Here is a 144,179-nt window from a genome sequence, read left to right on the forward strand (position 1 = left end):
GAGTCCGACTCGCACTTGGCCGCAACAGAAATACATCATCTGTGAAAATTTCAACTGTCTAGGTATCACACGGTTCATGAGATATAGCCTAGTGACAGACGGACAGACTGACAGATAGACGCCGACACAGCCGCCGCCGTACAGCCGAGGAAAATATGGATAGTATAGAAAGGATGCCAATCTCTTATGGCAGAATTGTTGCAAAAGTGACCGCTTTCAGCTTTAAATAATAGTTCCAGATCTCTCCGGTGGCGCTAGTTAGGCTCTGGGACACGAGTATAACATGAAACATATAAGGCAACAAGTAACCTGACCAAATTACGTAGGTTGTTTTTGGTAGTATTTCGGTGTATGGTGGCGCCGCCTAATTACTGTTTTTTGATGGACACTTTTCATACATAGAGATTTGGCTCCTTAGGAAAAGATGAAATGTGACGTTTTTGATTTCGAATTAAAGCTATATGGAAATAGCGCCTTATTGACAACCGACAATAAGTACCCTTTAGGTTGAAAATGGAACAAATAAATGAAGTCTAATGGAACGGTACTATTTATACATAGCTTTTGTTTTACCTTCTCTTCTACCATGAATTTATTCCTAAGTACTTTTCTTTTTAGGGTTCCGTAGCCAAAATAGCTAAAACAGAATCCTTATAGTTTCGTCATTTCCGTCTGTCTGTCTGTTTTTGTTTATTAGGTAAGGTGTTTCTTAGCCACACAATTAAATACGACACAACGTGCCAAAAATAAACTTTTAATATAATTCGGAGGGGTAGTAGATTTGACACGACGGGCAGTTTACCTTGGCACAGTTTTTAATACCCTCATTTGCCCTCAGTTACTGCGACTACTTCGACAATGGGGTGAAATGCAAATTACAACTTTTGGTTCGATTCTACCTACGTATAGTACCTATTCGTCGTGTTATGTTTCATTTCAAAGCCTTCTGTGATAGACCTTAAATATATATATAATATACACCAAATAGTTGGTCAAACCAAATTGTCAGTAAATAAGAACAAAAAAAACTATACTCATCCTTTTCTTTTGGGTGCTAGTACTAGTGTAAGACAAAGATAGTATGATTCTCCCTGTCTACGTTTGAAATCAGACAGTCCTTTGACAAACTATATTTATTATTTCATAAATGAAATTAAATGAACGTGTTACTGTTCAGATGATCCCACTGTTTAGACCAAAAAATCCGAACACACACAGTCAATAATTCAAGTTATTTTCGTTTGAACTAACCACGAAACGGACCTGTGAGCGGTCAACCACTTCTTAACATTCATTAACTACTTATTTAGACTGAACTGTTACTAACGCAGAGGCTACCCATATACTACCCACTCAGCAGCTGAGGCTTCCCATAAACAAAGATAGATACATTGCCATAAAGCTAAACACAAGTTGAAGATAACTACGGTCAAGGGCATATATTCTTATTGTTTTGTATCGTGACCTCTATCTCTGAGGTGACAATGTGTAATACGAGAGCGTTGTTGTTACACTGGTCTTCTTGAGCGATCATCATGGCAAGCAATTAGAATGACACCCATGTACTAACAACTACACTTAAAAGATAGTACCTTATCTAGTTGCAAATAAGGTTGAGGAATGATCAATTAAGTATGCGAACGGTATCCGTAGTGACGGCTCAGCGTGTTGACGCGTAGCCACGGAGATCTGATAGGACAACATCGTTAGGGTGACTGTCCGTATACATCGATTTCGTGTTTTGAAATTAGAATGTGTCTCATGTCAGTGTCAAAGCCTCTCGTGCCCAGTGTGGTGGATGTGTTGTGTGTTTCTAAGTATTTTCGAGGAGTGCTGGGGCCTGGTCGCGAGGCGGCGCGATGAGCGTCTCGGTGCGGTCGGTTCTCGTGGAGGGGCCCCAAAACCCGAAGGGGCCCTATACGTACTCTAGCGTCCCTCGGGGCCTTTACAATAATATGAGGCTGAAGAAGGATCCGTCTTGGTAAGTAGCGCATTTATTGACAAACAAAACGTGTTTATGTTTTGATGAAAAGGTTTGCTTGGTAAAGCGTTGTTGTATTGTGTCTATTTTGTACACAAACATAGCGAAATGAAGGCAGTTTATCGTTCATTGTAAACTTTCCTACCTTAGACCTCAAATAGCATATGTTCTTATAATGTAATTGTAAACATCAACATTGATCATATTTAGGAAAGTATGTACCAACATGGAAGTACCTAATATTAAGTTTGTATTGTAAGATAAGATAATCGTGCCATCTTTTATTGGGTTCGTTTTCATGGTCATGAATTCATGATCATGGTGATAATTTTATTATCTATATACAATTATACAACCATAACTGAGAGACAACAATAAAGCAAAATTCCATTAAATGAAAAATTATTTCCCAGACAAATTTACAATACAAAGATTTTCAAAAGTGGTTTAATCCACTTTTGAAACGGTCTTACATGAGATGCACACGCTCTGACTCCCTTAGACTAAAAACTGTGCTCAGATAATTTTGAATACCTCGACCATTTAGCAACTTTTACTGCTAGTCAGAGATAGCATAGCTACCAGCCAAGGCACACATTACTAGAAAGAAAAAGTAAGAGAAAGTACTTCATAAATCGTGTCGCACTTCGCACCAGACTCCGGAGCTAAAAAAGAAGTCAAGATATGCGAAAATTTACGACACATCAGAGCTTATGTGATATTTCCATAATAACACATATTAATTTCTTACTTTCTTAACGGCCCATCGTTAGTTATAGTGAACGACGGTAAATTGTTATTTGTAGCGTTTATGTTCTGAAGTTATATCCTCCTAGTTCTGAAGTCATAAATCGTAATCATGCCATGCGGTATTCGGAAAGGACAAAAGGAAACGACCTGATTTGTTTGTCCATGACCCGCGGCCGGTGGTTAGCAAAACACCTTCTAAACATTTGACTAAACGTTTATGTGGACCTTATGTCGGTACGGAAAAGACCCACCAATTTTTAGTTAGAGGTGTGGTTAGTTGCAACCAGAGCCAAGTAAGTAATAAAAACTGACCACAACACTGATTGACTCTCCGGTACAAAGTCATGTTCCTTATGATTGATGGGAACGACACCACACTATGAAACTCAGTTTTCATAGCTTTTATAGTTATATTAGCCCTGTATGCTGTCTATATGCCATCTATTTATATTCTCTTAAGAGCCAACAGGAGTGGTCATTTCTCCATACAAACGTACTCGACTGTTTCCTCCGTGGTTTTTGAAGCTAGAGGAATGATTTTTTTCAACACAGATTAATATTGTCAATATCTGTGTCGGTGTGTTTTGCTTTTTTTGATATTTTTGTTTGTTAAGGCGCTAGAGCCCTTCAAACATGGCCAAAAATGGCCTCACTGACTATGCCGCAATGAGAGGCGTGGTATTCAAAACTGATATCAATTAGCCAAAAAATCAAAACAGTCCGACACAGACAATTTCATAATCATTTAGATTTCCAATCCAATCGGTCGGTCGGTCGGTTTGCCGCTGTCACTGTCACATTTCGCAAGAAAGAACGGGAAAGATCATGCGCGCCAAGTGTCAATTTAGATCGAATTTCACCTTTCACCAGGTAGCTACGGTGCATTCCGCTAAGATTATCCACTCGATCCAACCACAAATTTCCATTATCTAAAGAACTTTCCCATAACCTACCATAAAAACTTCCGAAATCTTTCCATGTAGAAAATTTCGAATGAGGACCTATCAGTAGATATGAGGAACGCAAATTTATATTATACATAGACACAAAGCGTTTATCCTGATCACACTCAGGTGCCTCATCAAAATCTCGGTTCTGCTTATTAACTTTCTTACACCATTCTTTAATTTAAGCTTCTCTATGGTTCCCACTTACGTGATAAACAAGGATTAACGAGGCACGTAGTAATTACTACAGCTATTCCATCACGTCGGAAGATTATGATCGGAACCTTGACCCGTCCTCCGTGGCGTGACCGCTGTAAGCTGCCAATGAACAGCTCAAGGGCAAGGGTCTTTAGAGAGGGCGTCTGAGACCTTACCGACTCTCCGAAATACCCAACTAAGTTTTTTTTTTTTTTTTTTTTTAATTTATTGAATAAGGAAGCAAATTACAGTTTTTTTAGATCATTACAAGACCCATCGTAGGCAAAACCTTATGGAGGTTTGTGTGCCGATGGGGAGTTCGAGAATAACATAAAGAAAAACAATATTATATCCTATATCTTATCATAAATATGATTCTTAGTATACATAGCTTGTGTCGTTAGTTTTTAATAAGTGCATTTTAACGACATTTTTTATATGTTTACCATTTAAATATTTAGCACAAACAACTTCTGGCAGATCATTCAATATTTTAGGTAATATATATGTGTACAGCCTAGTGCCATATATGTTGTTATATTTGGGTATACAATATTTGTTTTGGTTCTGTAGACATCTTAGTTTTGTACATCTTTTGTGTTCTTTTAGTTTAGTAACATGGTGATATTCTTCTGTTAGTATGGCTAGTTTACACATATTTTGAACTGGGAGTAAATTACAGTATTTGAAAAGTTGGGAATAGTCTGTTTCGTACTTCTTTTTGATATGCTTAGGTACAAGTGTCTTCAATAATCTTATTTGTAAGTTATATATTTTTTCTATATATGTTTTATAGGTTTTACCATAAGTACTCAGAGCGTAACCGATCACAGAGTCAGCAAGGGCTAAGTACAACATACGTAGGGTTTTGTACGGTAACTTATATCTTAATGTTGACATTTTACTTAGGATGGCTCTCAACTTATCGCACACATAATTAATGTGTGGTCCCCAGTTGAATCTGTGGTCGATTATTAACCCAAGGTACATGTGCTCTGTGACCACTTCAATTTTTTCACAGTTACACGTTGTGATATTATGCTGGTGCAGGCAGCTATGTTGGTGTGCAAATACAGTAATATTATGAGTAGTTTTATTGTGAGCTGAACGAATATGCATTATCTTGGTCTTTTGGGCGTTAATTACTAAACCGACATCGTGCGCCCATTTGCAGAGGGTGTTAAAGTTGGATTGCATTATGCGTTCTGCGGCAGCTATGTCGCGGTCGGCTGTGATAATGCATGTGTCGTCCGCGAACTGATAGACAGAGCCCTCAGTTATTATGTTGCACATATCATTAACATATAGCAGGTATTCCGTTGGTCCAATTATGGATCCCTGCGCCGTGCCTTTTTCGGTTTTTATTTCGTCACTGTATGTATTGTTTATTTTTACTCGTGTATGTCTATTTTTATGATAGCTTTTCAGCAAGTTAACTAGAGGACCCTGTATACCGCTCTGCTCTAATTTGTAATATAACGTTTCATAATCTAGCATTTCAAAAGCTTTGCTGAAATCAATGAAAACAACGAGCACATGCCTTTTTTCATGCATGTGCTCGTTGATTTCATTGTTGAAGTCGCGAAGTAGCTGAGAGGTACTTCGATTTTTTTGAAAACCGTATTGTTTACTGTTAATTATATTGTTTTGAGTCAAAAAGTTACTGATTTCGTTACCGAGGTATCTCTCAATTATCTTATCGATACACGACAATATAGTAATTGGTCTATAGTTATTACAATCACTATGCGCTCCTTTTTTATAAATAGTGGTAGTACTTACCCCTCTCGGTCTTTTTCGTTAACCATCAGATAAGAAGTAAAACGACCAAAGCACACCGGCTGCGTGTGCATAGACGTGCACGTGCGCGTGCGCTAAAATGTTGGAGCCGTGCGCGCGCGCACTCGACACGCAAGCGGTGTGCCGTCTGTTATTAGGATCTGTGTGTGTGATGTATATTACAACGCGCACCTACCCGTACACGTCTACGCACAGTCGCACGTACACGCACACGTCCGGTGTGCACAGCAGGGCTTTAATAATAAACATTGTTGAAACAGTCGCAGTTAGATTCCGTACCCATGTCTAGCAGTGGCTAAGCGTATACTAGTAATTTACATAGTAATATTTTTATTCGTAAACACAAATACAAACGCAACAAAATATACTTAAGAAAAACGTACAAACAGGAAAGTGCAAGGAAATGGCCTCATCTCAGCATGTTGCTGGCGACTTCTAGCTCGAACTGAACCCGAGTTCGTGTGAAGGTGGCAGTGGTGGTGGTAGTGGGTGCAATATTTAACGCCTGGTCACTTGTAAACGCCAACGCTGAGAGCAACGCCCTTAACCTTGCGACCTTGGCGAGGCCGCTACCATCCCGCGTTCTAGGATACCTATAATAATAAATGCAGTATTTTATTTTGTACGCAACGCTGCCTGTCTTGGACGTTAAAACACTGTCATGGGATTTACGAACTAGACCTGTGATGAGACCTATCTGGCAAATGTGTCTGTGGGACGAATCTATGAATAAAGGCGGGAATCAGGAATACGTATGTCTGCTGGAGATGTAACGGATGTCTGTACGTATATCACTAGCTTTTAGTTTATCTCATGGCCTCGAATGTTACGTTATTTAAACAGTTTTTTAGCAAAAATTATGCATGTCGATGAAGCAAATAAATGTATCCTGTACTACATAAATGTTAATATTTATTACATTTTCGAGACCGTAGTTGTGTTCGAATAGGTACACGATAAGATGAAATCGGCTGATGGAAAGTAGTGAAAGGAATCGAATCTCAATACCATTTCGTACCTTGTCATAATAGAATAGGTTGAGACTTCTAACTTTCTAGCGACTGTAATTCATAAATTAGTTATTTTTAGCATACGAATACTAAAACCGTGGTTATTTTATTACTACACAAGTAGTCTGCATTTTTTTAAATCGATTTTCTCATCTCTCATCAATTATGTCACCCTGTTGTTAGTACAAGTAGTGAACTAGTGACGCGTGTCATGAAGGTTAGGTAGTACGGGTTAATTTAATATACTTACTCGTCATAATAATATTATTTTATTTTTTATTTTTATTTTATTGAAAACACATTTACATGACATTACAGTATAAAACTAATGCGCCATGAAAGTTAATTACATTTAAATTACAACTAGTACTATGGTATATTTACAACACTAAATTACTACAGTTGAGCACCTATCATCCATCCTCTCACAAAACCTCAGACATTCACTGCACACAGCCGTCCATCGCCACGCAAACATATCGCAGTCAGTAGCTGATGTCAGGAGCGCATTCAATAGTGTGAGAGCACGAAGAAGTGGCGAGTTCTTACGCGACACAGTGCGAGCCGCCGGCACTGCCAATAAGTCGCGTCGGCGGGGCCTGAGAGCCATCCTGGGAACGTCAGGGACAAACAGTCGTACCAGGCGGCACACCAGCTCTGGGCAGTCTGACTCGCCACGCAGGACCCGTAAAGCCGTAGTCAATAAAGAAAAGTTTCGCCTGACCTCTAACGAGTTGTAACCGAGGGTCCCTAACAAGAATTTGGTTGGGTACAGAAACGGGTAATACCCGTACATTTTCTTGTACAAGGATCTTAAAAAGGCTTTTTGAACTTTCTCGAGTAACAAGGCATACGTTGACTCGTGTGGGTGCCACACGACCGACGAGGCCTCCAACTTACTTCTAACCAAGGCGTTATAGACCAGTTTCAGTGCGAATGGCTCTTTAAAGTCACACATTATGACGACAATTGACTCCTACAATTTAGGAGGGAATTAAATCTTCTCGGGTCCGTGGTGTAGGGTTGGAGCCGGCGTAGTTTTTATCGCGTATATATATATCTTTACTTGAAAATAATTGTAGTGTATAACTAGCCTTATGAACCGATTTTGCATGTACAACCAGCCTTAAAGTTTGTAGTCTATGATTGTTCATTATTTTAGTATGTGGGTATTTTTGCACTTTGTAATTTTTCCTCAGTCACCCGTTGACCACGAACGTTGTAAAGGGTTCGAAACGTCGGGATGTATTATAAATTCAATATACGCGATATAATCCGTTTTCATAGTTTTATTTCATGAATATTATGACTGTTCACTGTTTCCTTATCTGGCACCGACTTGACGAAATCTAACCGTGGACTAAATGTTGGCGTGACGGTTTCTGGCCGGCGACACTTTAATCGCGTTATTACAATACTAGATTTAATTATTTCTTATTTAATTTTTTCGTAATAATAAATCTCTAAACTACATTCTTCGAAAAGTAATGAAATCTGGATATGAAAAACTACACTCAGAAGCATAGAGAGTTTCATAATAATATGGTTGGTTGTATAATCTCCGTATCTGTTTATTCTCATAAATGTATCTACACATAAGTAAATTTACACATAATTTAAAATGATTACCTACTGAACTTCAAAGGTAACATTAAGTCATCCTAAAATCAAATAATCGAAAACTAGGCAGTTGTAATAATTCCGCTACATGTAGGTACTCCGTCCCGCCCAACTCGAAATCTTACTCAATAAAAACCGCCTTGAAGGTTATACTTGTAAATAATCATATCTATAGTGCCCTTGGCTATATAAATCACCACTTGAACTGTTGTACGAATTGCTAACCCGATATTAGGCTCAATCATGGCTTCAAAGCATTATGGCATGGCTACCCTCTGACGTAAACTCTGTTATATGAATAACTAGCGACCTGCCCCGGCTCTGCACGGGTACAATGCTGATATATTATACATTTAAACCTTTCTCTTGAATCACTCTATCCATTAAAAAAACCGTATCAAAGTTCGTTGCGTAGTGTAGCATTTATGTAAGTAAAGGGAAGTAGATATGGCACCCCGGCGCTCGATCGTGAGCCATCAAATATAGGTTGAGTAAGTCGTACTGTGTACTAACGCCAATGTGTCAAGATTGTCAAAATCATCTACTAAATATTGCCTGCCTTTTAGTTTTGTCAAGTATGAACGTCACGCGTCTAATTAATAAAAGGTCATTGCTATGTAGTGATGATTGTTGAATTTCAATTATATACTTTATGGAATGCGCCTATTTAAAAACACTTGACAAAATAGCAGCGTCACTTGTATCACAAATCGTTTACCAAAAACCGCACTCAAATCGGTTCATACGTTCGGGAGCCACAAGCCTCGATAAACTTATACCACCCCCCTTTTTGCGTAAGCAGAAATAAATTTTACTATCATGTCAGCTGTGCTGCTGGATAAAAGCTTCCACCAAGGATCTCCGCTATATCTAATTCCTGTGATCTTGACTAAATCATCGGACCACCTTGCTGGATGCCTTCTTTCCTTCTCATCCCATCAGCCATCGGTTCTGAGTGTCTTGCCAGTGCGTTGTCAATTCTCGAGAATCTTTTAACGCGACGCCAACGTCCGTCTGTGTTGTGTGGCATTAACCCTCGTGATATTAACGTAAGTGTTATTAGCGACTATTGTTTGCAAATGACTTGGCAAGTGTATGAATCGCGCAATCCATTATGACCGCAATGGTGGTTATGCTGTTAGGTAAAATGAACCCGCACATTTTGTATTCGTCCACGTAACTTTATAAAACGGTTTGTATAATTTACTATCTTCTGCCCGCAAGTTCGTCTGCGTGGGATAATGATGATGATTATAAAAATATTCTATGTCCTTTCTCGGGCTTCGAATTATCATACCAAACTTCATGTAAATCGGTTCAACTGTTTAAGCGTGAAGAGGTAACAGACATAGAGTGACTATGGCATTTATAATATTAAGTAGGGATTGAACACACGAACACACAGTCTGTAAGTTTAGGTTTATAGTATCTTATACATAGTCAATCTAGTTAGTAATACAAAAACAATATTTGTACGCCAGTCATGGCAAATCAAGGATCGCCCAAAAACAAAAATGCAACACCTGTACATATACGCTTGTTTGATACAAATAAACATTCATTTATTCATTCACATACTTTCGAAGCCCTCCGATAAGACTTATGTTATGACAACAACCCTTACTGGAATCCGAACCTAGGACTATCGGCTCAGTTGACAAGGTACTACTGACTAATTCAGACTGGCCGTCAAGATTATTTATTATTGCTGTGTATTTATCTACGAGATATTTTATATTTCCTCGAAACTTTTAAAGTAGATAACTGATTGATTCGTCGGAGATTGAAGGCTATGTTTTATTTCTATAAAATCTATAGGTTGCGGCGCTTGTAGAATAGAATTGTCAGTGAAAATAAACATTCAAACAAAGAGGAGGAGGAGAGGATATCAAAAGTTCATATCAGGCCGTGTGTCGTTTTACGACGAAACCGTAGAGCTACGAACTGCTACGCAGGCTACGCGTGACGCACTTCCTGCCGCGTAGCCGCAAGGTCGCGGAACCTGTCATTACGGAGGTTTTCGAGGAAAACCTTAACTCAACGCCGCTGGAAAAAAGAATAATAAAAATATATAAAATACCATACCATCTTGCCTGGCAAGGTTATCGACCAAATAGAAAAAACTGGAAAAGTGCGAGTCGGACTAGCCCACCGAGGGTTCCGTACTTTTTAGGGTTCCGTAACCAAAGGGTAAAAACGGGACCCTATTACTAAGACTCCGCTGTCCGTCTGTCCGTCTGTCACCAGGCTGTATCTCATGAACCGTGATAGCTAGACAGTTGAAATTTTCACAGATGGTGTATTTCTGTTGCCGCTATTATAACAACAAATACTAAAAACAGAATAAAATGAATATTTAAGGGGGGCTACCATACAACAAACATGATTTTTTTTTGCCGTTTTTTGCGTAATGGTACGGAACCCTTCGTGCGCGAGTCCGACTCGCACTTGGCCGGTTTTTAGTATTTGTTGTTATAGCGGCCACAGAAATACATAATCTGTGCAAAATTCAATTGTCTAGCTATCACGGTTCATGAGATACGGCCTGGTGACAGACAGACAGACGGACAGTGAAGTCTTAGTAATAGGATCTCGTTTTTACCCTTTGGGTACGGAACCCTAAATAAACGCACTCAAATCATTTCATTCGTTTGAGCGCTACGACGCCACAGACAGACATACCAACACACACATTACACACCCCCTTTAACACCTTTTTTTTGTTTCCGAGATTATAAGGGGCAAGCAAGACTGTACGTAAGCCTAACCTCCGTCCAAAAATAATATTAGGGGAGACTAAGGAGGGTTGTGTCAGAGGGCAGTTGTGTGTGACAATGAAGATTTCTCGAAAACCGACTGTTAGCGAGCTGGAACCAGCGCTTTAGAATTCATATTTTGACGTATGCATTTAGTACCTGCCAACGGCGCATAAAAGGTGGTTTTGGGTGTACAACATTTACATACAAAAAACCGCCATCAGATATATCGGAGCTCCTAAAGTGCTCAAAAATATCTGAACATGCACTTTAATAAAGTCTTGACAATAGTGGATTTGCTCAGATATTTGTGAGAATTGTGAGCAAACTGAAAAAAGACATGCATTAATGAAAAAATGACCAAGCATTTGTAAACATGTTGGCTGGTTCGATATGTGATGGCGAGTGTACAACTATTGCAAGGGCGTTGCAGTCTAACCCAACACAGGTCACATGTCACAGGTAATCGTGGCAGCTAGCAATCACATGTTATATCCGTATCAGTAGGATAAAGGTCGTCACGACACGCGGCGGTTCCCACCGAACGGCCTTCCGCCACGATCAGACAACTGTATCGACTTCATATATAAAATAATCACTCTATTTAAAAAAACCGGCCAAGTGCGAGTCGGACTCGCGCACCTAGGGTTCCGTACTTTTTAGTATTTAGTGTTATAGCGGCAACAGAAATACATCATCTGTGAAAATTTCAACTGTGACAGACAGACGGACAGACGGACAGACGGATAGCGGAGTCTTAGTAATAGGGTCCGTTTTTACCCTTTGGGTACGGAACCCTAAAAAAAAGCAGTCGGTTGCCATCGATCTCATACGGAAATAATTCTGAGAACTAATATTAATTTATATAATATTATTTCCCCCTGTTCCGTGAGTTTGTATTTCAATCTACTTACTACTGACGACGTCGCGTCAGCTGATCGATGATTATTCACGCCGGCCTATTTACCTGGACAATCACATGGACGAGCATTGCAATACAAACATAAGGAAAAGTCGTCAAAGTACATTAAAGGACTAGGCACGGCTTGTTCTACAAATGACATAATGACGTCGTAAATGCACAATTACCGGCGCATGTTAATAGTGTATGAGCTATTTGTTGTACAAACTGCAGTCATGTAATCGTGACAGGACTAACAGCAACACTTTTAACCATAAATGGCCATATGGCATAATTGACCTTAAGTCTTCGCAATAAGGTTGAGAAACTGTCAGGTAACTGTGGACGATGGTAAGACGGTGCGTGCCCGAAACTGACCATTCGTAACCCTTATCGCTTCGTGATAAGGACTAATGGTCAGTCGTCGGCGCGCGTGCGCGGCTGACCGGCGGCGACCACCGCCGACCGCCAGTGATCGTTAGCCCGCGCCGCGGCCGCCCGCGCCCCGGCATGTGACAGGATGCCGCCCGTGGACCTGTCGGAGGAGGCGTTCACGGTGCTGCAGGAGCCGCCCGTCAACGTGGTGCGGCCGCTGCCGCGCGCCGACATGGTCGCTCCGACACCACACTCCCTACTTGACCCGAAGTTCTCCCGCGCGCTTGATTTCAAACTTCGCCGGTTGAAAGAAAAAGAAATACTCCAGGCGAATTTACGCAGACCTACACGGAAAGCGCGCGCCGCGCCGCTAGCTGCTTCCAATCCGAACTTGGGTTCCAAAGCGCATAACTGTGTTGAAGGCATGAGCAGATCACATCCACGTATCGATGTGATAGCGCCTGAAGAAGATGTTTCGTCAACAGGCCCGCCAGCGGAGGCTTCTCCGTCGCCCGGGCATGGTAGCCGACGCGCTAAACGCCACGCCAGTCCTGGCGAGCGGCCGCGCTTCGTCACGACTGTCAAAGTTGGACAGTTCCTTCCTCCACCGCCTGAGTTAGCCGAGCTTCTTGGCCTGGAATCTCTGTATCCAGCACCAGCACCAGCGCCTGTAGTTTACTCATACGCGAGCCGGCCGAAGGCGGTAGCCGGGCGTTGTAAACGCGCGGCGCCGGAACGTAAGGAGGCGCCGGTGGCGAAGCGGCCCGCAGCGAGCGATGTGTTCAGCGGGGTCCGGGCGCTCATCGCTGGCGTGGCCGGCCTGCGACACATGGTTGAACAGAGCGAGCTCGCGTATGTCCTCACTTCCCACTTTGTTACACAATAGTTATTTACGATACAAGTGCGGAAAAGGGGAAACGAGTGGCGATAAATTAAAACACGACCGCAGGGAGTGTTTTAAATCGACACGAGTTGCGAATTACCTATTCGCACGTGTATCGTACAACGTTTTACAGTACATATGGCCCTTTAAAGCAAAAAGTAGCACCATATGTACTGTAAAATTCCTTATCACATTGCTAAAACGCTCCTGCTGGCGGAGGCGAGCTTACCTGTGAATGTCAATTTATCTAGGTATTTGTCCATAATTCATAACTTTTAAGTTAGGTTGCAAAATTGCACGGACACTATGAATAAATAAATATAAATAAATAAATATCCTTTATTGCACCAAAATCATACATTTTACATACATGTAAAACTACAAATAAATTCTTAAAGAATAATAACATATATACCTACAACTTACACTTTGTTAATGTAATATAAAAGTATAAGCCTTAGTAAGATAAGTTAATCATTAAATTTAGATTAAGGTACTAACATTGAAAATGAGTGCATCATTTCGCCGTTAAACGCAAGTTTGGGGAACCTAGTATAAGTTTAAAATGTGTTATACTTTAAAAAATAAAAATGGAGACGAACACAACACAACAAATCCAGAGGAAAGGCTTCTGATTTTAGCATTCCATGTTTGTATTCTTATTATTAAGTAAGTACGTGTAAGGTATTATATTCCACAATAGCGTCAAAACTACAGAGCCAATGTTGATGATGTATCAATATCTTCAGTTAGCTGCAGAACGAGCTAAGCAGGTGCGGTGTTCAAAATCCTCTGGGCACGTCTTTTATTATAAAGTGAACAAGAGCGTATAAATATCACTTTAAACACCGATTGTACTAATTCAAAATTCAGTTCTGCGAGTAAACCTCAAGGGCTATTTTACAAGTCAATAAAACATTTCGTCACGCCGCGCCGGTTCGTCTTCAGCGCAGCGCTCCATCGTTTTGTGAATTGCTGTACAACCTAATACCTAATACCTATTGAAAACGGGGTCGGCGTTAAAAAAATATAAATTCTATTTTTTTTCTGGTTGACGATCATTTAGTGAAAGCCTTTGTATCCTTTTGTGTAAAATAGTGTATTTTTCTTTAAGAAATAAATAAATCTAATCTAATCTATAAGTGTGAATTTTTAACACGAAATTGACATGTGATGGACTCGGCTGCCCCGTATGACGAGTGGCCCAGAGAACCGCCAGCTGAGAGTAACATTAACGATTCATGGCCGAATCGGGGTCGGCCATTATTGAGTCAAGCCCTCCTCGTTTGTAGTGCTTATCTTATCACGATGCCGCTTTTCTGCATTTTTTAGTTGGCATTCGGATTTCGAATATATTCTCGCAGCACCAATTTGATGAAGAGCGAATGATAGATAGATAGAATACTCTGTATTTGCACACCTCAGTAAAAGATACAGCTACCAGAAAACAGTTGATTAAGGATAGAAATAGACAACAGGCGAATGCGAATGTTAGCGGATTTGATAACAGTTTGCTATGGATCAAATTGAAATACTCAGTATTGAATATTGAATACTCAGTATGACAATTTTGCCATAGGTGAACCAAAAAAATAGTACTGATTTTCTGAATCTCGCTTAAGTTATGCCACACTTCTCAACATTTATTTATTCTGACCAAGTATATCAACGATACTGCCTGTAAACACAGTCCTATCATGATGACCAGTTCTTCGCACAGCTGACAATAAAAATACACCTTAACATCACCTGCTGTCTTTTATCTCCGACTGAATTAACTACATACTGGTCCGTGCTCTTTCAAGTCAGTCTATTCACTGAGAATATAGTTAACGTGACAGTATTGCCCTCTTCCAGGACATATCCAAGCTCAGAGAACAAGTGGGAAGCCTTAAATCTATAGTGTGTTGTTGTTGCAGCGGCAGCATGGCGAAATCGGGCAGCGGCAACCTCATGCACGACAAGCGCGTCGTGCGCGGGAGCACCTTCGCTGCGCACCCCCAATCTCACGTAAGTTCCTTCTTTTCTTTTTTCTTTTGAATGCCTGGTGTTTAGGAGATTGCTCCTCTAACTATCGTCTGGACACTAGGACGTCCCGAAGGTTCCCGAAGGGACGCCCCAGGGGAACTGGTCACCGGAAATGGTACTGAAATGAAATTCCTTGACCGTACAATACATGCTCTTCTCTTAAGAAAGAAAACGAGATTATACTCGAAGCTCATTCAATTGTGCGATTTAGGAAGAAACTTCTATTAGGTCCACAACATTGAATAAAACAACCTATTACTATGATTTGAATAAGCCGACAGCACTTACATGGTGAGCGGCGTTGACTGTTGGTTTCCTTCTTAAGCTTTTTACCACATTGTATGTGTTTTGTTTACAAACGTTTGTAGCGCAAAATATACCAACTGATTGATTTGTGTGCACTAAAATTGCGCCGAAGATAGGGACGTAAAATGACTTAGGTACTTAGGTGATTTTGCCAATCACCCCCCCTTGCTTCTCTAATGAACGCCCCTCATAATATCGTTTTTAACGCCTGACGGAAAAAGAAGGGTGTTATATACGACTTCGAATGTATCTGTGTCCTGTCTGTGGTGTCATAGATCCCAACTGAGGAACCGATTTGAGTACGGTTTTCTAAATCGAAAGTGTCGTCTGTCGAGATCGTTTTTAGATAGAATTCACTAGATGACGTTGTTTTAATTTTGTCGGAGGTTTAAAATATTAACATAAGTCGAATTTAAACTGTTGTGAGACATACTGGAAGAAATCCCTTATAGGGATAAGCTCGCCTTTGTACCTAAATTTATATGAATTTCATGTTATCAATTTTTGTTTTGTACAATAAAGTGATTTACTACTACTACTACTACTACTAACATTAAATCATTTTACGGTTTAGACTCGTACGGTTATTAACATAAGAAAATTATTAAGACACTTTATATCCTATGGGAAATGAGTTTCTAAAATGTATTAACTATTACCACAATTTCGCACCTTCAAACAGCAGCCCGATTATACTGGCAATAACTGAAGTGAGCGGGCATACGGAATGCGGCCCGCTGGCCACACAGTGATCAATATTAGATGTTAGGGCAACGTAAGTGGGCCGGCCGTTGACTGCCGGGGCCCGCAGTCTACCCAGTTTGCTGACCAGTCATCATCATCATCACTTAAGAGCTTTGCTCTTGTCGGTGGAGTAATTGCCAGTCCTTTCTTTCCTGAGCCAGTCTTTTGATTTGCTCGTACGATGCATTCTCTTTTACTTGGCTCAGGTATGTGATTCTAGGCTTTCCACTGCCTCTCGTCTTTTCAATTTTACTGACCAGTAGTAGTTACTAATACGATGACAGAAGGTCTGGTAATGGTCAGTGTTTTGCTGTTAGTATAGCTAGTAGTATCGCCGTATCTAAGTAAAACTTGGTCTACGATCTTATTAGACGTTAATATCTGCTTGTTAAAAAATTGGTTGAAATAACGCTTTGAAATCTAGGTCATAGACAAAATTAAAACTAGACCAGTGGTCCCAGAGTGAACACCTGAAATGCTAATTTATAAACAGAACAACCCTTTGTTGGGTTTAATCGTCGTACTCCAAGCAACTGCTAATAGATGGACCACCAACTAGGCTTCTTGGCAAAAAAAATGTCAAGTGGTAATGCGACAAAGCGAAAGGCAACAAGTTGTTGCAGTGACAATACTAACATTACTACCTACATATAGCAAGGTTAATGCAGCTGGCCACGCAATAATCGCTCTATCATACCATGCACTAACAATACGCGATATGACGCATCCCACTATGAAATATACATGAAACGCCACCCGCCATATGACTTTCAACTCTCCCACTATGACTTAAAAGTCCACCCAAGAAACTTAGCGTAATTCCTTCACATGCACTCAAATAATTCAGTGAAAAACAATATTAGCATGTCAGTCAGTGTTCGGGCAAATTGCTACAAATGACCCTTGGATACTTTCCGACTCCAATTTGAACTCTGTCATTAAGGTAGTAGAGTTGACTATTATGCTTTAGCCTCGACGGCGCCTGGCGCCGCTCTTCTGCATTCCTCCTATTTTCTTGTACAATAGGACATGTTTACTATATTAAAATGTAAATCTTTTAGCCCGCTTGTTTACCTCTAATCGATACAGACAAGAATAGAAAAGTTACTGTCGTTTTAGTCATCGTTTGACATAGCAATTTCCTCCGCTGTACGGTTTGCGCTTTGTTCACATAATAAAACTTTAATATTTAGGGAATTTAGAATATTGGTAGATCATTTTACCAAAAAATAATAGTGCAATGATTATCATCATTCGAAGCCAGTCATCGCCTACTGCTGATCATAAGACCTTTCTTTGAGCAGGTTTCGAAATTCGTCGCGTTTTTGATGTAATTTTCTCTACGACTTACCTGTATAATCCGCCAAAATTCGTGGTTATACTCACTCAACCGTTGTTTTACAACTCAACCTAGCCCTTGACGGCCCCCGACCCCCAGGGTAGACCAAAAAACCGATGGCTCGATGTCGTGAAAGCCGATATGAGCGTAAACGGGCTCACACGAGAGGACGCCCAGGTTCGCGCAAAGCGGAGAAAGGCTAGTAGGAAAGCGGACCCTGGCAAAGGCCGGGGATAACGCTAGGTAGAAGAAGAAGACTCACTCACGTCAAAACAATGCAAAATTACTAATATAACTTTTTTTAAATCTTTATTAAAGAGCTTAATCGCTTGGCGATTATGTCGCTCCATATAATCAACATACAATCACACTTATTTACGATTACTAGCTTGAACAGTGCTCTGGCCTCATCCGACAATGAAAATGCCAGGGCACTATTGCAGCCGCCAACAATAAATGTATTACATGATATTTTCAGTTGGCTCCTAAAGGACTCGTTCCGCACATATTTCACCAATATGTGGTACACATCCTCAATCATATGAATCATATCACATACTGAACATAAAGGTGAGGTAACTTTACGCATCATGAATCCAAACTTATTGAGTGGAATGTGCCCTAAACGTACTCTTAGAGCTGTTACAATTTCTTGCTGATTAAGCGAGCAATTTATACATGATGTATTTATAAGTAAGTTAAAACCATCAAAAATTTTAATAATTTTGCAGTTGGCAAGAAATAATTTACCCTACGATACGGCGGCTCGCAATATTATAGCCACACGAAATCTCAGCATGAGGCCACTTTAATTTACGGCACTTAAGTTTTATGCAGATTTTAATGAATCTTGGGCATTATTACTTTGCATTATTGCTTACAAGCCATTACCAGTACAAAAGTTTCAGGTGCTTAGTGAAACTCGCTTGACCGTAGGCCGGACGCTCAAGCACGCACGCAATGCGCCCCCTTTTACTTCACTTCACCGTGCATTTACATACTAGACTCGTCTGACAAGACTTCCAACGCCCGTCTATTGCGTGATTATCCCTCTGCTTGCCATCTTTTCGCAACTTTGTCGGCCTTTATCAAATAAAATAATATAAACACGGTGAGCTCCATCTTAGGCCCTGTCTTCACTTTCCATCAGCTGTGACTAGGGCCAATCGCCGATCAGTTTATAATAAAAAAAAAATAAAAAATGTGTAAAATCCAGGTGTTACGTAACAAATCTAGACCTTGCAGCGATTTTTAAACGACCATTGATTTTTAAACGGCCAACGCCTGCGAAATCGCTTCTAGGACTTATCAGCAATAGTCACTGCTCGCGATGACTAAGGTCTAGTCTAGCCATTGAATGCCAAGTCAAGGTGAAGTGACTTAAGTATAGGGCTACGCAAAAGATGGTATACAAGATTAGTATTTCCAAGATTTCGTAATTTTGGAAACATTCCGACGGCACATCAGAGTACCAAATTAAATTGACGTGTTTATAGATACTAGTAGTAATAGTAGTAGTAGTAGTAGTAGTAATTACTTTATTGTACACAACACAGGTTTACAAAAATAAATTACAGTAATGGAAGTACAAAGGCGAACTTATCCCTTTAAGGGATCTCTTCCAGCTAACCTTCGAGTAGATGAGTGGTAAACTATAGCCAGGTCAGATAGACAAACTTACAAAATGTACAAATTAATATTTTAAAAAGTAGTAAAAGATATATACTATTACTTATTCTGTGTTTATAGTGTGTGTCTACTGACCGACCTATAGATTACCTATTGTGTTGCAATTTATAATTAAAAAGCTTCGTTTGACAAAGACCAACTACTACACGAATACTTATTTTATAATATTAATATGACCTACGCGTGTGGCGGCCACGGGCGGCAATAGACCTCCCCGCCTTGAGTGACGCATTTCCTTACGCAGTCACGCACTCCGCCTCACAGCTTTATAGTACTTAAGTACCTAATTATTAACATACTTATTGGTCAAACCTGGATAAGACGCCGGGCCTGGATAGCCAACGATCGGTGTTTAAACGTCTACTAAAAATAAATTATGGCGTTATTCAAAAACGCGCTGATAAGCCTCAATTAGGTAGCTAATTATTCGTTTGTTAATTTGTCATTTTGAATGATGTATTTGTAAGAACATACATAAATGAGGCTTGTACAGTTTTATGAAAAAGGGGGGTCAGAAAAGGATCAGTTGACCAGAACTCGAACTGGCTTGAAATCATCCCAGTCACAGGTCCAACGACGCACCTAACTACATATAATTGATGTCAAAGACATGCAAAGGTAGTAATAGATTCGTAGCAAGCCTGTAGTTTTGCTCAAAAGGATCAAGGGGTGAATGTTTATCTATGTGTCGGGGGCTTAACGGCCTTTGGTCACTACATATAACCCTCGAGTTAAAATATTGTTCCAAAATCCGGTCGCTCCAAAAAGTAATAAAAAGTAGGTTTCGCGGCGCGCGGCCCGAATTGGACCAAGTTACTCGTCCGTTGACCGCTGCGTCGATACCGCGCCGAACGACCCGTAACGTATCGTGACTCGTGACGACACAATTAGCGAATTGTAAAGAATTATCTAACTACTTACTGTGTTGCATTCAACTTTTAAATGCAATACTAATGTAAAGTTCCAGGGTCTCATTTCTGGTTATATAAATAAAATGTAAACCGTGTTACTGTCTAAATTGAACTCTACAATAATATCTTTAATATTTAGTAGGATGTGGACACCCGGGCCAGCATAATAGACCACTGCAAGAATAATTAATATTTTAAATAAATATAAAAGTTTAATATATCGCGTCTTTTCTAATGATAAATTGATTTGCCAGTAAACCGGAGTGAACAAGGGATGGCTGGGATGAATAGGGACAAATCTTAAAATGGGATTTACCTGACAATTTCTTAAAAAATACCCACACAAATTGTATCATGTGATTGAAAATAATAGCTAGTATATTTTGTATGATACAATGTATACGGGTATTTTTTAAGAATTTGTCAGGTAAATCAAATTTTAAGTTTTGTCCCTATTCACCTCAGCCATCCCTATTCACCCCGGTTGGCGGTACCTAATTCTTATGTGTCCGCAGGGCGATGGTATCGAGAGCGCCGCAGCGAAGGCAGCGCGCACGCGGCGACGCGCGCTCGCGCGCCGAGCGGCCGCCGCGCGTCTCCGGCCCGGCACGCCGCCGCCCGCGCCCGGCCGCCGCCACCACCCCATCCAGACCGAGTACTACCTCGAGGAGCTGTTCGACAAGGGCGTGGAGATGGAAGTCGGCGTGCAGACCGACCTGTTCCTCGACCGGCCCGCCACGCCGGTTTACGTGCCGGCTAAGACTGGTGCCGATGCCGCTACGCAGATCTATCCCGGTGACGTAAGTACATCTTAACTACTTCTGCATGCTTTTATCTTGTGGAAATTTACAGAGAATTCTCTATCGTTTACGCTCACAACATGTTGGCCTAAAAGCGCCTGCGGTAGAACAAACTATTGGCTCTGTGACTATCTTCTATGATGAATGGAAATCCCAGTTGTACCTAGTTGAACAATTAATCTTCAGTTTTTGTGCGGGTGGCGATGAAGTTAAAGGTCCGGAGTTTAGTTATAAAAATGTTTATTGTCCGTATTCTGATGTTAGATAAGTTACAAAATGTTCAAAATGTTAGTTTTTACATTCCAAAATTTAGATGATCATGTACCTAATTGTGCTATCCACAGCTATTCGACTTCGACCTGGAAGTGTCTCCGATCCTGGAGGTGCTGGTGGGGAAGACGACGGAGCAGGCGCTGGCGGAGGTGGCTCAAGAAGAGGAGTTGGCCACTTTGAGGGAACAGCAACGACGCTACGCCGAGCTCAGGGACGCCGAGCGCGCCGAGCGGCAGCGGCTGGCCGCCATGGACCAGGTACATTCCTTTGATGCCAAATTCACATTACACATTCACAAGCACCATTCAGCTCCGACCGAATTGAATTTATCATAAAAACTTTCTACACGTGCGCTATATCTGTTTCTAGGGTTTTTTCATTCGGTGAACCAGGATGAAACGCTGCTAAAGTTTATAGTAATGTTCTACGACCAATAATGAATAAATAAAGAAGGACAGAATGTATAAAATCACATAAACCCTTCTGATGTTGCTGTCAAAATTTTCCGTTTAAACGGCGATCTAAATAAATACATGTCTAAGTTGAATATAGTGTGCCCTGACAAGTGCCTTTCATAAGATATACCCAGGAGATAGGTATGTTACTCTTGAAAGGAAGACTGATAAAAATATACCATTTCCATTTATGGCATTTTCCAGCGTCTCTACGAGGAGAAAGAGCGGCGCGTGGCGGAGGCGCGCGTGGCGCAAGTGGCGGCCGAGGAGGCGCGCGCGCGGGCCGCTGCGGCAACTCTTGTCCAGGGATACGTGGCCGAGCTACTGCCCGCCGTGCTCGCTGGTCTGCGCGACCAGGGTTACTTGCTGGAGCGCGTGCACCGAGGTATGCACACATACAACACAATCTCCAGAAACATCTTCCTAGATTTTCATACCCAGCCTTTACTGCAGTATGCGCTACAGTGAACATCCGCCGTAGACTTAAAATAGGACTGGGCAGGATACGTCAGCCATGTGCTGAATAACCTTACGATATATTGCTTAGCATACATACCAAGAGAGCCAATTGGGCCCCACAATCCCACATGTCTCGTCGGAGATAGCTTGACGTCGGTTACAAAGTATGGTGAAAAACTTCTCAATAGGTATGTACCAGGATAATTGAAATAATAAAAAGGATGCCTTTAGCTCAGTAGTGCGACGGTAGGAGTCTAGACTTATAAAAAAAATGTTTTAAAAATTCGTCCCGAACCTGACGTATTTCTGTTGACAGGTAGTCTTTACTAGACATGGGCAAAAGCGTTACATTTTGATATCAGTGACTGACGATCCCGTACCAAAAAAGACACAGTGAAAAGTCACCGTGACTTTGTCACGCCTGTTACCCGTGTCACTGCATGATATTTGTGGTAGCGCCTCAGGCGTCATCCGATGTTTGCCACTTCCGAATACTGAGCCCGATAAGAGCCGAGTTACAGTCACAGCGTCAGTAGCGTCACGCTCCGCGTTTGTCGTGATTTGAGTAAAAGAGACTGCGCTAGGAACAGTAGGAATGTATGTGATTTTGTAACGTTGTTATTTTGTGAAAAGTCACAGTGACACCTTTTGACGGCGAGTCACAGTGACTTTGTCACCGTGATGTTATTTATCCCCCATGTCTAGTCTTTACGACCTTTCGTGAACCATGATGATATCTGATACTCAATTTTATCCTTCCAGGAGTGGACGAGGAGTTCATGCCGTGGCTGGTGAACGCTGTGTCCGAAGAACTCGACTCCATCATCACGAGCCGCGACGTCATCACGGGTAAGTTCACCGATCACCAATTCGTCATCAACGACATCAACCACCTTTCATGATAGTTGTTAAAATCATGAAACGTTAATCAGGAATCATTTCACGAATACTTGTAAGTTGCGTCTTCTTTGATTAGAAAAAACTTACACTTATTCTACAAGTAGCAAGCTTCCTTACAACTGCATGACTTCATGTCGTAAGATCTTGGACCTGGAGATTTTTCTGCTAACCCCATAAGATCTCCATAAAGAGTGGTGGTCCAATTCCATCATACCATCAGCAAATTTTTCATGAACAATTACGACTGAAACGTGTTGCAGAGATCGTCCGCGACGTGGTGGAGGCGCGCAACGAACTGTACCGCGCTGCCGCAGAAGCAGAGACGCAAGTTGAGGAACCGGAGGAATCCATCACTCCGCCGTCCACCCATGAAGAGGAGGAGGAGGAACCAGAAGGTACGCGCTAGCAGGTCGTTCTTTTGGGCAGCATATCTACACCTGAGCCCCATCATCCGACACATGGAGATGGTCGAAAAAGCTTTTGAGTAGGCAAAGGGTTGCTCTTTAGGGGATGATTGCGTCAATGATCCCGATGGGGCGAAGTGTATATAGGTATCCGCAGAGGCCCTTGAAGTAATAAAATAAGGCAGCACGCACCACGATCTGTGAGACCGATCAATCCATTGCGAGCGCTTGCTATGAGCGACAAAAAAAGTATCAAAATTTATTGGGATTTCAGGCAGTTTTCTTCTTTCAGTTCAGGGCAGTTTTTCAGTTAAATCTTTCTTCTGGAGATTCTTCCCCGAATTATGCATGCTAAATGACTAATCTGAGTGATTGTCAGAGAAATCATTAACGGGCTTTCGGGGATGGCCTCGTTGATAAAGTTGCTTCGAATTACCGATACCTAATATTTATCTTGCTGCTGACGCCCAGAAATTTTAAGACAAACTATTTAGTAATTTAGCCACAGGCACGTAGTTGTACTTAGTGGGTATTACATCACATATTAACCTAACATATTAGAAAGATATTACAAAATAACATAATACATGCGGATTCAATATGTGGGTGGCGCTGTCAGCGGCACCCGGCGACACAACCTGTCGCCACAACCACCCTAAACCCAAAAAGAACTTACACGTCTACTATTTCCTCAATTTAATTTGAACTTTATGCCATAGAGCTAACGTACAGATTTGTAAACATGTTGACGACCAGTCGGAAAGGACGCGCCTGCACGAACGCAATATGTTTCGAACTTTATGTGTTAGAGATAAAGTACAGATTAGAATAGGCATGGTAGGCGACCAGTAAGGGTGGTGTGGCGATTTGCTGCGGTGCACGTGCGGCCGCAGCCGGTGCGGCGCGGCGCGGGCACGCCGGGCGCGCGGCGCGGGCGCAGATTCGTCGCGCCATGAATACGCTCATTACGGAGCCATTGCTTGAGCATTAGCCACAATGTACTATGTTGGGGGCAGGGACCCGGTAGGGTCGGTGCCAAGTATGCAAGTTTGCCGATTTTGAATTGATGTTCAATGCAATGTGATTTTTGAACTCTATTTTAGCCTTTTCAACAAATGGATTTTAACGTAAATTAATATAAAGTATTCTATTTCACCTAAGACATTTAATTATTATTATTATTATTATTTGTATCTCCTTCGATATCACGGGCCTATAAATCCCGGTCTTTTGATAGGCTTGCGTGGGGATATAGATCCAACACGTAGAGGCCCCTTGGAGAGCTTTAATGTCATGTAAAACGCCTGCTGGAACCCGTTCACAGGCGCAACAATAGACACCCATGAACCGGTCGCAGCAGGCATTGGGACTATTGCAGAAAAAGTGAACAGTATACCGGTCTATGGATTGAAGTTTGGGTGGACAATGAGACTGGGCTATTGTAAAGAACTCCGGACACCTGCCATAACAATGTTAAAACACGTTATCGAGGCAGGTGGTGACTTGCCGCTGACTAGATGGGCCCCTGAAACTGCCGTCGTGAAGACGACCAGGAGCAACACCGGTGTGAGCGGCTCAGGGGTGTCGAGAGGTGTGCGCCGCTTTCTACTCAGTGGCTGTTACCAGCCACTGTGCCAACTCGCGTCTTATGCATCTTTCACTTCCACCCCTGGAGCATATAGCTCTAGCGACTCCTCTCTGGACAGCCAATGAAGGCAAGCCAGAGCTGAGAGTCCTGCGGGTCCCCTTGGGGTCCACTCCGACCGACGAAGACACGCCGGAGACGGAGACCCTGACCGACTCTCGGGAGCACTCGGGTCCGTGGGGTCGTTACTCCCCAACAGCTCGCCACAAGCTGCCCTGCGGGCTTATTATTATTATTATTATTAATTTTTATTATTTAATTTCTAAAAGGAAAACAGTTTTTATTTAGTTTATAAATTTTAAAATATTCAATATTAGGCTGTCAAACCAAAGTTAGTTTAAATACTAAGTAGGTAACAAATAATGGTCACGATCCATCCGCATCTGCTAATTGACTAAAAATTCTGGAACTGACTAAACTTACAAATTAAAATGTTAAATCAAAATGTAAATTAAATTATATTCTAATTATTCGTAACTTACGCACGATTCAGTTCTGAAAAATAATTCATAGTTAAAACTGCCACGCTTTGTCGAAACTTGGCCCATTTTATACAGCCACAAACTCACCACAAATAAAATTATCCCCGCAAAACCAGTGTATCCAAATCCTATCAAAGTGGTATGACGCCATATTCCGCCGGTGCGGGGCTGCGGGGTCGCGACTCGCGGTGTCGGTTCAGCGTTCAGCGAGGGGTGCGAAGTGCGAGTGGGGTTGATTACTGACCCTGGAAAAAGCGACCGTGGTGTAATTGGCACTTATGCCCTTTTTTAAGTTGACAGCTTTTTAATTTGGAAAATTTTATGTTACGAGTATTTCTACTCGTAATCACGAGCTCTTTCGATATACTTACCCAAGGGGAAAAAAAGTTCCACATTTTTATTCCATTACCATTTTTCATAGACTTTCTATAACGATAAACAAATGGATGGTATGAAAGATTTCTTGAAATTTTGAGATTTTTTTCTGTCACAACTCTTCTCTAACATAAAATTTTCCCAATAGTGGTGTGGAAAAAAAAATCCGAAAAATGGGTCATGAAAAATGCCCCAGACAATTGCGGCGCTAAACGGCGTAAGCGCCAATCACCCTAAGTTCCAACAGCAGACAACATATCGTTTTGATGGCGCGCACGATGCCTGCACGTGCGTCGTCACTTCAGACACTTGTGACACTTGCCGTGTCACTTGTCGCTCGGCGGCGTGATGTCGCGCGACAAAACCTCTCGCGAGGCGTTCGACTGGAACAGTTATGTGATACAATGCTTTTTTAATTTTATAATGGAGAATGGAGGGATTAAATAAGTGCAGCTTTGCCGCTTGAAATTTGACACACTGCAAATATGACAAGGACATTTCTATGAATTCGGTGACTAATAAATTGAAATAGATATCATAATAATAGAGAAAAGTGACCAAGCTCGCCAGTGCACGTAACCGGCATCTTCAGCTTTCGCAGCCATACAACATACATATATATGTCTTTTTTTTTTCTTTTTCTACTGAATAAAGATATTTTGTATTTTGTTTTGTATTTTGTATACAACGCCATAACTTCTGGGCCAACCGGTAAAGACGGTTTTCAAAATGATCTTGACGCGGCTTTATTGTTATAAAAGTATAAGAGCGTGTCAAGGTAATTTTGAACACCTCGCCCGCTTAGCAACTTCTGCTGCCGACTGTATTCATCCCAATTTCTCGAGTATATGCAATCTTTGAAAAGCTTAGCGTTTGGAAACAACAATGATGAAGGAAAAATGCTTTTCTTCAGCAAAAAAACAGCAACAAAAATCAAAAAGCAACAAGTTACAATGAAAATAGTAGGCAATTGCCTGGCAATCCTGGCATTCCGCGCGCTGTGGCAATGCAACAGAGGGACGATAGTGGCCACATAGTAGCCGACAGCGGCGGTCACGTGTCTTACACAATGGGGTATCACTAACATATTGACGATGCCATAATTAACACTATTTATTGTTGTGTAACACGGCATTTTCTAAAATATAGTTATTTGTTATACAAGGGTGCAAAGTAGTATTTTACCAGCGAGTGTGGAATTGAAACACGAGCAAGCGAAAGGATTCTATAGTTGAACCAGGAGCAAAACGAGTGGTTCTAAAATAGAATCCTGAGCGTAGCGAGTGTTTCAACACACGAGAAGTAAAATACATTTGCACCCGTGCGTAACACAAAACTTTTCCCCTCACTATAGCGAGGAAAGTGCAACATCCACAGGCGTTAGATCATCGTCATCACTGAAATCACTCATTTTTTTACGATAATACGATATTATAATAGAAAACTCTGGAAGTTGTGTATTTTTACGTGTCGGAGTCGGTGAGAAAATTTTTGTTGACAATGTTGACATTTCTGACGATGCGTTTTGAAATTGCATCGACTCAACTTGTGCGTTCAGAATTACAATCAACATCATTTTAAAAAAAACAAATGTTTCTTATGGAATTTAAGGTTTATGACTTAAAATCATTAAATAAAGCTACATTTGGTATTTTTTATTAAATTTTCAAACCATTTATTTAATGATAATTAATATGGAACGAACCATTATTATGAGCGTTTTACGTTTTGTTATCTGTCAAAAGCTACTTAAACACGCTCCATCCAAGGTCAAATTACTTTCCCCACACTAGTGGGGACATTGTATCCACTAGGATAAAATGCGTTTTTCCCCGCTTGTTTTAAAGGATAAAAGACGGCTTTCCGAGCTAGTGAGGGGAAAAATATTGAAAACCTAATTCTCACAGATCCTGGTATTTTTGGGTTCTTTCAACTCAGAATCACTAGCATATTCAATCTTGATGATAAAAAAAATGTCCCAAAAATTTGTATGAAAATTGTACATTCCACTATGTCACGCACATGCAAGTGAAATTATTTTTTACACTAAAATGACGTAATGGAATAGAAATTTTGGGAGATCTTTTTTTAATGGCAGGATGGAAAATGCTGTCGATTCTGAGCCCGTGAATGATCCAGATTTGAAAGAATCAGGTTTTCTATATTTATTTTTAGAAAACGTCCAACATGCCGTCGACTCTACCAATTAAAATAAAAATTTAATTCGAAAAAAATATATTCGATTAGATACCCCTCCTCCTTTTGTTTATTTTTTGAATCATTTTAAAAATAACTCTAATTACTGTGAGTTAAGTAGTCTGTAGAGAAACATGTGTACATACTACTTACCTACATTACAAATACATACTAATATTATAAATGCGAAAGTCTGTCTGTCTGTCTGTGTGTTCCCTCTTCACGCTTAAACCGCTGAACCGATTTAGATGAAATTTGGCATAGAGATAGGTTGAGTCCCTGAGAAGGACATAGGATACTTTTTATCCCAGAACTCACCCCTCAAGGGGGTGAAAAGGGGGGTGGAAATTTGTATGGGGAATCAATAACCGCTGAACCGATTTAGATGAAACTTGGTATGGGAATAGTTTGACCTGCGGGGAAGGACATAGAATAACTTTTATCCCCGAAATCATCCCTTAAGGGTGTAAAAAATGGGGTGGAAATGTATAGTGTGGACCAATTTGGGGGTGAAAAAAGGATGGATTAAAAAGCAGAATTAAGGTATCCAAATTACTAATTCCACGCAGACGAAGTCGCGGGCAAAAGCTAGTACATAAATATACCTATGACTGTAATCTTTTTAGCACAGTTACTAAAACTGTATCTAAATATCCGAAATAAACTTCTACATCGAGTGTTTATTTACTAAACTTTAATAAACAACCGTACAAAATCCACATTAATCAAATAAGCTCCACGCACTACACTCTACGCAGATTCAATTGTAATCGGCGCAGCAATTAAATTGCATTGTCGATGCATTACCGCGATGGCGATGCTATCTGACCTGTAATTCTCAATCGTCAATCGTCTACAACTGAGGCCAGTGTATCTTGATTCACAAAGACTATATCAGTTACGAATTGAGGTGTCAATTTATACTGGGGAATGTTCGAAATGTGTAAGAATAGGGGAGCGATTGGTCGATGGTATCCAAACACGTGTGCGAGTAGCACCCGCGCACGCGCAGGGGACGGAAGCGGGAGGCGGGGTGTTAGATGGTTGATAACTGATAACGTTATCAGATGCCGCGTAATGCAATCACGCACTTGACCGCGCATTAGCTGATTGATATATACACATGCGGGGTATATCCTGATGCAAATCGTTAATCTGTGACGCAGGTGCGGTTGAGAATGAGATGCTGTTTGTTGGAATAATAAATAATTTTATTGTGCTCACCATAATATTTTACATACATACATACATACATACAATCACGCCTATTTCCCGGAGGGGTAGGCAGAGACCACGGAGTTCCACTTGCTACGATCCTGACATACCTCTTTCGCTTCCTTCACTTTCATAAAATTCCTCATACACGCTCGCCGGTTTAGGGTGCTCTTGACCTGGCCTTTCTTCAGGATTTCCCCGATCTGATCAGAGAAAGTCCGCCGAGGTCTGCCCCTTCCAACTCCCGTTTCTACCTCTCCCTTATACACTCTCTTTGTTAGCCTTCTTTCACTCATTCTTTCCACGTGTCCAAACCATCTCAACATACCTTTCTCAATTTTTGTCACTACATCTTCGCTCAGTCCACACTTTTCCCTTAAAACAACATAATAATAAAACACAAACAGCATAATATTTTAAAACTTGATAATCAGGGAAGCCGGCTTTGTGACTGTCAGAGAGACGCTTACCTTTTGGACGCCCGTAGGTTCATATCCCAAATACTCGTAAAAATATCTATAGGTAATATTAGTACTAAATGGCTAGTAAATTCACAAACCGTATAAAATAATATTGACTTGATGCACTGCGATTCTTAGTGTCCACGGTTTTGTTCGGTGAATGTGGACTAATATATATAATTTTTTCATCAACATCAGTTACCATCTGCTTTCACTTTGACATCCAACGTAAATCTATATTTTTCCTGCTTCCCAGTGCCATCTATTAAAACAATTAGACAGAGCACTCTGTAAACATGACCATTGACGAAGAGGTCCCTAGAGCCACCTGTCTTGTCCCATGCTCTTCCGCGTCCAGAGTCAATATTTTCGTAAGTCTTGTCTGCCCAGGGCCATATCATGACCCATACCAAACTGACTCTTATGTATGCCGCATTTAGTTTAAAGTCCCTAGCATTTATGTCCAAAATTGCAAGTGCTATTTGAAATGGACCACGAGGCCCACCATAATAGACGTTAAAGTTGATTTGAACCTTTCGGCACAGGATTTAGAGTAGTCTTTGGCGTGCCTGCGCGCGCGCAGCTGCGTCAACACGCCACGCGCCCAACAATAGTGTAAAGAGCTTAAACGTTACAATTTGGAGCACTTAATGAAGGCACAATACGTGTCGCGTTTGTGGTGATTTCATTTGATGGGGTGGATGTTTTTTTGGTGCAGTTTTTAAATGGTTTTATAATAATGTTGCTTTTGAAATGTAAACCGAATGCCTTTTGCTTGCGGCTTTAGTTAACTGGCTGGGTTAGGTATATCAAGTGAGGAATTATTTTGTAAAAATCATTGATCACTTATTCAGTTCATTGAATAAGTGATCAATGATTTTTATAAAAAAAGTATTAAAGAATGGGCAGGCGATGTACTCTTAAACTAATACATATAAGTGTGGTGATGTGGTGGTTACTTGGATTCCTAGAATAGCCGCTATGGTTTGCAACTTGCTACGTTAAAGCTCGACGGTGTGCTACGGCTACGCTCAACGCTCAAACATATTTTTCAGCTAACGTACTCGTAGAGGCGCACGCGTCGTAACTGTAGCGCGTGCTACGACCCAACTATGGCAGCTACGTGCTACGACTGTTGAAAGATTGATACTAACCTTTACGGTATCAATAATTTTCTAAAATGCATAGAAAGAAAATAGACATAGATACTGTAGACACTATGCGAAATTTCATATAATTGAACGGACTACAGGCGTTTAAAATACAGATTTAGTAAATACACTATCACATTTACGAACGCAAAGCTGTATCGTTAACCTACACTTTGCTTCGCATCTCCGACTTCCATTATTAATTTGTGCATTTGCTGCCGTATCACTTGTACAGTCGAGTTCATAATAATGTACACATTTATTCACCATAATCCATTGCAATAAGGTGAAAAAATGTACACATATTTATGAACTCGATTGTACAAACACCGGGGCAGTACCGGGGCAGTCACTCGCGCGAGTACTGGCCTCACTCGCCGGCTCAATCCAGCGTACTAACACCAACACTTCACTAACCATTGATAGAATGGACCTTAAGTCTACGCAATAAGGGTCACTGTCAGTCAACAGTGTGAACGACGGTACAACGGTGGTAAGACTATTGGCAAACACGGTGGATGCAATCTAAGCCTTTTGTAATGTTCTTAATGTTTGAAGTTGGTATTAAGCACTTACGCAGATTTAGCTCGGACAAATTGCAGATGAGTGAGAGCCAGGTGCCAGGTTCCCGTAGTCATGAAATATCATGTAAATAGAACAGTTCGAGTAACTATATAATAGTAAATATACGAGTGGCAAAAATTTTTTTCGTCAACAAAAATTTAAATATTGAGAATTAAATTTCAAAGAGACCTTTTCAGATTAACTGAAAATGGAGTATTTTTCGAAGTAGGTAGGCTAGGTAGGTAGGCCTCTACGGGGCATAGGTACATAATAGTCGGCGAGTAGGTATATATAGCACAATCGGATTAGGACAAACTTCGAAATCTCTTGGCCAGTTATGAAATTTGATACATATGTAAATTAACGGCGCGGTTCGGGAAATGAATTAGAGATTTACTAGATATGAAATAGTATAGATATGTGACGTCCCACGGGTAAAGGTGCCTTATGGCGGTTGGAGCTTATGCTATTACGCTATTATTAACGCCGCTCCAATTAATATTGGATGGCGCTTACGTCGCATAGCGCCGCAATAATTTGCGACGTATTCAGACGTATTTCTTAACTTCGAGCGCCCTTTTCGTCACCCGAAAACCAATCAATCATTAACGTCAAAAATTACAATACCTACAAAGAAAAGTAAAAATACACAACTTACACTAAATTATTGGCATTGACCACTCGTTTTCAATTCTATTAGTAAAATTTAAATGCCTAGTATATATACTCGTAGTAGTGGAGATATATTGAATACTGTAATAAATTGCTCATTTCCTATCTATGTTACTAGATTTTGTTATAAAATTTAACATGTGTCATCATCCCTATTGATGATAGGGAAACTTTTTCTCGGAAAACAACGGACTTTCAACCTAATAAAACACGATCATTCTGTAACTAAACTTGTCTTTTCTGTTGCAGTGACGACGTAGAACACAGCAACAAGCGACTATAGATTCATCGTCCTGTGAACATGGCGTGGCGTACGAACACTTCCATTTTAACACACCAGGCAGAATCATAACGGGAAACAATATTCCAAATAACTACTTACCAATATCAAGGATGGATGCCAAGTTCTTACCTAAGTACTTCAGTCCCCGGCCAGTTCGGCCGAATTTCACCTTCCCATACAAACGGAGTTTCGTTCCCATTTTGAAACTACATGTTGGATTATAATGAAACTTTAAACATACAATGACATGAGGTACTTATATCTAGTTCTGTAATTCGTTTATATAGCTGTAGTATACCTATAAAACAAACGAAATAGAGCAGACAAGTTTTGTATGAAAAACTTAAATTGACTGTATTTTTTTTACTATGGTATCTAAAGCTACATAAACTAATTACAGACCAAGAGACTAAGTTTCAGAGCAATCTAGCTAGTCGTTTTAAAATGAGAGCGTAACTACGTTTGTATGGAGAACCGAGCTTGCTATGTATATGTTCAACTGTTCAAACTTTTTGACCCGAAAGCCAAAGCAATACCTCCGCTTAGTTTGCAGGATTTTCGGATCTTGGCTTATTCCACTTATTAAGTTTGGGGAACCCTGATTTATCGCATGATAATATATCTCTCTTTGTAAATATCGTAGCTGCGGAAAGTTTACAAAGAGTAAGAAATTTTCTCGGAAATTTCTTGAAAATTTCACTGAAATATTAAGTTTTGGGAAGTTTCAATCCCCATACAAAAAAGAGAGAAATTTCTGAAACTTTCCTATGTGGAAAATTTCGCGTCGGCACATCAGTACATAACTTCGTCCATGCGCAAGTTTTTAATGCGCAAGTTTTTAGGAAAGCTATTACTGAGTAGATTCTTAGAAAGATCATACATAACTGCAACATAAATAACTTACTTACCTACAACACGCCGTTTAACTAAACGGCGAGTTATAGGAAAAGTCGAATTGTAAGAAATCCTAGTGGCTTTAACATTTTAGCAGACGCCTTTAACGTAATAAAGAATATGTATAGATAACCAATAACTGTAATTTTTTTAATAACCTGTAATTTTCTTAATCGTTTTTCATACTGATATACACTCATTGCCAAATTTAGAGGAACAAAAATCCAAAAAAAGTTTTATTACTGGATTAAAAAGGTTAGAAATAGAAATAGAAATATATTTATTTGCCATTAAATGTGGTATACAATGGTGTTACATTATTATTTATAGAGCCATACACATTTAGACTTTAAAAAGCCATGCAAATTGAAAACTTATACTAAATTTAAGTTTAATTGACATCATTATTTTAATCAAAACATGCATTATTAACCTAGTTATAAAGCCATTAGTTATTAACGTGGACTGTTACTAACAAATTATGAAGTGACAGTTAATTAACTAAAAATTCCTTCAGACTGTAGTAACATTTGTCGACAAGGAAAGAGTACAGTTTGTTTTTAAATTTATTGAGTGGTAGCTGTTTAAGCTCATCAGGCAGTCTATTAAATTAAGGTTTAATCCAGTAATAAAACCTTTTTTTTTGCGTTCCTCTAAATTTGTCCATGAGTAGGTAAATTTAATGCAACAGCAGTGATTACTTACTAAATTTTAATCTTCGTCTTATGTTTTAGTCTCGTAGTTACTACGAGTAAATAAGTATGTTTGTTAAAATTAGCCTCATTATGTATGTACTGTTGACTATTGTTTAAACCTTTTGTTTGTGTCGAGCCCGAGCCGTCATCAGCCGCGACCTTGTACATTGTTTAGATGTAGTTCTGTAGTTATATTTAAATCCTTATTTGTTATTATTATTAATGGAATAAAATTCTTATGATTAATAAGTAGTATTTTTTTCTTACAATTAAACAACGTGTTTTATTTATTAAAACTATACATAGGTGTCTTTCTAGATCTGTACTAGTACAGATGTAGTGTATAATTGTTTTCCTTCGTATTTTATCGGAAACGTTCGTATTTGTCATGCTACTTCAGTCAACGTCAGTACTTTTTGTACCGAGACTGACTGAAATGGCAAGACACGTTCGTACGTTTCCGTAAAATACGAAGGAAAATTATTATGCACTACGTTTTTACTTAGGTTTTTGTCATTTCACTTGATAGAGTGGTCGTGGTCGTAATGTTTTCTGTGCGTTTAGGTGATGACATGCTTCATCTTCATACCACACACTTCTCCATTCAAAGATAAGTAGTAACACAGGAGAAAAAATTGCGCAAAAATTAGGTAAGTTAGAGGGTAGGTACAATGCAACACGTAGCGTAGTTAATCTCTATGCCATTAATTTAATATTTTTTGACCATAATCCCCGACAAGTGTATTTTATTTTTTTGGTACCGTCACTTGTCAGCGGGCTTAGCAAATATAACAATAGTTTAATCGTCGCGCGATTAGCGAGGGATGCTGCGGGGCGATTCTCCACGCCCTCAGAGGGCGGGCACTCCCCTTTGACACTATAACCCTGAAGAAATAAGGTTCAGATTCGTATGAAATGTATAAGTTGCGGAGAAATGTTGAGGATCCGGGAGGGCATATATACCTCGACGAGCGCCCGCGCCGGTCACTCCGGATACCCACTCTCTGCCATCAACCTTACCACAGGTCGCACTGATATAGTCAACATAAAAAAAATTAAGTGTTTAAAAAAACTCATTTAGCAAAGTACCTTTTATATTTTGCCAGTAAAATTTTGCAAAAAACTAAATTTTTTATTCTATTTGATCGATTCTTACAGAAATTACTACCAAAAAGTAACTAGTAGCTAAGTTAGTGTAGTGAACTCTATATCATCGTCGTGTCAAGCAACTAGTAGCTTGGACGACAGATAGGTCTGGACGTGTCGTCACAGCAGCAAGTCGTGTGCCATGTTGGGAGGCGCCGGGTGCGTGGCGCTGCGCGGGCTGAGCGCGGGGCGCGCGTCGCGGGCCGTCGCCGCCGCCGAGCTGCTGGCCGCCGCCGCCGCCGCCGCCGCCCCCGAAGCGGATGACAGACCGGTCAGTAAACGCTTATTTGTTTTCTTTTGAGTTTTATTTCTACAGCCAGTCAAATCCTCGAGTCTGTATGTTGTACTTAAATTACTTATTATTATTAGTTTTTGTCATAATGGTACGGAACACTTCGCGCGCGAGTCCGACTCGCACTTGGCCGGTTATTTAACTTCGAGCGCCCTTTTCGTCACCCGAATATCAATCATCAGTCAATCATTAACGTCAAAAATTACAACACAAATAAACGAAATTAAACTATCGTGAGATATTTCAAAATTTTTAGATCAGTACGGTTTCACTCACTATTATTTTTAGTCTCTTTTGAAGCGTTTTTTCGTGGTTTTTTCGCTGAGGAAGGATTCCCGAAAAATCCGAAACATGTTGCCAAAAACAACTAAAAATAATAGTGCGTGAAACCGTTGCTGATCTAAATATTTTTAACACAAAAGTAAAAATACACACACTAAATTAAATAACACGACCACATAATAAAAATAAAAATCTAGTGGCAGTGACCAATCGTTTTCAATTCTATTAGTTAAATTTAAATGCCTAGTATAGTAGTGGAGATATATTGAAGGAAGCCACACGAAATCGAGCGCTCGAAATTAAAAAATCGGCTCCCATGTTAGTCTGTGCGTCTGTGCTGAAAAAGAAAAGTCGTGGAATGTAAGGGGCCCAATACATTCCATGACTCTTCTCCACCTCCTCTTTCCGAACAGACTCTACATATACTTACGAATTCAAGATGCAAATTAACAATGTCTAGAATTGTACATACCTCTATTTAATGTGGTGATGCGTTTTGTCGAAAATAATATTTTAATACCTACTTGGTGATTATACTCGTAGATAGCCGGACCATGCCAACTCTGTACCGACTTTAAAACAAAGTGTAGGAGTGTGAATGTTGACCCTTCTACACTTTGTCCTTGCAAAGTCTATGCAGAGTTGTAATATAGGTCGAACTCTTGTGCAAAATACTGCATGCATGCGATGCGGGTTCATTTTAAACACAACTTATTTAACAGATATACGTGGACGTGGACGCAGAAGGCTACCTGGTGCCGGCGGGCGCGCGTGGCACGTGCGGCGCGGCGGCACTGGCGGCGCGCGCACGGCTTGCGCCCGGGAACGCCGTTCTCGAGCCGGTGTCGGCGTCGGCGTCGGCGTCGGCGCCGGGCGCATGGCGCGTGGTTATCACGGCGGCGGCGGCGCCGCACGCGGAGCTGCTGCTCTGGCCCAGTGAGGATGTGCTGGCGCGCGCAGGTGTGCCGCAGCTTACGCCGGATAACAAATTAGGTGGGTACTTACTCTTACTTCTTCCTATCCTACTAAATTATTAATTACTAAACTCAATATATGCTTATATTTTTTTAACAAAAATGGATAGGTACGCAAAACATAACTTAATGTAATGGAACTAGCTAGATATAAAATATAATAATAGGTAAGTATATAACGCTTTATGAAGCCAAGATTTAGCAAGTAAGCAGCAATGATTAATCATTTTCTTTTTCATGTAAGTACATAAGTTGTAATATAATAAGTGTAAATTTCCTTCAGGTCCAGGCGAGTACAGCTGCCACCGCTGCGACGCCCGCTTTGACGCTCCACACATCCTACGGGTGCACCTGTTCCTAGCCTGCCGCACACCTTCAGCTCTGCTCTTCCTCTCCGCATTAATACACGCCACAACTCCACCTTTGGATCTGCGGAGCGCGTTCCGGCCTTATACGACAGTTACGCCGACGCCGAGTTTGGCGCCGGCGGCGTTGGAGGCGCTCGCGACGGCGTGGGGCCGCGGCGCGGGCGGCGGCGTCGGCCACGCCTGCGTGTACTGCGGAAGACTCTACTCCCGCCGCTACGGTTTAAAGATCCACCTTCGCACGCACACTGGTTATAAACCCCTGCGATGTCCCCACTGCCGGCGCGCGTTCGGCGACCCGAGCAACCTGAACAAGCACGTGAAGCTGCACGGCGCGGGGCGGGGCGGCGGCGCGCACGCGTGCGGCGTGTGCGGCAAGCTGCTGGTGCGGCGCCGCGACCTCGAGCGACACATGCGCGCGAGACACGCGTCACACGCGCACGCGCACGCGCACACCACGCCCCCGTGCGAGGTCTGACTGCTCCCTGCCGAAGTAAAGCCTCCTGTCCAGTCCACGGTCGAGGGTTCTGAAAACTGCAAACTTCCGGTAGATACCGACCGTGCAGTGGGTGTTTGGGAAGCAAATTGTTCTGAGCCTCAAGGGACCTTCGGAAGGTTGGTTGCCAATTGCCAGTCATTGTAGTAGGCGCTACGGCATCGCGAGTCTTGGACAGGCGGGGTTGGCATTATGAGCCTGTCCACTGGAATGAAATCTCCGCTGCTTTTTGCGCTATTTGTGGATTTTTAACCTCGCTCACCGCTCCGCTGCAGTACGCAGGCACCCTTAGCAATGAATAGGGATGATGACACATGTTGAATTTTATAACAAAATCTAATAACAAGTCTAAATTTAAGGTTTATCTGTAAAAAATGTACTACGCTATCTGTTAACTCTGCCATTTCATGTGATGTTGAATAAAAATGTTCTATTCTATTCTAATAAATAATAATATATTAAAATTATAAAAAAATACAAAACCTATTTTTTTTTTTTTTAAAAAGGAATAAAGTAAGGGTAGGCAGCGATTGATAATAAACATGGATGACTAGCTTCAAAGAAAATATCAGCTTATAAAAGGCTACAGAATTAGAATACGCATGCCCACAAAAGCCACCAGCGGACCAATTACAAAGTCAAAGTTTAGGTATGGGTTTTCTTTGACCAAGATTATGATTGGTCAATTTCACCGACCCGAAATACTATTGGTCTATTTTAAAATTAGTCGCTCTGATTGGCCGTAACCATGCTGTAACACTGTCACTTGAAAATACATGACAATGAAAACTGTCTCTTAGTAGACGGTTTCATGCAATATAGAACATGTTTATTTGCAATATTTTTGTACGATAATTTATTATTTTATTTTAAGTGAATAATGGGATAGATAATTTACTGATGGCCATGTAGTACGTCTGTGGCACGTTTCTAAAGTTATATTTAGTACAGGAAGGGTACGCTGACAGATGTCATCTCAGTACAATTTTGCGCGTAACTCGGTATAACAGGGGTGCTGCCCGTGCACAACTGCACACGTCTATGCTCACGTCGGCGCACACGTGCTCAACACGTGCTGCACACGCAGGCAGTGGAGCTCGGCTTTATAATTGGCAAAACAGCGACTCGATTTAAGGCCGGTGCACACCGGATGCATGATGCCCGGTTTACATGGGTGGCAAGCCTCGAAAAGCGTCAGGGACGCAGTTAACCCATTCATGACCAAGAACTGCCGAGCGTACTCAATACGCCGGGCCACCATACAAACCGTTTTTAGCTTAAACGCACGACTCAGCTTATGGGTCTAGAGCCTGGCGCGAACGGTAAATAAATCGCCGCTTATGAAGCCGACCAGTTGAACAACATTATACAACATTTTTACTAACCACCTTTTTTCTGTGCCTATCAAAAAAAGAAACTAATTATTGCAGTTTGTAGGAATGAACATTTTTACCTTCTACAAGCTTTTATTGTCAGACCAAGCTAAGTTGGCAGCGATTTTGATAGCCCAGCCTGTGCAAGTGTTAAGTTAAACGTCATAAATTCTTACAAGTTTGGCGTTTAAAACTTGTCGTGTTTGTTGCTGTTGTTTTTTGGGTCAAATCATGGGTTAAATTAGACCAATTTCCCGATTACCGATTGAGATGAAATTTTGCATAGGTACATAATCACTTCTTGAACTCTTGTGTAAATACCACATGAAAGATAATACCGCCGTTCGGATGTATTAATTGTTTAGTTGTTTACTGTCCAAGTGTGTCCGATAAGCTTACACCTGGTCGGTCATTATCTTTGTTTTAGTAAACGCCATTATATTAATATTAGTAACAATAGAGCACTTAAAATGTATTATATTACTTACTTTCTAATCTGCCGTCGAAACCACGAAGATGTTTTGAAAAACTTGTAAATATTTGTCACACACTATTACGATAATACAATACCTATTAGTTAGTAGTGACTGTTTTAACCGCCTTGTTTTATATTGAAACGAAAAAAAAGAATCTTAACATGATTGTTAGTAGTAAGATACAATACAACGTTCACCAAATATTATGAAATAAAAGTACAGTGGGATAAAATCCTCCTTGCCTTACCCCTCATACAAAACAATATATTATTATACTACGGTTTGGTCCCTACCAAATGTTGCTTACCATCATCCAAACAGTAATCGGTTGTAAAATGATACAATATCAAACAGCTTCAACATGAAATAAGCTTTAAAACCAGCCAATAAAGTTTATTTTAGCCCTCTACGGAAACATTTGTAATTTTTACATCTAGCGCCAGGCCACGGTGACCCATACCTTGAGCCATGTCAATAACTTCTGAAATATATATATTTTTGGTATCTTTGAAATGTGGATTCTTCGGTATGCTTGCAACGCGTATGTATCTAGAATTTCAGTATTTTTACTATATTGCACTGATAGTAAACCAAATATTTAAGACCCTGTTTTCATTTTAAAAAACGTGTTTATATGTTTTTATGCTAATGTACCTTATAGAAATGGTTGTTAGCTTATATGATACTTCAGAATCAGAATCAGAAAAACAACTTACGTTATTACGTCCAATTAAGTTTCGTTTATTTTTAAAACAGAATTTATTCATGACTCACATGCGAGTCACTGGCCCTGCCGAACTGTTTGAGAATGACCCATACGCTGAGTCGCTGGCCCTGAATGGGTTAAGCGTAGAGGGAGCAAGCGATATTGCTATCTCATTCCACCGAATAGCTGAGTCCCTAGAGGCTTGTCGAGGCTCGCCACGCGTGTAAGCCGGGCATAACGTGCACGTCTACGCACACGCAACCGGCCCCTGCCTGGTCTTTAGCTTTAAGTTAATAAATAAAAAAACAATAAAAAGACGGTATCGGTTTTAATGTTTTTATTTAGATTGTGGGCTTAACCTAGCTGGCCTGCTGCTTGGCGGCGATGCGCTTGTCTCGCTCCTCCGCGATGGTGAGCCGCACTCCTCTAGCGCGAGGGAGCGAGATGTACGCCTTCGTGCCCTTGCCGATGATGAACACGTTGTTCAACCTGCACACACACAACACAACACATATCAATCCGTGTGTCGATCACATTCTATTACATTAAGCCCGGCCTTGATCTTTCAAACAAATGGATAAATATTGTTTCACTACACCAGGGGCCTATTGCATACCAAGCTAATACATTTGTAGGCTTCATTTTGGTGGACCATTTCGGCTTTGTATGCATCACCCGGGTTAGTGGGATGGTGATAGTCCCCATCCCGTAAAGGCTGTCTCTATTCTTCCAAAACTGATGAGAAAGCTGCATTTTATTGCATGTTGGCCGGTAGAATAGTCCCGCCTCAGCATGATGCTGACCCAGAGATTTTAATTCTACTTGTATTACAAGTTGTAAAAATAATTATGCAACAGGCCCCCAGTAGGCCGAGCACATGATTGGCGCGACAGTATCTCGCCGCGAGATAGACTACCCGTCTTTTACTAACTGTATGAATTAAAGAGGGACGGGTAGTCTATGTCGCGGCGAGATACTCTCGCGCCAATCATGTGCTAGCCCGGCTGATGCGGGAAAATATTACAAAATGCAAATTTCAACGAGTATACGAGAGTGCCTCCCGTGAAAAGCGAAATTTCGTTATCTGCCTCTATCACACAAATATGGAAGAGCGATAGAGGCAGATAGTGAAATTTAGATTTTCCGGTTTCGCGGTAGGGTCGTATCAAAGATAGATATAACTCCGTAATAGATAGATACAGTCTAAGGAAAAAACGTGCCTCGAAAATCAAGAAAATTTGATTCTCGTTCAGAGGGCGCTACTAGCTTTGGCCAACTGTCGTATAGATGGCGTTGACGGTTTCGTTTGTTATTTAACAATTTTAACGCATATCAGTGAAGGAACTTGGTTCAAAATCATAAAAATAATAAAAATAAAAAAAATCATTTATCCATATTTAAATACATTTTATCGTATTTTTATAAATCTTTATTTTTAGTTTTAAAGTGTGTCGACAGATGGCAGTGAATTTACTGGGGTTACAAAATTTACTATGACAGTACCGCTCTAGTATGTTACTCTATGGTCGTATGTTGCTGACATGTTGCTCACCTAGTGGCGAAGGTGTGTCCGGTGGTGTCCTTGACGTGCACGATGTCGAAGGAGCCGGGATGTCTCTCGCGGGACACGATGGTGCCCACTCGACCCTGATATGTTGCTGACATGTTACTCACCTAGTGGCGAAGGTGTGTCCGGTGGTGTCCTTGACGTGCACGATGCCGAAGGAGCCGGGATGTCTCTCGCGGGACACGATGGTGCCCACTCGACCCTGATATGTTGCTGACATGTTACTCACCTAGTGGCGAAGGTGTGTCCGGTGGTGTCCTTGACGTGCACGATGCCGAAGGAGCCGGGATGTCTCTCGCGGGACACGATGGTGCCCACTCGACCCTGATATGTTGCTGACATGTTACTCACCTAGTGGCGAAGGTGTGTCCGGTGGTGTCCTTGACGTGCACGATGCCGAAGGAGCCGGGATGTCTCTCGCGGGACACGATGGTGCCCACTCGACCCTGATATGTTGCTGACATGTTACTCACCTAGTGGCGAAGGTGTGTCCGGTGGTGTCCTTGACGTGCACGATGCCGAAGGAGCCGGGATGTCTCTCGCGGGACACGATGGTGCCCACTCGACCCTGATATGTTGCTGACATGTTACTCACCTAGTGGCGAAGGTGTGTCCGGTGGTGTCCTTGACGTGCACGATGCCGAAGGAGCCGGGATGTCTCTCGCGGGACACGATGGTGCCCACTCGACCCTGATATGTTGCTGACATGTTACTCACCTAGTGGCGAAGGTGTGTCCGGTGGTGTCCTTGACGTGCACGATGCCGAAGGAGCCGGGATGTCTCTCGCGGGACACGATGGTGCCCACTCGACCCTGATATGTTGCTGACATGTTACTCACCTAGTGGCGAAGGTGTGTCCGGTGGTGTCCTTGACGTGCACGATGCCGAAGGAGCCGGGATGTCTCTCGCGGGACACGATGGTGCCCACTCGACCCTGATATGTTGCTGACATGTTACTCACCTAGTGGCGAAGGTGTGTCCGGTGGTGTCCTTGACGTGCACGATGCCGAAGGAGCCGGGATGTCTCTCGCGGGACACGATGGTGCCCACTCGACCCTGATATGTTGCTGACATGTTGCTCACCTAGTGGCGAAGGTGTGTCCGGTGGTGTCCTTGACGTGCACGATGTCGAAGGAGCCGGGATGTCTCTCGCGGGACACGATGGTGCCCACTCGACCCTGATATGTTGCTGACATGTTGCTCACCTAGTGGCGAAGGTGTGTCCGGTGGTGTCCTTGACGTGCACGATGTCGAAGGAGCCGGGATGTCTCTCGCGGGACACGATGGTGCCCACTCGACCCTGATATGTTGCTGACATGTTACTCACCTAGTGGCGAAGGTGTGTCCGGTGGTGTCCTTGACGTGCACGATGCCGAAGGAGCCGGGATGTCTCTCGCGGGACACGATGGTGCCCACTCGACCCTGATATGTTGCTGACATGTTACTCACCTAGTGGCGAAGGTGTGTCCGGTGGTGTCCTTGACGTGCACGATGCCGAAGGAGCCGGGATGTCTCTCGCGGGACACGATGGTGCCCACTCGACCCTGATATGTTGCTGACATGTTACTCACCTAGTGGCGAAGGTGTGTCCGGTGGTGTCCTTGACGTGCACGATGCCGAAGGAGCCGGGATGTCTCTCGCGGGACACGATGGTGCCCACTCGACCCTGATATGTTGCTGACATGTTACTCACCTAGTGGCGAAGGTGTGTCCGGTGGTGTCCTTGACGTGCACGATGCCGAAGGAGCCGGGATGTCTCTCGCGGGACACGATGGTGCCCACTCGACCCTGATATGTTGCTGACATGTTACTCACCTAGTGGCGAAGGTGTGTCCGGTGGTGTCCTTGACGTGCACGATGTCGAAGGAGCCGGGATGTCTCTCGCGGGACACGATGGTGCCCACACGACCCAAATTTCTTCCGCCAGTAATCATGCACAAGTTTCCTGGAAAATAATAAAATAACGGTAAATAATAAAATAATAAAATGTGCAAGCTGTGGTTAAGACTGACTTTTTAATATTTCTCTATGCAACAACAATAATAATGAACTACTTTGGGATCAAATCAAATTATTTTATGAAATATTATGATTTGTGCTTTGTAAGTAGTCACACTACTATATATATAAATTATAACCTGTACTAGATGTCATATATAATATTAAATAGTAATAATAGTAGTATTATATTATATAGTCGAGAAATTGGAACAGGTACCGCCGTGGCGAGGTGGCCTAGGGGTTCATGGCGTTAGCCGCAATAGCTAAAGACACCGGTTCGAATCCAGCCTTCACCACTAGAGGGCTTCGTCACTTTTTTCTTTAATAAATGACATCTATTACAGTTTAACAATAATAATGTTTTAAACAAAAATATGCGGTAACGAAATCATGGACGAAAAATAAAAAAAACATCATCATGAAGATACGGAAATAATTTAATAAGAACCTCATTTATTTGTAATTTGTATTACCAAAAAAACCTACTTTTAAATTTTCCATCTTTAAGGTGGTTCGACTAGGTTACCCAAAGCTTAAACCCCGCTAGATGGCGTCACTTTCGCAAATTTCCAGGTTTTATTTTTTTGTGGAATAGTGTTGGTATCTGTATACTTAAAAGTATGTTTAGCGCACTCTTTACATAAATATTGAACTATTATAATAAACATTGAATACTTCATTAGTGTAAAAAACACTTTTAAAGTCGACAGAGTGTTTCTGTCATGCTATTTCCTACTATTACTCACACATGCAAACAGTGTTTCCGTGATTGCTTGTAGTAGACAATTTCATGCAGTGTAAGTATGCTGCAATGGCGTTGCGGTATGTTCGTGGAAATACGTCCGAAAGGATTCGGGTTCGAGACTGGTACGTCAGGGGTACTTTTTTTTGTCCTTTTTGTGTTATCTTATGTTTCTTATACCTTTTATTCTTTGAATTCTTGTCCGATTCCGATATAACCGAAATATATTTCAGTGATATCGGAAACGGCTCTAACGATTTCGATGAAATTTGCTGTAAGGGGTTCGATCTAGCTAGGTCTTATCTCTGGGAAAACGAGCATTTTTGAGTTTTTACTTATGTTTTCTTTTTCTCCCAGATATTCATTATTATTAATAAATTAGTTTATAACATTTTATAAAAATATGTGACGTTTTGAACTAAAAGGTACCACATTGTCGGTTGTCGATTAGGTTGATTTCATTTTGAAGCTTTATGGAAATAGTTTGGTTGAAAACGCCACATATATTGAAAACCTGACTTTCACAAATCTCACCTCTTTGGGTTCTTCCAACTCAGAAAGGGTGGAGAATACTGACGATTCTTAGTAGCACTAGCCCAAGGAAGTCCAGGTTTGTAAGTATCAGGTATCAGTTTTTTTTTAAAGCGCTAAATATAGTTCTACAAGTAAAGCAATCCCTTACTGCCCAGCCTCTATAGTATTTTTCAAACTGGAAGGGTACGATGATAGATTTCATCTCCATACAATTTATAACCTAATAATGCCAAATGTTGCAAAATTATATTGAATTGAGATCTATCATCGTACCCTTGCAGTTTGAAATAGTTATTTACGATACAAGTGCGGAAAAGAGAAAATTCGAAACGAGTGGCGACAGATTAAAACACGACCGCAGAGAGTGTTTTAAATCGACACGAGTTGCGAATTACCTATTCGCACGTGTATCGTACAACGTTTTACAGTACATATGGCCCTTTAAACTTTCGACATATGCATGAAAAGTGCTCTTTACGCACTAGGGCGAGAAAGTTGCACCATATGTACTGTAAAATACTTTTTAGTACATATGGTGCTACATATACGTTACCGCCCTAGTGCGGTAATTAGTACAATACGTGCATATGTCGAAAATGTAAAGGGCCATAATTATGTACTGTAAAACGTTGTACAATACACGTGCGAAAAGGTAATTCGCAACTCGTGTCGATTAAAACACTTCCTTCGGTCGTGTTTCAATTTATCGCCACTCGTTGCCAATTTACTACTTTTCGCACTTGTATCGTAATGTACTAATAATAAAGTAGTGATTGTAAAATAAAATTAAAACTTTTTTTATATATTTTTTTTTATTCAAGTAGGTACAGTGAGTAACAACATTGCATGGCCTTCTAATTATAACTATTATAGAAAACGGGATATTTATCATGTTTATTTATATTATTTATTTCTCGATATTTTGGCCGGTCTTGCAAGACCAGTCGTTGTGGAGATCCCTGGGGAGGCCTATGTCCAGCAGTGGATGTCTTGTTGGTGTAGATGGATTCACACAACAAATGAAATAACATTTTTTCATATTTGTTATCCGTAGTTGTCCCTGTACCTGAAAGAAAAATAATATCATGATAGCACAAAATCTCTAATGTGAGAAATGTGTGTGTGTGTGTTAATGGAAGAAAGATGAAGCAACAATATGGATTCTAATAAAGTTATCATTTACTTACCTAGTAATAATTGTGTTTTTCATTCATAGACAAAATTCCATAATTTTCATCCCCAGGAAATGTTTTATTTTACTTTATTGCAGTGAGGATGTCCTGATTTTTTCTGGCTAATGAAGGAAAACATTTTATTTTCAAGAATGCCTCTTCATTTTGCACAATACCTAAAAAAAACCTAGAGTTAGTGACACATTGACTATTCGGCAACCAAAACAGTAATAATTACATTATATAGGTATTGTTCACTGCTTATATCTACCATTACGGAAGAAGTGAGAATTATTTTCTGAAAAGATCGGCACGAGAAAATTACAATGTACAATGAAGGAATGAAACTGTACCTACCTTACGAAACTTCACCATCATGAATTCCGCTTCAATTGAGTCTGAATTTTTCTGGATTTTCGCGGACCAGAACACCGATGATTTTTGTAACTTGATTTAGACGTTGCTACATATATTATTATACTCTTTGCGATGCTATCATTTTCAATTTATACAAACAAATCGATGTCACAATGAACATGACCCTATGTGTCAGTGTCAACACTGTCAAATAAAAATGCACTAAACAATGACTAAACATGACGGCACTGCAAATCCTGCCAGGTCGGCCAGGCAACGTCGCCAACGTCATAGAGTGGCAACGCCGCACGCAACGTATTTGTACACGACATTTGTGACACACACATACGTAAAATTGATGAAAAAATTACGTTGATTTATGTATGATTTCTGTATGAAACAAAGTTTTTCTATTAATTTAGCGCAAACGAATATTCGAAAGTAGATAAATGAGCAAATATTTGTGTAGTAATAGTGTGTAGTGCCTTAATTAAAGCAGATTGAATTTTGTATGAAAATCGAACCACCTTAAGAGATTACTTCATTCTGATGATTTGGTTCATGGACACAAGTGACACATAGAAATACCACTGATTTGCAAGTTAGCTTTTCATCACATCAATCTGTTAAGGACCAGTGTGCGGGTGGCGGTGAAGTTAAACGTCCGGAGAGTAGTAGCAACAAATGTTTGTTATAATGTTGAAACTAAAATGTTATAATACAAGAGTTGAATAATGTTAACAAGCAACGTTAAGTAATGATATTAATGTTGAATGAAGGCACCCGGTCGCGACGGTCCCGAAAAGTACATTGATTCTAATTTTGCTGGAAATGATTGTGGTAATGTGTTTTCGCTGACCGGGCGCACGTGCCGCACGAGGCCCAAAACGTGTTTAAGGTGCATTGCACCGAACAACCAGGTTCCTTCTATAAGCTTTCGTCCCTCACCAAAGTCCTTGTTTTAAAGTCATTTAAGCACACCATCTATTAGGGAGAGGTCCATTAGGACTCGTTTGTGCCTTTAACTTTGCCTGTCATTATGATTCTCTCTTAGCTATCCCAGGCTGGTGTCTGATGTACCCACTACACCCCAAGTGGCCACTCACCGGACTCGAACTTGATGAAGTCCATGATCTTGCCGGTGGCGATGTCGAGCTGCACGGAGTCGTTGACCTTGATGAGCGGGTCGGGGTAGCGCAGCGTGCGGCCGTCGTGCGTGATCAGCACCGGCACGTGTATAGTTACTAGTGTGGCCACTTACCGGACTCGAACTTGATGAAGTCCATGATCTTGCCGGTGGCGATGTCGAGCTGCACGGAGTCGTTGACCTTGATGAGCGGGTCGGGGTAGCGCAGCGTGCGGCCGTCGTGCGTGATCAGCACCGGCACGTGTATAGTTACTAGTGTGGCCACTTACCGGACTCGAACTTGATGAAGTCCATGATCTTGCCGGTGGTGATGTCGAGCTGCACGGAGTCGTTGACCTTGATGAGCGGGTCGGGGTAGCGCAGCGTGCGGCCGTCGTGCGTGATCAGCACCGGCACGTGTATAGTTACTAGTGTGGCCACTTACCGGACTCGAACTTGATGAAGTCCATGATCTTGCCGGTGGCGATGTCGAGCTGCACGGAGTCGTTGACCTTGATGAGCGGGTCGGGGTAGCGCAGCGTGCGGCCGTCGTGCGTGATCAGCACCGGCACGTGTATAGTTACTAGTGTGGCCACTTACCGGACTCGAACTTGATGAAGTCCATGATCTTGCCGGTGGCGATGTCGAGCTGCACGGAGTCGTTGACCTTGATGAGCGGGTCGGGGTAGCGCAGCGTGCGGCCGTCGTGCGTGATCAGCACCGGCACGTGTATAGTTACTAGTGTGGCCACTTACCGGACTCGAACTTGATGAAGTCCATGATCTTGCCGGTGGTGATGTCGAGCTGCACGGAGTCGTTGACCTTGATGAGCGGGTCGGGGTAGCGCAGCGTGCGGCCGTCGTGCGTGATCAGCACCGGCACGTGTATAGTTACTAGTGTGGCCACTTACCGGACTCGAACTTGATGAAGTCCATGATCTTGCCGGTGGCGATGTCGAGCTGCACGGAGTCGTTGACCTTGATGAGCGGGTCGGGGTAGCGCAGCGTGCGGCCGTCGTGCGTGATCAGCACCGGCACGTGTATAGTTACTAGTGTGGCCACTTACCGGACTCGAACTTGATGAAGTCCATGATCTTGCCGGTGGCGATGTCGAGCTGCACGGAGTCGTTGACCTTGATGAGCGGGTCGGGGTAGCGCAGCGTGCGGCCGCCGTGCGTGATCAGCACCGGCACGTGTATAGTTACTAGTGTGGCCACTTACCGGACTCGAACTTGATGAAGTCCATGATCTTGCCGGTGGCGATGTCGAGCTGCACGGAGTCGTTGACCTTGATGAGCGGGTCGGGGTAGCGCAGCGTGCGGCCGTCGTGCGTGATCAGCATCGGCACGGCCTTGGGACCCGTGGCCACGCGGCGGACCTTGCACAGCTTGTACTGCAGGAACAACACAACACACGAGTTAAACATGACCAGACACACTACATCACCACACCACACTAGTGCCTCCTAGATGACAAATTTTTAATTGTACTACTTCACAAAACATCCGCACAAACCATTCCACTAAATGTACTAGAAGACCGAACGATTATTATTATTAATATACTCCATACTGGAGTATGCGTTTCAAGTCTGGAGTCCTTACTTTGCCAAGGACATTTGAGATGCTGGAGAAGGTCCAACGGAGTTTCACGAAACTGCCAAGGCAACTTAAAAACAAGCCATATGAGGAGAGACTAAAGGAACTGAAACTCACTACCCTAAAGCACCGCAGAGAACGCGGAGACCTAATAGAGAGTTACAAAATACTATCTGGGCACTATGACCTCAAGGATTTTCAAGAGATGTTCAAGCGCAACAACAGCGATCGTCTGAGAGGTCATCACTTAAAGCTAGAAAGGCATAGGTCTCACAGTAACCCTTACAAACACTTTCTGAGCAACCGAGTAGTAAGGGCTTGGAACAAACTCCCGGAAGACGTAGTTTCAGCACAAAATGTGAACCAGTTTAAAAATAAATTAGACAAGCATAACACTACATCTAATACTCGTTCATGATATATATCTTTATGATTACTGGATACAGGCCATATCAGTTGCCATAACTGCCTGCCTGCTTATTAAATTTAATAATAATAATAATAATATATTAGAGTTATAGGCGAGCAGTTAATTAGCTGATGAGCCTATGTCACACAGTGGCCAGTATTATATAGTTTAAAGTTTGTAAAGTCATATCACATCACTAAGTAACATCAGTTTAACTTCTTGTTTATTGTTTTGGTGTTACACTGTAAATATATTGAAGTAAATAAATGAAATGAAATAAAAGCCACTTGTCCAATCTGTTTTTAAACACATTGACAGAAGGAGCAGTCACAACACTACTTTTTTTATTATTATTTATTACCGTCATTTGTTAGTAACTGCAAATTTGTGGCAGTAATGCCTTTTGCTCTCACACAAATGCACAAAAGATGTGGAATAAGTGTCTAACCTTGGCCTCCTCGGGAGTGATGCGGTGGATGGTGAAGCGTCCCTTCACGTCGTAGATCAGACGGAACAGTTCATTGGTCTTCTCAATCGACACCACATCTGAAACACACCACACATATCAATCAAAATATAACACAGCATCAATCAATACAAGCTGTAAGGAAATTACAATAAGTAATTAAAATTATATTGAAGTTTTGAATGTTTAGACTAAACTGCATAATAATATAATGAAGAATAGACACAAACAATAAAAAGTAGACTAAAAACTTTACCAGTGTTATTTTTAGGAAAAGATGTCCTCCTTTTTTGGCAGTCAAATATAAAGTAGTCAATGTTACCCAGGACGTTAAAAACGAATTAATCAACATCTTGATTCTACAATGTTAAATAGTTGTGGTGAAGCACACAACATACATACAAAACCAATAAAATCATAATCCATCTGCTAGGATTCGCAGAAAGTAGCCTTTATTTAGGCAAATTAACAAGAACAGTGTAAGCCTTCCATTTCAAGGTATAGCAGAAGTGTGACAGAAAACTTTTTGTTAACAACTGAGTCAGAATAACCATAAAAAATTGTTTAGTACAATGCATAGAGGTAGACACTTATCTAGACCTGGGTCTCTTGCTTGCCGCTGCCAGTCCTTAGCCGACACTAGGGTCCTGCAGCAGTGAAGCAGCACTCACCCATGAATCCGGCGGGGTAGGTGGGGTCGGTGCGGACGCGGTGGTCCACGCGCACGAGCCGCTGCTTCACGATGCGCAGCGCCTCGTCGCCGGTCAGCGCGTACTTCAGCCTGTTGCGCAGGAACACCACGAGCGGCAGGCACTCGCGCAGCCGGTGCGGGCCCGTGCTCGGCCGCGGCGCGTACACGCCTCCAAGCTTGTCCAACATCCATGCCTTAGGCGCGTTCAGACGCTTCAAGTGCTTTTTGGGGCCGCGAGCCTGCACACACAAACACACTTATAGACAAACCGCAAACGCGGCTAAAGAACGGCCCGATCGGCAGCGCCGCATAGACAGCTCCCACAAGAGGAAATAATCACTGTACCGTAAACTTATTTCATGTTATTACTCGACGACGACAAATAACCCGCAAATTTTGTCTTCACAATAACTATGTAAATTTAAGGTTATTAATCAAAATACGCGGTTCAAATTGATCCCCAGACACTACGCAAATTTTACAAATAGGATTGAATTAGTTTTATGCACACTAAATAGGCGATTTTAATGGATTTACATTTAAAAATTACTTAGACTCACCATGTTTAAGACAAACTTTTGACAGAAAGAAAATGTCAAATTTCAACTACACTGTCACAGAGACGGACACGATTTACGTCAAGCGTTTCGTTATTGCCAATTTACAAAGCAAACATATGTTAACAAAACGATTGCTTACAAAATCTGCGCCCCAAAAATTTGTTTCTCTTTAGTTTTCGTTTTATTTTATTTTTTCCATATTTGGCTTTTTCACAAAAAGTTTTTCCCAAAAGATCTGCTGGGTGTTCTTATGTTTGTTGTTCCGTGTTGTCTTTTCCGTATAGCTTTACTACTCGGTCGGCAACGAATGAGGCTTTCGACAACTGCGACCTTATAGGTTTCCGTCCGTATATTGCACCCCGACATGACCCCGACCACGTTCAGTGTGACCTTGGACCGTCGCAAGTTTGATTGCCAGCCGTATAGTCTGTGCTGTGCAGAAAGAGAAGAATTATGGATGGTATAGAAAGGATGCCAATCTCTTATGGCAGAATTGTTGCAAAAGTGACCGCTTTCAGCTTTAAATAATAGTTCCTAATCTCTCCGGTGGCGCTAGTTAGGCTCTGGGACATGAGTATAACACTTGTTTTTAGTAGTATTTCGGTGTATGGTGGCGCCGCCTAATTACTGTTTTTTGATGGACACTTTTCATGCATAGAGATTTGGCTCCTTTATATAGTCTCCATGAGAAGAATCGTAAAATGTATCGACTCGCATTCCACGCCACGACGGCTCTTCTCTTTTCGCACAGTAACCGCGGAAATCGAAGTTCGCAAATTGCGGGCATTTATTTATTTAAACTTATGTCTGAGCATCTGTCTCTGTCTCTCTAAATACGCCTTCAATGGAGTAAAAGATAAAGATCCCCGCAATTTGCGAATTTCGGTTTTCCTGGTAGCCCCATACTTACTATACACTTTGGTAGCCCCTCAGACTCTATCGTATTAGTAATTCATCAAATGATGACGTATACATAACTTGCATTGCCTATGCTATCAAAATCGTTGCAGACTTTTCTTGGTCTAACTCTACTCTACTGCTCCTGACAAAATTGGTTTACCAGACGAAAGATTTTATCGAATACATAGAGTTTGTGCGGAAAGAGAAGAGTCGTGGAATGTGGAATGTATGGGGCCCAGTACGCCCAACACACTCCGCGACTCTTCTCTTTCCGAACAGACTCTATAGTTGGTCAAGCAAATCTTGTCAATAGAAAAAGGCGGCAAATTTAAAAAATGTAGGCGCGAAGGGATATCGTCCTTTAGAAAATTTGAATTTCGCGCCTTTTTCTACTGACCAGATTTGCTTGACCAACTATAGTCCAACTCTAGTCTCTCTCTACTAAAAAAAAAAGGAAAAAAGAAAAGCGTTTTTTGTTATGGTAACAAAATCTTCAAATGTCAAAACAACCGATGTGATGTACTTGTACATGCTCGGTGTTATTATTATAACCTTAAATTAGTTACTTAATTAAAATATTGAGAAGAATAGTGCAACGACCACTGTAGCAATGGGGTCGTCAGACGAGGAGTTTGGTTGGATGAACACGTCAAATGATGACTCCGATACGGAACCGGAAAAGTAAGTTATTAAATATTAGTTGCTTTACTTACGCCTGCTGGCTGGTTTCCGTTCAAAACCCAAATTTATACACGAATAAACTAACATTTTATTTATTTATCAACATGAATTATAGGTAGTTTATAAAGGTTGCCTATGGACAAAAACATTGCCTAGGCATCCTCAGTATCTAAGTCCATTGATAAGATAAGTCAGGTTCACTTACATTACATCATTTGACTACCAGACTTTACGCACTTTACTTGCAAAGTTTGTGGCCGTAGGAAGTCTGTGATAAAACAATGCAACCGTTTTAGCCTAAGATACATTATATATAGAGTGTAAGAATGTCCTATAATATTTATTTATTATTTATTTATTTATATGGTCGACCTTTACTGATATATCTGACGGATGAAACTTATATTTTACTAGCGACCTGCACTGGCTTTGCACGGGTAGTTCAACTAATTTTACAACCTGTACAAATTATACATATAAACCTTCCTCTTGAATCACTCCTATCTATTTAAAAAAACGCATCGAAATCTGTTGCATAGTTTTAAAGATCTAAGTATACATAGGGACAGACAGCGAAAAGCGACTTTGTTTTATACTATGTAAAAAATGTAGTCACGAAAGAAAATATGTTCCTGAACAAATGAATAGGGTTGCCTAAAGAAATATTGTCAAGGCTAGTTTTAATACATTTTTGAAAAAAAAATTTTTTCTTTTTCACCGACTTGTTTGATGAATGAAATAAGTTCCAATGGAAAGTATACAAGTTGTACTACATGAATCAATTAGGTTGCCTATCTATTTCCAGTCACTTTATGTGATTGCCGTGTTTAAACAAGTGAGTTTATATCGATAATTGCATGCTAAAGACTACAGTGACGAATTTAACAAACATTGGCGAAATCTGCACCGGTCCGAGAACGGCCATCTTTAGTGCATAAGTTTGTAAACGTTTTATTTCATTGTTTTAGGTTGTAAGTTTTTATTATTTATTTATTTATTGATGCAAAAAAATTACACAGCATTACAGCGAACTAATACACTGTGATATTTAAAACAGACAGTATCAAGTTTTAGTATTTTGTACTGTATTTTATGTTTATTTGTACACCTTTTTATATGAGATTGTAAAAATTGGGTTTCTTGCCTGCCAAATAGAGAATTTATTATTTATTTATTATTAAGTTTCATCCGTCAGATGTATCGGTGAAGGTCGACCATATATAATGTATCCTCTACTATTTGGGTTTCTAAGAATTATTATTATTATTATTATTTAATAAGCAGGCAGGCAGTTATGGCAACTGATATGGCCTGTATCCAGTAATCATAAAGATATATATCATGAACGAGTATTAGATGTAGTGTTATGCTTGTCTAATTTATTTTTAAACTGGTTCACATTTTGTGCTGAAACTACGTCTTCCGGGAGTTTGTTCCAAGCCCTTACTACTCGGTTGCTCAGAAAGTGTTTGTAAGGGTTACTGTGAGACCTATGCCTTTCTAGCTTTAAGTGATGACCTCTCAGACGATCGCTGTTGTTGCGCTTGAACATCTCTTGAAAATCCTTGAGGTCATAGTGCCCAGATAGTATTTTGTAACTCTCTATTAGGTCTCCGCGTTCTCTGCGGTGCTTTAGGGTAGTGAGTTTCAGTTCCTTTAGTCTCTCCTCATATGGCTTGTTTTTAAGTTGCCTTGGCAGTTTCGTGAAACTCCGTTGGACCTTCTCCAGCATCTCAATGTCCTTGGCAAAGTAAGGACTCCAGACTTGAAACGCATACTCCAGTATGGGTCTGACGTATGTCTTGTATATTTTTAGCATCATTATTATTATTATTATTTGTATCTCCTTGGATATCACGGGCCTATGCATCCCGGTCTTTTGATAGGCTTGCGTGGGGATATAAATCCAACACGTAGAGGCCCCTTGGAGAGCTTTAATGTCATGTAGAACGCCTGCTGGAACCCGTTCACAGGCGCAACAATAGACACCCATGAACCGGTCGCAGCAGGCATTGGGACTATTGTAGAAAAAGTGAACAGTATACCGGTCTATGGATTGAAGTTTGGGTGGACAATGAGACTGGGCTATTGTAAAGAAGTCCGGACACCTGCCATTTTGTTTCCATACTCTTTTCCATTATTTAGTTTTTTTTTTTTTTTTTTAAATTTGGTTAAAATATGTTTTTATGCTGTTGTTGTTTCTGTTATTTTTTCTTCTTTCCATTCCCATCCTCCCATTTCTTCCATAAATATCTATGTTTGGCATTGTACATCCAGTCTTTCCCGGCAACCTCTACTATGTCATCGGTCCACCGTTTGACAGGTCTTCCAGTTTTCCTCTTCGCTGGTAATGGTCCTTTCCATTTTGTTGTTAATGTTGTCCATCTGTTATCTGTACACCTTGAGATGTGTCCTGCCCATTGCCACTTGAGCTTTAGAGCTTGTGTGAGCGCATCCTTTACGTTTGTTTTGCTTCTTATAGTTTCGTTTCTAATTTTATGCATTTTGTTAATTCTCAGTATGCTTCTTTCCATAGCTCGTTGTGTAGTATTTATTTTTTGTTTGATTTTGTTAGTATAAGTCCACGTTTGGCATCCATATAGTAAACTGGGCAAAAGGCATGTGTCCATTACTATCCTTTTTATCTTCATACTATATTTTCCTTTCAGAATTTCTTTGAATGACCAGAACTTTCGCCATGTAATATTCTTCCTTCTATCTACCTCTTCCTCGTTATTAGTCCGTGAAAAGGAAATTTGCTTGCCCAGGTATATGTATTTCTTTACATACTCAATAGTGTTTCCATTGACATTGATGGGAATGTTTGGGCTGTTAGTCATTACCTTCGTTTTGCTTCTGTTCATTTGTAGGCCTACTTTATTGCTTTCTTTTTCTAGTGTGCATAGCATATTCTCTAGTTGTTTGGCATTTTCCGCAAGCAAGGCATTTTAGCATCATATCCGGTGTTAAGGTCTTGAAAGCTTTCCTAATGAGGTAAATCATGCTTCTGGCTTTCTGAACCATTGTAGATATGTGCTCTTCCCAATTTAGATCTTCCGAGATCTTAACACCTAGGTCAGTTTGTGTTTTTACAGCCGTTAGTGGAGCGCCTTCCAAGTTGTAAGTCAGACGGGGGTTCCGATTTCCTATGTGAAGTATTGTACATTTGGCAGTATTCAGATTTATTAACCATTCTTTTGACCAGCTTGCTATTGCATCTAGATCATCTTGTAGTTGGCTGTAATCTACGAGTGGGTTAGCAAATAACTTGGTATAGAATTGTTATTGTTTCGATGAGTATTAGTTGCCAGTTGAAAGAAAACTATAGTTAGTGATTGTTGTGTAGTTGAAATTATGATACGAGTAGCTGAAATAACATTTCCCCAAATTCTGATGTGACAAGTTAAATTTGTGCTGTCTCTTATCTTTGTTAGTTTTGTTTGTTGTATTGACATACTTAGGGGTCATCCACAAATTACATCACACGAATTTCGTGATTTTTTAACCCCTCCCCCCTCCTTGTCACACCCGGTCACCGTTGGTAACCCCCTCCCCCCTGGTGTGACGTCACATATTTGGCAATTATGTTTACAACGAAATCAGCAAATCTAATGAAGTATTATTATTTTAATAAAAATATTTTTAATAATAGCAATATTAGATTTTTTTTGACACGAAACGTGCACGAAACATAAGAAATAAAAAATTTACGAATAAAAACGATATATTTTTTCAAAAACTAGCCTATTTAGTTGTACCGCGAATACAAAAAAATCAAAACAATTTTCGGCTACAAGTGAAGTTAGTGACGTCACAAAGTGTGTGACTCCCCCCTCCCCTGTGTCATAAGTGTCACAACATGTCACATTTTCTGGACTCTCCCTCCCCCTAAACGTGTGACGTAATTAATGGATTATCCCTTATTGCATAGGTAGCCACTGTGACTGTGCCCACTGTAGCCAGACAAAACGATATTAGCAGTTACTAATTATTTGCCAAACATAAAAAGTTGCTTACAGAGTTTTTCTTCATGAAATATATTTTGCAATTTTATTAACCTTTTTATGTTAGTTACGCGACCTTTACCCACACAAATATAAACAAATTGAAACGTAAAGGCATAGTGACCTCACATAATCTACGAAGTAATTCACACCGAGACCTTCACAAACTCTCAAGATCAGAGCAGTCGGTATACGTCATAGGCCCTGCGATATACAACCGCCTCCCAGATACCATAAGAGATGCACCGTCTCACCCATCCTTTAAAAGGAATTTAGAAGTGTGGCTGCTCACAAAAAACTTTTATACTGTTAATGAAATAATGGAACTGCCAATGACTATATAATATAATAATTAATTATATACATTTTTTATTTTATTTATTATATTCTATTAATTATGAATTGATGACATTACAATGTTGTGTATATTTCTGTCGAAATACTCTGTAATTGTGTCATCTCTATGTTTATTGTACAAAATTGTATTTGACGTGTACCTGTATTGTACCAATAAAGATTATCTTATCTTATCGGTGTAATTATGTATTTTTTGTATCCATTGGATATATTTGATAGATAATAATATATACTTGATCAGTCTGAAGACTGAAGCCAGAAACAGCTAGTAAACATAGAAAGAGTGTTCACTCTCAGTTAATCATTCACACAGACTTCAGAAATATATTATTGAATATATTTAATATTTATGTATAAATTAAATGAAGAAGATTATCACAAGCCAGTAGATTTTTTCAGATTAGGAGTTTCAGTCTCACTGTCATTTAAAAAAGATTGTAGGTGAATGGACTAAATAACTAACATAAACATATGACAGAGGCTTGCATTCATTTTCTGTTCACATACTGTTTCTTTTATTTCAGGAAATATGATGGTGAATCAGAGTCCGGCAAAAACTACAAAAAGAAACTACAAAAGGAGCTGTTTCAAAATGGCGACCACAACGAGTCTCACGAGCGTAAAAAACTCAAGAAACCGAAGCGAGAGGAGTCCTCCTCCCTGTCCCCTTCACCCCGCCGCGTCAAGCGCGAGCGCGAGTCGCTCGTCAACGGGCACGACGACTCCGCCGCGGCCGAGCACATGCTCAAGGTGAAGATCAAGGAAGAAAAAGCCAGCTTCGCCGTCCCGCGCGGCTCCCCGCGCAAGCGCCGCGCCTCCGCCGTCCACGCCGAGCCCGAGCCCGAGCCCGAGCCCGAGCCCGAGCCCGAGCCCGAGCCCGAACAGCCGCGGAAGAAAAAGAAGAAACGCGACAAAGAAAGGGACGAACAGCAATCCTCCACCACTGAGGCCGTCTACGGACCCGCCGCGGACCCCGACGAGCCAGCCGAGCGTTCCGCTAAAAGCTCCGAGTCCCCGAAGAAAAAAAAGAATAGAAAGAAAACTGAAAAAGAATCCTCAAACGACCAGGAATATTTCGACGGGTGGTGGAAATTCGAGGCGGAGGAGACGGTCGTCCAGGAACGCCCGACGCCAAAGAAGCGCGAGGAAGAAGTCAAGCCTTTCACGAGCAAGGAGTTCGTCAGCGATGACGACTCATCGGACGACGAGCGGCCCGCACCCGCCCCCGCGGCTCCGCGAGCTAGCCTGAGCGACGCCAAGTCCGTCGAATCTCCCCGGCGAGCGAGAATGTCCGACAGAATAACCTTCGAGGAGGAATCGCAGGCCGAGGCCGCATCTAAACCTCGGAAAGAATCGCACGCGTCGACGGAATCTCCCCGCCGACCCCGACTATCAGAAAGGATCACGTTCGAGGAGGACTCGCGGGCGGGGCCCGAACCTCCCGCGCCGGCTCAAAACATAACTCAGAGGAAATCCCTGCCCGTAGAACGCCGGAGGATATCCGAGAGGATAACGTTCGAGGACTCCAACTCGGAACCGGAGCGGGCGGCCGAGCCCCCGGCCCCGGCGCAAGTCTCCGCGGACAGCGGGCGACTCGGCCGCTTCCTGCGCGCGCACGCGCACATGCATCCCGTGCTCGGCGACTTCCCGCCCGGCGCCGCCATCACCGCCAACGACGACATATGGATCGTCCGCTGCCCGAGGGACTTGCCCGTCGGCGCGTTGAAGGGGATCACGCTAGATGTCGACTTCAAGAGTAAGGTGAAGATCGGCGGGCAGGCGTACGAGGCGACGCCGGCGGCGAGCGCGGAGGGCGGGGGGGCCGGGGAGGGCGGGGAGCGCGTGGCGGTGCTGGCGCCGGCGACGCGCGGGAAGGGGTTCTGCGTCCGCTCCGTGCCCGTGCGAGGCCGCCTGCGCCTGCGAGCCAAGTTGCCGCGCCCGCGCGCTCCGCTGCAGACGGACAAGGGCTCCCCGGAGCGGATCCCGCTGCCCGAGACGAGGCAGAGGCACCCGCTGCTGGGCGCCGACTTCGAGCGGACGCTGCCGGCCGAAGTGATGAGACGTCTCGCCGCCGCTAGCGCCCGCACCGAAGAAGTCATCGACGAAGTCGATCACCACGTGCGGCGAGAGAAAAAGAAGAAAAAAAAGAAGCACAAGGAGCGGCCGGAACCCGAACCGGAGGTGGAGCCGGAACCTGAACGAAAGAAACGCAAGCGGAAACACAGCTCGCGGCACGAGCCCGAGCCGCGCGAGTCCGAGCGGGACCTCGAGTCGCCGCCGCGGAAGAAAAAGGTCAAAAAGGAAAAGAAAGAAAAGAAGCGGCGCGACGACGCCGCCGTCTGGGACTCCGAGCAGGCCATCGAGGAGAGCCTCTTCAACTTTTAATAGTTCTATTATTTTGTGTTAGGTAGATTGATCGAACGCTACAAGGAATCTATCGTTAGTGGTGAACATGAGAAAAACAGCATATTTTGAGTCATGTTTTTGCAAAACGTAATATCTATGTATTATTACAAAAAGTATGATGTCGTAAAAAAAGTTAATAGGTAGGTACTTACGTAGCATAAAAAATACGTTTTGAAGCTACATTGGATTGAGCATCTTTATTTTTGAATATAAATCAATTATTGCCATATTTTATTTTTTCTACTCGGGTATGCGGCCGCCGAGGTCGTCTCGTATGTATTCGCGGATGAGATCGTCATAGCTCTCGTCCTCTCGGAAGCCGAGCTCCAGTGCCCGCCGAGCGTCCAGCCGCGCCGGCACCGACGCCATCATGGCGGCCAGCCTCGGCTGCGCCTCCCAGCGCACGCGCGCCGCGCACGGCGGCCCGCACACGCGGCCGAGCGCCGCCACCATGTCCCGCGCCCGCACCCTCAGCCCCGGCAGCGCCAGCACGCGCCGCGAGCTCCACGCCCGCGCCGGCAACGTCGCCGCGTGTATCAAGTTGTGCACCACTGTTGCCGGCCCCGTCAGCCACATGCACAGCTCCGGGGGCACCGGCACCGTCGCGTCCCTGCCCTCGAGCGTTTCTCTGACGATATCGCTCGCGAAAGACGAGATGGCAGTGTTCGCGCGCCCTCCGCGCACCGAGACCGTCGGGAGACGAATTACGCGGGCGTCGGCCCAGCCGCGCCGCCCGTACTCGCTCGCCAGCAGCTCCGCCATAGCCTTGGCGCAGCCGTACGACGTCTGCGGCATCGGTGCGAAATCCTCGTCCGGCGCGTCCGGTAACTTTCCACCGTACACCGCTACAGTGCTAGTCATAATGAATACCATATTCGACGCGCGGCGCCGGGCCGCCTCCAGCATCGCGCGGGTCGCGTCGAAATTGACGCGGAATCCCAAGTCGAAGTCTTTTTCCGCGTTACCGCTGACGATGGCCGCCAGATGGAAGAACACGGCCGTATCGGCCTCGATGATTTGTTCTGCGACACCCGGTGCGACTAGGTCCAGTGCTAGAGCCCGCACCGGTATGCCGGTAGTGGTAAGGGGCTGGTATGCTGGCGCCGTCATATCTACGAGCACCAGCTCGGAGACGGGCAATGCGGAGTTCGGGGCCAGCAAGGCCTTCGCCAGCCGAGTGCCCAGAAACCCAGCGGCTCCTGTTATTACTACTTTCATCTTATATAACTTCTATAGTAATATTTGTGGTGTGAATTCTTCTAGTGCTGTTTTTATACTAATTAAACATATTTGTATTACTAAGTAGGACCATTTGTGTAAATAAAATCGCGAGTTGTGATAATGTTGATGTAATTTATTACATCTTTCGAGAAGTTATATATGTAATAGTAGATGAAGCATAGATAACGGTGTAGGTATAGGCATATATGTGGTCAAGGGTAAAATATGGGTGCACAAATCATACTCAAAAACATATCCCATAGCTCTTATGTCAACGAATTAAGAACTATGAGACATATTTTTGAGTAAGTTGTCTACACCCATATTTTTACACATGACTGTACTATCGACGGCATAGTTAACTAAGTTATATTCATTTAGACACGCGGTAGCGTGTCCAGCCAAGTTCAAAGAAAAAGGAACTGGCGACGCAGCAACTTGAAACCTATAGTTGGTCAAGCAAATCTTGTCAGTAGAAAAAGGCGCGAAATTCAAATTTTATTTGGGACGATAACTCTTCGCGCCTATATTTTTTAAATTTGCCGCCTTTTTCTACTGACAAGATTTGCTTAACCAACTATATTTAACCTACACATACACACATGAAATTTGGCACATTTATTCAAGTTAGCTTGTCTAAAATACAAAATTTTATAAACGTAGCTCAAACAGTTAGTGATAAATTAACGTTTAAAAACCAGCATTTTTGTGACTGACTGACTGACTGAATTATAGATCAAGAACCTAACCCAGATATGGCCTAGAAACTTGAAGTTTGGCATCATTAGGTGTACATAGAGGGAAAAAACTGAAAACAATTGATAATTTAATGTAAAATAATTCATATTATATTGTTAATTACATTAGATAAATTTAGCTTATAGATCAAAAACCTAACCCACTTTCAGATGACTTTAGAAACTTGATATTTGGCATCAAGGTGGTATTTATTCACGGAGATCATAATTAGATATATTGATAATAAATAAATAAATATTATAGGACATTACACAGATTGACTAAGTCCCACGGTAAGCCCAAGGAGGCTTGTGTTATGGGTACTCAAGACGATATATATAATATATTAAATACTTAAATACATACAAAACACCCATGACTCACTCACATGATGATAATCCTATACGTAAAAACTAGCCAAAACAATTCTTAGAAAGGATTTGTCTTGGCTAGTTTTTACGTATAGGCTATTAATGCTATTATATATCTATCTATGTTACTTTTCTAAAATTTGCTTTGTTGGTAAAAACTAGCCAAGTCAAATCCTTTAATTATAATTTCAGGGTTTTCTACACAGCACAGAACTTGGCTTGGTTGGATATAGAACTCAATTCTTTTGTCGGCGAGTCAACAACGACACATATTGAACTTGGCTCTCAATTCACATTTATGTTTTTGTTGGGATCAACCATGGAGACTATATAAAGGAGCCAAATCTCTATGTATGAAAGTGTCCATCAAAAAACAGTCATTAGGCGGCGCCACCATACACCGAAATACTACCAAAAACATAGACCTAGCATTACATAGACCAGCTATACGCGTGCGCCCGTAAGGGATAGACATAGATGACGTCATAAACGTCACGTCACGTCACGTCACGTCATAAACCATATTGGTAAAAACTACCCCAATATTTGATATCACGTTGGGGCGATTACCCTGGAGGCAAAGTTAGCTTGTTTGACGGTATTAAAAAATTGATAAATAAAATGTCAATGGGCCGTTCTTTTTAGGCGTATAAACAATGAAATACCTCCTATAATTCGCGCAGGTGGTACAAAACTAAACTAAACTAACTATGACAAGGACAAACAATAACAGCGCTTTCTCTGCTACTCCTACTGAAAGATACATAAGACTATCCCGTTCGGTCATTTTCCCCCACTCCTCGTGACCGATCCAGTTGTACTAGATTCATGACCAAAAACAACCTACGTAATTTGGTCGGGTTATTTGTTGGTTCATGTTATTATACTCATGTCCCAGAGCCTAACTAGCGTCACCGGAGAGATTAGGAACTATTATTTAAAGCTGAAAGCGGTCACTTTTGCAACAATTCTGCCATAAGAGATTGGCATCCTTTCTATACCATCCATAGGATCAACTTTATAACAATCACAATCACATAATGTCCGCCTTTGTATGCGGTTGGTTGTACGTTGTACCGATGACCTGCTGACCCTACTTTACCTATTACGTGATCAAGAATAATATTATAAATTCCAATTAAGTAATATCTAAAATTAAATTAAACTTATCAAAGTAGACTTCTGCCCCCTGCTTTTCGTACTTTCAGTACTTTCATTACTTTCATAAAAATAATTTAATGGAAGAACTTATTCAAAGAGAACAAGATAAACAATTACATGACTTTTCACCTGCGATTACTGCATATATGTTGTTGGCACGGCAGAATTACCTACTTGATAATTCTGAGAGTCCGGAGAGCTCAACCCAATCCAGTCGGCACTTGGTCTTCATGGGTGTAATTTGTCATAATTATTCCGTCGATACAGAACAGGGCGATCTGCTAAATGTGAGTAGGTTTATCTACTCTACTTAATCTTATTGCAATAATAATACGAGATTAGTTATATTAGAGATGTCCCTTGCGTACGACCGGTATGACCTCTGGACTGGCGTGCATGCACTGTGCATGCAGCGAAGCCGTCGCCAGGGCCGTGTTGCATAATAAACTACAATTAATATTACAAGCGGAACTCCTTTTCTAATTCCACCTATTAGATAAGGAGTTCCGCTTGTAAGTTGTAGTTTATTATGCAACACGGCCCTGGCCGTGGCCGGTGCGGTGCGCGACGCGAGCGCTGGCGCTGTGTGCAGTGCGGGGGCTCTCGGCTTCTGGATTTGTATTTTGTAAGATGGGCTGCTCCGAGTCCGTAGTTGTAAGTATTTGTGGATCCATCTAGGGCGACTTTTTGTTTGTGAGACTACTGAAAATTAGAAGACAGGGTAGCCACATAGTTACCTGTATAAGTTAATACCTACCTATATTCAAATGGTGACCAAGTGATAATGTTGCTGCTTAAATCCGAGCAATCTTTGTCGCCAATGGAGAAGAATACGGAATCTAAAGAAAGTAAATGTTCTACTAATTTAGTACATAATAATTAATTTAGTAGATAATGAACAATAAGTTTAACCCTCAGTATTATTATTTTTTCGGTTAACGAATATTTTTTCTAGTGAAATTTGGAACTCGTATCAAGATTCGTAAACACGTTCAGCTGTCAAGGTCACGCAGAGGACGCATCTGTCAAAACTTTTTATCATTTATCAATCAAAATCAAATCGGCTCGTTCACAATAACATTGCTTGAACGCTGTTAAATCTCTTTAAACTAGTCAATAGCTGATACCTGCAAGTGGTGTAGTAAAGTGCATTGAGTAAAACTCATTGTGCGAAAGCGGGCAGAAGGCCTATGCAGCGAGCAAAACCTCTCATACCCACCTAACGGTAATCTAAGTTCCTTAATTATCTACAGTGAAAAACATTGATAATCGTGATTATTTAAGTTTTTAGCCATACTCGATAGGTATTATTACTAACATACAAATTAGTACAAAATTACGTGACTTCTACCAAAGATAGATATAACTCCGTAATAGATGGATACAGTCTAAGGAACTCTCGTTCTCGTTCAGAGGGCGCTACTAGCTTTGGCCTACTGTCGTATAGATGGCGTTGACGGTTTCGTTTGTTATTTATAATTTTAACGCATATCAGTGAAAGAACATGGGTCAAAATCATAAAAATAATTAATGCAAATAAAAAAATTCATTTATCCATATTTAAATACATTTTATCGTATTTTTATAAATCTTCATTTTTAGTTTTAAAGTGTGTCGACAGATGGCAGTGAATTTACTGGGGTTACAAAATTTACTATGACAGTACCGCTCTAGTATAAGTTACTCTATGCTTCTACTAAAGAACTGGCCCAGTGATCGACTGTATCACTATCACAGATCAATGGATTTGATAAATAATTAACTGGTTGTGGCTCAAGTACATTGGAAAAGTCACTATTTGTAAAAATAATAGAACAAACTGTCCTGTCTCATAATACTTAGATTATAAAACAAAATACCGCATCTTGTTCTGTAATTTTGCAAATCAGGTGGGTATGCATGTATGTGTCTGCTCATGCCTAGTGGATTGTAGATTTGAGAATGCAACTGAATTTCATATATTTTAAAAATAACTAGTTATGTACATTTGTATTTTTTGTATTTCGGTTTTTTTCGTTAAAAGTTTTGTACAGTCAGCGGTGGAAATGCATGGTCACTTTATGAATGAATTCAACTTCTAATGTGTCTATGCTGCTGGCAGCTGGCAATGTTTATAGCAGTTGGTTTTCCATGTATAATAGTATATAAAAATAAATAAATAACAACTATACTGATATCTCTAGTTCAAACAACGGCCATCATACTCAGTATTGTTAAAATTTCTCAGTAAATTGTATTTACCCGGTTCCCGAGATACAGGCTGCGCCTAGTTTGGGGCCGATGGATATTAGCTTAATTGTAAAATCTAATTTTTTTTTGTTAAGTTCAACCTGTGACTTAGATAAAACCAACATTACATTTTCCAATCTATTGTGTCTTGCTACAGATCAAGAATCTCTCTTATCTATAATGATTGATCATCTTCTCTTCTTGTTCACCTTGTAATGTAAAAATGAGGTGATACTTGTATGATGTATACCTAGCTGCATAAAATACAAACACATAATATATTCACTCAAAATGCATGGTCACCTGAGTGGTGCCGGGTGTTAGATTTTTAACTAGAATACAATAATAATGTAAAGTTGTCAATGATTTAGTTTTCTTTCCATTACATTACACGTTAACAATGGGCTTGCATTTCTACCATAGCTGTAGGTTGTGGACTGTGACGGTTATCAGATCAGCATTATCAGAGCTCGGGCGAATGCAGCTCTGCAGTACTTTGCTCTCAGTGATGGTAAATGGTTCGGGATTTGGACTAACTTCTTGTACAAATGGGGTGCTCAGAATCACTTATGGTGAGATTTTTATTTAGTCAAACAGAATTTTAGGATATTAGTGAATATTATGTTCACTTAATTTCTTAAGTTAGGTATTATTTAACTGAAACATTAAGAAACAAATAAATATTGTATCAAAACATATAAACTAAATGTAAAGCAAAAAAAACCCTGAACCTATACTAAAATAAAAATTCACCCCTCGGCAAGGTGCCGTAGATGCTGGCAGCATTACTCCGCTGAAATGCAATACGAGTGAGGAAGCTGCCAGCCCTAAGGTCACCAGTCGCATCCACCAGCCTCTTTGAGAAGGCCCCAAAAAAATTCAGGGCGACGGGACCAGACGGGCCGAGTGTTTCCACACCTAAAGGGGTAAATCTATAAGACACATGATATTAAAAATAAAGTTTTTTCATTCCAAACAAAGGATTTTTGTATATTCTTACAAATAATGCCCATCCCCAGACATGCATGTTAAATCATTGGTAAGGTTATCTTCGACATTTTCTCTTTTTTTTTATACCACGTCGGTGGCAATCAAGCATACGGCCCGCCTGATGGTAAGCAGTTACCGTAGCCTATGGACGCCTGCAACACCGGCATTCTTTATTGCATTTTTATAAATTTATAAAGTAAAACACAAATCAGTGCATATAGTAACGGTTATGCGTGGTTGCGTAGGAAAACTTGAAAAGGCACAATAGGGTTTAGTGTCGGCTTTGTGCGGCGTCGCTCGCGCATCCCGTGAAACCTGAAACGGGCTGTCGGCAGGAGGAAAAGGTCTTTGAAACGTGGTGAATACGAGTAACTTAAAGCTTTTGTAGTTCAGGAGGTATGTCAAACCTCACCCAATAGAGAATGGTAATAAGAACGTCTGATCGTCCACACAGTTAACGGACAATTCGAAAACCTTATTGCAAAGGTGTAAGGCTCACCGATGATCAGTCAAGAGTGCTGCTGTTAGCACATCGCTAGTGCTTTTGTCTTGTAAGACAAGGGTGGGGTCATGTACGCTTGGGCGCTTGCGTGTCGTGTATAAACGCCGTCGGCGGCCGCGGCGCGCACTCCCTCGTGCGACACCGGACACCGGACACGTTACGACATGCTGCGCCGCGACTCGGCGCGCGAGCGCGAGCTCGAGTACGGCCGCGCGCTCGACAAGCGAGACAAACCTGACAGGCGCGATAAGGAGATCAGGCCAAGAGCGCGCACGCCCGATGGAGCTGTTCTGGCGAGGGTGCGATCTCGCGTATCACTTTGTCTTTCACTTATATGTAATGCAAGCACATCTAGCTGTTCTGTCCTAAACCACAGAATAACTAATAGTACGTTCCGTTCCGTTAAGTTCGAGTTCCTCTTAGAGCGTTTTCACCTTGTCCGATCCGATATCGGATGTAGGATCCTACATCCGCGTAGTCATCCTCGTTACTAATTATGATGTACCAATTCTATATGAACTATACTTTAAATGCAAAAATAAATACAGAAAAACACATATATCTTACATTTTCCTTCTTTCTGATATCGGATCAGTCAATGCGAAAACGCTCTTAAGATTATTCTTTTAAAATGCATGGAAAACAAAAACTCTACATTCGGGCTAACCAATTATGGATTTCAGCGACTGACCGCACGATATTTAACAGCTAGAGAGGCATATACTTACCTACAGCCCTCTGCTACTCTCCACTGCCTCGACTTTTCAGATAGCCAGGCAGAGGGCCCAGGGGTTTTTAAACTAGGGCTCTTATTATAAATATTGGCCCACGGAAAAGTGGAACAGCCGATGGCCTGGTCGGGTTAAAAAGCTTGGAGACCCCAGAGTTAGATTGTCACCACTGTTCTCCAGTCAAGATGGCGTTACGTTTTATTTTACGTGTTCAGAGGCAGATGGCGATCGAGCGCGGTGCGGCGGCGGAGGTGGCGCCCACCCCGCACCCGCCCTCCCCGCGCGGCTCCAGCCCAGCGCCGGATGAGGCCCGTCCTGAGCCACCCACGCGGCTGTTGACCCTCGCGCACGGCGAGCACCATGACTCCACCATCTACCGGTCAGTACACCCCGCACCCGCCCTCCCCGCGCGGCTCCAGCCCAGCGCCGGACGAGGCCCGTCCTGAGCCACCCACGCGGCTGTTGACCCTCGCGCACGGCGAGCACCATGACTCCACCATCTACCGGTCAGTACACCCCGCACCCGCCCTCCCCGCGCGGCTCCAGCCCAGCGCCGGACGAGGCCCGTCCTGAGCCACCCACGCGGCTGTTGACCCTCGCGCACGGCGAGCACCATGACTCCACCATCTACCGGTCAGTACACCCCGCACCCGCCCTCCCCGCGCGGCTCCAGCCCAGCGCCGGACGAGGCCCGTCCTGAGCCACCCACGCGGCTGTTGACCCTCGCGCACGGCGAGCACCATGACTCCACCATCTACCGGTCAGTACACCCCGCACCCGCCCTCCCCGCGCGGCTCCAGCCCAGCGCCGGACGAGGCCCGTCCTGAGCCACCCACGCGGCTGTTGACCCTCGCGCACGGCGAGCACCATGACTCCACCATCTACCGGTCAGTACACCCCGCACCCGCCCTCCCCGCGCGGCTCCAGCCCAGCGCCGGATGAGGCCCGTCCTGAGCCACCCACGCGGCTGTTGACCCTCGCGCACGGCGAGCACCATGACTCCACCATCTACCGGTCAGTACACCCCGCACCCGCCCTCCCCGCGCGGCTCCAGCCCAGCGCCGGATGAGGCCCGTCCTGAGCCACCCACGCGGCTGTTGACCCTCGCGCACGGCGAGTACCATGACTCCACCATCTACCGGTCAGTACACCCCGCACCCGCCCTCCCCGCGCGGCTCCAGCCCAGCGCCGGATGAGGCCCGTCCTGAGCCACCCACGCGGCTGTTGACCCTCGCGCACGGCGAGCACCATGACTCCACCATCTACCGGTCAGTACACCCCGCACCCGCCCTCCCCGCGCGGCTCCAGCCCAGCGCCGGACGAGGCCCGTCCTGAGCCACCCACGCGGCTGTTGACCCTCGCGCACGGCGAGCACCATGACTCCACCATCTACCGGTTAGTAACACCATGGTCGCCTTCGAGATTTGCTCGACAAGGCCCTTCACCAATACGATGCATGGAGCTGTTCGGCAGATCAAGTTCTATCGCTAACAGATACTCCCCTTGTTTACAAAGCTCAGACCAGAGAGAATTTAATGAAGGATCTGCAAGGTGGTATGATATGCGCGCAGAAGTACGTAGCACGATAGACAACCGGCAGGAATGTTTATGTATCTGATAAGAGTTTCCGTTACAGGTTTGAGAAGGGGACAACGATCCGGTTATGTCCGGGGCCCAGCCTACTCGGACGCAAGGTGTTCCTCTACACCAACTACATCATCACCGACAGCCGTAAGTTCTGCAGCATTCAATTATGTTCAACGATTTTAAAGCTTCATTTCATTCCGATACTGACTTGAATGAATATCGTTGAATGCAATCACACGTTGCAAGACTGTACGTATTAGATATTACATGTGGAATTACGGGATCATGCAAACTTTAGACCCGAAGATCCTCGCCAACGTTTGCACTAATGTGTTCTGACAGTTTTCAGGTCCGGCCCATTACCATGCATGTCCGACAACATTAAGCGTTGGTTACTGTAATTTACTGTATTTACACTACAGTAACAACATGGTGAGGTTTTTCGAATCTGAACTGTCTCTTGTAGAATTTCCCATACAATTTATTTTGTTTCTGTACAGAGGATGAAAAGGCGGAAGTGTCCGAGTTCGTCCGCAACCAGTACTACGCGCTAGAGTGGCGACGCGAGCGCGAGGACGAGCAGGGTATAGGGACGGAGGAGGCGCTCGGCACGGGAGCATTCATCACAGACACCGATCTGTATGCGGAGCTGAAGCTGACGCGGGCTGGGGCCTTCCACTACTACTTCGTTTATGACAGCGCGTGAGTTATTCCATTTACTAGCTCAATAGGTATTACGCATCTAACTGACTAGACTACTAGAGTGATGACGCGAGGACGACACACTTCGAGGAACGGACCCTCATCACCGATATGGATATCTACGCCTGAGCTGAAGCTGACACGATCCACTACAACTTCAATTTAAATTAAATTTTTAGGGTTCCGTACCTCAAAAGGAAAAAACGGAACCCTTATAGGATCACTCGTGCGTCTGTCTGTCTGTCTGTCCGTCTGTCACAGCCTATTTTCTTCGAAACTACTGGACCAATTGAAACCGGTTGAAATTTGGTATACGTATGTAAGTTTGTGACCCAAAGACGGACATGTAACGTAACCAAATAAATTTTAAACACGGGGGCCACTTTTTTGGGGAGTAAATGAGAAAACTAAAAAGTAAAGTTTTTCAAACTATATCGTGTTACATATCAAATGAAAGAGCTTATTATGAGAATCTCAAATATATATTTTTTTATAATTTTAGGATAAACAGTTGAGAAGTTATTCAAGAAAGTAAGCAAAAAATTACCATTCCCCCCCCCCCCTTTTATGTCCGAAACTACTGGGTCTAAAGTTTTGAAAAAAATACACAAAATAGATATTTACCTAATGATCACAAGAAAACCTATTAGAAATGTGCAGTCAAGCGTGAGTCGAACTTAATTACTTAGTTTTTGATCCGATCTCTACGGGTTTTTAAAAGATATTTCACTCACGTTTCACATAAAAAAACACATTGTTTAAATTGTGTAATGTACGGAACCCTTGGAACGCGAGTCCGACTCGCACTTGGCCGGTTTTTTTTATTCATAACGAAAGATACATATCAATTTTACTATTCATATTAATATCTTATGTCTTTCTTATATTAACGACAATAAGTATCACATAACATTGTTTTTATTCATAAATTCATCTAATGAGAAGAACGCCTTAGATATTTATTAAATACTAGCTGTGCCCGCGGCTCCGCCCGCGTAGAATTCGGTCTGAGTCAGTAAGCGGCTAATTCACCCCTAATTTATCTCCCTCTCCCCTGGAGGCGGAACATGAAGTAAAGTTGACAGATGGATACGCTAGAGGACTGTAAGTAGTCCAGATAAAATATTTTACAATTAGGTACCACTAAATAAAACTACACTCCAAAATCAACAGCTTTTTTCGACCTTATTCAAAATTAAATTGGTTCAGCGGTTTAAGCGTGAAGAGGAATTTAAAAAAAGTATTTTTTTCATATCATTTGGGTTTTTACTTCTATAGATATCAAGATAAATTTGAGACCCCTCTACATATTTGGGTCCCAAGGACCAATCCTGCCAAAGGAAGTCTTTTATTTACGCAACGCCGTATTTTAGGACCTGCACCTTCGACTAAATCGAGTGTAGTGAGTTGAATTATTATAGCATATAACCTGGCCGGAGATTTTCTCGACAGATTAGTAAAGTTTTCATCAAAATCAGTTCAGCCGTTTTCACGTGAAGCGCGGTCAAATAAACAGACAAACAGACAAAAATTCTAACAACTGTTGGACCGTGTTCTGTTATCGATTCTAAGTATCCCCATCCCCAGTCACTTTTTTTTCGAATATCTTCCATGTACAGACTGTCGACCCTCTTCCGCTTTATTATAATATATGTAATTTTATTTTTATTTTATTTATTTCTATTCTATTCTAAAAAATACAAAAAGAAATTCCCTCGCTGGGATTCGAACCCAGGACAAAGAATATAATACTCAGGACCATTACTCCTTGGCTTCCTGAACTGCGGTGGTAGCATGGTTGCATTTTTATCGCTTGTCACTATGCCTGTCACTGTCACTTTCGCACTTACGTACTTGTTAGAACGTAACAGGCATGGTGACAGGCGATAAAAATGCGACCGTGCTTAGCCCGCTGGATTACTGCCAATACCCGCTAGGCTAAACGGGTTGTCAATTTTAGTTAATGCTATACAACCAGAGCGCTAGTCGTATAAAATAACTTTTGAAAGGGACATTTTTTTTTGTATGGAGTCATCGTTCTTCCCCTAGTGAGTATTACTCGTATATTCTTTGGCCAGGTGTCAGATTGGTAGGTATAGAGGTCCTCCATCCTCATTTTGGCATCGTTCAACAATGTGCTGGGTAGTTTGGTCTTTCATCGAAATGTGCACCCCAAGACAAACTTTCATCCCCTTTTCAACCCCCAGTGGGGTTAAATTTCCAAAAACGTTTAAGTTACTTTTTTTATAATCGTCTATTATGCCTTTCTAAGAAGTTTCAAACCATTTGTAATGGATTCAAAATTTCAACCCCCGTTAGGGGATGAATTTTTAAAAACGCTGAAATCACTATTCCTGTATTATAATAATTTGCCCATATAACTAAGTTTCAAGTAACGCATTCGAAAATAAAATTGATCTCCGTACAAACTTTCAACCTTTTTTTCACCACCTTAGGGGATGAATTTTCAAAAACGCTGAAATTAGTTTTCTTGTATTTCAATAATATATCTTTTTACGAAATTTCAAATTGCTAGCTTAAAATAAATCTTGAACCCCATACAAACTTTCATCCCCCATTTAACCCCATTAGGGGTGAAATTTCTCAAATTTTCACAGCCTATAACCTGGCCGTGCAATTTTTCGACAGATTAGTAAAGTTTGCATCAAAATCCGTTCAGCCGTTTTCACGTGATGCGCGGTCAAATAAACAGACAAACAGAAAACAGACAAACAGATAAACAGACAAAAAATCTAAAAACTGTTGGAACGTGTTCTGTTATCGATTCTAAGTATCCCTAGCCAATTTTTTTGAATATCTTCCAAGTACAGACTTTCGACCCTCTTCCGTTTTATTATATGTATAGATAGATTCCTTAATCTTACTTATAAACAGCTTTAGCTTTAGCTGATAATTCAGATAACTTCAACTTATTTGGCAAACGATTATAGATTCTAGGGCTTATGTAACACACACATTGTTCAGACTTTTTTAGTCTGTGTCGGTTAGGGAGGAGATTATTTATCCGTCTATGATAGCGCGTGAGTTACGTAACTTCATATTAATCTTCAGCTCTACAAGTCTTAGCTAGCTAGCTAAGAGGAAAAGCTATCATGCCTGTGGGTCTAGCCGAGATTACAATCGTACATTGACAAACGCAAAAAAATATATACATGGGATGTATATCAGGACGACAGATGCTACGAACAGTCACGTGATTCCATCTCCATCACCATGCATGCATGTGTGTATCTCCATGCATTATTTAAGTTTGGATCGGCGTTCTCTATTTACGATCGTCATCTTGGCCCCTGGACCCTGGTCTTTGAAGCCGAGAGGGGTGGAACCGGTCCGTTGTTGTCGTATTTATCATACATGTGATGTGACTTTTTAATTTTAAACCATAGTTCCTTAAAATTTTCCCGGACGAAAGCTGCCGCTTCCATTTAGTTGATTTTGTGCGGTGCAAGCAGTTTTTAAGTTTAGTATTCCCAGTCCCTAACGAGCCGCCAAGATATGAAATCGTCCTCGAGATGGAAGGTCTAGTCAGGCTAACCGCTAAAGATGCAGGGCTAATGTCTCAGGGAGTCGTCGATCGGTCCCCGGGGCTCGGGCTGGCTGCAGGTGGCGCCGCGGGTGCGCGTGGGTCCGCGGGGGCCGGGCGGGGCGGGAGGGGCGGGGGGCGAGGCGCTGGGCGTGGAGGCGCTGTCGTGCCAGACCGTGCTGGCCAAGTGTCTGGGGCCGCTGGCGCGCTGGGAGGACTCGCTGCGCGTCGCCAAGGAGAGCGGCTACAACATGATACACTTCACCCCCATACAGGTTTGCAGAGATTTTTTACTCGTTTGTATGTCAGTCCGACTCCTGTTTTATGGGCGAGCAAACTCGATAATAATATGTCACTTTTTGAGGATCCTTAGTCTTTGGAAATTATTTAAAATTTTATAAAAAAAAAAAAAAAAAAAAAAAAAAATGCGTTTATTTTCAGACAACTCATAGGTCCACAGCATTGTTAGTAAGTTCTTAACTAAAAAATTAAAACTAAACTTATTAATACTAAATACTAAAAACTAAGATACTACAACTAAAATGAGTTAGTATTACTTAATAACAATAACAAAGGTCTAAGCTAAAAGCCCTGCGTAACAGAGCCGTGGCGCGCGGTTCACCGAGGCTCACGCACACTCGGAGCATGCAGCTCGTTGAACCTGCCGAGCACGGCACTGTCCTGCCTCCCGGCCACGACCTGCAGGAGACTGTTGGGGCTTCCCCTAACCCGTCTGATGAGCGACGCGACTTTATTGCGCATGAGCGCATAAAAGTCATCAGTGTGCGCGTCGGCAAACATGCCTGACGCGCTGCAGTATCGAGGAAGCCCCACCATCGCCAAAAACTCCAAAAACTTCGTACCTAAATAAAAAACGGGCCCCCTTTGTTTGACATAATTATTGAAAGTCATAATGTAATGATTGTCAGATTATCATTAGTCATAATTCTGAAACCGTTAACTTTTCAGGATTTTCGTAAGTTTATCCTATAGATGATTAGGTTAGGTTTGTTTTATAGCGATCCTGAAAAGTTACGCGTTTCTGAGAAAAATCCAAATCCCAACAAAAACATTTTCATGTAAAATGTTGCCAAGACGAAATCATAAGGCTCGTCCTGTCAAAAAGTTATCAGATCCCTTGATGATAGTGATTCGAACCCAAGTTATGAGGGTTAAAAAAAACGACGTAGCGCTTCGAGAAAAGGTAGGTAGTGCCCTTGCGCTTCGCTTTGCTCGTCTTGGCGGGGGCACGGTAGTGCAAATTGTTACTAACGAAAATCCGGACAAACAGTATATTATCACTTAAAACTTTATGGGAAATAATTGAGACCCATAAAAACACCTTACATTCTCGTTAAAGATAGAAATGTAAATGTAGAGTATATAGATAGTAGTTTCCAAGTGTCACCTCGACAATTTGTCCAGGAACTGGGCGGCTCTAACTCGAGCTACAGCCTGGCGGACCAGCTGAAGCTGAACCCCGCGTTCGGCGCCGACGCCTCCTTCGCCGACGTCGACAACCTTCTCACGAAACTGCGCTGCGAGTGGCGGGTGGCTTCTATATGCGATGTGGTCCTCAATCATACGGCTAATGAAACGCCGTGGCTGACGCTCCATCCCGAGGCCACATACAACTGCGGTGAGTGTCTGTCTGTTAGTGTGCCCGTGCCGGGATCCCAACAATTAATGAAGTCATTTTAATAGCAAAACTTCCATGAGGACCTTCCGTTAATAACGGGTCACTCACGTATTTTAAGTCGAAACATGTTTCACTCCGAGGAGTGTCATCAGAAGCTTGCGTTGACGCCGTTGACGGTGACGGACCGGCGCAGACTGCGAGCCGCAGCCCTCCGCGCCCGATGACTCGGCGCGGGCGCCGGTGGCGGCATGGGGGGCGAGAAACTACCCTCGTTTACGGCATTATTGTCAAATGATGGGTTGCACACAACACTCACTACGTCATTCGTTAATGGTTCGTCCACACTGTCCACCGACGTAGTACCCAAAACAGTTTTCCAGCTCGGAGGCACTGACCAACCACAATCACGGTTAAAATTCGGATGACCACTAATTTCGCTGAATCACAAACTTTTTTTTCGCCAGCACAGTTACCTTATCGAAACGCATATAATGAGTCGAATCCGAATCCAATATGTGTTCCGTCACCGCAGGGCCCCGGCTATGCCTGTTCTTCATACTACGTATGTGCTCGGACAATCTGGGGGAAATGTTTCGGCCCGTCTCTCCTATGTAGTTTTCCCACAGGAGCAAGGAATCATATATACACCCGGACTGTTCAAAGGCTCCCTATCCTTTGGCGAACGCAGTACCTTAGTTTCATATGAGGACGAAAAATCGTCTTATTGTAGTATCTCCGGCGTAATAATGTTTATAATGTGTGGTGCGCATGCGCGTGTGCAGCGAACGTGCCCCGCCTGCGCGCCGCCGCGCTGCTGGACGCGGCGCTCGCGCGCGAGACCCGCGCCGCCGCGCGCGGCGACCTGCTGCCGAGAGGCGTCCCTCCCGTACTCAACACGAGCGAGCATCTGGAGGTGAGGCTCCCTGCGTGTGGTAATGTGCAGCGAACGTGCCCCGCCTGCGCGCCGCCGCGCTGCTGGACGCGGCGACCTGCTGCCGAGAGGCGTCCCTCCCGTACTCAACACGAGCGAGCATCTGGAGGTGAGGCTCCCTGCGTGTGGTAATGTGCAGCGAACGTGCCCCGCCTGCGCGCCGCCGCGCTGCTGGACGCGGCGACCTGCTGCCGAGAGGCGTCCCTCCCGTACTCAACACGAGCGAGCATCTGGAGGTGAGGCTCCCTGCGTGTGGTAATGTGCAGCGAACGTGCCCCGCCTGCGCGCCGCCGCGCTGCTGGACGCGGCGACCTGCTGCCGAGAGGCGTCCCTCCCGTACTCAACACGAGCGAGCATCTGGAGGTGAGGCTCCCTGCGTGTGGTAATGTGCAGCGAACGTGCCCCGCCTGCGCGCCGCCGCGCTGCTGGACGCGGCGACCTGCTGCCGAGAGGCGTCCCTCCCGTACTCAACACGAGCGAGCATCTGGAGGTGAGGCTCCCTGCGTGTGGTAATGTGCAGCGAACGTGCCCCGCCTGCGCGCCGCCGCGCTGCTGGACGCGGCGACCTGCTGCCGAGAGGCGTCCCTCCCGTACTCAACACGAGCGAGCATCTGGAGGTGAGGCTCCCTGCGTGTGGTAATGTGCAGCGAACGTGCCCCGCCTGCGCGCCGCCGCGCTGCTGGACGCGGCGACCTGCTGCCGAGAGGCGTCCCTCCCGTACTCAACACGAGCGAGCATCTGGAGGTGAGGCTCCCTGCGTGTGGTAATGTGCAGCGAACGTGCCCCGCCTGCGCGCCGCCGCGCTGCTGGACGCTCCCTGCGTGTGGACTTTTTTTTTTCTTGTCGTCGACACTTGTTTATTTCGATTCCGATTGTTGCAGGCCGTGCGATATTACCTGGCGACGTCGACCGTCCCGGAGCTGCGCTTGCACGAGCTGTACACCTGCAATGTCTCCGAGCTGTTGCAGCAGTTTAACGGCCTCGCGAGGAACAAGTACGTTTCTACTTTCGCGCGCTGGATGACGATCGGAGCCCGGAATTTTCGCGGCAAAACAAAAGACTGTCGCGATCTAGCTACAGGTATATTTATCTAAAGCTTTTATTGCTTGTTCGGTGACAGGGTGCCCCCGGTGTCGGCGCGCGCGGGCGCGGCGGCGGCGCTGGCTCTGGTCCCGGACGCGCTGTACCGGCGGCTCCGCGCGACTGTCGACATGGACCTGGCGCTGCAGGTACCGTTTAATCGAATGAACTGTTCGGTGACAGGGTGCCCCCGGTGTCGGCGCGCGCGGGCGCGGCGGCGGCGCTGGCTCTGGTCCCGGACGCGCTGTACCGGCGGCTCCGCGCGACTGTCGACATGGACCTGGCGCTGCAGGTACCGTTTAATCGAATGAACTGTTCGGTGACAGGGTGCCCCCGGTGTCGGCGCGCGCGGGCGCGGCGGCGGCGCTGGCTCTGGTCCCGGACGCGCTGTACCGGCGGCTCCGCGCGACTGTCGACATGGACCTGGCGCTGCAGGTACCGTTTAATCGAATGAACTGTTCGGTGACAGGGTGCCCCCGGTGTCGGCGCGCGCGGGCGCGGCGGCGGCGCTGGCTCTGGTCCCGGACGCGCTGTACCGGCGGCTCCGCGCGACTGTCGACATGGACCTGGCGCTGCAGGTACCGTTTAATCGAATGAACTGTTCGGTGACAGGGTGCCCCCGGTGTCGGCGCGCGCGGGCGCGGCGGCGGCGCTGGCTCTGGTCCCGGACGCGCTGTACCGGCGGCTCCGCGCGACTGTCGACATGGACCTGGCGCTGCAGGTACTTACGATCGCTTACACTTCCACACATTTATACAAAACTTTTATGTATGCTCAAAACAGAAAATTAAAAATCACCGTTCTAGCTGACCCTGTGATCGACGCGACAGAAATCATCTCTTTTTTATTTACTTTTAGGACTATGAAGTGGCAAAGAGGCTTGTACTGTGATTCATTTTTTTTAATACAATTGCTCAAAAAGTGCTACTTTACGTAGCCGTTTAGCTTAGAACTAATGATTTTTACTTTTCCAATTTTTTTAAATTTATTCTTGTTCCAATTCATGACTACTTATTGATGAGTGTTAATATTAGTTTCCTTTAAACGTCGTAATCAACATAAAACCCTACTGTTATTGTAAGAATACGAAAAATATACATACTTCATATTTTATTACTTACCTCTTTATCAATATAACACGTCTATTTTTTATATATATTGAATATTGAAAAACCGTTCTTAATAAGTTGTCTGAACGGAACGGAACGCCTGTCAAAGAAGAGGCGTTTTTCTTTCTGCTTTAAGTTTCCAAAGGCAACATTCGATATTGTTTTTATAAATGTTCGATACACAAATAATCGTAATTAACGTTATTTGGGTAATAATAGTACAATGTTTTATATTTACAATTGTTTCTGTCTTATAGAACATGCATTTAAAAAAAGTTTCATTGAAGTGGGTTCAATAATAATAACACCCAGCTAAAAAAACACCTCTTCATAATGTCAATGTCAATGATGTCATAGAATTAATAATATAAAAGTTTCGAATTCCTTACTTGTTGTTTTTCTTATTTTTTCGCAACTGTATTAAAAAACGTCGTTCGATACAAGTGCGGAAATATCATTATTCACTCGTCCCGATACTCGATATCTCGGTACTCGTGAGGTAATGACATACTTTCCGCACTAGCATCGAAATGTACTATTTCCATTTGGTATGATAAAGGGTTAATTTTAATTCGTACACAGATCTAATATGGGTGAAATACTAAGGTATAGGAATTTTCAATAAACTGCACGTATTTTACACAGTTATACAACGTGTACCACGCCGACTGTTACGACGAAGAAACGCGTCTCAAGAAATGCTGCGAGGAGCTCCGCAAAAAGCTCGAGCAACTCAACTCCTCAGCCAGAGAGGAAGTAGACGGGCATCTCCGCTCCGCCATCGACAACTGCATCGCTGGCATGAGGTGTGTAGCTAGGAGCCTCAACAGGAGTCCGCAGGCTCGAGCAACTCAACTCCTCAGCCAGAGAGGAAGTAGACGGGCATCTCCGCTCCGCCATCGACAACTGCATCGCTGGCATGAGGTGTGTAGCTAGGAGCCTCAACAGGAGTCCGCAGGCTCGAGCAACTCAACTCCTCAGCCAGAGAGGAAGTAGACGGGCATCTCCGCTCCGCCATCGACAACTGCATCGCTGGCATGAGGTGTGTAGCTAGGAGCCTCAACAGGAGTCCGCAGGCTCGAGCAACTCAACTCCTCAGCCAGAGAGGAAGTAGACGGGCATCTCCGCTCCGCCATCGACAACTGCATCGCTGGCATGAGGTGTGTAGCTAGGAGCCTCAACAGGAGTCCGCAGGCTCGAGCAACTCAACTCCTCAGCCAGAGAGGAAGTAGACGGGCATCTCCGCTCCGCCATCGACAACTGCATCGCTGGCATGAGGTGTGTAGCTAGGAGCCTCAACAGGAGTCCGCAGGCTCGAGCAACTCAACTCCTCAGCCAGAGAGGAAGTAGACGGGCATCTCCGCTCCGCCATCGACAACTGCATCGCTGGCATGAGGTGTGTAGCTAGGAGCCTCAACAGGAGTCCGCAGGCTCGAGCAACTCAACTCCTCAGCCAGAGAGGAAGTAGACGGGCATCTCCGCTCCGCCATCGACAACTGCATCGCTGGCATGAGGTGTGTAGCTAGGAGCCTCAACAGGAGTCCGCAGGCTCGAGCAACTCAACTCCTCAGCCAGAGAGGAAGTAGACGGGCATCTCCGCTCCGCCATCGACAACTGCATCGCTGGCATGAGGTGTGTAGCTAGGAGCCTCAACAGGAGTCCGCAGGCTCGAGCAACTCAACTCCTCAGCCAGAGAGGAAGTAGACGGGCATCTCCGCTCCGCCATCGACAACTGCATCGCTGGCATGAGGTGTGTAGCTAGGAGCCTCAACAGGAGTCCGCAGGCTCGAGCAACTCAACTCCTCAGCCAGAGAGGAAGTAGACGGGCATCTCCGCTCCGCCATCGACAACTGCATCGCTGGCATGAGGTGTGTAGCTAGGAGCCTCAATAGGAGTCCGCAGGCTCGAGCAACACAACTCCTCAGCCAGAGAGGAAGTAGACGGGCATCTCTGTCACTAACCATGTCAACTTTGTAGACCACGTCGGAGATGAGCTAGATGCAGGTCGGCAGGTGGATGCGGCTTATTTCGACTTCAAAAAGGCATTTGATCTGGTAGACAACGACATCCTGCTTCAAACATGTCGCCTGCTAGCTTGCCCGCCGCGCGCCGCCCGGGCTCGGTGAGGCGCACCGCGCGCCTCACGCGCTGGGCTGCAAACGCTCCCTCTGCAAGAGCTATCGCTCACTTGAACGATGTCTCTGCGGTTAGGTTACCCGACGTTGACATGTTTTATCATGCGTCTTACCAAATTATTAAAGGCATTTATGAATTTTTGAATTTAATTTAATTGATTACCATTAATATTTAGTTACTTTACTTATATAATATTATATAATGGAATTTGTTTCTGTTTTTGTAACGTTGACATGAAAGTCAAACACAGGAAATGTAGGTTTATTATCGGTAAGTACATATATTTCTTTAGAATAAATTATTTAAAAAATTGTTTATTGGTAAGTATATTTCTTTAGAACAAAATTATAGGTAAACCACATAACAACAATGACATTAAATTAGTTGAAGATTACGATAAAATTTAAACAATTCGAAAAATTAAAAGTTTTGCCGGGCATATTTATATTAGAATTACTTTCCACACTAAGGTGGGAAATAGTAGATTGTGTCATAAGGGTGCAAAATGACATATTTACAGCGAGGGCGTACATTGAATCCTGAACGAAGCGAAAGATTGTATAATTGAATCCTGAGCGTAGCGAGGGATTCTAAAATAGAATCCTAAGCGTAGTGAAGGATTCAAGTGTTAACGCCCAAGGTGGAAACAATTTTGCTACCATGTGACACATACTGTTTTTCACATCACATATAAGGAAATTTATATGTTCCCAAATATTATTTGACCTAAAAAAAGTATGCAAAAAATAAAATAAAAACATGTCCTAGAACAGAAAAGTGCTACTTTGATCCCTCCTAGCGAGGAAGAAAAAGCCCTTTTTCGAATAGGTGATGTGAAATGCAATTTTCCACCGGGCTATCAACCTATGAAAGGTGAGCTTTCCGAACAGGAGAAATGAAATATTTTTTTGCAGTGGCATGACTGAAAATCATTATTTTATTCTATTCTATAACATTACTTATAAGCGCCTTGTTTATTAGACTGTAAGCTTATTTGCGAATAAAATGAAATAAATGAAATTTCCGCTCCGCCGTCGACAACTGCATTGCTGGCATGAGGTGTGTTTGTGTAACTGTAACTAGCCTCAACAACTGCTTCAACGAGCCGAGATTTGTATTTGGGTGAATCAACTTTTACAACCTTGATTTCGTGTCCTTAGACTCCCTAGCAAAGAAAAATCGATGTTTCAAAAACCATGTTGATTTCTTAACTTTTTTGTTAACACGGGCATAAGTATGCAGAAATAGTACATTTCGATGCTAGTGCGGAAAGTATGTCAAGTAAGAATGCCATATCCGCACGTGTATCGAACGACGTTTTTTAATACAGTTACGAAAAAATACGAAAAGCAACAAGTATTAAGGAATGGAATTCGAAACTTTTTATATTATTAATTCTGTGACATCATTGACATTGACATTATGAAGAGGTGTTTTTCTAGCTTTTATTTGACTAGAATAGATTTTGTTATTATTATTGAACCCACTTTAATGAAAGTTTTTTTTTTCAAATGCATGTTCTATAAGACAGAAACAATTGTAAATATTAAAACATTGTACTATTATTACCTAAATATCATTATTTACGATTATTTGTGTATCGTATATTTATAAAAACAATATCGAATGTTGCCTTTGGAAACTTAAAACATTCTTGCAGTAAGAAAATACGCCTCTTCTTTGACAGGCGTTCCGTTCCATTCAGACAACTTAAACGGTTTTTCAACATTAAAAAATAAACGTGTTATAATACTTATAATGATGAAGAGGTAAGTAATAAAATATGAAATATGCATATTTTTCGTATTCTTACATTAATAGTAGGTTTTTATGTTGATTACGACGTTTAAAGGAAACTAATATTAACACTCATCAATAAGTAGTCATGATTTGGAACAAGTATAAATTTAAAAAAATTGGAAAAGTAAAAAGCACTAGTTCGCGAAAACCATCTTTCCGCACGCAGCCACGAAAAGTAGCACTTTTTGAGCAACTGTATTAAAAAAGTTTTCTCCCATACAAAAATCTGGGTCACACCATTTTTGTATTTTTCTGCTGCGTTACCGTGTACAAAGGGTAAATTTTATCTGATCAAGTTGTTAATTTTAATGTGTTAGTTAGGTAAATACTTATGTATCTAATAATGCCCGTGTAAACAAAAAAAGTAAACAAATCAACATGGTTTTTGAAAACTAGATTTTTCTTTGCTAGAGAGACTAAATAGGGAGTAGGCAACTAGGCAGGGAGTAAGGACACTAGGTACACGGAATCAGTGTTCCAAAAGTTCGTTCACCCATTTACGTCTGTTATAAAACAGGGCGTCTCTTATTCCATACTTTACCTAACTACCTTCAAACTAGTATAACAAAAATTTCAATCACAAAAAATTGCAAGAGAGTAGGTGCAAAACGATTATTTTTGGTGTTTTTAGATACTTCCGCTTGCAGGCCGACGGGCCTAAAATAGAAGAGGTCAGCGACAAGAATCCACTGGTGCCTAGGTGAGTGCTGTTTTTTATTGCGTTTTTTTTTTTAAATTATTAACATTGAAAATGTTTATCGGTTCGTTTTCGTGGGCGAGTGTAATTCGGCTATATTTCTGAAAGTTACAAGGATATACGAAAGGCAGTGGTATTAAAAGATGCAGGAGCTTGCGGAGCATCATAGGATTCCTACAAAATTTTTGAAAATCTGTTGGTAAGTTTTCTTGGAAAATTGAAAATAGTGGGGAAAATGTTCAAAATTTTCTGTTTTTTCGGGCAGAAAGTAGATTATTCTGAAACAAAAGCCGATATCGAAAAGAAAGTTGGATCTCCAAATAAATAAAATAAAAATAAATAAATAAAAAACTTCCGTGGCAGATTGTCTATCGTTTGAAAAAAGAAATCTGGCACTGAGTAAAATAACCGACTCGGTTTCACATTACATTTAAAAACTTTTTTGTAGTGGATAACTTTATGACAGTGCGAGCCTTATGGTTTCGTCTTGGCAACATTTTACATGAAACTGTTTTCGGTACTGGGGAACAAAACAAACTATTCCCGTCTCGGCCACCGGTGGACTTGGCCACATTTTTTTTAGTGTAACGATATCTATTTCAGTTTATACTTTTTTTTGCCCTATAATTGATATTGTTCGTGCAGATACTTCACGGCTGTGGGCGAGTGCGGCTCGGCGGCGGAGGCGGAGGCGCTCGTGTACGGCGACGGCGGCCGCTTCGTCATGGCGCACAACGGCTGGGTCATGGACGCCGACCCGCTCATGGACTTCGCCAACGCTTCCAACGTGTACCTCCGGAGGGAGCTCATCGCCTGGGGCGACAGCGTCAAGCTCAGGTATAGAGGGCGCACAACGGCTGGGTCATGGACGCCGACCCGCTCATGGACTTCGCCAACGCTTCCAACGTGTACCTCCGGAGGGAGCTCATCGCCTGGGGCGACAGCGTCAAGCTCAGGTATAGAGGGCGCACAACGGCTGGGTCATGGACGCCGACCCGCTCATGGACTTCGCCAACGCTTCCAACGTGTACCTCCGGAGGGAGCTCATCGCCTGGGGCGACAGCGTCAAGCTCAGGTATAGAGGGCGCACAACGGCTGGGTCATGGACGCCGACCCGCTCATGGACTTCGCCAACGCTTCCAACGTGTACCTCCGGAGGGAGCTCATCGCCTGGGGCGACAGCGTCAAGCTCAGGTATAGAGGGCGCACAACGGCTGGGTCATGGACGCCGACCCGCTCATGGACTTCGCCAACGCTTCCAACGTGTACCTCCGGAGGGAGCTCATCGCCTGGGGCGACAGCGTCAAGCTCAGGTATAGAGGGCGCACAACGGCTGGGTCATGGACGCCGACCCGCTCATGGACTTCGCCAACGCTTCCAACGTGTACCTCCGGAGGGAGCTCATCGCCTGGGGCGACAGCGTCAAGCTCAGGTATAGAGGGCGCACAACGGCTGGGTCATGGACGCCGACCCGCTCATGGACTTCGCCAACGCTTCCAACGTGTACCTCCGGAGGGAGCTCATCGCCTGGGGCGACAGCGTCAAGCTCAGGTATAGAGGGCGCACAACGGCTGGGTCATGGACGCCGACCCGCTCATGGACTTCGCCAACGCTTCCAACGTGTACCTCCGGAGGGAGCTCATCGCCTGGGGCGACAGCGTCAAGCTCAGGTATAGAGGGCGCACAACGGCTGGGTCATGGACGCCGACCCGCTCATGGACTTCGCCAACGCTTCCAACGTGTACCTCCGGAGGGAGCTCATCGCCTGGGGCGACAGCGTCAAGCTCAGGTATAGAGGGCGCACAACGGCTGGGTCATGGACGCCGACCCGCTCATGGACTTCGCCAACGCTTCCAACGTGTACCTCCGGAGGGAGCTCATCGCCTGGGGCGACAGCGTCAAGCTCAGGTATAGAGGGCGCACAACGGCTGGGTCATGGACGCCGACCCGCTCATGGACTTCGCCAACGCTTCCAACGTGTACCTCCGGAGGGAGCTCATCGCCTGGGGCGACAGCGTCAAGCTCAGGTATAGAGGGCGCACAACGGCTGGGTCATGGACGCCGACCCGCTCATGGACTTCGCCAACGCTTCCAACGTGTACCTCCGGAGGGAGCTCATCGCCTGGGGCGACAGCGTCAAGCTCAGGTATAGAGGGCGCACAACGGCTGGGTCATGGACGCCGACCCGCTCATGGACTTCGCCAACGCTTCCAACGTGTACCTCCGGAGGGAGCTCATCGCCTGGGGCGACAGCGTCAAGCTCAGGTATAGAGGGCGCACAACGGCTGGGTCATGGACGCCGACCCGCTCATGGACTTCGCCAACGCTTCCAACGTGTACCTCCGGAGGGAGCTCATCGCCTGGGGCGACAGCGTCAAGCTCAGGTATAGAGGGCGCACAACGGCTGGGTCATGGACGCCGACCCGCTCATGGACTTCGCCAACGCTTCCAACGTGTACCTCCGGAGGGAGCTCATCGCCTGGGGCGACAGCGTCAAGCTCAGGTATAGAGGGCGCACAACGGCTGGGTCATGGACGCCGACCCGCTCATGGACTTCGCCAACGCTTCCAACGTGTACCTCCGGAGGGAGCTCATCGCCTGGGGCGACAGCGTCAAGCTCAGGTATAGAGGGCGCACAACGGCTGGGTCATGGACGCCGACCCGCTCATGGACTTCGCCAACGCTTCCAACGTGTACCTCCGGAGGGAGCTCATCGCCTGGGGCGACAGCGTCAAGCTCAGGTATAGAGGGCGCACAACGGCTGGGTCATGGACGCCGACCCGCTCATGGACTTCGCCAACGCTTCCAACGTGTACCTCCGGAGGGAGCTCATCGCCTGGGGCGACAGCGTCAAGCTCAGGTATAGAGGGCGCACAACGGCTGGGTCATGGACGCCGACCCGCTCATGGACTTCGCCAACGCTTCCAACGTGTACCTCCGGAGGGAGCTCATCGCCTGGGGCGACAGCGTCAAGCTCAGGTATAGAGGGCGCACAACGGCTGGGTCATGGACGCCGACCCGCTCATGGACTTCGCCAACGCTTCCAACGTGTACCTCCGGAGGGAGCTCATCGCCTGGGGCGACAGCGTCAAGCTCAGGTATAGAGGGCGCACAACGGCTGGGTCATGGACGCCGACCCGCTCATGGACTTCGCCAACGCTTCCAACGTGTACCTCCGGAGGGAGCTCATCGCCTGGGGCGACAGCGTCAAGCTCAGGTATAGAGGGCGCACAACGGCTGGGTCATGGACGCCGACCCGCTCATGGACTTCGCCAACGCTTCCAACGTGTACCTCCGGAGGGAGCTCATCGCCTGGGGCGACAGCGTCAAGCTCAGGTATAGAGGGCGCACAACGGCTGGGTCATGGACGCCGACCCGCTCATGGACTTCGCCAACGCTTCCAACGTGTACCTCCGGAGGGAGCTCATCGCCTGGGGCGACAGCGTCAAGCTCAGGTATAGAGGGCGCACAACGGCTGGGTCATGGACGCCGACCCGCTCATGGACTTCGCCAACGCTTCCAACGTGTACCTCCGGAGGGAGCTCATCGCCTGGGGCGACAGCGTCAAGCTCAGGTATAGAGGGCGCACAACGGCTGGGTCATGGACGCCGACCCGCTCATGGACTTCGCCAACGCTTCCAACGTGTACCTCCGGAGGGAGCTCATCGCCTGGGGCGACAGCGTCAAGCTCAGGTATAGAGGGCGCACAACGGCTGGGTCATGGACGCCGACCCGCTCATGGACTTCGCCAACGCTTCCAACGTGTACCTCCGGAGGGAGCTCATCGCCTGGGGCGACAGCGTCAAGCTCAGGTATAGAGGGCGCACAACGGCTGGGTCATGGACGCCGACCCGCTCATGGACTTCGCCAACGCTTCCAACGTGTACCTCCGGAGGGAGCTCATCGCCTGGGGCGACAGCGTCAAGCTCAGGTATAGAGGGCGCACAACGGCTGGGTCATGGACGCCGACCCGCTCATGGACTTCGCCAACGCTTCCAACGTGTACCTCCGGAGGGAGCTCATCGCCTGGGGCGACAGCGTCAAGCTCAGGTATAGAGGGCGCACAACGGCTGGGTCATGGACGCCGACCCGCTCATGGACTTCGCCAACGCTTCCAACGTGTACCTCCGGAGGGAGCTCATCGCCTGGGGCGACAGCGTCAAGCTCAGGTATAGAGGGCGCACAACGGCTGGGTCATGGACGCCGACCCGCTCATGGACTTCGCCAACGCTTCCAACGTGTACCTCCGGAGGGAGCTCATCGCCTGGGGCGACAGCGTCAAGCTCAGGTATAGAGGGCGCACAACGGCTGGGTCATGGACGCCGACCCGCTCATGGACTTCGCCAACGCTTCCAACGTGTACCTCCGGAGGGAGCTCATCGCCTGGGGCGACAGCGTCAAGCTCAGGTATAGAGGGCGCACAACGGCTGGGTCATGGACGCCGACCCGCTCATGGACTTCGCCAACGCTTCCAACGTGTACCTCCGGAGGGAGCTCATCGCCTGGGGCGACAGCGTCAAGCTCAGGTATAGAGGGCGCACAACGGCTGGGTCATGGACGCCGACCCGCTCATGGACTTCGCCAACGCTTCCAACGTGTACCTCCGGAGGGAGCTCATCGCCTGGGGCGACAGCGTCAAGCTCAGGTATAGAGGGCGCACAACGGCTGGGTCATGGACGCCGACCCGCTCATGGACTTCGCCAACGCTTCCAACGTGTACCTCCGGAGGGAGCTCATCGCCTGGGGCGACAGCGTCAAGCTCAGGTATAGAGGGCGCACAACGGCTGGGTCATGGACGCCGACCCGCTCATGGACTTCGCCAACGCTTCCAACGTGTACCTCCGGAGGGAGCTCATCGCCTGGGGCGACAGCGTCAAGCTCAGGTATAGAGGGCGCACAACGGCTGGGTCATGGACGCCGACCCGCTCATGGACTTCGCCAACGCTTCCAACGTGTACTTCCGGAGGGAGCTCTTCGCCTGGGGCGACAGCGTCAAATTCAGATCTCATTAGCGTACTTAGGTTGCCTTTCCACTGAGGCAGAGTCTTATCCACTTTGCTGAATTACAACCAATCAATATATAAGAATAAAAGTCCACAAATTTATGACACACGTGACAGATATACTATCAGTCATATTGATTTGTAATTATGATGAAGGTTGTTGGTGTGTTTAGATACGGCGACAAGCCGGAGGACAGCCCGTGGCTGTGGGCGCACATGCGCGAGTACGTGGAGCTGACGGCCGAGCTGTTCGACGGGCTCCGGCTTGACAACTGTCATTCGACCCCGCTGCACGTGAGTTTAGATATTATAGCGACGGCGTACTTCACCTCAGTTTTTAAAACAAACTTGTTAGAGGCACATTTATTTAAAGATTAAAAGTAAATGTTTTTTTTTTTTTTTTTTAGAAACAAACAGTCTCTTATATTAATAAGTTGTTGTTGTTACAATATAGGTTAATAGACTTATAGACCTACAGTTTCCTAAAAAATAGTATGAAAACCATGTGACTTATATAAATACTAAATTAGACTAGAAATGGAAATTCCAAGTTGTCAAAACAATGTTACAACAATACTCTTTCATTTTAACAAAAATAAAACAAGAATGGAAAATAAAACTAAAATGGATAAATTGTAAACAAAACAAAAGTGCAATTAAAGTAAATTTTCTAATTAAAGCCTGTTAAAGCCTATTAATACACTTCAAGGTCATGCGTTTGAAGGTACAAAACTTGTTATTGAAAATATCTAAATTTTGAAATTTATTATCATACATCCTGCAAGCTCTTCTAATGAAACCGTTTCTCGCGTATGAAGTTCGACTACGAGGAATATAAAAGAGGTTCTTCTTTCTACATGCTCGCTCACAACGACGGGGTACTCTAAAGGAAATAGATTTTAATAACTCAGGGGCGTCGATAATGTTGTTAATGACCTTATACAGAATAATAACATCAGTGCGTTCGCGACGCAAGCTCAAGGGAGAAATATTATGTCTTTTCATAGCGGTAGTGTAATCTATGTATTTATTACCAGTGCGGTAATCAATTGCTTTTACAAACTTTTTTTGCACTTTCTCTATTCTATCGCTATGAATTCTATATAGCGGGTTCCACACTGCGCTAGCAAATTCCAATCGACTACGGACATAGCTATTAAATAATATCTTATACGTCGAAGGTCTCCTGAAATCCTTACCTACGCGCAATATGAATCCCAACTGTTTAAAAGATTTTTTTAAGATATTGTCAATGTGGGGCACAAAGGTAAGCTTTGAGTCCATGATTACGCCGAGGTCACGGATCTGGTTCACACGGGTTAACTCTTTATCGCACAGATCATACTTGAAATTAATAGTTGTCCTTTTTCTACTAAAGCTAATAACAAAACATTTTGCTGGATTTAAGAAAAGATTATTTGCGTTACAAAAAGTCTGGAAATTATGTAGATCATTTTGCAGTAACTTATAATCATCTGGATTTCGTATGATTCTAAAAAATTTCGTGTCGTCGGCGTATAAGAGCATGTTTGAGTTCTTGATACATCCAGTGATATCATTAAGGTACAGGACAAATAGTAAGGGCCCCAAATGGGAACCCTGCGGTACACCAGAACTGATAGACCTGTAATGAGAAATATGCCCTCTCACAGCTACAGCCTGCGAGCGATTTTCTAAATAAGATTTTATCCAACGGTAAAGATCCCCGTGTAATCCGTGTATACCAAAATGCCACAGCTTCAGAAGTAAGCGCTCATGACAGACCTTGTCGAAAGCCTTGGCAAAATCGGTATACACAGCGTCCACTTGACAGTTGTTATCTAATGCAGTTAATATGGCTTCTGTATATGATAGAAGATTAGATTCGACACTACGACCGCTGAGAAAACCATGTTGGTTAGAAATTATATGACGCCGCATAGCAGTAGGAAGCTGATCACTTACAATCTTCTCTAAAATTTTGCCAAACTGACACAATTTCGATATAGGGCGATACTTCTCTATGTCCGAGCTAACTTCACCTTTTGGTACTGGTGTAACTAATGGCTGTTGACCTCTCAAAAAGTAAAGTTATCGGTAATGTTAAGCTAGAGGAGCAATTTTTAATTATGATGGGAGGTATACCGTCAGGACCAGCACCCTTATTAATGTTTATACGTTTAAGATATTTGTTAACAAGGTCTTTTGTTATAAAAATAGTGTCCATGTCAAACACTGTATCATTTACAGGTGGAAGATTATTCAGGTCAACAGAACTAACAGTAGGTTTTTCGAAAACTGAGTGGAAATGTTGATTGAAAAAATCACATATTTGTGTACCATTTGAGGCTGTCATACCTTTATAGTACATCAGCTGTGGGAGACCGCTCTTAACAAAAACTGATTTTATATACGTCCAAAAGAATTTAGGGTGAGTACTAATTTTGGCTTCAGTATTACTAATGTAATTTCTGTAACATATTGGCTCTAATTTTAGAATTCTTTTTCTTAGAGTTTTAAATGTGTCGAAATCTAAGGGATTACCGAAAGTCTTCCACAGCCTATGATATTTCTTTTTCTCATTCAGAAGTCTTCTAAGAGATCTAGTATACCAAGGAGGCCTAGAACACGATGTACGTTGCGGTACCTTTGAAACATATCTGTCAATCAATTTATTTAATATATCATAAAATAGTAATACACAATCCTCCAGTGCGCGGCCTTGAAAATATTCGACCCAGTGAATTTTTGATAATTCAATATTTATTTGATTAAAGTTCGCCTCATAGAAGCGATATACGTAAGTGGAAGCTGGCCTCAGAGGTGGCGCGTAATCTAAGTTCGATCTGAAGAGCCTTATGATGCAAATCCTCAGGTGTTAAAAAATCATCACTTACTGTTACCATACAATTTTTATTGCAAAAAATAAGATCAAGCACACGTTGATTAATATTATAACAACCGTTATATTGTTCAACACCTGTGAATGATAAAAATTGACTAAGCAATTGTAAAGGATAACTGTTGCTGCTTGATAGGGTCATTTTGTAACAATCATTTTTAGTCCATTGCGCGTCAGAAATATTAAAATCACCTGTTATAAGAAAAATATCATTTGGATTGTCTATTATTAATTGACTACATATTTCAAAGAAGTCTTCCAACGTATCCCTATACTGCGGCCCGTGTGGAATGTAAACGCAAAATATTTAGGAATGTTTGTCCTTGAGCGTCAGTATGCGATAAAGGTATTGACAACCATATGCACTCGGAGGATGCAGGAGAGGGGCAGGGCCAGTCTCGCGGAGTCGGCAGGAACTCCCGGCGCACAGCGACCGCCACCCTCCCCCCCCCCGCTCCGCCCCACTCGAGCCAGCTGATCTATCGCAGCGATAAACAATATACCTACTATCGAAGATTTCCCTGTCAAAAAACTGTGCATTTAACCAGCTCTCGGTAATACATATAAAGTCATAATTTAACAATGCGACCTGCGAATAAAAACTGTGTGTGTTGGTACGCAGTCCCCTTACGTTCTGATAATAACCTGTTAAATTAACAGTTAGGCCGGCGATAAGTTTATAAGTACTTGAATTAGTATTATAGCCAGAGTGAGCCATGTACTCTCTGAGTACCAAAGTATATTAAAGATAAATGGGGGTTCGTGTTGCGAGTAAAACGAGGAATTTGTATTATTTTTTATATAGAAGGCGATTTCATTAGCGAGACATGCTGAGGATTTCATATGGGGCGTTAATATAAATACTTTACGAACATTAATTTTTTTACTTACGAAAAATACTACCTATAATAAAAACAGTCACTTAAACTTATTGAAATTGAAGTTTTTGTTAACCACCATAACTTTAGAAGACTCGGATTTTCTAGCTAAAATTTTACAGTCCCTTATCCATAGGTAGGCGCTTTTGTTTTCCTTTTTGAGCTCTCGCGCCTGCTTGAGTAGCATCTTACTGGCTGGAGTGAGGTGGTCCCCCAGGTACAGGTTCACAGCTGGCCCGGGGAGGCCGATAGAAGATGTCGTAATGCCCCTTCGTGCACGCACCGCAGAGAGAAGTTCATCCTTGTAAATACGACGGGTAAACTTAACGATCGCAGCCGGTTCACGTATATTCGACGACCGGTCGTAATCGTTGTCGCCGCCATCTTCGCTAGTCACAGTATGGAACCGTCGCACCCGTTGAACATTATCTATATACTGAACCTCCAATTTTAATCCCAAAACGGTGTATATGTTTTCTAGAATGCTAATTAGGTTCTCCCCTTTTTTAAAAGGCAAGCCAGAAATCTCAACATTGTTCATTCTTGAGTATGTTCGCGAGCCTCACATTCTTGTTGGAGGGTGGAAATAATAGTCGTGGCTTTATCTGTCCGACTGCAACTTAGGCAGGAGTTTAGATTTATCCTCTAGCAGGCTTAGCCGGTCCTCTGCAGTTGACAAACGAGGTTCAAACTCATTTAATTTCGCTTCGATATTGTTGACACTATCTTTGCAGGATTGTAGATCCGCCCGCAAGACGCCGAAGTGGGCTCGAAATTCCTTGATTTCCGTCAGGACGGATTTAAATCCTTGTTCGAGCTGAGTATTTACACTGGAGTCTTCGGTACCGGTAGAAGTATTGTGAGTCTTCGCCAGGAGCGGTTGTTTTTCTACTTTCGCATTTTTTACATTTGTAGGTGTCGGAATAATACCGCCACCGCGGCAGGAGGCACAACGCCAGCTCGCTTTTTTTTCGCTTGTCATCTTGCGGTGAGTAGTTTCCAGGAGACCAGCACATCCGAAATGAAGACTACCTTTACAATCACTGCATACAACACCATCAGTAACTTCGAGTTCGCACTTTGGGCAAATCATGGTGCAAATTAGTGTAATTACACGACACTTCAAGTTAAAGACAACTCAGTCACTGTATTAATTAGGTCGGTTATTGTATAAACGAGACACGTTCGCACGGCGTAAACAGATGAGTCACGCGGTAGGTCGCGGAACAGCCGATCGGAACGAGCACTCGGCCCTAACTAAAATGTTGTTTTTCCTTCAACTTGGGCACTCCACTAAATAGCACAAATTAATAAAATAAATCTGCTGCTGAATACAATGTGAACGAAGAAAAAGCTTTTGTTACAACTGGCACAGGCCAGTTTCATTTCGAAGTTCTGCCTTTTGGATTAACTTACGCACCAATGTAAACGGTATGTTTATCGGTGTGTGTGTGCGTCAGGTGGCGGAGTACATGATGGACTGCGCGCGCAACGTGAAGCCGGACCTGTTCGTGGCGGCGGAGCTGTTCACCAACTCGGATCATGTCGACAACATCTTCGTCAACCGGCTCGGCATCTCCGCGCTCATCCGCGGTGAGTCTCCGTCACGTTTACTGTAGCGTGCGCGTGTCAGGTGGCGGAGTGGAGCCGGACCTGTTCGTGGGGCGGAGCTGTTCACCAACTCGGATCATGTCGACAACATCTTCGTCAACCGGCTCGGCATCTCCGCGCTCATCCGCGGTGAGTCTCCGTCACGTTTACTGTAGCGTGCGCGTGTCAGGTGGCGGAGTGGAGCCGGACCTGTTCGTGGGGCGGAGCTGTTCACCAACTCGGATCATGTCGACAACATCTTCGTCAACCGGCTCGGCATCTCCGCGCTCATCCGCGGTGAGTCTCCGTCACGTTTACTGTAGCGTGCGCGTGTCAGGTGGCGGAGTGGAGCCGGACCTGTTCGTGGGGCGGAGCTGTTCACCAACTCGGATCATGTCGACAACATCTTCGTCAACCGGCTCGGCATCTCCGCGCTCATCCGCGGTGAGTCTCCGTCACGTTTACTGTAGCGTGCGCGTGTCAGGTGGCGGAGTGGAGCCGGACCTGTTCGTGGGGCGGAGCTGTTCACCAACTCGGATCATGTCGACAACATCTTCGTCAACCGGCTCGGCATCTCCGCGCTCATCCGCGGTGAGTCTCCGTCACGTTTACTGTAGCGTGCGCGTGTCAGGTGGCGGAGTGGAGCCGGACCTGTTCGTGGGGCGGAGCTGTTCACCAACTCGGATCATGTCGACAACATCTTCGTCAACCGGATCGGCATCTCCGCGCTCATCCGCGGTGAGTCTCCGTCACGTTTACTGTAGCGTGCGCGTGTCAGGTGGCGGAGTGGAGCCGGACCTGTTCGTGGGGCGGAGCTGTTCACCAACTCGGATCATGTCGACAACATCTTCGTCAACCGGCTCGGCATCTCCGCGCTCATCCGCGGTGAGTCTCCGTCACGTTTACTGTAGCGTGCGCGTGTCAGGTGGCGGAGTGGAGCCGGACCTGTTCGTGGGGCGGAGCTGTTCACCAACTCGGATCATGTCGACAACATCTTCGTCAACCGACTCAGCATCTCCGCGCTCATCCGCGGGGAGTCTTTACATTACGTCTCGGTAGTCGGTCTTTCCTGTGCGCTATTTCTGAAGGGTATTTGGCGATCATTAACTTTTTTTTAAGCCATCAAACTAATTTAAAGTCTCCATGCCAACAACTTTTCCCCCCTCTTTTTCATCGGACCCACTTTTCTGTGGTTTTTGAGAGATAATCAAATTGTAGGCTAATGAATATTTCCGTGTATCGTAGAGGCGCAGTCTGCATGGGATTCTCGTGAACAAAGCCGCCTGCTGCACCGCTTCGGCGGGCGCCCGGTGGGAGCCTTCCTCCGCGCGCGGGTGGACGCCGCCCGGCCCGGCGTCGCGCCCGCCATGCTGCTCGACCTCACGCACGACAACCCCTCGCCGCTCGAGAAGCGGTGCGTGCACGACGCGCTGCCCACAGGTACGAGTAGACACAGCCAGACCCGGCGTCGCGCCCGCCATGCTGCTCGACCTCACGCACGACAACCCCTCGCCGCTCGAGAAGCGGTGCGTGCACGACGCGCTGCCCACAGGTACGAGTAGACACAGCCAGACCCGGCGTCGCGCCCGCCATGCTGCTCGACCTCACGCACGACAACCCCTCGCCGCTCGAGAAGCGGTGCGTGCACGACGCGCTGCCCACAGGTACGAGTAGACACAGCCAGACCCGGCGTCGCGCCCGCCATGCTGCTCGACCTCACGCACGACAACCCCTCGCCGCTCGAGAAGCGGTGCGTGCACGACGCGCTGCCCACAGGTACGAGTAGACACAGCCAGACCCGGCGTCGCGCCCGCCATGCTGCTCGACCTCACGCGCGACAACCCCTCGCCGCTCGAGAAGCGGTGCGTGCACGACGCGCTGCCCACAGGTACGCCGCGCCGTTCAACCGAGGTCTTCACATTCCGTCGTACTATTCGCAGACATCAGCGTTACCGTATAGATCGCGACTGGCGTCTGGCGTCCCACTATTGATTCTAGTTTCGATATTACAGACGTTTTTGTATTTTGCAGCGGCGCTAGTGACCATGGCGTTCTGCGCATCGGGCTCGACGCGCGGGCTGGACGAGCTAGTCCCGCACCACATACACGTGGTGGACGAGGCGAGGCTCTACCCCGAGTGGGGCACCGATGAGGGCAACGTGGGCGCCTCCCACGGCCTGATACAGGCTCGGAGAGAGCTCAACCTGCTGCACTATCAGCTCGCTCAACAAGGCTACGACGAGGTACGTTACAGCTGTAACAGATGTACCCCGAGACTCTTTGTAAAAGTGCTTCTGTTTCCTTGTAGTCTAATTTTCTAATCCATTCAACTATAGCTTTCTTAAGGGGTCCACTGACTATCAGTCCGCCAGACAATATCGGCCTGCCAGTTGTTCGGAACTGTCAAATTTTTGTTCTAACTGACAGACCGATATCGTCCGGCGGACTGGTAGTTAGTGGGCCCCTTTACAGCTGTACAATTGCAAAGGGTATATAGAAATTATTTTGTTTATGTGATTATGATTACCTATATATACGTGAACAGGCTGGCTTGTAAATTGGCTTAGAAATTACATTTGTTTTCCTTCTCCGTGTTACTGTGAGGGGTTTTTATTTTATTGTTTTGTTTTAGTAGTGTGAATAGAATATAAAGTTTCCTCATAGTAAGTAGATCACAATCCTCGTACAGTTCAATGGTTGGGTATCTGTAAGGTTTGGAGTGGGTGATGTTAGGGTTGTTGGTTTTGGACCCCTTTCAGCATCCATGAATTTGGTCTTGTTTGTTCCGCTCCATACTGGGATACAATAAGTCATAACGGACTGGCCTAGAGTTAAATATAGTTGTTTAAGTAAAGCTTTAGACGCGATATTCTTAAGTATTTTAAATATCCTAGCTAAATTTCGAATCAGCTATAAATAGCTATAAACTCAATATGCGGATACCATGAGAGCCTCTGATCTAGCATTATTCCGAGATACTTAGTGCTGCTTTCTTTTTTTATTTCGTTACAATTACAATTTACAGTATTTTGAGGGTTACAAGTGTGTATTTTTAATTTAGGGGTATTAGGTGGTTGTGTGTTTTTATACTTTGTGAAGCATTATATAATTTGTTTTGGTAATATTTAGTGTTAGAAGGTTAGCATTCAACCATGAAAATTTATGCTGAAGACCTTGCTCAGCTTTATCAAAAACGATAGCCCAGGTACTATCGTTCAAAATAACCGCCGTGTCATCTGCGTAAGAGAAAATCTCTCCTCCGTCAATGCCAAGATTCGACAAATCGTTGATATATGTTAGAAACATAATTGGGCCTAGCACACTTCCCTGAGGGACGCCATACCTGATATCTCTTTTTGTACTAACATGATTTCCAATCTTAACAATTTGGCATCGACCCCGGAGGTAGCTAAGAGCTGTAGAGGTTTCCCTCTTATACCTATAGTCTCCAGCTTTCGAACAAGAATGAAGTGTGAGTCCAGGGTGTCAAAGGCCTTTTTTAAATCAAGGAAGACAGCCAAACATTTACGGCCCATGTCCAGTTGCTTGGTGACTGAGGTAGTGAGTGCTAGTATAGCATCCTCTGTACATTTCCCGTGTCTAAATCCGTACTGAGAGTTAGACAGAATTTTGAATTTATTTAAATAGTAATTCAAACGCTAATCAATTTTTCTAAAAATTTGGATATAGGTGATAATACAGAAATCGGTCTATAATTGTTAACTTCGTCTCTCTCTCCACTCTTGTATACTGCGGTCACAAGGGCAAGTTTAAGCTGGGTGGGAAAGATACCAGTGGCAAAGCATAGGTTTGCTAGTTTACATATTATTTTTTGGGCGGTAGACATAAAAAACGCAACACATCACACTTAAAGAATTTATTCAAATAATTGTAAAATACTTACATTTTGTAATTGTAATCACTGTGAAGTAAAGATCAGTGCTCAATTCCATTCAATAAACACTTGCAGCACTGTAGATGCAGTAAGTCTTAGTATTTTGCACTGTTTAATCCTGCTGATTCTCACAACTGTCAAAAACATAACCTCTAAGTACAACACATCAGAAATGGCAAGCTACAGTGAAATAGCAGAGACACAGAAGTCCTTGGAGAAGTCAGTGAACAAGATGTTTTCAAAGTTCGAGGCCAGAATGAAGTCACCAGCATCCAGAGCGACAGTGAGTAGCCTTAGCGAAGAATTCTCTAGCTTTAAGGATTACACATTGGGCATACTGAAACTTCTTCGTAGCCAAATAAATGCTCTCAGTAAATCTCAGGATATCTTGGAAATGAGACATAGAAGGAAATATCTTCTCTTCAAAGGTGTGCCAGAAGATCCTGGTGAAAACACTGCTTCTTCTATCACCAACATTATCACAGAGCGACTTAAGATCCCCGATGTCTCTCCTGCTTCATTTAAGGCCTGTCACAGGCTGGGAAAGGTGACTGAGGGCCGAGCGAGACCAATTCTTGTGCGCTTCGGAGACCCGCGTCTGAAGTCCCTGGTTTGGCAGAAGAAGACAGCATGTAAGGGAACGCCTTTTGCCATATCAGAGTTCCTTACACCGCACCGGCAAGAGTTGTTTGTTCAAGCACGGAAGGCATTCGGCATGAAATGCTGCTGGTCACTCGACGGGAATATTTTTGTTAGGCTGTCTTCGGGCGTGCGTGAACGTATCGAGTCAGATGAAGATATTGAGCGTCTTAAAGGTCTCTGCAATGACCGCCAGGCCACCCGCCAGGCACAGTCGACGTCGACGCCCGACCCCGATGCGACCGAAGAGCAGAGCAGTGCCACCGCCGACTCCGGAAACAATGCAGGCCGTCTCGACGTTAAAATCCGGTAGCCTAGTCCATTGTTGATATTTTGCGACATAACAAAATCTTGTAATGACTACCTTGTCTGAATCCGCTAGAGCACATTTAGTTTACTCAGTACTTTTCCAGGCTCAGTTGTTTACAACTTGTAATCCACTTTCGCAGTTTTTGCACGGTAATCTTAAAATTCAGTTCTTACCCTTTTTAATCGTATTGTTTTAAAATATAATTGCATGTTTTGCACTTGACGTTCAACAGATACTTGAGATGACATCTGTCAATTCAGTCAGTTTGACTCGGCGTGTTTTAGTTACTGTTATTGTCGCTTAATTTGTGTTGTAAATTATGTTCTTTCTTTTTTATTTTATTTTACTTGTATTTTCATTTTATTATCTTTTTCAATTTTTTTTTTTTTTTTATCACTAAGCAACCGGCAGGATAAGCAGTTGGGCGTGTATAATACCTATTTGTAATTTTATAAGATTAAAAATCTTCGGTTATTTATATATATATATTATATTATATATTCACGTATTTATTTTATACTTATGCCTGATGATGAAAGTTTTTATTCTGCCAGCAATGATAGTTCGTCTTTTATCTCACTAAACTCACTTGACAGTTCTCACAACTTGGGCACCTTGGTATCACGCGAATTTCTCAACTCCAAAAACTTTAACGTGTGTCATATTAACGCCCAAAGCATCCCTTCTCACTTTACAGACCTGTTTGACACATTTCAGACTGACTTTGTCCACGCGGTACTTGTTTCGGAGAGTTGGCTGAAGCCTAGCCTTGACTCAACTTCTTATCCCCTGCCCGGCTTTGTTCTAATTAGAAACGATCGCACGGGTAAGGGTGGTGGTGGTGTTGCCATTTACCTCAGAAGTAACATTCCGTACAAAATCATAAATGTTTCGCCTTCTCTTTACTCTGGTTCTGCGGAATGGTTGTTTCTTGAGGTGAATGTCAAAGGAGTCAAGGCGGTACTGGGTGTAGTCTATTGTCCCCCTATGATCGATTACTTTTCCGACCTAGAGAGAGTTCTAGAGTCTATAGGCTCGGACTACGCACATCACATCATTATGGGTGACCTTAACACTGATCTCTGTAAGGACACTCCAAAAAGCCGTAAATTAAATTTCTTAATTAATTCTGTTAATTTCTCTTTTTTGCCCTTAAATCCTACTCACCATACGGCTTCCTCTGACACTTGGCTGGATGTTATTTTCACTTCTTCCCCTAGTAATGTCATAAAACATGGTCAGTTTCTTGCACCCGGTTTCTCCCACCACGACTTAATTTTCGCTTCTTACAATATCAAGCCGGGCAAGTGTAAACCTGCCATAATATACATGCGTAGCTTCGCTAAAGTTGACACTGACGCTTTGCTCCGCGACGCAGCCGCAATTGACTGGTCCCCTGTGATGACAGCTGCTAATACAGAAACCAAATTGTCTCTTTTTAATGAAGCAATATTAAAAACCTTTGACAAGCATGCACCGTTACACAGGGTTCGGGTCAGGCGGGCTCCTGCGCCGTGGATTACAGAGGGTGTGCGCATAGCCATGCGTAAAAGAGACCGTGCCTTCAGACGTTTTAAGCGTGACCGCTCTGATGAAAACTGGACGCTCTTTAAAACCGCCCGCAACAGGTGCAACCAGATGGTGCGTTCAGCGAAGCGGCGGTTTATTCATCAAAATGTAACCTCATCTTCCATGGCTAATGTTTGGAAGTTTCTGAAGTCTCTAGGTTTGGGCAAACCTGTAAGTCAATTTGATAGTACCTCTTTCTCCCTTTCTGACCTTAACAAGCATTTCTCGTCTGCCCTCTCCGTTGATGACAATGTCAAAATTAACACCCTTTTTGAAGTTTTGTCCCTACCTTCGATTGGCGCGGTCTCTTTCTCTTTCTCACTCACTACCCAATCAGAGGTTAAGGCTATCATTAAGTCAATTCAATCCAAGGCAGTTGGTTGTGATGATATCGGCCGGTATATGATAGTATCTGTCCTTGACTGCGTGCTTCCTATACTGACTGATATCATCAACTTCTCGCTTTCTAACGGCGAATTTCCATCTCTCTGGCGCAGGGCGTTCGTCATACCTCTACCAAAAATCAATAACCCCTCTTTAGTAAGTCATTTCCGGCCCATTTCCATACTCCCGTTTCTGTCGAAGATCGCTGAAGCGGTGGCTCACAAGCAGCTGTCTAGGTTTATTTTCTCAAACAAACTTCTGAGCCCCTTTCAGTCAGGTTTTCGGCCGGGACATAGCACCTGTACTGCGCTGCTTAAGGTGACTGAGGACATCAGACGTGGCATGGAGAATCAAATGGTCACTGTACTTATCCTTGTAGATTTTTCAAACGCATTCAACACTGTTGACCATCAGATTCTCCTTGGCCTTCTTGAGCACCTCAATGTGTCGCCTGGTGCGCGAAATTGGTTCTCGGCTTATCTTTGCGGACGTCAGCAAGCGGTACGAGTTGATCGCGCTTTGTCGGAATGGTGTGACCTAGCCACTGGCGTGCCTCAAGGAGGTATCCTTTCACCACTACTGTTCTCCATATTTATTAATTTTATTACTCCTGACCTTCGCTGCTCGTACCATCTTTACGCCGACGACCTGCAACTCTATGACCATTGTAGCGTTACTGACCTAGCTGCTACTGTTGACAAATTAAATCTAGACCTCTTACATATCCAGCGATGGTCTGAGAAGTTCGGTCTGTTTGTCAATCCGTCTAAGTGTCAGGCCATTGTCATAGGTAGCGAACGCCAGCTCGCGAAAATAGATTCTACACCCCCCGTATATTTTAATGGCACTCCGATTCCTTACAGCCAGAGTGTAAAAGACCTAGGCGTCTATTTAGACAGCACCCTGAGTTGGAAGATACAGGTAGCTGAAATTTGCCGAAAAGTCACTGGATCTCTACATGCCCTTAACAGACTTAAACACTTTTTACCCGTTAAAACAAAAATATTATTAGCACAGACATTAATCCTACCTATAATTGACTACGGTGATGTGTGTTATCCAGACTTAAATGAAGAGCTCTTGAACAAGTTAGATCGTTTACTAAATAACTGCATTCGTTTCATTTTCTGTCTTCGTAAATACGACCATGTCTCCTCTTTCCGCTCTAAACTCGGCTGGTTTCCTATACGTGTTCGTCGAAATATTCGCATGCTTTGCACCCTCTTTTCTGTTATTAATGATCCCCAATCTCCCGAATATCTCAAATCTTTCTTCAACTACTATGGTGTTTCTCGTGTCCGTCAACTTCGCTCTACTGGCAACCTTTCTTTGTCCATACCATCTCACCGAACAGGTTTCATGTCCTATTCTTTCTCTATTCAGGCAGCTCGCCTTTGGAATAGTCTCCCTGTTAAAATTAGACAGTGTCCGAATAGATTTGCATTTAAAAAATCCTTACGTGAGTACTTTGCTGGCAGAACGATGAATTCTTAGTGTTTCTGTTTTGAAAGTTTCATCTGATATCTTATGTATTTGTATGTATGTATATTGTATGTATTTATATGAATATTATATATGCAGATATATGTATGTATGTCTATGCCTGTCCATTATTTAACTATACTTGTATATATATATGTAATCACTATGTTGCACCGCCTACAAATTATCTGCTTTGCCCGAAGGTTGACTGGTAGAGAATGCCTCATAGCATTAAGTCCGCCTTTTGTACGATTGTATTTTCTTTTGTGCAATAAAGATTAAATAAATAAATAAATAAATTATTGGAACAATAATTTGTCTAGCAAGCTTTAAGAATACAGTAGGTATTCCATCATACCCGGGAGCACTGTCGTTCTTTAAATTCATTAAAATGCTGTCAACTTCCTGGTCTAGCAGTAGTGGTAGTGGTGGTAGTAGCAGTAGTGTCTAGCAGTACAAAGGATGCTAATCTGGAGTCATTTGTTAGAGTTTGAGCGCGGCGATTTACTGTCAAGGGCATAAATATATATACATTCCCAACGTTTCAAAAATATGTGTACGCTCTTACACCTTAAACAATAAAGTCGTGTTCACATATTTTTGAGCCATTTGTCTGGATCGATATTTTTGCCTTCGACTGTACGTCCCAGTTTTCCTGCAAGATATTGTTTGCTAATTTTGTACCAGTGTCAGCAAAAAACTCATTAACATAGATAACAGCTACACTAGGAGTAGGCTTAGCGCTAAGCAGTTCAATAGGATGACCATTATCTCTTTTATATTGCGTAATAGATTTAATTACCTTCCACATAGCTTTCGGGTTGCTAGCTGCCTCTCATTTTCAGAATCAGCACGTAATTTAAGTTGCATCTTATTCCTATTTCTTATACATCTCAAAATACCGGGTCTTATCCAGGGTTTGAAAAAAAATCGCGTTTCTTATTTGAAATGCGTTTTTTAGTTTTGCTCTCTTTAAGTGATTCCTTTAGTATTTTTATAAGTTGTTCTAAATACTATATTTTCCGGATCATTGCTATTTATGATCTATTCAAGATTTCTAAGAAGTAGGTTATTGATACTATTGATAGCTGTGTCATAATTAAAGCGTTCTATTATATTTGTTGTTTTATAACTAGAGTATTTTGTTACGTGATCAAAAAGCGCCATAAGCGTAGTGAGATGGTTTATTATTGATGCGTTGAGCACAACCGCAATCCGCATCGGCTGTTATTTTACTTACATCAAGTTTTGTCATGAGGTGGTCGAGACAGTTGCTTCCTCTGGTCGCTAGAGTATGACCTGGGAGTAGGCCAAAAGTAGAGAGCATATATAAGTATGCACTTGTGCAGGTATACGTGGATCAGATGACGGACGCGGTGACAGCGGTGACCCGCCACTCGCCCACATCTCGGCGCTCGGTGCTGCTGGTAGCGCACACGGCGTTCTCGGCGCCGCAGGGGGATGCTCCCCTTCCTCCACCGCTGCGCTTCGAGGGAGATCTCGAGGAGATACTCTTTGAGATGGAGCTCCAGCCCAGGTAAGGCATTATGAAGCACATGGATGTGCAGTGCGTGGATCGGATGACGGACGCGGTGAGGGCAGTAACCCGCCACTCGTCCACGTCTCGGCGCTTTATTGTGGCACACATGGCGTTCTCGTTGATATGAAGCTGCAGCCATAGAGTAACTTATACTAGAGCGGTACTGTCATAGTAAATTTTGTAACCCCAGTAAATTCACTGTCATCTGTCGACACACTTTAAAACTAAAAATAAATATTTTTAAAAATACGATAAAATGTATTTAGATATGGACAAATGATTTTTTTTATTTGCATTAATTATTTTTATGCTTTTGACCCATGTTCTTTCACTGATATGCGTTAAAATTGTTAAATAACAAACGAACCCGTCAACGCCATCTATACGACAGTTGGCCAAAGCTAGTAGCGCCCTCTGAACGAGAATCAAATTTTCTTGATTTTCGAGGCACGTTTTTTCCTTAGACTGTATCCATCTATTACGGAGTTATATCTATCTTTGCTGCAGCCAAGGTAGGAATTCCGAGGCGTGTGTGAATTGCTTTACAGAAATATGTTAATTTACCACTATGTTCAGTGTATTGATTTTTTACAACTTCTCCAATGAAAACTAAATCCAAATACAATTCAACAATAGATTTAGATTTATTTATTTCATAATACAGATTACATTATACTTGTAAATTGCAGGCATGTCAATCTACAAGAATTCATATTATTATCGTCAAAACAGATTTACAAGAACATAATCAATAAAATATTAAATAAAAATTAAATAATTACAGGATTTCAAAATAATGTCAAGATCGTATCTCCTGATCGTCAATATCTATACATCTTTCATAAATTCACTAACAGAATACAACGGTCTATCCACCAAAAAATCTCTTAATCGGCATTTGAAGTGAATGTTTGATCACACAGTTCATGAGTTCACTTCTTTTAACGGCCGGAAGTCGTTCATAATAAGTAGGTCCTATCACACGAGGATTTTTTTAAGCTAAGGCTATGGCCTATGCCGCCGTATGCGGCGGGCAATAGTTCTCAACCGCCCCATTGAACGGACATTTATACCCTCAACATGAACGGGTTTGAATTGAAGTCTGATATATTATTTCTAACGAACATATTATGATTTCGAAATAATATAATGAAAAATGCTTCGTAATGCGTTGTTCCACGAATATATCTCTGCACGAGTGTCTATTATTCACTCCGGCCAAAATACGTAGTGCGCGTTTTACGAATTATTTAAATAACAAACGTACTAATTTATTTGTATTAAAACTCACAGTATTTTACAAATAATTAATGAAAACATTTTTTTTGTTTATCCTGGTCACGGCACCAATTGTAAGAAAACCACGATACTTTTGTTACACAAGTTTACTGATACTCAGGTTTTAGATTTGTAGGGTTCTAAATTCTAAATATTCTAGCGAAAACATGATCTTGATTTAAAAAAAAATGTACTTCAATTGTCATTGCTGACCAAATGTTGCATCATTGGCACTCACTAGTTAATTTTTCTATACGATCTAACAAGCCACGTGACTCGTACAGGAGCGGCGCGGTCTACACCAAAAATGCGCGCTTCATCAACGGCCTGGAGCAGTGGACGGCCGCCGTACGACGTCGGCCCGTAATGGATGCCGCGCGGTTCGTGTCGCCCGCTCGGAGGGACGGGGCCCACACCGTGCTGGACTGGCGCGCCTTCCCCCCCGGCGCGGTGATAGCCGTGCGAATAGGTGAGAGACTGTGTAGTATGCTCGCTACGTTTAGGAGTCGGATCCATAGCCGTGTGCAGACAGAGACGCGGTTCCAGCTATTTTCAACTGGCGCGCTGTTTCGCCCGGCTTTGTTTAATTTTGTAACCCATAAATATTATTTTTGTTATTTTTTTTCTTAGTCAACTGGAGCTAGCTGTAGTGGTCACCGACTATTTTGTCAGAAAGCAGTCGTGTTTTATTTATGCCATATTTTTTTTACTGTATGTATGTATGATCATGTTTGCCAGCGCCTCGCGCCGCGCACCTTGCCGCCCTCGCCCCCCTCACGCGCGCGCTGTCGGCGTGGGAGGCGCGCGCGCGCGACGCGCTCGGCCTGCAGCGCGCCCTGCAGCCGCTCGACCTGGCCGACTTCAACGTGCTGCTGTACCGGTGCGACGCGGAGGAGCGCGACGCGGGCGCCGGGGGGGTCTACGACGTGCCCGGCCACGGCCCGCTCGTCTACGCCGGCCTGCAGGTCGGTATTCTGTACTACAGCCGCCTACTATAACAATAAAATCTAAAGTGTAAGAGCTATGCAGTTGAAACTTTATGTTTACCTTGTCCACAATGTACATCATATCTCGATAATTTTGTTTATTTCGCTCGGCTAGTCTTGGCGCGTGCACAGTAGTGCAGATATTTAACTTGTTAGATCTTTTTACAAACACTGATGATTTGAATCAGATTTTCAATTAGTTTAAACCATTATTGTTAATTTTAAACCATTCCAAGCTATTTTATTAATCATTAACCATTCCACAAGTAATTAATTTAAAGTAATTTGTTAGTAATTATCGTGACCACGGCACTACTAGAAAAAAACCGCTCTATAACTATCGATACGATTGCCATTTCTTTGCCACTTGTATGATTTTTACAATTACATAAATCAATTCGCTTAATATATATGTGAGGCCAAGGTTAATAACTCGCATAAAATAAAAATGTTTTCTTGACGCAGCATGAATAGGCGGTTAAGTATGTAACCTGGCCTGCAGTGGTGTAATGGTGTTGCGAGTGTATGAGATAGTGTACATGTATAACACTCGTGTGTACTCGTATAACACACAGGGCCTGGTGTCGCTGCTGGAGGAGGTCCGCGCGGGCGACGCGCTCGGGCACGCCGTGTGCGACAACCTGCGCGCCGGCGACTGGCTGCTGGACTACACGTGGCGCCGGCTGCCGGCGCCGCGGCTCGCGCACGTAGCCACCCGGCTGAGGGAACTCTTGTCGCCGCTCAAGGACCTCCCGAGGTACACAGTGCGGGGCGTGCGCCATCAATAATACATTCAAGGAAAAAACTCTATCTTTCTAAATCGTCAAGTGAACAAAAACTCATCATATACTACCACAAATTCAGAGCCGTAGTGAACCTTTCTAGTTACAAAACGAGGTTGATTTCTGTTTAATTAGAAAGATTCGGTTCTCACTTGACGAAACTGCTATGCATAGGTAACCGGGTATACATCAGTCAGTCGTTCAGGACCTGTAATGTTATACCTATTATGTTCTAAGAACAAATTAAATTATTTTTATGAAAATATTTTAATTTGTAGTTTTTCAAGTAGACACACTACTATTTAAACTATAAACTGAAATAAATATCATATACGAAGGAAAAAAAAGCCAGGGGGCGCCACAAGCCTTCGGGAATTGTTGTGTCATATACTTGGAAATTTCGACCTATGCCACCGTGACCGGATAGCCGAGCGGTTTAGGCACCTGCCCGGTAAACGGGGTACGCTGGTTCGATTCCAGCTCTGGACACTGGAGGCTTTGGTCATTTTTTCCTTCGTATATGACATTTATTTCAGTTTACCTATTATTATAATATAATCGATAACCTATGGAGCATTGAAAATGGTTGTAACGAGCCTGTTTGTTGCAGGTACTTGGTGCCGGCGTACGCGGAGGCGACGTTCCGCGCGGTGCACGACGCGGTGACGCGCGCCGCGTTAGCGCGTATGACGCCCGAGAGCCGCGACGGTAAGTAACATAGATATAGTACATTGTTACTGCGTACGCGGAGGCGACGTTCCGCGCGGTGCACGACGCGGTGACGCGCGCCGCGTTAGCGCGTATGACGCCCGAGAGCCGCGCCGGTAAGTAACATAGATATAGTACATTGTTACTGCGTACGCGGAGGCGACGTTCCGCGCGGTGCACGACGCGGTGACGCGCGCCGCGTTAGCGCGTATGACGCCCGAGAGCCGCGCCGGTAAGTAACATAGATATAGTACATTGTTACTGCGTACGCGGAGGCGACGTTCCGCGCGGTGCACGACGCGGTGACGCGCGCCGCGTTAGCGCGTATGACGCCCGAGAGCCGCGCCGGTAAGTAACATAGATATAGTACATTGTTACTGCGTACGCGGAGGCGACGTTCCGCGCGGTGCACGACGCGGTGACGCGCGCCGCGTTAGCGCGTATGACGCCCGAGAGCCGCGCCGGTAAGTAACATAGATATAGTACATTGTTACTGCGTACGCGGAGGCGACGTTCCGCGCGGTGCACGACGCGGTGACGCGCGCCGCGTTAGCGCGTATGACGCCCGAGAGCCGCGCCGGTAAGTAACATAGATATAGTACATTGTTACTGCGTACGCGGAGGCGACGTTCCGCGCGGTGCACGACGCGGTGACGCGCGCCGCGTTAGCGCGTATGACGCCCGAGAGCCGCGCCGGTAAGTAACATAGATATAGTACATTGTTACTGCGTACGCGGAGGCGACGTTCCGCGCGGTGCACGACGCGGTGACGCGCGCCGCGTTAGCGCGTATGACGCCCGAGAGCCGCGCCGGTAAGTAACATAGATATAGTACATTGTTACTGCGTACGCGGAGGCGACGTTCCGCGCGGTGCACGACGCGGTGACGCGCGCCGCGTTAGCGCGTATGACGCCCGAGAGCCGCGCCGGTAAGTAACATAGATATAGTACATTGTTACTGCGTACGCGGAGGCGACGTTCCGCGCGGTGCACGACGCGGTGACGCGCGCCGCGTTAGCGCGTATGACGCCCGAGAGCCGCGCCGGTAAGTAACATAGATATAGTACATTGTTACTGCGTACGCGGAGGCGACGTTCCGCGCGGTGCACGACGCGGTGACGCGCGCCGCGTTAGCGCGTATGACGCCCGAGAGCCGCGCCGGTAAGTAACATAGATATAGTACATTGTTACTGCGTACGCGGAGGCGACGTTCCGCGCGGTGCACGACGCGGTGACGCGCGCCGCGTTAGCGCGTATGACGCCCGAGAGCCGCGCCGGTAAGTAACATAGATATAGTACATTGTTACTGCGTACGCGGAGGCGACGTTCCGCGCGGTGCACGACGCGGTGACGCGCGCCGCGTTAGCGCGTATGACGCCCGAGAGCCGCGCCGGTAAGTAACATAGATATAGTACATTGTTACTGCGTACGCGGAGGCGACGTTCCGCGCGGTGCACGACGCGGTGACGCGCGCCGCGTTAGCGCGTATGACGCCCGAGAGCCGCGCCGGTAAGTAACATAGATATAGTACATTGTTACTGCGTACGCGGAGGCGACGTTCCGCGCGGTGCACGACGCGGTGACGCGCGCCGCGTTAGCGCGTATGACGCCCGAGAGCCGCGCCGGTAAGTAACATAGATATAGTACATTGTTACTGCGTACGCGGAGGCGACGTTCCGCGCGGTGCACGACGCGGTGACGCGCGCCGCGTTAGCGCGTATGACGCCCGAGAGCCGCGCCGGTAAGTAACATAGATATAGTACATTGTTACTGCGTACGCGGAGGCGACGTTCCGCGCGGTGCACGACGCGGTGACGCGCGCCGCGTTAGCGCGTATGACGCCCGAGAGCCGCGCCGGTAAGTAACATAGATATAGTACATTGTTACCGCGTACGCGGAGGCGACGTTCCGCGCGGTGCACGACGCGGTGACGCGCGCCGCGTTAGCGCGTATGACGCCCGAGAGCCGCGCCGGTAAGTAACATAGATATAGTACATTGTTACTGCGTACGCGGAGGCGACGTTCCGCGCGGTGCACGACGCGGTGACGCGCGCCGCGTTAGCGCGTATGACGCCCGAGAGCCGCGCCGGTAAGTAACATAGATATAGTACATTGTTACTGCGTACGCGGAGGCGACGTTCCGCGCGGTGCACGACGCGGTGACGCGCGCCGCGTTAGCGCGTATGACGCCCGAGAGCCGCGCCGGTAAGTAACATAGATATAGTACATTGTTACCGCGTACGCGGAGGCGACGTTCCGCGCGGTGCACGACGCGGTGACGCGCGCCGCGTTAGCGCGTATGACGCCCGAGAGCCGCGCCGGTAAGTAACATAGATATAGTACATTGTTACTGCGTACGCGGAGGCGACGTTCCGCGCGGTGCACGACGCGGTGACGCGCGCCGCGTTAGCGCGTATGACGCCCGAGAGCCGCGCCGGTAAGTAACATAGATATAGTACATTGTTACTGCGTACGCGGAGGCGACGTTCCGCGCGGTGCACGACGCGGTGACGCGCGCCGCGTTAGCGCGTATGACGCCCGAGAGCCGCGCCGGTAAGTAACATAGATATAGTACATTGTTACTGCGTACGCGGAGGCGACGTTCCGCGCGGTGCACGACGCGGTGACGCGCGCCGCGTTAGCGCGTATGACGCCCGAGAGCCGCGCCGGTAAGTAACATAGATATAGTACATTGTTACTGCGTACGCGGAGGCGACGTTCCGCGCGGTGCACGACGCGGTGACGCGCGCCGCGTTAGCGCGTATGACGCCCGAGAGCCGCGCCGGTAAGTAACATAGATATAGTACATTGTTACTGCGTACGCGGAGGCGACGTTCCGCGCGGTGCACGACGCGGTGACGCGCGCCGCGTTAGCGCGTATGACGCCCGAGAGCCGCGCCGGTAAGTAACATAAATATAGTACATTGTTACTGCGTACGCGGAGGCGACGTTCCGCGCGGTGCACGACGCGGTGACGCGCGCCGCGTTAGCGCGTATGACGCCCGAGAGCCGCGCCGGTAAGTAACATAGATATAGTACATTGTTACTGCGTACGCGGAGGCGACGTTCCGCGCGGTGCACGACGCGGTGACGCGCGCCGCGTTAGCGCGTATGACGCCCGAGAGCCGCGCCGGTAAGTAACATAGATATAGTACATTGTTACTGCGTACGCGGAGGCGACGTTCCGCGCGGTGCACGACGCGGTGACGCGCGCCGCGTTAGCGCGTATGACGCCCGAGAGCCGCGCCGGTAAGTAACATAGATATAGGACATTGTTACTGCGTACGCGGAGGCGACGTTCCGCGCGGTGCACGACGCGGTGACGTGCGCCGCGTTAGCGCGTATGACGCCCGAGAGCCGCGCCAGTAAGTAACATAGATATAGTACATTGTTACCGCGTACGCGGAGGCGACGTTCCGCGCGGTGCACGACGCGGTGACGCGCGCCGCGTTAGCGCGTATGACGCCCGAGAGCCGCGCCGGTAAGTAACATAGATATAGTACATTGTTACTGCGTACGCGGAGGCGACGTTCCGCGCGGTGCACGACGCGGTGACGCGCGCCGCGTTAGCGCGTATGACGCCCGAGAGCCGCGCCGGTAAGTAACATAGATATAGTACATTGTTACTGCGTACGCGGAGGCGACGTTCCGCGCGGTGCACGACGCGGTGACGCGCGCCGCGTTAGCGCGTATGACGCCCGAGAGCCGCGCCGGTAAGTAACATAGATATAGTACATTGTTACTGCGTACGCGGAGGCGACGTTCCGCGCGGTGCACAACGCGGTGACGCGCGCCGCGTTAGCGCGTATGACGCCCGAGAGCCGCACCGGTAAGTAACATAGATATAGTACATTGTTACTGCGTACGCGGAGGCGACGTTCCGCGCGGTGCACGACGCGGTGACGCGCGCCGCGTTAGCGCGTATGACGCCCGAGAGCCGCGCCGGTAAGTAACATAGATATAGTACATTGTTACTGCGTACGCGGAGGCGACGTTCCGCGCGGTGCACGACGCGGTGACGCGCGCCGCGTTAGCGCGTATGACGCCCGAGAGCCGCGCCGGTAAGTAACATAGATATAGTACATTGTTACTGCGTACGCGGAGGCGACGTTCCGCGCGGTGCACGACGCGGTGACGCGCGCCGCGTTAGCGCGTATGACGCCCGAGAGCCGCGCCGGTAAGTAACATAGATATAGTACATTGTTACTGCGTACGCGGAGGCGACGTTCCGCGCGGTGCACGACGCGGTGACGCGCGCCGCGTTAGCGCGTATGACGCCCGAGAGCCGCGCCGGTAAGTAACATAGATATAGTACATTGTTACTGCGTACGCGGAGGCGACGTTCCGCGCGGTGCACGACGCGGTGACGCGCGCCGCGTTAGCGCGTATGACGCCCGAGAGCCGCGCCGGTAAGTAACATAGATATAGTACATTGTTACTGCGTACGCGGAGGCGACGTTCCGCGCGGTGCACGACGCGGTGACGCGCGCCGCGTTAGCGCGTATGACGCCCGAGAGCCGCGCCGGTAAGTAACATAGATATAGTACATTGTTACTGCGTACGCGGAGGCGACGTTCCGCGCGGTGCACGACGCGGTGACGCGCGCCGCGTTAGCGCGTATGACGCCCGAGAGCCGCGCCGGTAAGTAACATAGATATAGTACATTGTTACTGCGTACGCGGAGGCGACGTTCCGCGCGGTGCACGACGCGGTGACGCGCGCCGCGTTAGCGCGTATGACGCCCGAGAGCCGCGCCGGTAAGTAACATAGATATAGTACATTGTTACTGCGTACGCGGAGGCGACGTTCCGCGCGGTGCACGACGCGGTGACGCGCGCCGCGTTAGCGCGTATGACGCCCGAGAGCCGCGCCGGTAAGTAACATAGATATAGTACATTGTTACTGCGTACGCGGAGGCGACGTTCCGCGCGGTGCACGACGCGGTGACGCGCGCCGCGTTAGCGCGTATGACGCCCGAGAGCCGCGCCGGTAAGTAACATAGATATAGTACATTGTTACTGCGTACGCGGAGGCGACGTTCCGCGCGGTGCACGACGCGGTGACGCGCGCCGCGTTAGCGCGTATGACGCCCGAGAGCCGCGCCGGTAAGTAACATAGATATAGTACATTGTTACTGCGTACGCGGAGGCGACGTTCCGCGCGGTGCACGACGCGGTGACGCGCGCCGCGTTAGCGCGTATGACGCCCGAGAGCCGCGCCGGTAAGTAACATAGATATAGTACATTGTTACTCGATTCCAATTTCCCATTAATTTTCATCTAAATCCAGAAGCAGGAATGGAAAAGTAGGCAACATCTGGATTTTTTATATTTGTTTTAATGTTTATTTGGGCACAAACGGTACATGTTTCTTATAACTAGTGTCTTATACATAATTCATAAACCAGGACAGTTTCCACCACTTAATAGCTCATTAAAGAAAAACAAAATACGGGATAACTAAACTTAAAGATTAACAACGAGGGTCGAATTAGGACAGGGGCTAAATTAATGAAGATAAAACTATTTTTATACATTAAATTTGCAATTAAGTGTAAAGTTACAGTGTATTTAATTCGTTTGTTTATTTAAAACCAAAAGTACTTGACACGTTTAAATTTAGACAAGGAGTCATTAAATATATCAATTTTTGAGAAAATTTAAATCTGCAAGCTCAGAAAGGAGTTTGATTTGTATTTCTTTTTAGTAAAGGGAATACAAAATAATTTATCGCTACGCCGTGTGTTCAAGCGGGGAGTTTTAAAGCTGAGTCTACTTAACAAATAACGGGAGTCAATTAAATTTCTTAATACTTTATACAAAAATATTTGATCTTTTAATGTGCGCCGGCTTTCAAGAGACACCAGTTTATTCAGGTTAAGCGGTTGAGTTGACAAGGTTTTTCTATTTTAAATGTTTGATGAGCTTCTTTTGAATTCTTTCAATACTATGAATATAACATTTATAGCTAGGGTTCCATACTGTTGATCCATATTCCAGAATTGGTCTGACTAGCGAGTTGAAGAGTGTCAGCGAGGTGATAGGTTCTTTGAATTCTTTACAAGTTCTCAAGATGAACCCAAGTAACCTAAAGGCTCTATTTATTACGTTGTCGGTGTGGTCGCTGAATAATAATTTGCTATCCAAATGAATACCTAAATCTTTAATGGTAGAAACTCTACATAATGACACGTTGTTTATAAGGTAGTCGTAGTTAATAAATTGTTTTTTTTTTCTACTGAACGTTATTATGTTACACTTATTTATATTTAAGTGCAAATGATTTAATTGACAATATATATGCAGTCGGGTTAGGTCTTCCTGTAAAGCTAGACAATCACTTATGCTCTTAACAAGTTTCAGTATCTTTTTGTCGTCGGCGTATAAAAGGCAGGTTGAAGATTTTAGATGGGAAGTCACGTCATTTATAAAAACATTAAAGAACAGGGGCCCCAAATGAGATCCTTGAGGGACGCCGGAGCTGACAGGGACAAAACTAGAACAGAAACCCTTAACAGCTACAGCCTGAGATCGGTCCCGCAGATACGAGGTAACCCAGCGCAGGAGATCGCCATGCACTCCGACTGACTCTAGTTTTTGTAAAAGTATAGGATGAGAAATTTTGTCAAAGGCTTTAGAGTAATCGGTGTACACAACATCTACCTGGTAACCGTCATTCATGCCAGACAAGATTCTATCAACGTATTCACAAAGATTAGTTTCGGTGGACTTCTTATCAACAAATCCATGCTGTTCTTGTACTAACACGGGTCTAAGAACAGGAAAAATCTGATCATAAATAATTTTCTCAAACAATTTAGGCACTGTGTTGAGTTTAGAAATGGGCCTATAGTTCTGTACATCATGTTTATTTTCTGATTTGAAAACAGGAGTAACAAATGACTGCTTCCACAGCTTTGGCATAGTACCAGAACGCAATGACATGTTAAAAAGCGCAGCAATAGGCTCGGAAAGCTGGCTCCGACAGAGTCGCCAAAAGATTGGAGGTATTCCATCAGGGCCTGCTCCTTTCTTAGTATCGAGCCCTCTCAGGTACTTGCAGACTACATCGTGGTTTAAGTTGACATTGCTTAGATTTACCACGCTTCTGGCAACAGAACTGTAAGTTAGCTAATGGTGAAGTAGGGGGTTCGAAAACTGATTGAAAGTACTGATTAAAAAGATTGCAAATACTATTCCCGGTTGTAGCTGTAAAACCAGTTCCAAGATGCATCGTGTCCGCATTTAAAGTCCGATTGTGTTAAAGGGTCGATCAACTTTTTCATAACTAACTTAGCGGTTTCACTCACGTGTTTTTAGTCACTCGCGCGACATGTTTCGGTCTCCATTTTTAAACACTAACGGTGCCTCAGTGAGTAGCGGTCACGACGGGTGGGCGCCACGTTAGCCACGTACTGCGGCGCGCGATGAGATAAGTAAGTCATATTAATTTGGTAAGTCAGGAGACTTAAAAGGAGCCATTGTTTTGGGACATGATAACAAATATTTTTTTCAATATATTAATGTTAGCGGACATTTAGCATTTAACTCGTAAATAAGATAGAAATACCTAATATCTATAATGTGCAATTTATATGTGTATGTGTATAATATTGTTACTTTTGTGTATCTTCCTATTTATAGGCAGTGCCGAACAAGCTCTGTTTCTACTTGTTATCAATATCAGTATGTTATAATTAATAGAACTATAGGTCTTATTGTATATCTGCAAGTTTAAACTTATCTGTATGTGACTGTTTGTTTCCTGAATAAATTACAAAAAAAAATATATATAACTATGTTTTATTGTTTTACATAGGTGGTAACTGGATTTGTGTTTCATAATATATTTCATCTCGATGTTTATAATCCCTCACTAACTACAAGTTTCTGTTTGACCAAATGGTTGACTAGTAGAGAATGCCTTAAGGCATTAAGAACGCCATTTGTCATTTTTTAGTCATTTATTCAATATTTTTTAATTTTTTTTAATATTTTTTATTCATTAAATATATACAAAAAACTTTTCACTATTTCTAATTATACATTTTAATTTAAGCCAGCATTTAAAGACATAGTGTGCAGTAACAGCCCAAAAAGACCGGGGCCTGTGCTATGTATATACGGGTACAGTGTATATTGCATTGTCATGTACATAATTAGGTGTTACATTTTATATAGCCAGTTCAGGACACCCTGTAAGGGCACACAATAATACGGTTTTTCTTATTCTATTTGTACAATTTTATATCGTGCAATAAAGTTTAAATAAATAAATATATTTTTTACACTATTAAGTAAAAACCAAAGCCGATATGCGATAGGGACACGCTTTATTTGTATTGAAGACAAAAAATTTCACCTGGGTCACCAAGAAAAATCTACATATGTTATTAAAATCATTCTGTTCGTTTTTAAGTTCTAGTTAGATTGAATTTTTGGTTAATTCATTATAACATACGTGATAAATTAAATTACAAAAACGCATAGATTTGAAAGATATTATTTTTTATCTCGTTCGGACACGAGATGACATAAAAAAGTTAATCGACCCTAAAAAGGTAGATACGTCTAGAGGTTCGAGTCTTAAATCTATAATAAAAATAGTGTAAATCAATGATAACAGGGATGGCGGGGACGGCACGCGGCACGCTGACAGGTGATTCTTGTTCGTATTCGTGCAGGTGAGCTGTCGCGCGCGCTGGCGCTGTGCAGCGTGCAGTTCGCGGGCGCCGTCCCGAGCGCGCACCTCCCCGCGCCCTCCCCCGCGCTCCCCCCGCCGCACCCGCCGCCGCCGCCCGCCTCCGTCACGCTCTCCGCCGGCCTCCCGCACTTCGCCACCGGCTACGCGCGCTGCTGGGGCCGCGACACCTTCATCGCACTGCGCGGCACCTTGCTGCTCCAGGGGAGATACCAGGTGTGTGCTGTACTGTGCCCCCTCCCCCCCCTCCTCCCACCCCTGTCCGCCGGCCTCCCGCACTTCGCCACCGGCTACGCGCGCTGCTGGGGCCGCGACACCTTCATCGCACTGCGCGGCACCTTGCTGCTCCAGGGGAGATACCAGGTGTGTGCTGTACTGTGCCCCCTCCCCCCCCTCCTCCCACCCCTGTCCGCCGGCCTCCCGCACTTCGCCACCGGCTACGCGCGCTGCTGGGGCCGCGACACCTTCATCGCACTGCGCGGCACCTTGCTGCTCCAGGGGAGATACCAGGTGTGTGCTGTACTGTGCCCCCTCCCCCCCCTCCTCCCACCCCTGTCCGCCGGCCTCCCGCACTTCGCCACCGGCTACGCGCGCTGCTGGGGCCGCGACACCTTCATCGCACTGCGCGGCACCTTGCTGCTCCAGGGGAGATACCAGGTGTGTGCTGTACTGTGCCCCCTCCCCCCCCTCCTCCCACCCCTGTCCGCCGGCCTCCCGCACTTCGCCACCGGCTACGCGCGCTGCTGGGGCCGCGACACCTTCATCGCACTGCGCGGCACCTTGCTGCTCCAGGGGAGATACCAGGTGTGTGCTGTACTGTGCCCCCTCCCCCCCCCTCCTCCCACCCCTGTCCGCCGGCCTCCCGCACTTCGCCACCGGCTACGCGCGCTGCTGGGGCCGCGACACCTTCATCGCACTGCGCGGCACCTTGCTGCTCCAGGGGAGATACCAGGTGTGTGCTGTACTGTGCCCCCTCCCCCCCCCCTCCCCCCCTGTCCGCCGGCCTCCCGCACTTCGCCACCGGCTACGCGCGCTGCTGGGGCCGCGACACCTTCATCGCACTGCGCGGCACCTTGCTGCTCCAGGGGAGATACCAGGTGTGTGCTGTACTGTGCATCCCATGTTTGGATAAACTATGCTACGATATTTCCCCTTGCCGATCGAGCCCCTTCATTCTTCCCATTGAAATACTCCGGGTCAAATCTCTCCTGCGAACTCTAACTTTTGCTCTGCGGAAAAGAAGACGCTGATAAAAGCCATACAATCTGGCAAATCAAAAGGGAAACCGGAAAGCCGGAGGCCGATGGTCGTCGGGTAAAAAAAATTGAATAACCACGTTCTCGAATTGACTCGTGTCCGCAGGAGGCCCGCGCGCACATCCTCGGTTTCGCGGCGTGTTTGAGACACGGCCTCATCCCGAACCTGCTCGATGGCGGGAACAACGCGCGCTTCAACTGCAGGGACGCCGTTTGGTGGTGGCTGCAGGCCATTAAACAGGTAAAGTATACTTGTTTTTTATTATTATTATGAAACAAATAGTCATGCAATGATATGGTCACAATCTCTGTTTAACGTTGAGAGACTTGAGACCTACAGTTTCCAATGTAGACTTGTTAAAAGAAAGTCTTAAATGTCTGTTAAATATGAAGTTAACAGGTTAAAAAATAGTCCACGACTCCACTCTTTTACAAATCATGCCGCTCCACGAGAAGATCTTCGAAGTCGTGCTTCGTCGCATGCGTCGCAACCGCGCCCGCTTCGTCGAGGTACGTCGCCGCCGATAGAGCCGTTTCGCGTGGCAATTTCCTTTGTTTCGGAGTCCTACTCTTACATATCACGTCCTTTGAGGAAACAAGCGAAAGGGAAGGCTCACATATTGGTCGTTTTTAGTACGTGACGGAGGCGCCGCAGGGCGGGGCGCTGCTGGCCGACCCGGTGTCGCGGCTGTTCCCGAGCGACGACAGCGCGCCCGCGCCGCCCGGCGCCCGCGACCAGCCGCTCGCAGACGTCGTGCAGGAGGCGCTCACCGTGCACTTCCAGGCGAGTATCTTTAGTACGTGACGGAGGCGCCGCAGGGCGGGGCGCTGCTGGCCGACCCGGTGTCGCGGCTGTTCCCGAGCGACGACAGCGCGCCCGCGCCGCCCGGCGCCCGCGACCAGCCGCTCGCAGACGTCATGCAGGAGGCGCTCACCGTGCACTTCCAGGCGAGTATCTTTAGTACGTGACGGAGGCGCCGCAGGGCGGGGCGCTGCTGGCCGACCCGGTGTCGCGGCTGTTCCCGAGCGACGACAGCGCGCCCGCGCCGCCCGGCGCCCGCGACCAGCCGCTCGCAGACGTCATGCAGGAGGCGCTCACCGTGCACTTCCAGGCGAGTATCTTTAGTACGTGACGGAGGCGCCGCAGGGCGGGGCGCTGCTGGCCGACCCGGTGTCGCGGCTGTTCCCGAGCGACGACAGCGCGCCCGCGCCGCCCGGCGCCCGCGACCAGCCGCTCGCAGACGTCGTGCAGGAGGCGCTCACCGTGCACTTCCAGGCGAGTATCTTTACAGGACTTTTACTTTTAAAGCGGAATAGAAACACCCACCCTCTAAAGTCTTTAAAATGAACCACCTCGCAGGGGCTGGTGTTCCGCGAGCGCAACGCCGGGCGGCAGATCGACGCGCACATGACGGACAAGGGCTTCAACGTGCAGATCGGCATCCAACCCGACACCGGCTTCCCCTACGGCGGCAACGACGCCAACTGCGGCACCTGGATGGACAAGATGGGCTCCTCCGAGAGGGCCGGGACGAGGGGGAGGCCCGCCACGCCGAGGGACGGGAGCGCCATCGAGCTGGTGGCTCTGGCGTACGGCGCCGTGTCGTGGCTGGCCGAGCTGCACCGCGTCGGCCGCTTCCCGCACGAGGGCGTGACGCGAGTGCACAAGGACGGCTCGCTCACGTCGTGGACCTACGCGCAGTGGGCGGAGCGCATCCGGCGCTCCTTCGAGCGCTACTTCTGGGTGCCCGCCGCGCCCTCCGCTCGGGACCTGCGCCCCGACCTGGTGCACCGCCGCGCCATCTACAAGGACTCGCACGGCGCCTCGCAGCCCTGGGCCGACTACCAGCTGCGCTGCAACGCCGCGGTCGCCATGGCCATAGCGCCCGGTCTCTTCGACCCGAAGCACGCGTGGCTCGCGCTCGACAACACCGAGAGACTGCTCCTCGGCCCGCTCGGATTGAAAACTCTCGATCCGGGGGACTGGTCGTACCGCCCCGAGTACGACAACTCGGACAACTCGGACGACCCGACCGTCGCGCACGGGTTCAACTACCACCAGGGCCCCGAGTGGGGGTGGCCGCTCGGCTTCTACCTGCGCGCGCGGCTCGCGTTCGCGCACGACGCCGGCCGCCGCGCCGAGACGCTCGCCGCCGTGCACCGCGCGCTCGCCGCGCCCGCCGCCGAGCTCCGCCGGGGCCCGTGGCGCGGCCTGCCCGAGCTCACGGGCCCCGGCGGCGCCGTCTGCCGCGACTCGTGCCCCACGCAGGCCTGGTCCGCCGGCTGCCTGTTCGAGCTGCTGCACGACCTGCGCGCGGCGCGTCGAGCGCGCCCGCCGCTCGCCGACTGACGCCGCCCGCGCCGCCTCCGCCACGCGCCGCCGACCGCCGCCGCCGCCGCCGACCGCACCTACGCCGAGCCCTACGAGGTCGCTGCCGGGCCGCGCCTGCAGGCGGTGCGCCGCCTCCTGCGCCGGCGGCGCCGCGGGCGGTCGCGGCCGCCGAGCGTCGCCGGCGCCGTCTGCGACCTGCCGACGGGGTCGCGCGGCGCGCTCGCCACCGTCGCCTACAGCGACCGCTACTTCCGCTACGGCCTGCCGCTGCGCGCCGCGCCGCCCGGCCCGCGGGGGCGCGCCCCGGCCGCCCGGCCGCCGCACTTCGTGCCGCTGTCGACGCGGCCCCCCCCGCCGCGGAGCGGGGTGCTCGTGGGTGTTCCCGCGCCGCTCGAGCCGGCTCCGGCGCGCTACGCTCCCGTGCGCCGCATGCGGCGCGACCTCCCTCGCGTGTTCATCGTCGACGGCGCCACGCCGACGGGGCTCGAGGCGGCCGGCTACCCGGCGCGGGTGCTGCCGCTCGAGTACCGGCAGTCGCGGCGGGGCGTGGCGCCGGCGCCGCTGCGGGCGGGTGCGGGTGCGGGGGCGGGGGCGGGGGTGCGGGCGCGACGCTCGCTGTCGCTGCGCTCGCGCCGCTCGCTGGAGTCGGCGCCGCGGCCGCAGTTCGCGCTGGAGGACGCGCGCGTGTACGAGGAGGCGGACGGCGGCGCAATAAGTGAGCCCCCGGAACGCTACAGTGCGGCTAATCTCGCTGAGGCGAGCGCGGCGCGCGAGCGCACGAAGCTGGAGCGGTTGGAGCGCAAGGTGCTCAACACGGAGCGCTACAACAGCGGGGCGACGGCGCGCCGGCAGCCGAGGCGGCGGAGCGCCCGCGCCGGCGTCCGCCTCCTGCTGGGGCTGCACGCGCTGCTCTACTCGCTGGCGCTGCTGACGTCCTACTTCCTGAGCCTGGCGGCCTGACGAGGCGGCGAGTGCGTTATCTGATACTCGTTATCGAGTGCCATATTTTATTAAGCGGCCGACGGCTACGGCCTTTTTATTTTATTTTAGTTAGCCGGTAGGCTCGCCCCGCTCTGTATTGCCACCGTCGAGCGGTATCCCACCATTTAATATGTGTTTGTAGGGACTACATTTGTCGAACGATTACGCACGATTCGAACCAAATTTTCAACCGACTTCAAAAAAGTTCATTGACTTGAATATATTTTTCTACTGAGTATTCTTTCCCCCGCTACGTCTTCCGGCACGTGGTCGCCACTGAACCTTTCTGCCCCGGCGGCCGTCGGTTCTGCGAGCGATGTGGCCCGCCCCCTGCCACTTAAGTCTGGCCATCGGTTGAAGGCAGCGAATGACTGTTCGTTGTGAAGATCCTTGGGGGAGGCCTTTGACCAGCAGTGGACGTCTCTCGGCTGAGATAATGATGAAGTATTTCTTTTTGTTTTTTTGATTACTAAAACGATTTTTTATTACATATAATCATCCTTATTTTATTATAAATGACGCCACAATTGGTCCAGATCCGTGGAAATGGGTTGCCATGTCAATTTAGTAGGTACCTAGTGTTGTAGTTGTCGTAATTTCTGTTGTCCCTCCTGTGTTACAGGCAGCTTTATAATTTATTGTTGTGGTTCTCTTAAGAATTATACGTAACTGCCTCCTCAGATTAAAACGCGTTACTAAACTAAAGACGCTGAACACGAACAATTTCGTACATTGCCCCGCCTGATCCTATCTCTATCGCACGCACATAATTATGTTGCGGTCCCGCTCGCACAGTGTCATTGACCGCCGCGCCGGCATCACGGGCGGGACACCGACGGTAGAGATATATAGGTACAGGCGGGTCAATGTACGATATTGTTCGTGGTTAGCGTCCTCGCTGTAGCAGCGTGCGAAATATAATAGGTACACGCCGTAGTTAACTGTGTTCGATTCTCAGTAAGGTTCTAAATAACAAAGTCTATTGTTTGTAACATAACGGCGATGTATGTCGCATTTCGAGTCATATTTTAGGTACAAGAGATTATAAGAGTTGTTATATTATAATTATGTTAAGATATTTTGTACTTTGTCTAATAGTGTACCGTTTTTATTGTAATGTCGCTACTGGCTTCTAATGAAATAAACTCATGCGCAGACATATGTGTTTCATTTCACACCTACACCAAGGAATGAAAGATTGAAAGCTGTTCAATTTGTGCGATTAGGTGGAATATGATATCGTCGGGTGACAAGCAAAAGTCACTACCACCCTAAGTTCATAGCCATACTTAACCGTATTGTTATCCGAATAAGGTTAATTTTTGTTTAATTATTTTTCAGTAATTAGTGAGTTTTGCTTGTCACCTGACGATATGGAACTGGGAAAATAAACATGAATTATTTTAGAAATTTAAATATTATTTCGATCATGAATGTTTACGCTCGACAATACATTGTCGTTTTGTAATTGTAATTGTGTTTTGTAGTTGACATAATCTATAATAGTTATGTATATTCTGTCTATATTGTTCTTCACTTGTATGCTACTGTTTTATCTCCTTGTAATAAAATAAATTATAAATAAATAAATTGTAGTGGCGCGCCCCATACATTGTCACTGCACTTTGTGCAAACTAATTAAGCATATAGGGCGAGACAGCAATAGCAATAGGTAGTACACGTATCCACTCGTATCTACCTATTTCGTTACAACTTTCGATGCCGATCTCTACATACATATACATACATATACCTCTGTCATAAACAAAGAGAGGATCTAAGTAGATTTTGTTTAGAGAGAATCTTTTGGCATAATTTACTCTGTCAAAGTTCATGTCACAACAAAACTGACTTTTGTAAATTTTGGCTCGGTTGCTGTAAAAGTAGGGTAAAATACCGGATTGGAACAAAATTGAGCTGTTCTAATAATAAAATGGGCCACGATCCCAATCTAACCGATCCTAAATTAACAGTTCGTATCTAAACTTTAGTCTCAAATGATATAGGTAGGTATAAATGACGAGACATGGACTGCCCTGCATTTGTCGGTCTCGATCTCCGCACGTCTGTTATAATTATTGCCATTGTTGGCATGGTAAGTAATACCTATTTGATATTTGTCCAACTTGCATCGGGGACCTTCGCTGACGCTCAATCAATAAATACTTGAATACATCAACTCAGGATCAAATATTTGTGATGAACACACAAATTAATGCCCTCACCGGGATTCGAACCCGGGACCTCCTACTTCGTAAGCAGGGTCAATACCGATTAGGCTAGCTAGAAGGCTGTTAAATACCTACGAGTAAGTAGGTACATGCTCAGCTTTAAAGTAAAGTATTGCCTCTGCAGAGATGATAACTAAGGGGCAGAGTCATTAGTAAGTAGGTAAGTATGTACTTACCGTGTCCCCAAAAGTAAGAATCTATTGAACAATCACTATAGGTATTTCGTTTCTTTTATGATTAGAAAGAACTCCACTGACGTATAAGCGAGTTTCTAAATCTGGCACCTAATGCGGTAAAATTTTATGTTAACAGTAAGTGTAAATTCAGATTTGAAAATTTCCAAAGCTTACTCGCAGTTATTTCAAATGCTAAAAAACGAAAGCACAAGAAATAGGTATACCTATGAATATGAATCTATAAAGACATGGAAATATTATTATAAAACACTGATTTAAACTTTCACGATTTCTACACATTATTAAATTGCAAAACGGGACTATTTAAGTTTTAAGATTTACCTCCGACGTTTCGAGGACGGCGATGTCCCCGTGGTCTCGGAGAAGACTGGCTAAAGTTGACATCAACATCTTCTAGCCGAGCGAGGTTTTTGAATCTTAAAACTTAATACGCGATTAAGTCCCGTTTTGCAATTTAATAATATATTAATAAGTAGGTAAAGAATTACAGACGAGGTGCATAATTGTTTACCATCGTATTTTATCGGAAACGTTCATAACATACGTGTCATGCTACTTCAGTAAACATTAGTACTTTTTGTACTGAGCCTGACTGAAATAGCATGATACGTTCGTAAAATATATACGTTTCCGTGAAAATACGAAGGAAAACAATGATGCACTACATCTGTAGGTACCTAGATAGTAGTTAAATTCCTAATGTCAATAATTCATAATAAAAAAAATCATTTATTTCAGACATTGTCCATATTTTGTTAGTTGTTAAATAAAACTTATAACTACGGTTAATTTAATAATAAACTTAAATAACTATCTTAGGTGCTAAAGATAAATGCAGAGAGGACCAGCTAGTGTCTTATCAGGCCACTGTCCCATCTGTCAGCCACGACACGACTAATAATAATAGGACTAAGATAATAGGGCTATATTTTATTAAATAATTTTACGGTTTAGACTTACTTGTTTTAGTCACTCGCGCGACATGTTTCGGAGAGCCTAGGTCTCCTTTCTCAAGCACTAATAGTGCGAGCAGCGGTCACGACGGCCGTGTATCGCGTACATTAGTGCTTGAGAAAGGCTCTCCGAAACATGTCGCGCGAGTGACTATATAATACAAGTGAGTCTAAACCGTGAAATTATCTAATTTTAGTATGTCTCACCACAGTTTAAATTCGATGAGGGCTATACAGGGTGATCAATCCAAATGGGTCAGTAGGGAGAAGTCAGTAACTATGACAGATAGCGACATCTGTTCTTAGGAACCATGGCTTCGATTTTAGATTTAATAATAATAATGGCATTGAAAAAAATAATGTCAAGTTTTATAGCAAAGTTTGGTCCTTATACTTTCAGGATCAATTATACAAACAAATACTACACGCGATTACAAAGAAAGAATAATGATCAGGTTCGATTCCCGGTTATGTATGTATGAGAGTTTAAAAAAAAGTTTGAATGTCATTATTATTGAATCTAAAATCGACGCCATGGTTCCTAAGAACAGATTTCACTATCTCTCATAGTTTCTGACTTCTCCATACTGACCCATTTGAATTGATCGCCCTGTATAGTCAAAGATTCCCTGATGAGCCCGCAGCGCGGGGGCGTTATGGCGTTATCACTGTTATCAGTGGCCTGCTTGCGAGTGAGGTGAGATCTGTGCTGGCCGACTGCAGGTGCACTGGATGGCGTGCGCGGTGCCTGCGCGGCGCTTCCTCAGCGAGTTCTTCGTGGCGCTGTACGTGCTGGCCGGCGCCGCCGGCGTCGTCAGCTGCCTGCTGCTCGCCGCCGTCCTCACGGTGCGTGTACACAATACACATACACAGCCTCTTGTACTTGTAAATGGACGCTCGAACGACTGCGAATAACGGAGCGTCAACGTAAACAAATGCAGACCTATAAAACCGGCCTCAGTGCACTCTGCGGAATTCGACACCAAGCTGCACGGCCTGCCGAACGCGCCGCCGGTCACTCGCTTCTTAAGAGGATATATTAGTGGTCATTTTTCCATTCCATACAAACGTTTTCGACATTTTCCTCTCTGGATTTTGGCCCTAGATGTTTTTTTTTATATGAGTTCAATATTACCAGTTTCTGTGTTTTTATACGTTTTGCTTTTTTTGATATTTTTGTTTTTATAAGAACTAGGTTACTTCAAACGACAGCGCTAAAAACTGCCAAATAAATGTGCCTCAAACAGATGCTAGGCGTCTATATAAAACGTCAACGATAAACGCAAAAATCAAAACGGTCAGTTTTTTTTTCATTTCTCGTTCTCAAAATTTCGTTACGATTGGTTTAGTTTTAGAGGAGGAAAATGTCGAAAACGAAATCTCGACTTCTGAGATTTTTACGCAGGATTTTTCGCCTGAGCTGCAGTTGTCCTTATCGCACTAACCTTAGGAGCTGTCCCCGTCAGCGCGACGAAGATATTTAGGTACCTAAAATTTTCAAATCTGAGAAATGGCTCAGCTGATATAAGTATATATATCATCCTCTTAGCCGTCCGCATTCCGTTATAGCAGGTGAAGATAATAAGCAGAAATGACGCTCTCATTCCCTTAACAGTTTATATATTACTTCGATTCTGAAATACGAGCGCAGTAAATAAAAAATAATTCTAAAATTAAATGAAAATTAAAATTAAAATATTTATTTCAGACACCAAGTATCTATCCACTATCCAAGTAACCAAGAAAATATAACTTTAAAACCCCCCGATGCCCTCCGACAAAATTACCTAGCTAGTACTAGTACTAATTCTTTACCCCAATCAAATCACAAATACAAAATAAATACAAAGATACTCTTAGATACAAAGCTCATGTTTATGTTTGTTTATATTATTCCAAAGATGTCGCTGTTGCCGATGAAAACTAGATAACAGTAGTGTTTGCTGAAGTTTTTGTGTGTTTATTGAGCTTCCAGTGGGGTTTAGTGGTTTAGTCAATTTGTGTAATATTTTTAATGTAAATGTAAATGATTATATAATTTAATGTAATCTATAATTATTATTTATATTTAAATCAGGCAACAAGGCCCATATTACAAATACCTTAAATACTAATTTATATAGGCATTTTATAAACTAAACACTATTTACTTATATAAGAAGTTATTGCCAATTATTGTATATCGTTTTTTTGTTACGTAGCAACGTATATAAACACGGGGTTTTAATGCGTCTCGGGTATATAAATAATGAGATAGTTATATTGCAGAGCAATATTTTGCTGTACTGGGTGTGGATCGTGTTCACGCTGGTGTACGTAGCCGTGATGGTGGTGGCGCTGCTAGTGATGCTCATCGGCTTCCACACGCTGAGCATGCGCGGCGTCGCGCTCACGGCCCTAGTCGCACTCCTCTATTACATACGTAAGTAAGTATTCATTCATCTAATGGTATCAGCATCAGCATCTATGTCATGTTAAGTAGTAGATAGACTGATTGTGTGGCCACTTACCTACCTCTCTACACCATAGGGAATGTGGTTGACATTGACATCGCGGGCGAGAGCCCCATGAGTGTTGTTGCCTATCTATACATAGTTCACGCACGCTCCTAACCCAGAGGTTGATTTTGTTTTACAGTGACGCTGTACTTCATCTGCGTGGTGAACTCGCATCGGCGAGAGGTGCAGCGCTCGAGCTGGGCGCTGGCGGGCGTGGGAGCGGGAGCGGGCAGGGCCGCGGCCGGCGGCGGCGCGTCTAATGCTTCCACCGAGGCGCTGCGAGGTTTTACCTTACACACTATCGGCTGTTGCTAGTAGCTTACGTTATAACTGCGTACTTATATATCGTTAGTTTCCGAACCCACAACGCGAATGAACTTCTAATAAAATGATCACACCAGCTAGCCTGCCACCAAAATGTGACCCATCATTTGGAGCAGATCTCGTGAGTATTCGTGAGTTTTCTGCGTAGCTAAATTTAAAATATTAAATTTAAAAAACAGTTATTTTGCTGCTGATTGTACAACGAGCTGCAAAAGTTTGTTTGCTGGACCCGGGTATATCCTTAAACTACGTCCTGGACCCGGGTATGTCCTTAAACTACGTCCTGGACCCGGGCATGTCCTTAAACTATATACGTCCAAAAAGAGGGTATGGGCACTGTGAACGTCATCTCGCTTTGTGTGGTAGGGCACAGGACAGCGGATGTCATCCCAGATCTAGAGCAGAGCCCAACTGGGAAAGTACCTCCACCTGACAGTAAACCGCAGCCAAATAACACTAGACCCTACTCATATTTTTGTGTTCGTGCCAGTGAGTAAGGTTGCCAGAACTCAACGAGGGTGCGGAGTCTTAGGGTCGGCAAAACGCATATGTATGTAGCCCTTCTGGAGTTGCAAACGTACATAGGCTACGGAGACTGCTTAACATCAGGCGGGCCGTATGCTTATTTGCCACCGACGTAGTATAAAAAAAATGTTTATGGCCAATTTATGAAATAATTTTATTCATAATGTGTCCATGCAATTTTGCGGCTACGTACTAGGTACGTATAAGACAAATTTAGCTTCGCTCATTTCTTTCCAGATCTAACTGCAACAACAGCCGGAATGATGCCAAACATCAGGTGAGTTGCCCAGTAGACACTGTACGAGTCCCTGGCTAATATAAGAAGCCACATGTGTTTTAGAAAAAATGAGAACAATTTGCCTCTGTTAGCCTTTCCCATGACCATTGACAAAGCTATATAGGCAACATAATATGCTGATAAAAGCACATGCAGTATTATTCTGGGCCTTTAATATCCATGCCCGGTGTGTTTTATATACCTCAGCTAGATTCTACTGCTACGATTAACTCCAAAATATAGTAACAATAAGCTCTGGACATTAAGGCCAAGTATATTATACCAATTGAGTGGAAGCTTTAGCTTGGCGACCAACTAGAAGTGCATACACTAAACAAGTATTTCGTGCGCAGCGTCGCGCGTCGCGGGCGCTGCGCCGTCCCGTCAGTGAGCCCGCCGCACGGCGCCTACCGCGGTGCGCTGCCCGACAAGAAGGATGCGCATCCCAACCGCAGCTACCGACGTCTGCGCCTGTGGGTGTCCTGCCACGAGCACCACCGCCCGCGCCACCTGCCCTACGCGCTCTGCTACAGCGGCGGCTGGAACTTGCCGCTGCCGGACTGCGTGCGCGGTTAGCACACACTTACTATTCCATCACAAGAAGGTGGATAGCAGCTCAGTCTTATGCACCTTTATAGATTCGGCGATGCGTATTTAACGCCTTGGATGCATCAACCTTATGCTAAAGTGAAAGCTACATGTGCGGCTACCAACAACTAGTTAGACATTTGACACTGATTAATGTCACACTAAATATGAGTAATATGCAGTACTAGCGAGATGCCTATATAGACAGTAAAAATTACGCAAACGCTAATATAAGCGAATATGTCAGTGTCAGGTCAAAGTCAAGCTCGTGTTAAACGTATACCAGTCAGCCGTCAGCCTTTTGTTTTTGGGTACCATTTTTGCTTATCCTGACCGACATAAAATTTTTGGTTGGGAATTGGGAAGACCGTCATAGTCCACTCTCGTATTTGAATACCCACATTCCTACCTACTGCGCTCAGCACAGCGAGAAAGGAAGAGCTTTACTCCTTTTGTTCTACCGACCTTTTGTAAGTGGAGTATGTGTACAATAGCAAGTTATATGCGATGAAAGAGCCTGTAGATGGTCTCCATCACATTGACCTTAACAATAAAATTACTCTTATAAATGCCGAATATATAATGCTATGCTTACAAGATACACACGTTTGTCATGTTGTATTTAGCGTGGCAGGATAAATAAATAATTGTATTTTATTCGCCTCAGAAAAATCATATTACGAAGTGAATTATTACCACGACGACTACTACGAGGATTCGACGGGGGTGGCGCCGGCGGGCGTGTGCGTGCTGCCGCGACCGCCGGTCCACGGCTACTTCACTAGCGAGGAGAAGATCAGCAAGACGTACATCAGCCTCGCCGTGCGCTGCAACTCGCTGCACTACCTCGTGGGCTGGCAGCGCCTCATCTGCCACGACGGACACTGGAACCGGCCCATGCCCAAGTGCAGTGAGTATACGTTTATGATTGTGGCTCCGTCTCGAGCTCTTGAGCGCTAAAAACTGTCTGAACTGTCGAGAAAAATTTATTGCCTGGTGTTTGATGTTTGATGTTCCCTTCTGCATTATAGTGTTCATGGACATCACGGTGTGCACGCTGCTGAAGCGGACGGACGGGATGATCCGCACGTGCCTGGCGAGTGAGCACTACGAGGGCACGTACCCCTGCGCCCAGGGCGTGGTGCCGCACGGCACGGCGGTGGAGCCGCGCTGCCGCCGCGACTACTTCGTGTGGGGGCCCTTCCGTTACATGCACTGCATGAACGGTGAGTGGCACCCGCGCGACGTCACGTGGCAAAACATCACCTGCGAACACACTTCCGCCATCTACCGTCACTATGTACGTGTGCATAAATACATACCTATACCTATGGGACTGTGATGCCCGCCTTTATCACGTGACACACACGATGATCATGTTTTTGATGGGATATGCCGGATATGTTATAACCGTATTATCGCGCCACAAATTCATGATGGCCACCATAAATCAATGTGCCAACCTACCAACCTATCTAGAATTGTTAAGTCTCACAACTAGTTTTCTATTATTTATATAGACTCTCTGATAGCTATACTCTGGCAAACCCACTTTGTGAGTAGGAAAAGGCGTGAAATTCTAATTTTGTATGGAAGACAGATCCTTCGCGCCTACATTTTTCAAATTTGGCCCCCTTTTGCTACTAAGGCAAATGGCTTGCCAAACAACGTATAGGTACTTTCCTAATTTAGCTGTGTCCGCGCTTTAAAAATGTAAATACAGCTAGTGAAATGATCTGGACAACAGGTTTTTTTTTTAGGAAATTGAAGAATGGAAGACGTCGACTACTCCAGGGGAACCCATGATAATCGGTGACAATGCAACGAATGCGACGGATACATTCGACGTTCAAGATGATGATGATTGGGCTGAAATAAGTCCACAGATGGAAGAGTTTTTCACAAGAAATTTTACCAAAATGAGCATCTGGAAGCGTAAGTATAAAACCGATCAGTCGTACAGGAAAGATGTAACAAGTAACAACACCGGGAAGCGTCCAGGCAAACCGATGAATACTAACTCAGCCAATAAAAAGTTAAGAAACCCCCAAATAGACAAGGCGCAAGGCAAATCGTTTAATAATTCTATCACAAAGGACATTTTGCAATCTCATTGGCAAGCTTTTAACGAATCGTTGGACGATGATACCATTCGAATAAATTTCTGGAAACTCCAAAAAGAGGCGTTGAAGGCGGATGCTACTGGTACTAAATCAGCCAATAAAAAGTTAAAAAATCCTCTAAGAGACAAGGCACAAAGCGAATCGTTTATAAGTTCCATCAAAAACTACATTTTACAATCTCATAGGCAAGCTAACGCATCGATGGACGATGATTCAATTCGAACAAATTTCTGGAAACTCCAAAAAGAGTCGTTGAAGGCGGATACACTCGATACGAGCCTTTGGAAGACCCAGAGACACGCTGGCGCATCGATTTATAAAGCAGACAAAACGAAAATTAGGAATACACGCAATGAAATTGGGGAGCAACCCATAAGTAATAGAAAGAAAACAGACTGGACCTCTCAGACTGAGGATCACAGGAAATTACGCGCGAAAACAAATCAAATAAGCATCTGGAAGTCTGAGAGCGAGAACCACAGCGAAATGTTGGAAGCAAAATCAAATAAAATAAGCATCTGGAAACCTCAGAGTCGAACCAGCGGGTCGTCGAGCACAAGTTCAAATGAATTAAGCATTTGGAAGTCTTATAGTGAAGACTTCGGCAATTGGTTGAGCGTGAACACAAGTAAAATTAGCATATGGAAGACCGAGAATACACCCAGTGAGTCATTACGCACGGATTGGACGAAAAATAATATAAGGAAGTCCCAGGAAGACTCCGACAAGTTAGTTCATCCAGATTTAAACAAAACCAAGAGCAAATATTTCCGGAAAAAGGCCTCAAAGTGGTTGGGCATTCACTCCGACAGGCTTCTGGGTAGCCGGTAACATGCTCTCCATTGTCACCAACTAAAAAACAATGAAGATTACTTAGATGAATGAGTTTTAAAGTTAATAAGTACCAGTTTCTTTTTTTTACTTTACGCAAATACATCGAATTTGAATATAGTTCCACCAACGCCCTTATGCGATGAATAAGGCGTTTTTGAAATAGTGTTTGTATATGTCGCTAGTTATCTTTTAAAAGTAGAACATCTCAAACCATAATATTATAACGCTAAGGTCGGTGTTCCATCTGTCCAATATCTTGGTCCAATGTACATTGCGACTCTCTCACTAAACAAAATGTGATATGCAAATATATACACATTGGACAAATAAATTGGACAGGTGGAATAGCACCCTAAGCTTCGATCTCCCGCAGCACCAGCAGCTGTACCAGCTTATACAACAACTAATTATAAAATTGTATACATTTAGGAAGTTAGGTAATTAAAATAAGTGTGTGTAGAAGTTTGCGAATGAAAGAAACATACAATTGAAAGTCGAGTTCCCCTACTCGTAACAAACACCAGCACTAAAAAAAGTTGTTGATATAATGTTACTCATTGGATAATGTAATTTCGATGTAAAATGCATAGGCTATTGAGCTACAATCTTCTCAAATGCACAAGGTTATATTATATAAGCGGTTTCTCTCTATTCACTGTGTAATAATAGTGGTGATATTTATGGTTAACTATTTGGGCCAGAGATATTCACTCGCAGAAAGAATAAAAGTTGTATGTTTCCGCTTTCTTTGATTCCCGTAATGAAGTTAAGGATAAACATGTAATCATACTTAACTGGAGTAAAGTTACAATTTATTGGTCTGCCCTTCGTCAAACATGATAAACATGTAACGCCATCCAGCGACGAGAAGGAAAACAATCAAGTGTCAAACAGTGACTCTAGATAGCGCTAGTATCGATACTCGGTTACTGACGGAATGTTAATAATATTTGTTAAACGATTATTGGACACAAAATAGTGACCATTTCAAATAGTTACATTACTACGGTTTCGGTGGTAAGAGCATCTGCTCCTATTTCTTTTCTTGAAACTAATCACGCGGGCAGCGGCATAAAAACTACCTAGTTATTTTAATATGGCGAACTTATAGGGTAAGTAATTATAACCAAAACCTCCCTGGCAACGGGAATGCACATATTTTTTGGCCACCCTGTATTAGTTTAGTCATATAATGACCCTACCCTTACCCTGTGTTGTCATTACAATGATACATTACAATAAAAAAAAATTGAAGCATAATAAACAGTTAAACGCCCGATAGATGGCTTTTAGCATCCTAACTATCAAAAATAGATCTCGCTGTTAAGATTTTTCTAAGAACTACCTCGTCATTTGAATTTTAAAGGAGTTAGGTTAGGTTTTGAGTTAGGTTAGGTTTTGAGTTAGGTTAGGTTTTGAGTTAGGTTAGGTTTTGAGTTAGGTTAGGTTTTGAGTTAGGTTAGGTTTTGAGTTAGGTTAGGTTTTGAGTTAGGTTAGGTTTTGAGTTAGGTTAGGTTTTGAGTTAGGTTAGGTTTTGAGTTAGGTTAGGTTTTGAGTTAGGTTAGGTTTTGAGTTAGGTTAGGTTTTGAGTTAGGTTAGGTTTTGAGTTAGGTTAGGTTTTGAGTTAGGTTAGGTTTTGAGTTAGGTTAGGTTTTGAGTTAGGTTAGGTTTTGAGTTAGGTTAGGTTTTGAGTTAGGTTAGGTTTTGAGTTAGGTTAGGTTTTGAGTTAGGTTAGGTTAGGTTAGGTTATAGGGTCTATTCTCGGTCGATTTCGTTCAAATTTGGCATAGGGGCTTTTTTTTACCTGATCTTTAGGTTAGGTTTTGAGTTAGGTTAGGTTTTGAGTTAGGTTAGGTTTTGAGTTAGGTTAGGTTTTGAGTTAGGTTAGGTTTTGAGTTAGGTTAGGTTTTGAGTTAGGTTAGGTTTTGAGTTAGGTTAGGTTTTGAGTTAGGTTAGGTTTTGAGTTAGGTTAGGTTTTGAGTTAGGTTAGGTTTTGAGTTAGGTTAGGTTTTGAGTTAGGTTAGGTTTTGAGTTAGGTTAGGTTTTGAGTTAGGTTAGGTTAGGTTAGGTTAGGTTAGGTTAGGTTAGGTTAGGTTAGGTTAGGTTAGGTTAGGTTAGGTTAGGTTAGGTTAGGTTAGGTTAGGTTAGGTTAGGTTAGGTTAGGTTAGGTTAGGTTAGGTTAGGTTAGGTTAGGTTAGGTTAGGTTAGGTTAGGTTAGGTTAGGTTAGGTTAGGTTAGGTTAGGTTAGGTTAGGTTAGGTTAGGTTAGGTTAGGTTAGGTTAGGTTAGGTTAGGTTAGGTTAGGTTAGGTTAGGTTAGGTTAGGTTAGGTTAGGTTAGGTTAGGTTAGGTTAGGTTAGGTTAGGTTAGGTTAGGTTAGGTTAGGTTAGGTTAGGTTAGGTTAGGTTAGGTTAGGTTAGGTTAGGTTAGGTTAGGTTAGGTTTTTTTTTTTTTTTTTTTTTTTTTTTTTTTTTTTTTTTTTTTTTTTTTTTTTTTTTTTTTTCTCTGTATCCTCCAACATGATCGGAGCCTATGTTAGCAGTGTATCTTTCATTCCAGTTCTCACTTTTATTCTTCTCGCACTTTCATGCTTCATACTATCTTTCTTTCATTCGTCGTCTTGCATTGCTTTTTCTGGGTGGGACTCCCAGCTACGTTTGCCTATTCTATACTATATATTTATTTCTTCCTTTAATTGTTTCAGGGATTGTACGTGGTGGTCCTTTCATTGGGGGTTGTAAATAATCAAGAATACAGTTGTGTCCATTCAATGTGGTTCGGGTTTTACATTTCTCTCTGTAATTTTTACTCTACGCTATTTACATTTTTTGTTTCCTTATTCTATTATTTTATGTTTATTTTAATATACTTATTATATTAATCAAACATAACTTTCTTATCTAGTTTTGTTTCTATTGATTACTATTTTTACAATTTTTATACAGTATTTTACAAACTCCTCTTTATTTTCTCCTGAAATTAGTTCCCTTATTACCTCGGATGTTAGGTTGGTCGCTGTTTTTTGTTCGAAATCAAATCGTTCTTTTGCATGTATCGGACATTCCAGTAGTATGTGTTCAACTGATTCGTGTTTTGCCGGGTCGCAGATGCACGAGGGACTCTCCTTGCACCTAAAGCGGTTTAGGTATTCAGAGAATCCTCCGTGCCCTGTCATAAGCTGCGTCGTAACATTTGTTGGTTCCATTTTGCGAATTACATTGTATGCCGCCACTATGTCCGGGAAAAACAGCTTAGTTGTAGATGCGGTTTCGCCTGACTTATATCTGTGGTTCCATTCGTCAAGCGTTGCCATACGCAGGCGTCGCTTTACGTATGCGATCGGACATTGATCGTAGTCTGGTTTTCGTTTTGAGTCTGCAGCTGCTCCTTTTGCAAGCTCATCCGCTCTCTCGTTCCCTTCCAACCCCGCGTGTGCTTTAATCCAATGCAAAATCAATATTTTTCCTTGGAGAGATATTGTTTTCATATTTTCTCTTGCTTCCACTGCTAGGGGATGGAGGCATCCGTGATTCTGGATGGTCTGGAGTGCCGCCATAGAGTCGCTGTAGACCCCAAACGTTTTTTCCCTGTGCTTCACCACTTCTCTGGTTGCTATACACAGTGCTAGGAGCTCCGCTTGGTAGACGGTGCAGAACTTTGGTAATGTTAGTTTGCGCGTCCTTATTTCGACTTCTCCCTTCCAGATTGATAACGACGCCCCAACCCCACCTCCGATCTTGCTACCGTCCGTAAATATTCTGACCTCATGTTCACTATGTCTGTCAACGTCTTCTTGGTTTAAGAGGCGTATTACTTTTACATCGTCACGTTCAGCAGGGTGCGGTATTTTTGTTGCTGGTACCATTCTTTCTACTTCCCAATCGCCCAGACCAGGCACTGGCACCCCCTTCTTTGCTTCGTATAGGGCTGCTGCCTCTCGCACTCTGAGATCAAGTGGGAGTATACCTGCCAGCACAAGGGCTGAGTTAAGGGATACTGTGCGATATGCCTTACATATTTTTTGTGCTATTCCGCGCTGAACTGTCCCAAGCTGCTTTATTATTCCTATTTTGTTGGCTGCAGGGGCCCATACACTGGCAGCATACAGTATAATGGGCTCGACTGTAGCGACATATATTGTTTTGATTATTTCGGGGTTTAGTCCCCAACTGGTTTTGGCTGCTCTGGCTAGCCTCTTGTGTATACCTATCGCCTTCCTACAGACATTCGCTACGTGGGTGTTGAACGTCAGTTTGTTGTCAACGGTTACTCCTAGCATCTTGATTTCTTTGGACATGGTGATATCCGTTCCTCCCATGTTCAGACGTGGTGTGTCATATTTCAATTTCCTTGTGATGACCATTCCTACGGTTTTATGGGGAGCGAATTTAAGTTTGTTGTTCACACCCCACCTCTGAACATGTTCAAGTGCGGCATTTGCCTGCCCCTCGATGTCGTGAGCTGTTTTCCCGTCGAAGACCAGGACGACGTCGTCCGCGAATGCTTGGCACCATACGTGTTTTCCCTCTAGAGATTTTAGGAGCGGGTCCAACAGGAGGTTCCATAACATTGGGCCGCCAATCGAACCCTGCACACACCCTTTGCTTGTCTTCATGCTATATTCTTCTCTCAGGTACCTCACTCTAACCTTCCTGTCTTTAAGGTAGCTGTCGAAGACCTTTCTTAGGTCGGGTGGGCAATTTTCTTCAGCTAAGCGGACTCTGATGGCCGGCCACCAGGCGTTGTCGAAGGCTCCCTCTATATCCAGTGACACAACGGTGACAATTTTCTTCTCCTGTAATTTCTCTTTGATGTGTTGTATCATGGTATAGAGGGAGTCCTCGGTACTTCTTTGTGGCATGAAGCCAAACTGGCGGGCGCTTATTCTTGGGACAAGATAATGCTTGAGTCGAGCAACCAGGAGTTTTTCGTAAATTTTTCCGAGAATGGGGAGCAGTCCGATCGGTCTGTATGACTTTGGATTTGTATAGTCCTCTTTTCCTGGTTTTCTTAATGCTACGACTGTCGCTTCCTTCCAGGACAGAGGGAAGTGGTGGAGGCTCAGGCATTTGTTAAGAAGAGCCAGGAACATTTCTGGTTCACTCCGGATGACATGATTACATATATCAGCAGTGAAGCCATCTGCTCCCGGCGCCTTCTTGGGATTGAAGGATTCCGTGGCCCACTTGAGTTCTGCCATTGTGAACAGAGGTTTGCAAACTTCATGTTGCTCTCCTTCGTTCACGTTTTCAGCTTTAGCTCTGATGTTACAATGGTGTTCGTTGTCGCTGTCGCTTGGGTCCTTCGGATAGAAAGTCTCTGCCAACAGCTTCGCCGAGTCCACCGCGCTCTGTGTTTCTCCTCCTTTCTCAAGTGGCGTGTCTTCCTCTCTCTTTGTGACCCTACCGATGACTCTGTAGATACCCTCCCACATCCCTTCTCTATCCTGTTTCCTGCAGAATTCCTTCCAGCTTTCTACTTGGGCTTTGGCTGCTCGTAGTTCATATTCTTCTTTCTTTACCAGATATTCTTCTACTACCTTCGATCTCCGTGCCGGGGCTGCATTGCGTATCCTGCGTTTTCTGGTGGCAACCTCGTGTTTCATCGAACTGAGCTCCTCGGACCACCATGGTAAGGTTAGTTTCTCGTTGTTTTTCTTTTTTGGAATTGTTATGTTGCATGTTTCTGTTATTATTTCCGTGAGGTTATTGACTGCTAGTTCAACTTCGCCCACCGTGTTAATCTCGTCTATTTTTGATTTTGTCAGGTTTCTGTCAGGTAGCAATTGTCTTAATTTCTCATGAAATGTTGTCCAATTGGCCTTTTTTGTATGGTAAATTCTTGTAGTTCTGTTTATTTTAATTCCCGGTGATTTTCGTAGATAGATTTTAAAGAGTATTCCGTTATGGTCCGAGCTTGTGAGTCCTTCGTTTATGTTCCAGTCGTCCACCAGGTCCATTATGTCTGTAGAGCAGGCTGTTACGTCTACATGACTGCTGTAGCGCACTGTGCCCCTGATGGTGTCGAAGGTCGGTATAGTTCCTTTGTTCATGATATGTAGGTCGAGTTCATTGAGCGTTGCCAGTGTGCTTGTGCCTCTGTGGTCTATTTCCAGGCTGCCCCACCAAGTGCTTTTTGCATTGGCGTCACCACCTATGATTAGGTTGCTGGAGCCGGTTTCTTGTTTTATTTTTGCAAGGTGTTCTAGGTACGGTTCTATTGGCTCGTCGGGTTCGAAGTAGAAGGAGACAATCGTTATTTTCCATACGCTGGTACTTATCCCCACCACTGTGATGTTGTTGGTGGTGAGTTTTGGGTACTGTGTGACGTTTAATTCATTGTTGAATACGGCTATGACCGATTTTACGGTCCCCTCTTTGGTTCCTGCATTTTGGAAAATACGAACGCCCGCACAACTTCTCATTTCTCTTGCTCCCCCAACGTAAGGTTCCTGTATTAGGGCCAATGCTATTTTACGCTTTGATGCCTCCAGCAAGAGCTCATTTGTTGCGAGTCTTTTTCTCTGAAGGTTTGCTTGGACTACTTGGTATGGGGTGTATTCGCCGTGGGTGCCCTTAGCAGTAGGCAACGGTCGACCGTGCCAGTGCATCCCATTTCCGCCGTACTGGGCATGCCTGGTTGAAGGCATCGTGTTCCGTGTCTTCCAGGTTGGCTTTGGTACAATTCTTGCATTTGGGTGGAACTCTGGCGAGCCATTCCTCGCACGTCGCTCTCAGGTGAGGCCCGCCACAGTGACTGCATAAGTCCTCTGGTTCGTGGCAGAATCTTTTCCCGTGACCAAAGCCGAGGCATCGTGTGCATTGGACTAGCGGGGATTGATCCTCAACCTTGATCCGTTGCAGATCAATGTGCACACTCCCTATATCTAAGGTTTTTTGCCATATGGTTGGTGAGACACTGATGACGACATGACCTGTGTGTGGGTTCCTTGGGTTAGGTTAGGTTAGGTTAGGTTAGGTTAGGTTAGGTTAGGTTAGGTTAGGTTAGGTTAGGTTAGGTTAGGTTAGGTTAGGTTAGGTTAGGTTAGGTTAGGTTAGGTTAGGTTAGGTTAGGTTAGGTTAGGTTAGGTTAGGTTAGGTTAGGTTAGGTTAGGTTAGGTTATAGGGTCTATTCTCGGTCGATTTCGTTCAAATTTGGCATAGGGGCTTTTTTTTACCTGATCTATCTATGGTCTTTCGCTTTTGGTATTGAATCGCCCTGCGTCTGGTACCTCCCATACATTTTTTTTGAAAATTTACGGTTTTTAATTTTTTATTAAAAACTTATAATAATTAGGTGTTTGGTTTCTACCCTACCCCAAAATTTCAATAATTGCGCATCGAATGACGTTTTTTACATTAAAATCGGATAATAAATAAAGATTTTAGACCCGGGTTAGATTATTTTTGCATTTTATTTTATTTTTTTTTAGCGTCCAAAAATTTTGAAAAAAATATATAAGGTAGGCATGCCGCACCTCGTGCACCTACTACGTGGTGCCGATAGCTCGAATTTCAAGTCCATTTTTTTTTATCTCTTACAGTTTTTGAGATATTAATTTTTTAGAGGTAAAAATATAGAGAAAACATTGCTATTACCTTCATCAGGCGCCTCGACCGATTTTGTATGGAATAAGTTAATTCCGACTCGAACTTGACCGAAATTCAGTTTGAGGAAAAATTCTGTATCTTCTAAACGGCTGGTCCGATTTTGATAGGACTTTCAACATTGGTCATGGGACGGAAAATGTAGTTTGACGCATCTGTCAAAACTGTCAAAATTGACAGTTTGACAGTTTTTGTCATTTTTACTGAAAATTAACATGTTTTGTTATTGTTTGGTACTAAGTGACATAGTTTAATGTACTTAGTATTGTTTGACATATCTGTCAAATTTGACAGTTTGACTGTTTTTGCCATTTTCAGTGAAAATTCTCATTTTGGGATATAATTTAGCACCAAGTGACATTGTTAAGTGTAGATTTATACTATCTGTCAAATCTGTCAAAATTGACATTTTGTGAAATTTTGACAGTTTTGGGTCCAAAATCGAAACGGCTGGTCCGATTTTGATAGGAACTTCAACAGTAGTCATGGGATGGAAAATGTAGTTTGACACATCTGTCAAAAATGTCAAAATTGACAGTTTGACAGTTTTTGTCATTTTTAGTGAAAATTAACATGTTTTGTTAAAGTTTGGTACTAAGTGACATAGTATAGAGTTGTTTGCCATATCAGTCAAATTTGACAGATTGACAGTTTTGGTCATTTTCAGTGAAAATTATCTTTTTGGGATAGAATATAGCACCAAGTGACATTGTTAATACTATCTGTCAAAATTGACAGTTTGTGACATTTTGACTGTTTTGGTTCCCAAATCGAAATGGCTTGTCCGATTTTGATAGGACCTTCAACATTAGTCATGGGATGGAAAATGTAGTTTGACACATCTGTCAAAAATGTCAAAATTGACAGTTTGACAGTTTTTGTCATTTTTAGTGAAAATTAACATGTTTTGTTAAAGTTTGGTACTAAGTGACATAGTATAGAGTTGTTTGCCATATCAGTCAAATTTGACAGATTGACAGTTTTGGTCATTTTCAGTGAAAATTATCTTTTTGGGATAGAATATAGCACCAAGTGACATTGTTAATACTATCTGTCAAAATTGACAGTTTGTGACATTTTGACTGTTTTGGTTCCCAAATCGAAATGGCTTGTCCGATTTTGATAGGACCTTCAACATTAGTCATGGGATGGAAAAATGAAAATGGAAATCCTATTAGGTTAGGTTAGGTTAGGTTAGGTAAGGTAAGGTTAGGTTAGGTTAGGTTAGGTTAGGTTAGGTTAGGTTAGGTTAGGTTAGGTTAGGTTAGGTTAGGTTAGGTTAGGTTAGGTTAGGTTAGGTTAGGTTAGGTTAGGTTAGGTTAGGTTAGGTTAGGTTAGGTTAGGTTAGGTTAGGTTAGGTTAGGTTAGGTTAGGTTAGGTTAGGTTAGGTTAGGTTAGGTTAGGTTAGGTTAGGTTAGGTTAGGTTAGGTTAGGTTAGGTTAGGTTAGGTTAGGTTAGGTTAGGTTAGGTTAGGTTAGGTTAGGTTAGGTTAGGTTAGGTTAGGTTAGGTTAGGTTAGGTTAGGTTAGGTTAGGTTAGGTTAGGTTAGGTTAGGTTAGGTTAGGTTAGGTTAGGTTAGGTTAGGTTAGGTTAGGTTAGGTTAGGTTAGGTTAGGTTAGGTTAGGTTAGGTTAGGTTAGGTTAGGTTAGGTTAGGTTAGGTTAGGTTAGGTTAGGTTAGGTTAGGTTAGGTTAGGTTAGGTTAGGTTAGGTTAGGTTAGGTTAGGTTAGGTTAGGTTAGGTTAGGTTAGGTTAGGTTAGGTTAGGTTAGGTTAGGTTAGGTTAGGTTAGGTTAGGTTAGGTTAGGTTAGGTTAGGTTAGGTTAGGTTAGGTTAGGTTAGGTTAGGTTAGGTTAGGTTAGGTTAGGTTAGGTTAGGTTAGGTTAGGTTAGGTTAGGTTAGGTTAGGTTAGGTTAGGTTAGGTTAGGTTAGGTTAGGTTAGGTTAGGTTAGGTTAGGTTAGGTTAGGTTAGGTTAGGTTAGGTTAGGTTAGGTTAGGTTAGGTTAGGTTAGGTTAGGTTAGGTTAGGTTAGGTTAGGTTAGGTTAGGTTAGGTTAGGTTAGGTTAGGTTAGGTTAGGTTAGGTTAGGTTAGGTTAGGTTAGGTTAGGTTAGGTTAGGTTAGGTTAGGTTAGGTTAGGTTAGGTTAGGTTAGGTTAGGTTAGGTTAGGTTAGGTTATAGGGTCTATTCTCGGTCGATTTCGTTCAAATTTGGCATAGGGGCTTTTTTTTACCTGATCTATCTATGGTCTTTCGCTTTTGGTATTGAATCGCCCTGCGTCTGGTACCTCCCATACATTTTTTTTGAAAATTTACGGTTTTTAATTTTTTATTAAAAACTTATAATAATTAGGTGTTTGGTTTCTACCCTACCCCAAAATTTCAATAATTGCGCATCGAATGACGTTTTTTACATTAAAATCGGATAATAAATAAAGATTTTAGACCCGGGTTAGATTATTTTTGCATTTTATTTTATTTTTTTTTAGCGTCCAAAAATTTTGAAAAAAATATATAAGGTAGGCATGCCGCACCTCGTGCACCTACTACGTGGTGCCGATAGCTCGAATTTCAAGTCCATTTTTTTTTATCTCTTACAGTTTTTGAGATATTAATTTTTTAGAGGTAAAAATATAGAGAAAACATTGCTATTACCTTCATCAGGCGCCTCGACCGATTTTGTATGGAATAAGTTAATTCCGACTCGAACTTGACCGAAATTCAGTTTGAGGAAAAATTCTGTATCTTCTAAACGGCTGGTCCGATTTTGATAGGACTTTCAACATTGGTCATGGGACGGAAAATGTAGTTTGACGCATCTGTCAAAACTGTCAAAATTGACAGTTTGACAGTTTTTGTCATTTTTACTGAAAATTAACATGTTTTGTTATTGTTTGGTACTAAGTGACATAGTTTAATGTACTTAGTATTGTTTGACATATCTGTCAAATTTGACAGTTTGACTGTTTTTGCCATTTTCAGTGAAAATTCTCATTTTGGGATATAATTTAGCACCAAGTGACATTGTTAAGTGTAGATTTATACTATCTGTCAAATCTGTCAAAATTGACATTTTGTGAAATTTTGACAGTTTTGGGTCCAAAATCGAAACGGCTGGTCCGATTTTGATAGGAACTTCAACAGTAGTCATGGGATGGAAAATGTAGTTTGACACATCTGTCAAAAATGTCAAAATTGACAGTTTGACAGTTTTTGTCATTTTTAGTGAAAATTAACATGTTTTGTTAAAGTTTGGTACTAAGTGACATAGTATAGAGTTGTTTGCCATATCAGTCAAATTTGACAGATTGACAGTTTTGGTCATTTTCAGTGAAAATTATCTTTTTGGGATAGAATATAGCACCAAGTGACATTGTTAATACTATCTGTCAAAATTGACAGTTTGTGACATTTTGACTGTTTTGGTTCCCAAATCGAAATGGCTTGTCCGATTTTGATAGGACCTTCAACATTAGTCATGGGATGGAAAATGTAGTTTGACACATCTGTCAAAAATGTCAAAATTGACAGTTTGACAGTTTTTGTCATTTTTAGTGAAAATTAACATGTTTTGTTAAAGTTTGGTACTAAGTGACATAGTATAGAGTTGTTTGCCATATCAGTCAAATTTGACAGATTGACAGTTTTGGTCATTTTCAGTGAAAATTATCTTTTTGGGATAGAATATAGCACCAAGTGACATTGTTAATACTATCTGTCAAAATTGACAGTTTGTGACATTTTGACTGTTTTGGTTCCCAAATCGAAATGGCTTGTCCGATTTTGATAGGACCTTCAACATTAGTCATGGGATGGAAAAATGAAAATGGAAATCCTATTAGGTTAGGTTAGGTTAGGTTAGGTAAGGTAAGGTTAGGTTAGGTTAGGTTAGGTTAGGTTAGGTTAGGTTAGGTTAGGTTAGGTTAGGTTAGGTTAGGTTAGGTTAGGTTAGGTTAGGTTAGGTTAGGTTAGGTTAGGTTAGGTTAGGTTAGGTTAGGTTAGGTTAGGTTAGGTTAGGTTAGGTTAGGTTAGGTTAGGTTAGGTTAGGTTAGGTTAGGTTAGGTTAGGTTAGGTTAGGTTAGGTTAGGTTAGGTTAGGTTAGGTTAGGTTAGGTTAGGTTAGGTTAGGTTAGGTTAGGTTAGGTTAGGTTAGGTTAGGTTAGGTTAGGTTAGGTTAGGTTAGGTTAGGTTAGGTTAGGTTAGGTTAGGTTAGGTTAGGTTAGGTTAGGTTAGGTTAGGTTAGGTTAGGTTAGGTTAGGTTAGGTTAGGTTAGGTTAGGTTAGGTTAGGTTAGGTTAGGTTAGGTTAGGTTAGGTTAGGTTAGGTTAGGTTAGGTTAGGTTAGGTTAGGTTAGGTTAGGTTAGGTTAGGTTAGGTTAGGTTAGGTTAGGTTAGGTTAGGTTAGGTTAGGTTAGGTTAGGTTAGGTTAGGTTAGGTTAGGTTAGGTTAGGTTAGGTTAGGTTAGGTTAGGTTAGGTTAGGTTAGGTTAGGTTAGGTTAGGTTAGGTTAGGTTAGGTTAGGTTAGGTTAGGTTAGGTTAGGTTAGGTTAGGTTAGGTTAGGTTAGGTTAGGTTAGGTTAGGTTAGGTTAGGTTAGGTTAGGTTAGGTTAGGTTAGGTTAGGTTAGGTTAGGTTAGGTTAGGTTAGGTTAGGTTAGGTTAGGTTAGGTTAGGTTAGGTTAGGTTAGGTTAGGTTAGGTTAGGTTAGGTTAGGTTAGGTTAGGTTAGGTTAGGTTAGGTTAGGTTAGGTTAGGTTAGGTTAGGTTAGGTTAGGTTAGGTTAGGTTAGGTTAGGTTAGGTTAGGTTAGGTTAGGTTAGGTTAGGTTAGGTTAGGTTAGGTTAGGTTAGGTTAGGTTAGGTTAGGTTAGGTTAGGTTAGGTTAGGTTAGGTTAGGTTAGGTTAGGTTAGGTTAGGTTAGGTTAGGTTAGGTTAGGTTAGGTTAGGTTAGGTTAGGTTAGGTTAGGTTAGGTTAGGTTAGGTTAGGTTAGGTTAGGTTAGGTTAGGTTAGGTTAGGTTAGGTTAGGTTAGGTTAGGTTAGGTTAGGTTAGGTTAGGTTAGGTTAGGTTAGGTTAGGTTAGGTTAGGTTAGGTTAGGTTAGGTTAGGTTAGGTTAGGTTAGGTTAGGTTAGGTTAGGTTAGGTTAGGTTAGGTTAGGTTAGGTTAGGTTAGGTTAGGTTAGGTTAGGTTAGGTTAGGTTAGGTTAGGTTAGGTTAGGTTAGGTTAGGTTAGGTTAGGTTAGGTTAGGTTAGGTTAGGTTAGGTTAGGTTAGGTTAGGTTAGGTTAGGTTAGGTTAGGTTAGGTTAGGTTAGGTTAGGTTAGGTTAGGTTAGGTTAGGTTAGGTTAGGTTAGGTTAGGTTAGGTTAGGTTAGGTTAGGTTAGGTTAGGTTAGGTTAGGTTAGGTTAGGTTAGGTTAGGTTAGGTTATAGGGTCTATTCTCGGTCGATTTCGTTCAAATTTGGCATAGGGGCTTTTTTTTACCTGATCTATCTATGGTCTTTCGCTTTTGGTATTGAATCGCCCTGCGTCTGGTACCTCCCATACATTTTTTTTGAAAATTTACGGTTTTTAATTTTTTATTAAAAACTTATAATAATTAGGTGTTTGGTTTCTACCCTACCCCAAAATTTCAATAATTGCGCATCGAATGACGTTTTTTACATTAAAATCGGATAATAAATAAAGATTTTAGACCCGGGTTAGATTATTTTTGCATTTTATTTTATTTTTTTTTAGCGTCCAAAAATTTTGAAAAAAATATATAAGGTAGGCATGCCGCACCTCGTGCACCTACTACGTGGTGCCGATAGCTCGAATTTCAAGTCCATTTTTTTTTAT

The 144,179-nt window shown here is 44.3% G+C and overlaps 6 protein-coding genes across 7 annotated transcripts; 4 read left to right on the forward strand and 2 right to left on the reverse strand.

The window, feature by feature from the left end:
* Positions 1 to 1,694: 1,694 nt before the first annotated feature.
* On the forward strand, positions 1,695 to 32,824 carry LOC134742643 (radial spoke head protein 3 homolog). Of its 2 annotated transcripts, none has more exons than XM_063675825.1 (8): positions 1,695 to 1,981; positions 15,141 to 15,231; positions 20,754 to 21,038; positions 21,383 to 21,568; positions 21,971 to 22,151; positions 22,988 to 23,074; positions 23,386 to 23,520; positions 32,540 to 32,809. In XM_063675825.1, exons 1-8 carry the CDS (start codon positions 1,860 to 1,862, stop codon positions 32,548 to 32,550), a joined length of 1,098 nt encoding a protein of 365 aa, XP_063531895.1. In that variant the 5' UTR covers positions 1,695 to 1,859; the 3' UTR covers positions 32,551 to 32,809. The 2 variants fall into 2 exon arrangements, with proteins under 2 accessions (XP_063531895.1, XP_063531894.1); XM_063675824.1 differs by lacking the exon at positions 1,695 to 1,981 and adding an exon at positions 12,323 to 13,190 and having other exon boundaries at positions 32,540 to 32,824.
* A 2,626-nt stretch (positions 32,825 to 35,450) lies between these two features.
* Positions 35,451 to 37,699, forward strand: LOC134742868 (zinc finger protein 596-like). The gene is made up of 3 exons (XM_063676054.1): positions 35,451 to 35,534; positions 36,605 to 36,875; positions 37,140 to 37,699. Exons 1-3 carry the CDS (start codon positions 35,451 to 35,453, stop codon positions 37,697 to 37,699), a joined length of 915 nt encoding a protein of 304 aa, XP_063532124.1.
* A 2,895-nt stretch (positions 37,700 to 40,594) lies between these two features.
* On the reverse strand, positions 40,595 to 89,559 carry LOC134742696 (small ribosomal subunit protein eS4). Its single transcript, XM_063675887.1, has 6 exons — positions 89,538 to 89,559; positions 50,915 to 51,173; positions 50,226 to 50,323; positions 48,992 to 49,163; positions 43,655 to 43,784; positions 40,595 to 40,761 (listed from the first exon to the last, which is right to left on the reverse strand). The coding sequence occupies exons 1-6, from the start codon at positions 89,538 to 89,540 to the stop codon at positions 40,632 to 40,634; spliced, it is 792 nt and encodes a 263-aa protein (XP_063531957.1). The 5' UTR covers positions 89,541 to 89,559; the 3' UTR covers positions 40,595 to 40,631.
* Positions 52,907 to 60,069, forward strand: LOC134742693 (serine/arginine repetitive matrix protein 1-like). Its single transcript, XM_063675883.1, has 2 exons — positions 52,907 to 53,075; positions 57,961 to 60,069. The coding sequence occupies exons 1-2, from the start codon at positions 53,005 to 53,007 to the stop codon at positions 59,819 to 59,821; spliced, it is 1,932 nt and encodes a 643-aa protein (XP_063531953.1). The 5' UTR covers positions 52,907 to 53,004; the 3' UTR covers positions 59,822 to 60,069.
* On the reverse strand, positions 60,021 to 61,158 carry LOC134742694 (D-erythronate dehydrogenase-like). The gene has a single exon (XM_063675885.1). The coding sequence runs from the start codon at positions 61,058 to 61,060 to the stop codon at positions 60,083 to 60,085; it is 978 nt and encodes a 325-aa protein (XP_063531955.1). The 5' UTR covers positions 61,061 to 61,158; the 3' UTR covers positions 60,021 to 60,082.
* On the forward strand, positions 67,204 to 119,369 carry LOC134742695 (glycogen debranching enzyme-like). The gene is made up of 25 exons (XM_063675886.1): positions 67,204 to 67,353; positions 68,001 to 68,164; positions 69,422 to 69,516; positions 69,873 to 70,074; positions 73,659 to 73,893; positions 75,044 to 75,257; positions 76,040 to 76,170; positions 77,070 to 77,182; positions 77,309 to 77,417; positions 79,023 to 79,183; positions 82,945 to 83,013; positions 83,656 to 83,847; positions 88,187 to 88,307; positions 93,233 to 93,365; positions 94,608 to 94,802; positions 95,394 to 95,605; positions 102,991 to 103,178; positions 104,744 to 104,928; positions 105,198 to 105,424; positions 106,021 to 106,202; positions 106,838 to 106,935; positions 115,618 to 115,850; positions 116,997 to 117,131; positions 117,525 to 117,674; positions 118,251 to 119,369. The coding sequence occupies exons 1-25, from the start codon at positions 67,219 to 67,221 to the stop codon at positions 119,238 to 119,240; spliced, it is 4,869 nt and encodes a 1,622-aa protein (XP_063531956.1). The 5' UTR covers positions 67,204 to 67,218; the 3' UTR covers positions 119,241 to 119,369.
* Positions 119,370 to 144,179: the final 24,810 nt, after the last annotated feature.

This window comes from Cydia strobilella, chromosome 7 (genome assembly GCF_947568885.1).
Source record: "Cydia strobilella chromosome 7, ilCydStro3.1, whole genome shotgun sequence".
Lineage (NCBI taxonomy): Eukaryota > Metazoa > Arthropoda > Insecta > Lepidoptera > Tortricidae > Cydia > Cydia strobilella.

Bases quoted from the DNA above. Each gene is read 5' to 3' on its own strand.
- LOC134742696 (XM_063675887.1), bottom strand. The intron at 50,324-50,914 runs GTGAGTGCTGCT...GGTGTGTTTCAG, and splicing joins CTACCCCGCCGGATTCATGG to ATGTGGTGTCGATTGAGAAG. The intron at 40,762-43,654 runs GTGAGTAACATG...GTGTGTGTGCAG, and splicing joins GGACACACCTTCGCCACTAG to GTTGAACAACGTGTTCATCA.
- LOC134742695 (XM_063675886.1), top strand. From the start codon at position 67,219: ATGCTGCGCCGCGACTCGGCGCGCGAGCGCGAGCTCGAGTACGGCCGC. The intron at 67,354-68,000 runs GTGCGATCTCGC...TTACGTGTTCAG, and splicing joins ATGGAGCTGTTCTGGCGAGG to AGGCAGATGGCGATCGAGCG. The intron at 68,165-69,421 runs GTCAGTACACCC...TTTCCGTTACAG, and splicing joins CATGACTCCACCATCTACCG to GTTTGAGAAGGGGACAACGA.
- LOC134742693 (XM_063675883.1), top strand. From the start codon at position 53,005: ATGGGGTCGTCAGACGAGGAGTTTGGTTGGATGAACACGTCAAATGAT. The intron at 53,076-57,960 runs GTAAGTTATTAA...CTTTTATTTCAG, and splicing joins TCCGATACGGAACCGGAAAA to GAAATATGATGGTGAATCAG.
- LOC134742694 (XM_063675885.1), bottom strand. From the start codon at position 61,060: ATGAAAGTAGTAATAACAGGAGCCGCTGGGTTTCTGGGCACTCGGCTG.
- LOC134742643 (XM_063675824.1), top strand. From the start codon at position 12,484: ATGCCGCCCGTGGACCTGTCGGAGGAGGCGTTCACGGTGCTGCAGGAG. The intron at 15,232-20,753 runs GTAAGTTCCTTC...ATGTGTCCGCAG, and splicing joins CTGCGCACCCCCAATCTCAC to GGCGATGGTATCGAGAGCGC. The intron at 22,152-22,987 runs GTATGCACACAT...TTATCCTTCCAG, and splicing joins GCTGGAGCGCGTGCACCGAG to GAGTGGACGAGGAGTTCATG.
- LOC134742868 (XM_063676054.1), top strand. From the start codon at position 35,451: ATGTTGGGAGGCGCCGGGTGCGTGGCGCTGCGCGGGCTGAGCGCGGGG. The intron at 35,535-36,604 runs GCCGCCGCCGCC...CTTATTTAACAG, and splicing joins TCGCCGCCGCCGAGCTGCTG to ATATACGTGGACGTGGACGC. The intron at 36,876-37,139 runs GTGGGTACTTAC...AATTTCCTTCAG, and splicing joins TACGCCGGATAACAAATTAG to GTCCAGGCGAGTACAGCTGC.